Below are 141,924 nucleotides of genomic sequence, written 5' to 3'. Positions count from 1 at the left end.
TTGAAGTCAGGTGACCTTCTGCAGGATGTGTTATCATTTGGTGATGCTAACAAAGATGGCCGCCAGAACTGCTAGCTGCTCGCTTGTTCCCCTGACTCCAAGTTTGGCTTTTAAACTGAGGACAAAGTGTTTTGCAGACATGTTTATTCTCAAAGTAAGATATTTTATTTTCTTAAGAAAAGATGTTGTGTTTTTTTGTTTTTTTTTAGATAAAGAAAGTCCTTAAATCTCCGTCTCTTATTCATCATGGAGCTCTGACAGTCAGCGCTTGTCTTCTTTTTTTTATAAGTTGAATTTACTGTTGTGAGAAAGCGAGCGTCCATTCAACCCAGCTTGTCCTCGGACAGCGCACACACACACACACACACACACACACACACACAGACAAACACACACACACACATGTCATTTAGCAGCAGAGACAATGCAGAGGTGAGTGCTGCTGGCGGGCAGTAAAGACCCGGCTCTTGACGGAGGTTGGTCTCCCACCGTGTGGAGGGTCAGAAGGTCGCCGCCGTGACTCTTTACTGCGGCGGCGGAGCCACTGAAGCCCATCTGACTATCAGACTTTTGTTCTGCATGAAAAGAGCAAGAAACACACGGGTCAGTCACATGACCTGGGCAGCTCAGCGAAGCTCGCTCTCTCCCCATGTTTCCTGTCGCTCTGCAGCAGGAGGGTGTGTGTGCGATCCAGTCAGAATAAACTGCAGTGTGTGTGTTCGTGTTAATGAAGCAGTGCAGACAGCGGCACACTGATGTGCTTTTCATAGTTTTTGGATAACAATGGTGATCCACAACAAAATGTGTTAAAACATTAGTTTAATAGTGAGCAAGCAGACGCAGTTCTTCAGGTCTTCAGGTCGCATTTTGAGTTTAGTTCTTCATCATAGAAACTATCTTTCCCCATTGATCCAGATCCTGTTGTAGTACTTACAGTGTAACCACAGAGCAGATTGCAGCCTCCAGGTACAGCCTGTCTGGGTGTGTGTGTGTGTGTGTGTGTGTGTGTGTGTGTGTGTGTGTGTGGTGTGTGTGGTGTGTGTATACTCACACAGTACGACTCGAGCAGCAGGTTGTTTTCATGGGAGGTTCTTGTTAAAATCCTTCTGTTTGATCTGGATTCGGTTCCCACAGGCCGGCTGTCGCTGAGCCGCTCCAGCTGACCGCAAACACCAGAAACGCTTCATCCAGGCTGCAGCAAAACAAACTCCCCAAATATCAGCTGAGCTGGAGGCGTTTCCCAGGAGAGGGCTACTCAGGGAATACCAGGAATTCTTTGGTTGGAAGGCAGAGAAAGGATATGAGTTAACTTCATCATTTTACAAGTTCAGTGTCCTTAGACTGAAAAACTAGTTCAACAAAGAAGGAACGTTTCTGTGATACTGGCTGAAGCTTACTGCTAATAATCATCAGTGTTTATTTCATAAACAGTATCCCGACTTGTTGGAAGTGAAGGAGTAGATTTATGAGAACTGTTGAAGTCTGAAAGGTTTCAAGGAATCTGACACAGAACATGCAGGAATACTCCAAAGCTCTCAGTCCATCAGTGTTTTGCCCAAAAGGGTTTGACGGTCCGAACCAAGACGAGGCGTCCGCTGTGCAGCTCTCAGATCAGAGGTTTTCAGTTACTGTGTTACTGGAGCAAACCGATCGGACAGCTGCAGCTCAGAGGTAAACACGTACAGCTCAGCGTGTTCAGACAAATCTGCATATTTCTGCTCGTCTGGCAGGTGCAGTCACACGTCTCCAGGTGAATGACGCCGGGCTGGTTCGAGCTGCGAAGAGGCTCAATCGATGAGATGACAGATCAGGTTCAGGATATGAAGGCAGCGTAGAAACGCAGACAGCAAAGCGATGGACCGTAAGAATGAGCCGAGCGCTGCAAGTACAGCTCTGAGTTCAGTCCATCAGTGGAGGCACGGAGAGCCTGGAGACACGTCCTGGGATCATACTGTGATATTTTAATGATTGATTCATCATTTCATACTCCGTCCTTCCAGTTTCTGAGGTGTGACTTTCTGAAGCAAATCCATTTCCACTTGATGAAAAGTGGACAGTTTGGAGGTAGAAAGTTTCATTTCAGATTGTCATCGTGCACTTTGACTGTGTGACCCGCCTCTTCCTCCCTCCAGCCAAAATAAACTTATTTTAGCTTTCAAAATGGTGAACAGTGGCGAGCAGCCAGACTCTGCATCATTGTGCTCTCAGTTTGAAGGATTGAATGTAGCAGAGGAGGGTCTCAGGTCACAGGTCCGGCAGACCGACACACATCTTTTAACTCCAGCCGTTAAACAGTGTGTGCTCATTCTTCTCCACACACGGCTGTAAATGTCTCTGATCTAGAATCAGGTTTCATCACTGAGTTTCACAGTGTGATATAAACATCTGGAGTGAAGCTTCAGATAAGAGCAGTGTGACGGGTGTGATGGCTCCTCCGGGTGTTTCTTTGGATGTTTAGAGGTTCACCGTCTTTCATTGTTGTATTTGGTGTGTTTTGATTGTGAAGGCAGACAGAGAAACGTTCCTGTTCACCAGGTGTGTGTCAGACAGCGCTGAATTCACTGTTCTCTGAAAAAAATTGTCCAAAATGATGAGAAATATCTGTCATGAGTGAGTGAAGGTACACGTTTGTTTTAACTCATCAGCTGGAATGAATCCAACATTTCAGTCTGTCAGATGAGTTCAGAGGAGCTCTTTGGCTTCGATGAGGAGGATCCGAGTGTGAGTGTGAAGGCTGGGTGTTTGTTCAGAGGGAGGAGAACCTCTCCTCAGCATGGCCTGATGCAGTCCAGCAGGCAGATCAAGGCGCTGACGCTGTCAGAGCTGGGCCTTCAGTGGTCTCCTGGGAAATATCATATGGCCTGAAGTCATCAAACGGTTCTCCAGAAGTCATCGCACCACCTTCAACCACCGTGATTTGCATGACGGTGGATCGATCGTCCTCCACGGTGACCTCGATCAAAGCGTCCGCCACCTCGCTGCTCGTCTCCCAGCTAACGTTTGTCTTATCTGTGGAACTGAGTTCACCGAGGGAGCGCGGCCAATCAGAAGAAACCTCCAGATTCTCTCCGCTGAGCGCCGCTTCCTGTTTCTTTCTTTTGTGCTGCAGTGACAGTAGTGATACATGCAGATGATCTGTGATGAGGCCTGCAGCCAACACCGTTTATCCTTTTAATCTTTATTTTGTTTATTCCTTTTGTCCTCAAACTGATATCTCAGTATCAAAGGAGGAAAAATCTTCCCACGTTCCTGCTGGAGTGAGTCAGACGGTGACGTCTGCGTGTAACATCACCGTGATTCACGTAACGTCTCGCTAATTCATCGTAGCACAAAACAGACTCGAGCGGTGAGACGGCTCCGGCGACATCGTCACAACAGCTGAGTGATTCAGAGCTGCAGGACCGGTCCGCACGATTTAACAGAACACACTGATGTAACAGCCTGAAAACACAAATCTGAGTCTGACGCGCTTTAAAACACACTTCACACCGTCAGCTGCCGGCTAACTTAGCTTAGCACAGAGGCTGGAGACAGGAAAATCTGCGTAACAACACCTCTAAAGTTTAGAGTCTGAACGAAACCTAAAATCATAAATTCACTGTTTTATGGGGGATTGTTTGCCAGGTAACTAGACAACCAGCAGAGACTCCAGGAAGTAAACGGTCCCCGCTTGTTCTGCAGTGGTATCGATCTTGATAAGAAAGCAATGAACATGTGCATGTTCATTTAGCATCCGACACAGTAGACTGGCACCACTGGTTTGTACTGGGGGATCACAGCTCAGCTCTACTCGCAGTCAACTCCCACAATTCCTGTTTGTTTGATTTCATAAGACTGCTGAGCCCAAATCTCAAGGAAATCCTTTTTCCTCCTGAATGGTGTTTGTTCAACAGTGTGTGTGTTCCCTCCGCCGCCTTGTACCACTGACATGAGATGAATGACCAGGGTGTGTGCGCGTGTGCGCGTGTGTGTGTGTGTGTGTGTGTGTGTGTCTGTGTGTGTGTGTGTCTGTGTGTGTGTGTGTGAAGGGGTTTATAGAGGCCCAGTGAAGCTATGAATAGCCTCAGTGCTCTTTTGCCACTTTTCCTCTCTGCTCTCCACCCTCGTCCTGTTGTGATGGAGGTGGGGTAAATATTCCTTTTGTTGCCCCCAGCTGGGGAGTGTCGGGCGCGAACTCCGTCTTTGTGCTTCAGCAGCTCAGCACGTGCCGTTTGTGGTGCTGGTCGGGGGATGTGCTGCAAAGTCCAGGGACAGTTAGATGCTATTGAACGTCTCATCTGGAGTCTTTGTCTGTGGGAAATTAGGATTCTTTTAGTACTTTCTGACATTTCACAAACAGAACAAATAATCAGCTAATCGAGAAAATAATCCGCAGATGAACTTGGAATGAAAATGATGGTTAGCTTCAGCCCTCGATCCGTCACATGACGGCCGTCTTTGAGATGTTTCCTGGTGTCATGGCGCTCTGCGAAATGAGGCCAAACATCTTGTTTGTTTTGATCTGTGTGACTAATGATTAACCGGACTGTTTATGAGCAGCCGGAGTTTCACCTGCAGCTCTTTTCTCTGACTTCCTCACGTGTCTGATGCTGACCTCTTTATCATCAGCACGCCTTAAAACACCTTCAGTTACTGTCAGGCAGGAATTTCGGAGCCGTCTGTAATCATGTGTAGAGGTTCAGTAGAACTGATGTTTTACAGCCTTTATCTGATGTCGGTTATTAAAACAGTGCAGAGGAGAAAACATTGCTGTCTGTGACTTGTTTATATGCAGTCATCTGACCTGCTGACAGGCTGTATTGATCTGACATATTTGAGTTGAAATCATTTAGTAACATGTGGCGCACAGTTCATCACACAGATCACAGTCCTCCCGCTGGCGTATCGCTGTACAAAGACGCCTCTTCATCATCCTGCGTCTGCTTGTGTGTGATTAGAATCAACACACGGTCAGTCCGAGCTCTTTGTGACAGCAGAAAACAGAAGTACTCACATGAGAAGCATCTGAATGACTCGCCGTCAGCACAATTTGACTTCTTCATGTGGGTCCTGGCACAGATGACTGTCTTAAAGTTGTTAGTAGACACAAGATGAAGAGCAGGAATGGACGACGTGGCCCTAAAATAAAACCATAATATTTCAGGATGTTTCTGTTCATCTGCTTTGTTTTGGGGGGTGAAATAAGTCTGTTTTTGCTGTTACTCACAAAACTTGAGAACAGTCGTGCTTGTAATTAGTTTGTCTTGAGATCACAGGTGAATTATTTTTGTTACTGGATAATTGTGGAGAACTTGTCTGATCTGGTTCCTGACGGACTTGTTTCATAGTGGCTCAGTACGAGAGGTGGACTCCCATCTCTGCTTCAGCCAGCAGCTGCTCAAATAAAACCTATTATAGAGGCAGAGGTAAAGACATGACTCAGTGACACTTCCACAGCATCTCCACACCTGCTGACTGTGACCCTGGACTTTAGCAACACCTTTACGCTGTAGCTAAATCAGGCTGGTGTAATTTGCAGTCAGTAGCCGGATGGAGCAGCCAGTGTGTCTGAAGGGTTGGTGGTTGCAGTAAGAGGAACTTTCCCAGCCCGTCGGTACACAGAGAGTTTCCCAGCAGCAGCTGACTGACGGGAGGGCAGAGGCTCAGAGTCGTCTGCAAACACGAGACTGGAGGGAGACGAGACCACCGACGGAGAAATTAGCTTCTGTTGCATCGGTGACTAAAGAAAACTGAGAAGCAAACACATCATCCCTGTAGGCTCATTTAAAGCCTGGAAGTCCCAGTTTTCTTCTTCTTCAGTTCACCGGGTTTCTGCTGTCTTATGGTGTAATTCGTCACTAATCTGTTCATCTCACAGTGTTGTTAATATGATCTAGAAAAGCACAGGCGCAGTTTGTGAAAAGGCGGATTGTTGTGTCGTTCGGTGTCTGCACACTTCCCTCAGTCTGTGCTGGGTTTTCACGTCGGATTTGTTCTGTCAACAAACGGCTTGTTTCAAAGTACTTTCCCAGAGCAAAGGCCAGAGATGCAGATTAAAACAGTCTGTTTTCTCATGTGCTGGGATGTCGGCGACCTCCCAGCGATTAGATGAAGATTAGAGGGTTTGTGGTAAATCACAAAAGGTGAAGAATGGTCCTGCTGCTGGACATCAGGCTTCTTAATAGATGGACATGAGAGATAATAATAATAATACGATGATTCATAGTGTAACTCCTGCAGAGCTTGGAAATGCAGGCCGTGATTCTCAGGTCTTAGTAACTGTGGAAACTGTACAAGTAGTTGCTTTTTACAGAAAACACAACAACCAGCAACGAACCGATGAGCTGCTCTTTTCCTGATGGAACGTCTGAATCCACCTCAGCCTCTGAAGTAATGCGGCTGAATTCTGGAGACATCAGGACTTAATGTGTAAATCATATCCAGTAACGTACGAATAAAGACCAGGCAGGAACCTGAAGGGACGTAGGGACCCTGAATTTGTTCAAATCAAACTTTATTGGTTTCAGGATGGACAGCGTGAGGTGAACAAAGCCGTGAGTGTGTTTGTGGAGGAGCAGCCGATCTGCTTCCAGCACCTCTCACCTGTTCAGGTGGTGAATATTTCATCACCTGAGTCTGAACCTGAGCTCAGTAAACACTGAAAAAAAAACCAACAGTCCTGAACAGCTCCTTCAGTCTGTTGTAACGACAGTAGCAGGTCGACTTTGCACAGCTCGTCATGGCGAGCGTTCTTTGCGGTGTTTCGTCAGTCGTGCTCCTGGGGAAGCATTCCTGCCCTCCATCCTGCTCGATCCTCGTCGTCTGCCAGCCGCTTGAAGCCGCTTTCCAAGAGTTTGGGCTGAGCGCCAAACCTGACCGCAATGTTCAAAAAGCGGAATGAGAGGAATCTCTCAACTGTCATTTCATTTCTCACGAGAACATGGGATCCAGCTCTGGAGGCTGGCTCTGCGCCAGGCTGAGGAGGTGTTTCTGTTTAACCTCGCTCAGGTTCGTCCTGCTGCGAACACCATGTCTTTCAGCTTGTTTTCAGCCTCCAAACCACAATGAAAACTCCACTGACTGAAAGCTGGTGGACGTGGACATGGAAGCGTCATGTCCGCGGCGTTAGTGCTCGCGTTGAAGGAGTCGTCACACGTGAAGACCCGACAGAAGCTCAGCTTTGCCTGCTGAGGCCTCCGTTCTCTGCAGCGCGCCCTGCAGCCAGGCTCGGCTCGGCATTGTCATGCTTTCATTAGCGGTTGATTTGGCTGTCGCGTGACATTTAGCCGCCCCGCCGTGCAGCTGAGAGATTATCGGCCTCCTCGGGTGTCAGTAATGTGATCCAGCCTGTCGCCAACACATTCCTGTTGACTGCAAGCTCTCGCCGACCGCCGTCCAGCTCGGACAAACGACAGCAAAAGGACTTTAAAATATGTTAATATTCTCACCATCAAGGGGTGTGTTTGAATATTCCTCAGAGGGATTTGAGAAATATCATGAAAATGTGCAGCTGGGCATGTTTCCAGGAACATGCGGGAGCAGAACACGTTTTCTGACTGGAGTCACGAGTTTGAGGCTCAACTGGAGCAGAAACCAAAAGCAGTAAAGAAGGAGGCGTTTAGTGTAGAAGATCAGGACGCAGACACTCGCTCACTGACACACAGTGCAGATTCCTTAGAGCTCCAGAAGATCGTTCGATGGAAAGCTTCATTTAAAGGCTTCATTTGTTGCCCTGCATGGTCTTAACGTAAACAAAGGAGCGCTGCTCTGTGTTGTTCTTGGTGTCGGAGGTGTTGGCTGGTGAAAACACAGAGGCGTCACATCAGCACTTCGTTCAGGAGGAATTTTCCTCCCTGCTGTCGGCGCGAGTGTCGGCCATCTGTCGTCCCGCCTGTCTCTCTGAAGACAAACGGAGTCTCAGTTTCTCAGGAGCTTTAATGGCCTCATGCAGGGACAGTTGTTTTCTCCGCCGTCTTCACCACATCTGCCATTTGGTGGACACGTCTGTCCCAAAACTTTTCAAACAAAACAAGATGCAGCCGGGGCGGCTTGAAAACTGATGACTGTTTCCTCTATCAAATAATCTGCAAGTTACTTTCCCAATTAATGGTTTGCCCTGTAAAATATCACAAGTCTCCAGAGCCCAGCGCGACGTCTTCAGGGTTCTTTTGTCCAACCAACAGTCCAAAAGGCAAAGATATAGAAAAACATGAAATAATCACATTTAAGAACCTGGAAATGAATTTTCTGCCATCAGTTAAGCTGTAAATCATTTCAGATGCAGATGCAACACAGTAGGACTGAAGGACGTGTGCAGTGATTACTTTGACAGATGTTATGATAATAAGCAGCATGAGCGTCTCTGCTGCACCACACGGCTTCACTTTGGTAAATGATTGTTCGGCCTCATAACACAGTTGTGTTTTACAGAAGTTCTGACTCTTCGAGGTGATAGCCAGAAGACCTGAGCCTCTGCTGGTGGTTTGTCGCTGTGGTCGGACGCTGCGTGCACTAACAGTTCCTTTCAGTGGCGTTTTTTGTGTGTGATTTTTATTTTTTAACTAGTGCTCATCTCTGAGGTTACTTGGTGAAAGTGGAAGTGTGAATGAAGTTATACATTTGAGAACTCTTCAGTGTCTGAGCTCTTTACAAACCAAACACTTCGTCACGCCACCCGGGCTCCACACTCTGCCCTCTTGGACTGATGTGTGTCACGTGGTGGATGTCGTTGATGCTCCTCCATTGATCGGCCAGCCAGAACTCTTTTATCTCGTCTCCCGCTGCTGCTTTTCACAGAGAGGTCAGAGGTCACAGTTCAGGGTCGGACGCGGATTGGCGCCACTGGAGCTGGCGGCGTCTCGCTGAAGGTCGCTTGAGGTCGCAGGGATGGAAGGTGGGATCCACCCGTCCACAAGGGTCCAGGGCTTATTGGCTAGTTCTGCAGGATGGATTTAGTAAAGGACAGAAAAATGTGAACATTGACACTTTTGGCTTTTATTGATGTTATCAACATTGAAATGTTTGTTTTATTTCTTTTTAAATATGAACTGAAATTCTGCAGAAAACTGATTGTGACGAATGGAATTTTTGGATTTTGGATTTTAGCAGTTTGTTGAGTGTTTTGTTGGAAATCAAATGCAGTTATTTCTGTTCCATATTCAGATGTAGTTTGGCCATTGTACAGACGTCATGATGTGTCTTCACCCTCTGACAGCAGCTGCTCAAAGCCTTTGAATTCAGAAATGCACAGACAGAGTTAAAGTTGGATTTTGGTCTGAATCAATGGAACACAGTACGGCTGATGTTGATGGATGTCAGGGTCGGACCTGGACCTGGACCTGGATTGTGAGTCAGTGTAAAGCCGGAGTGATCCTGAGGTGAGCTGTGGTGAGGTGGCAGCGCCCCTCAGCTGCCGGCCGTCACTGTGATGGATCAGCTGGGAGAGTCAATAAGAGAGTGTTGACTCAGCAGCTCTGTTTGCTGTCAAACTGGATCATAACAGAGACGACTTTCACTGAAACTCAGCTGCTGTTTGAACATCGCGTGCTCTCTTTAACGTGCTTGTCATCATCTTCCTCATGTGCTGTGCTGCACCGCCTGCAGGGCAAATTATCCTGATCAACTCTGTGCTTTAAACATGGCTTTAATACCCATTTAATAGATAAACGCTGTCAGTAAACAACCCAAAGAAAGCACACACACGTTCCTCTGTGTCCCCTCTCACCGTGCCGTGTCTCCGTCTGTCCCTCAGGTCTGGACGACAGCCTGCAGCAGTACATCCCGTCCTTCCAGCGGCAGCAGGTGGACGGGGAGAAGCTGCTGAGGATGTCCCACCAGGAGCTGCTGTCTCTGGGCGTGACGCGGGTCGGCCACCAGGAGCTGGTGCTGGAGGCCGTGGATCTGCTCTGCGCTCTGGTCAGTAACCCATCACAAACCTGACGTCGGGGTCTTTCTGCAGGGTGAAGATCAGAGGGGTAGAGCCGGTCTGAGCCGGTTTCTATGCTAGAGTTCCCATAATGCTTTGGGAGATGAAAGTAGGAAGTTTAATGTTGGCTTGGAGGCGTGAGTGAGCTGTGGATGAGGAATCATGAGGAGCGTCTTTCTTTCTGTGAATCTAACAGCATCCAGACATACTGCTCCTCTGTGCGATCCACTGCTCTGTGTTCAGCGTTGGTTTACTGGTTTCTCACTGGTGTTCGCTGCAGCTGTGTGGGCTGGGCTCACCTGACGAGCTGGGCTCACCTGACGAGCGTGCTTTCGCAAATAGTCAACAACAGACAAACTGCCAAAGCTTGTGGGTGAAACCTACAGCTCTGTTCACCACATGCTGAGATGTAGACAGAAGTTCTGGACCAAACCCAAACATCTGGGTTCTGTTACACCCCAAATACATATTTGAGGCTGCACATGGCAGCTTCACGCGCTGGATACCTCAAAATGTAGCATCTGAGCTTTTTAGGCTTCAGAGTCCACCTGGAACATCAGTAACCAGCAGTCAGCTCGGTCACATCATAAACCAGCAGGTCTGCAGCGAGAAAAGCAAAGAGACATTCTGCTTTTTTCCCCGTGGACATAACAGAGCACACGCTTAAATATCTTTGTCAAAGGAAGACGCTTCTTGTCTGTCAACGTGTAACAACGCTGCAGAGCAACAACAGCTCCTCTGAACGTGGGATTTGTTGGAGCCGCTTCATGTTCGTCACATGGTCTGATAGAGGTTTAGACTGGTCCGGACTCTCATGCCAGAGAATGTGCTGATGTAAATAAAATGCACTCTGTTAAATCTTTATCAGATCTGGCAGCCCGCCCGCACTGCTGGCTTTAATGCTTCTCCACTGTTTAAAAAAAAAGAAGTGCAGAGATGTGATATTTCTGACAAATATGCATTAAAACTGTCTCACTGAGATCCAGCTGTGTGAAAATCAAGGGACGTCCTTCCAACAGGTTGAAGACCAAAGATAAAAATCCTTTAAATGACCTGAATGGACTGAAGGTCTTTCACAGATCTTTGAACACAAGAAGAGGCTGGAACATGAAAATCCACATTTCAGACTGAAACGTGGCAAAACATGAATTTCACAGTGGCTGTGAAATCACCATATTTACCAAAATGACCAAAATTGCAAATTAAAAAGCAAATGATGAAGTTTATTTTAGCAGATAAGATTCGGTGTTTGACCTCAGCTGAAGCCAAAACTCTCAACCAGCGACGTTGTTGTTGTGTGAAACGTTGAAGCATTGAAGCGCAGACAGAAGCCCTCAGTCAGCTTTTTATGAGCTCTGACTGTCTGTCACTGTGAAAAGGAGGATTTACAGCCTGCGCTGAGCTTTGCTGCTGGAGCTCCGCTGAATGGGATCCAGCAGCCTTTTTAAATGGCGCCTGACGCTCCGCTGTCACCGCTGACAAACAGCGAGAATAAAAGGCCGACTGACCGCAGCAGTGAGACACGAGACACGAGGACGACGTACCACCGCTGTTTAAAGTCACTGCTGAAGCTTAGAAAAAGATTTGTTCTCATGTCCAACAACATCAACTTTAGCTTTGTCTGAATTGTGAGTTAATTTCTAGATATTGTCCACATTTCAAGGAAAATGTTTGCTTTGGGTCTGATGTGACTCAGCTTGTTAGAAACAAAGAGGTGACGTTATCTTGAAGCGAAGCAGATCTGAAGAGAACAAAGGAACGCGTCCTCCAGGTCTGTCCTCCAGGACAGTTTAGGTCCAACCTGGAGGTCCGTGTTTCATTGAACACAGACCACACATTCAGTTTTACTTTCAAACGCTCACACAGGAACTAGAGTCTCTCCCAGTGCATCATGGTCCACCTGAGGACAGGTCAGATGTCTGTGGACTGTGGGAGGAAACACAGGACGCAAAGGACTGAGAAGCTTTGAGAAACTGAGAAACTCTGCGCCACATTTTGTGAATGTTTATGTTGTTTAAGAAAACTTTCAGAGGCTTTAAGCTCAGTTTTCTCCCTCTGTTCATACTCATTCCTCAGTAAACTGAACCTGAAGGTGGCATTATGAGACCCGGGGGGGATCACACCTCCTGGTCCTGCTTTAAGGACACTTACTGTCGATGTTCCGGCTGAACAGAGATGCACTAAAGCAGCCGAACAGAGTCTGAAGGGATCATCGGCAGCAGCTCGAGTGTTTCAGGGAGAGTTTTCCTCTCAGGCTGAATTGAAGGTCAGGTGTCGTGACGTGTTGTGGATATTTTCTGCAGCACGGAGTTGAGTTTACTGCTCTCTGGTGCGGAGCAGGAAACAGATGTGACCCCTCCCACCTGTCAGAAAGACCCCCCACCCTTCCCCTGACACGCACACACACACACACACACACACACACACACACACACACACCATCAAACACAGTGCAGAGGAAGAGCCGCTGCAGCTTTGTTCCAGCAGCAGTTTCCGTTGGTCAGATGATCAGTTTTCCATCTGAGCCTCATTCAGAGCAGCCGGAGAAACTTTCTCTGCTCTGACTTTAACTTTCCAAAGAGGTTCGTTAACGTCACTGTTCATCAGCCTGAAACATGCAGTGATACTGTGAATAAAGTTAACTGCTACACAGGATACATAAATCTCATGATCGTGTCATTTTTCAGGCAGAAATGTCAAACATTTGCTGATTCCAGCGTCTCAAACGTCAGGATGTGATGATTTTCTTCATCATAAGTGTTTGGAAAGTGAAACCACAAGATTCCCGTGTATTGATGATGTATTGATTATGTTTTGGAAATGTCTTTTTTCTTCTCATCTTGAACAGAACTACGGCGTGGAGTCGGACAACCTGAAGACTCTGGTGGGGAAGATGAGGGCGGCGCACCACAGCCTGAGCAGCGCCGTGTCGCAGCGCCGGAAGAACCCAGCCTACCACAGCAAGATCTCCCATCAGCCCTCCAACGAATTCCTTACCGCCGTGGTCGAGCTGATCGGAGCCGCCAAGAGCCTGCTGGCCTGGCTGGACAGGTACACTCACACCTTCAGTGCACACACTCACACAGAGGAAAGCCTTTATCATCTGCTCATCGCCTTCAGAGGCATCGTTACAGGAATAGCTGGAGATTGAAGTGTTCTCAGGTTCACTGTCTGCAGAAGATTCCACGTTTGTTTGGTCTGAACGGCCGTGAGCGTTTTATGGGTGAGTCGGCGTGAAAGGGAAAAACAAAGCGCCCTGTACTCTCTCCCCCTCGCACTCTCTCCCCCTCACACTCTCTCCCCCTCGTACTCTCTCCCCCTCGCACTCTCTCCCCCTCGTACTCTCTCCCCCTCGCACTCTCTCCCCCTCGCACTCTCTCCCCCTCGCACTCTCTCCCCCTCGTACTCTCTCCCCCTCGTACTCTCTCCCCCTCGTACTCTCTCCCCCTCGTACTCTCTCCCCCTCGCACTCTCTCCCTGCCTCTAGCGGTCATTAGCGGTGATCCTCGTTAACATGCGAGGCGTCCGTCAGCTGTCAGCGCGTCTCTCTGCCTGCTTTTCCGCTCCTTCGGCTCTTCCTCGGCTTGTATCGGCTTGAAGAACATTCCAGCTCGCCGCAGCTGCTGAACGCTGCACGGACGCCAGTAACACACCTGACATCTGTCGTGTGTCGGATCACCTCGGGCTGAGCTTCGGTTTCATTAACTCAGAGTCTAATATCCAGTCCGGTCTAATTAAAGGCTGAGTCACTGAAGAGCAGAAACCGCAGGTTCAGTGGAGACGTGTGACGTCAGAACGCGCTGCAGGTTTTTCTGCTCTGCCACGTGAAAACACATTGAAAGCTGCTGGAATGAAAAGCTGATTAAATGCATCTTACAGGTGCAGCTTGATTATCGTTGCACTGCTTCTTTTTCTCGAGCTGCTTGCTGTGAACAGTTTAAGTGGATTCTATCAATTTCATGAAGTCGTTTTTTTTTTTTTTAGAAAAAGAAAGTTTATATCCTCTGTTTCTGTGGATATTTCCTGGTTTCTTCAGTCATCTTGAGCTGTGGGAAACTCTGAATGTGGTCGACACCACCAGCAGAACCAGAAGGGTTGGTGGTTTCTCTTCAGGTCACTGGAACATGAGCATGTGGTGTCTTTGCAGGACTCCTCTGACGAGCGCCAACGACTTCACCTCCACCAAAAGCAGGATCATCCAGCTGTGTCTGGAGCTCACCTCCACCGTCCAGAAGGTCAGTGAGGCTCAGAGGGTGGAGCTTCCTCTGCCTGACGCTCAGTGAGATGAATGAGATGCTTGTGTTGATGAAGCTGCTCGTGTTAGAGGGACATCAGAGGAAGACGGAAGGTCGTGAACTCAAGTTAGTTTATTTTCAGGCTTTGATGATGATGATGAGGATGAACCAGATAACTTGTGTTTACATGCACAAAGTCCTTTTGATGATGAAGAGACAAGAGCAAGAGGGACTTATTACATGTGAACTTTTAATCTTCAGATTTTTCTTTGAATTTAAAAAATGTCCTGTGCATCATTTTCTGCACGTATCCTAAAATTCAAACTTATTTATGTATCTGTGGAAATTTTAAATCTAAATTAAAGCACAAGATTAAGGTTGAGACAAAACCAGTTCAAAGGCAGTGGGAGTCAAATCAGTCCTGAATACATTTGAAATTAGAAACATATTTTCATCGTCTCTGCTTGTGTGTTCATGTTTTAGCTTCTTAGCTTCTTTTCAGGTTGAACTACGTAGTTTTGACAAAACACCCAAACGTTGTCTTACATTGTCTGAACGTGGCAGCAAACACACCAGTTTTTTATGAGACGATGTTTTGTTTAGGTTTACAGGTCAGTTAGTGGAACGGTGTGATTGTGTTACCTGGTTTAAAAAGCTCGTATGAAGCACTTTAAATTCGCTCGACGCTCCCAGTAGTGACACGAAGTCTGATTCCTATCGGGTGAAGTTTGGAGCGTAGGTTGCAGCTGAAGTCGTGTCTGTGCAGCTGGATGTTTTTGCAGCGTGTCACCTCCCGGCGTGTGAGTGCAGCGTTCAGCGCGGCGTTGAGGCGTCGCCCCACCGCGCTGTCGTGCAATCATCCCGTCAGCCTGTTTGCAGGGAGCTGTTATTTCAGCAACCACAGGAGGAATCCTCTCACTGTCTCTGGGAGGCGTTTGCGGTTCCTCCCTCTGGTTTCTCTCTCCTGTAGGCTGTCATTTCTCAAATATTTGTTTTCCCGCTGATTCCTCGCCTCTTCTTTTTTCTGCCGTCCCGTTGGTGTTTACTCACAGTTCTTTTTCTGCTCCATGATTGTTTCTTCAGATGACTTCCTGTGTTGAAGCTCAGTGCCTTGGATGGAATGATAATACAAAAGAGGCACAAACTTCATGTGTACTTCTGAATATTTTACTCTGAAATACTGAGGTCATGGGTCCCTGACCTATAAAAACTTAACTTTTGTTTATTATATTTAAACTCCCTGCATTATAAATGCCAGATGTACGATATAACTGAAGGACACGTGTCCTCCAAGAACATTTGAGTCCTGGTTAGCTTTGAGTTCGGAGTGGGCTCATCTCAGCGGCTGACCTTTGGACTGTTTTCAGGATTGAACTGTGAGTTTATGGCCGTGTGGCGTCCGTCCGTCAGTCAGTCAGTCAGTCAGTCAGTCTGTCTGTCTCTGTCATTTCAGAACTGCACTGTTTATGAGATTGAGGAGAAGATTCTGGAAGTGGTGAGTGTTGCTTCTCCTTTTTTCTGTGCTTTGGATGTTTGGAGATGCTAATCGGAAGCACACACACACAAACACAAACACACACACACATACAGAGTCAGTGGAACACACACTTCCTTTTCCTGTCTCGTACTGAGTGTCCTGTTCTGTTCAGAGAGTGTGTGTGTGTGTGTGTGTGTGTGTGTGTGTGTGCGTGTGCGTGTATTTGTGTGTGTGAACCTGCAGGTTTGTTTATTCAGCTCAGGACCATCCACTTCCTGTCTTGGATAACACTTCCTGTTGGCTGTCCTGTTGTTCCCAGAATACTGAATCAGCTGAAGTTAAATCACTTTCGCTCCTGACAGTCAGTTTGTGACGCGACCTCCTGACCTCAGACTCTCCACGAATGTTTTATCTTCGTGCTATAAATCAAAACTGTTCGTTGAAAACTGTCTATCACTAAAACTACATCCTGTTCTCCTTAGCAAAGGTGAGACACAGTTTCCTGTCAGAGAGACCTTTGGACTGAACCAGGCTAGCTGTGGTAATGTGTGCTAAGCTAAGCTAACCATGTCCTGGTTTAAGCTTCATGCCTCGTGTAGAGACATGAGAGGTGGGATCAGTCTTCTCACCTGAGCTGCTGCTGGTTGAAAACTGGACCTGAACTTCATCCTCAGAGGCTGTTTGACTCCTCTCAAAGCTTCCTGTCACATCAGAGCCACACAAGTACAAATGTTACACAAAATACCACAGAAAGTACTGCAGGACAGTGTAAGCTGCGGCACAGGCTGTGTTTCCTAAAAGCAGAGCCACAGAGCTGTCAGGCTTGATTTAAACTGCTTTACTAAACGTAATGTTTAGTGTTCCTCAGCCGCAGGCTTTGGTTCAGTTTGTTTGTGCAGGTGACAAAGAGGAAAACACTGCGAGGACAGACAAAGAAGCAGCAGCAGCCCCGAGAAGAAAACAACCCCGCGCCGTGTAAAGCTTTGACAGCCGTGCAGTTTGCGGGTGTACAGTCGTGTAAAAATAGTTCAACAGAAGTCTCTGGAGATGAGGATCGTTCTCCACCTCAGAGGGTGAAAATGTATAAACAAGCAGGAAAAATCAACAACATTTGCAAATCAAATTGGAAAACAGAGTGAGTTAACTCTCCTGAGGAGCGTATTTTTCCTGATCACCTCCCAGCGTCCCATAACCTCAGACCCCCCCGCTGTGCTTCAGGCCTGACTGTCTAGTCAGTGTAATGATAATATGAGGCTGTGTTCAGCTTGTGTCGGCTTCCACTTCAGCAAAACCAACTGCAGCGTGTGGAGAGCTTCTGTGGCGCTGCTCTGATCTCTGAGGGCTTCATCGCGCTGTTTCCCCTCCCACAGAGAGGTCAGAGGTCAGGCAGCTGTAGTGCTGCCACAGCAGGTATGATTCAGCATTTAGGCTGATGGTGGTCATCATGGGAGATAAGAACTGGAAGGAGGCCCCATCCTGCCCATGACTTCCTCTCTTTAATAGATTCATCTTGCAGAAGTTTCATGATTTGTAATGATCAATCAGTTCATCACTTAATCAGCTGATCCTTTCAGCTCTGCATGTGACTTCGTCTTATTTTGAAATCAAGCTGCTGACGTTGAGTTTTTGAAATATTTTCTCGTGTGTGTTTCAGTCCCGAGCTCTGAACAGCATCTGTGAGAAGACAGTCCAGGCGACCTCTGACCCCTTAAAGAGTGACTTGGCCTGTCTGGAGGAGGTGCACATCACCAACGTCAAGCCCGGCGAGGGACTGGTGAGCTCAGGAAATCAGACAAAACCGCACAGACCACGGGACAGGATGCATGCACAGGACACACATCATCACTTATATTCAGAGCAGATCAGTGGGACATCACTGTCACATAAGTGCCGAGTACAGTAAAAAGAAAACCCACAATTTAACTCGACTTCCCCTGAGAAACGCTAACAGGTATTTTAGTGCTGCGCCATGAACCACAATCAGCGCTGAGTCGAAACAGAAACAGATGGAGTTCCCAAAAGAAAAGCCCACAGCCACCGCTGCAGGAGGGGAAACTGTGCGAGGCTATTTATGAGGAAGAGTCATATTTACGTTCTCAAACACCAAATGTGTTTCACCTTCCAGGGTATTTACATCAAATCCACCTACGACGGGCTTCACGTCATCACAGGAACAACAGAGAACGTGAGTGCGCCGCTGGTCTTCATCACAGAGCGTCGACGCTCAGCTCATTTTGTGTTTGATTCACTTTTCTTTCTAATGAGAGACACACTCTGTGACTCTGCTCTTCAGTCTCCTGCAGATAAAACGCAAAGGATTCATGCTGGAGATGAAGTCATTCAGGTCAACAAACAGACCGTGGTGAGTCAAAGTGCACTCGTACAAGAGAAGAGGTCCACATTTTGGAATTAGAACCACACCGCTCTCATGTCTGTATGCTCAGTGTGAAGCTACAGCCAGGGGGCCTTAGCTTAGCTTAGTTTAGCATGCAGATTGGAAACAGCCAGCCTGGCACCACATCAATGTGAATGTCTGTCTGCAGTCTGTCTGTCTGTCTGCCTGGAGGCTTCTGGATCAAGAAGCTATGATGAGCTGAAAGCCTCATCGATGATGATAAAGTTCAGTTGTGATGAAGGCTTGAAGACACTCAGAAGCTGCAGTGAAACTGTAAATAACGCTGAGCAGGGCCTTGTTTTTTTCTAAAATGAATAGAAGATCCAGCTCCCCTCCCCATCCCACTAACTGGGATTATGTAACAGTTTCAACGTGTACCACAAGGTGAAATCAGACCGCACAGGAACCTGTTCTGTCGAAAAGTGCTCAGAGCAGCACGGACGCAGAGCTACTGTCTGTGTGAACGAGCACATTTCAGAGAACAGCTGTAGTTCCATTTTTTAGCAAAGAAAAGTTAAAGTCATGAAGTTTAAAGGCTAAATGTCTGTGATTGGTCCAGGTGGGCTGGCAGCTGAAGCACCTGGTGGAGAAGCTGAGGGCGGAGTCCGGAGGCGTCGTCATGGTGGTGAAGAAGAGGCCGTCCGGGACAGCCGGCAGCTTTGCGCCCGCTCCGCTAAAAAACCTGCGCTGGAGGCCGCCGCGCGTACAGGTGAGCCCCCCCCCCCCCCAACACCACGGCAGCACAACAGGTGTGAACATGGACACTCTCTCTTTCTTCACTCCAAACGTGATCATGTGGACTTGGACTTGATGACCTCAGCTCGGGCCTGTCAGCATCAGCAGGTCGCAGACGTCTTAGCAGCAGGACTTGGTGCCTTTGAGCCAGGCACTGAACCCCGAGCAGCCGTCGCAGAGCGTCTCAGGAAGCTCTGCCGCTTCCTGCGTCTGTGGTCGTAGCTTTCAACGAAGCCATTTCTGTTTCTGAAGAATCAAACCAAAAAAAGCCAGCAGCCCCCAGTCTGCTGCTCGCTGAGGTGTGTGGGTGAACAATGGATCCTTTCTTCCCGTTTCCTGGAAAAAAAAATGGGGAAAAAAAAGAGGAAACACTCCAAACATCAGGCTGCGTTGATGTCAGGCAACTTTCAGAGGGTGACTCATTCAGAACTCCACAATGCGACAATTCTGAATTCACCAGCCGCCTTCGGGGGTTTTGTGTTGACAGAGGTCCAGGATGTGTGTGTTTAGGGAAGATAGGTTTCCACTGGTCGATGCCTTCAAGCTCTAATCTCGGCTATCAAAACAGATCTGAAGTCAGTCTGTCTTTACCTCACCGCCTCTCCTACCATTCAGTTCAAAGGTCATGTGGAATCAGCGCTTGCGTCTCCTGTACTGTTGCTCCGCACGCTCATTGTCTCTGCTGGAACAATGACTGTATGTGAAGGATAGTTTAAGATTAGTCAGTTTGTCCTCTGACAGAACACGAAGCAACAGTAATTCTGATCATCCAATAATCAATCAGGATGTTTATCGAGACAAAAACTTTTCTCCAATATGAAGATTTCCTGTAAACTGAATTTCCTTCAGTTGGTTGAACGTTACAAACATTGTGAAGACGCACTTTTCACTATTTTCTGACATGTAATAGATCGAACAAAAGTCATTTCCACAAACTGGAACAACAGTCCACAAGCCGGCAGGTTCGTCTGAGAACACGTCTACAACACGGACGAAGCCGAGGACAAGCTGAGTGAACTTCCTGTGTTTATGGAAATACAGAAGCGTCTGAGGCGAGGAAGGAAACCGAAGAGCTTCGTCTGCTGTTTGTCCTCTGGAGCTGGAACGTCTTACTGTTGTTTCACGATAAACAGCGTTAAAGGAATCCTCGTCCCTCTGCTGCGTGACGGGAAGCCGTTGAAAGCTCGGCAGAAGCCAGGCGTTAGACGTCGTTACAGCAGTGAAGTGAGTCAAAACAAACACTTTGGTTTCCATAATTAAAGCTTCTCTCTCTCTCTTGTCGTGTCCAGAGCTCTCAGGGAGCTCCTGCTCTCTACAGATCTCGCCAGCCGGAAACCTCAGACGCTCCTGGGAGGAGAGGGAAGACAGCCATATTGGATTTTTACGTCCCTCCTCCACCCGCAGCACCTTACGTACCGCTGTGAGTACCAGACCTGTGAAGCAGAGGAGCTGCAGTCGGTCAATAAATGTGCAGGATGAAATGAATAATTACAAGTTTCACGTGTGTTGCGATCCCTCTCCTCCTCTCTGAAGAGACGCCAACATGAACGTGTCTCCAGCTGTGAAAATGAGGCCAAAGTCTCCGAACTCGTGTCTGGACGCAGACGCGCGGCGACGCCTCACCCTTACCAACGACAACAGGACGTCTGTCAACCCCCCGCCCGAGCTCAGCCAGCCGGTGCCTGTATGCCTCCGACAGCGCTCCTCGACACGCTGTGAGTGCGCACGCACGCATACACACGTACGCACACACCTTTTCGAGCCCATGAACTTGTGTGTAGAGCCCAAACTTTTGACCGACATAATGAAAGAAACTACGTTATCATGTGATTTGACTGTAACAAACGAGATTTAGCTTGTTAATTGGTGAACGTTGGAACGTGGGCGGGTCTATTTTCTTACCTTTGGACAGAGCGCAGCTATTCCAGTCTGTATGCTAAGCTAAGCTAACTGGCTGATGGTTGCAGCTTCATTTTTACTGTACAGATATTAATGTGTATTTTAAAAAGCCTTTTTTTGAATTCAGTCCTGAAAATCATCTAATCTGAAGTCTGGATGTCAGCAGGTGACCGATAAGATGAAAAAGATCAAACTTTATTGGTCCCTGTGGCTGCTGCAGCTGTTCAGATTAGTGGGAGCAGATAAGATGCATTATGAGTTAGAAGAAGGTGAATTTACAGCGAGCAGACAAACAGAGGACGTTACATTTGTGTCCACGCTGAAGCAGATTTGACCTTTTGTTCTGCTGGCAGGTAAACCTCGACCCGTCTCCATGCCCGTGGAGTCATTTTCAGGTGTGTGCGACACGTCCTCCAGGCCCGGCGCTCAGGGAAGGAAAGGTAAGCTCCACCTCCTGTAATCTAACAGTTATCAGCAATGGACGCCTGTGTGTCTGTCTCATTAACGGCGGAAAACAAACCGCGACAGGACGAACTGCGTGCTTTGAATTTTTACCTCGTCGATCATTAACCCTGAGAGCCGCAGCTGCATGGACGGAGCTGATTTCAGTCAGCCGGGTTCTTTCAGAGCTTCACCTTGAGGAACAAACTGTGGGTCTGAGTGTGTGCGTGCTGGCACTTTGTCAAAGACAGCAGGCTGTTAATGGAGTCAGAGCAGTTCAACAGAGGCACGTTTAGAGCTGGACTGTTTTCCACTGACGCTTCAAGCGACACGAACAGTAGAATGAACTCCACATTCTGGCTGCTGTGTCATGTTTTATGTCGAGTCATTCAGTCTTTAAACTATCATCCTAAAATATTCAGTGTCAGTCTGCTTCAGTCACTTATTCTTTTGTACTACTGTTAAAAATTTGTTTTATTGTATCATAAATTCTTATTGTAAATTCTTGGCGTCACCTGATCTTTAAAAAACAAATGAGATGAGAAGAATAAAGAAATGAGCATTATCTCTTAACTCAGCGTTCCTCCTCTCCTGAACAGGGCAGGGCGCTCTGCACAGATATCTGAGTAACGAGGGAATCAGCACCATCACGGAGGAGCCGTGTTTCCCCCTGCCGTACCGAGGACACCCGTCTGTCCGCGGGGTCGACCACATCAGAGGCAGCCAGTGCTTCATCAACGCCGACCTGCACAACAGCGCCACCATCCCGTACCAGGAAGCGGCGTCCAAAAAGCCCGCCGCGTCCAGCTCTGCTGCCGTTCCTCCTCCTCTGGCCGTGACCAAACAGTCGACGTCGCTGCTCGGAGGCTGGCTGGCTCGTCTCAAGCTGCTCAGCCACTGACAGCCGTGAGTTCAATCAGACCAGACAAAGTCTCCTCATGCGGCTCCTCCAGGAGGTTGTGTATTCCCAGCCGATCCTCTGGATGTCTGCAGGAAAAGGTTTTTAAATGTCTGTTCAAGGCCTTCAGCAGCAAATCAGTTTAAAGCTGAAATAGTTTGTGGAAGACCGACTTCTGGAGGGAATCAAAGATGTTACGATGGAGGACGTCGCCATGAATCACCATGAACTTCATACGAGAGTCCGCGTTCACGCTTATCAGTTTAAGTTCCCATTTAAACATTATTTCCAGGACCCTGTGACATCACTGTTCTGTGAGGTCACAGGTGCAAAATAATACGACCGATCACTTCCACGATGCTGGGCGGCGGCGTTTTTTACACTGATCCGATGAAGTAAAAATACAACGTTTTAGCCATGCTAGCAGCTCGTTGGTCCACCACTTTGGTCCAGGCTGGAATATCTCCAAAACTATTGGATGGATTCAGATGAAACATTTGTAGACACGATCATGATCCCCAGAGGATGAATACTACTGACTTTTTTTGATCCTCTGACGTTTCCTGTTGCACCACTAAGAGGTTGACGTTTATGGGGTTCTTTTTTTTCTGACATATCTCGACAGCTGTTGGATTGCCATGAAATTTGGTTGAGACGTTCACGTCGCCCTGCAGGATGAATTGTGATGGTCAGTGATGTGCTGACCATCAGGTCTAAATGTCAGTTTGTCCAGTATTTTGTTTCTGAGCTGACCACTTTGTGTTTAGTGCTAATTACCAAATGTTACCATGCTAACACGCTAAACTTCATCATGTTAGCATTTGTCAGTGCGAGCCTTTAGCATGCTGATGTTAGCATTCAGCTCAAGGCACTGCTATACTGAAGTACAACGATTTTAAAAAAATTATATTAAACATCAGATTAACGGACTCCAGTTTGTGAACCAGTTGAAGTGAACTGGGATCCAGTGAAAGACATTCCTCAGTTTAAGACAAACACGTCTGAAACTCTCTGGACGCCTTAAAGACACTGAAGAGGAAGTGAGTTTAGATGCAGAAAAGAAATGTTTTGTCCTGATTTCTGCAGAAAATTTTGACATTTTCCTTTTTAATACTGCTGATAAAAAGTATGTAGACGACTCAAGAGTGATTACAAATTTCACACTGGTGTCAAAGACACATGGAAATATCTAAAATAGTTCTGAATCTGAACCAGATTCTAGAATATCTGAAAGCTTTATAACGGACCTGCTGAACTTCCATAAAAAAGGCTAAACTGAAGGAAAATGAGTGGAAAACATTCAGCTTGTGCTTTTCAATCCCTCCAAAAACATCACAAAATACCAAGAAATGTCTGTTCGCTGCAGACTCAATCTGCTGAGTTTGGTTTGTGTTTATTCCTCAAGTTATATGACGAGAATCAGTGAGCAGAATCAGAACAAAACTTTATGCAGTGAGATTTACATTCAGTGAGCAGAAATCAGCAAACCTCAGTGTGTTTCTAGTGTAAAAATGATGAAGCATTTCTAAACATCTCAGCTGCTGCATCTGATGTTTCCCTCAATCTCAGGAGCCGTCGGCGCCTCTCATGTCCAGACTTCTACTGTTGTTTGTCTGGACAAAACAGTTTGTAAATATGTTTTATAGATTGTATTTTATCATTTCAGTCATTTATCTCAGAAAAGAGCGATTTTCAGAGCAAAGTAAACACCATGGAGCTCAACATTGTTACTAAATATTCCTAAAGCTTCATAAAAGTCTCATTACAACAGTGATAACAATGTAAACCTGTTTTTTCGGGGAAATAATGAAGTGATAGTTTTAAATATACAGCAACAAAATGCTTTAACATTCAAAGGGAGCGTGGCAAATGACAACATTAATAAAATGATCATCAGTACAAAGTTTACTAACAGTCTTAAAGGAAATTACAAAAAAAAGTCTTCCTGTTCATAATTCATAATATAGAAACAAATTTGTGTTAAATTATTTTGATCGCAAGGACAAAAACATGAAGCTCACAGTTCAAGTCGTAACACAGGTGTTCAGATTGTTTCTGTATTTTGGTTTAAGAGTGAAATTTAAGCGTTTGAGGTCAAAGTGCTGCGCTGTCCTTCAGAGATTTTACCTTCTAAATCTCAAACCTACATTTGACTTTACGAAAACTGTTGCTAACCTTGTTGCAGGTCTGCTGAAAGCTGCTTAAAATTCAGGTAAAACTAAGTGATGTTAAATATTTCAGGTGTGGCTCACGGCACTGCGGAAACGCTTCAGTGGGCACATTGAAGAACTGCTGTGTTTGAGGTTTCGTCATGTGCCGTCATGAAAGCGTTGTGGAGGAGTTCCTCAGGGAAGCGCCTTGGATCCCCTGAAGCTCCTCACGTTTTTTTCTTGTGTAAAGAGTTTCTGGCTCACGTTTGGTGCCTTTATGCTAACGAAACGCTGTGCAGGACTATGCAAGTTGTGCAGAAGTGTAACTGAAACTGTACATATCACGGAGGCGACCTCTCATGTTCTTTGCTGGATAGAAACAAAAGCATTTTTCTAACAATTTGAAGAGTTTAGATTTTTGGTTTCTGAACATAAACATTTCTATTTAAAGTAAGACTGTAACTTTTTAAAGACTAAATATCTTTTTTTTTCCTTTTACAAATTAAAACTGAATTTATCTGCAATAAAACACGTTTATCTTGTTTGTATCACGTTGTCAAACTGCATATATTCATCTGTTTTGTCACGTAGTCAAACTGGTTTCATTCTTCATGTGTAAATCTGAATTTTTCCAGAGCTCTGCAGTATGATGCCTCTGTGCTGCTTTGTAACGTGAAAAGTATGAAAATAAAGTGCAATTTATTTTGAAAGCTTTCAACTTCTCATCCAGTACCTTGATTTGATATGACAGCTCCTAACAGGTGACAGTATACACATTGAAAAAGAAGTAAAAGACCTTTTTTGGTCACAATAAAACATTTTAAACAGATGACCTGTAAAGGCTGCTGGATAACACACATTCGGCTGTAACATTAAGAGTATGATTCATCATAAGAAATACCAAGAAGATATAAATAAATAATATAAATAAATAATATAAATAAATAATATAAGACATATAATTATTTTTGAAAACCTTGAGATTTTTTGTCTCTTCAGGACTCTTAAAGTTCTTTAAATGAAACACCCAAAACTGCTCAAAGCTCAGCCTGTGATTGGCTGTGAAGGCGTAGCTGCTGTCTGATGCATTGTGGAGTTACATGGCTAATGGCGCCATCTGGTGTCCACTACTGTAAGAAAAGGAATACAGTTTTTGTTGAATAACAAGTATTTTATTCCCAAACTAATCGTTTAATATGTAGAAACATGAATTAATCTCCTCCAGGCCTGCAGTGAAAGGACTCTGTTTGCAGTCCCTGTTGTTTCTTTATCCGTCAGTTTGCAGTCTGTCTGAATAACTTCACATTTTAAATGAAGTCTGGTGCAAAATGAGACCATGAGTAAAAACTTTTTTTGCTGTGGCTCTAAAGCGGTGAGATAAAATATTCAGAGCAGTCAGACCGACATGATGGAACCGCACGGTGGCCGACGGAGAGACAAATGTTAATTTTCTGGCCATCCTGTCGTTAAAAGACAGAAGTCTGAAAGTGTTTGCTGCAGGCAGTTTAGAGGCAGTTTAAAAAAAAACAGTGAGTCAAAGCTGCTGAAACCAAACATCTCCCTTCATCTCCTCGTGACAAAATGTCAAACAAATAAAGAAATAATGGACAGAAACGTTCCAGTTTCCAGAAAACAAAGACAACATTTCTGAGCAGAACGTCTCTGAGAAACAGATTATAAAATGGTCTGAAGAACATGTGAAACAGGAAGGATGGTGTGGGTACATGCGTGTATGTGTGATTCTGACTTTGTGGTCTCTCTGTGGGTCGATGTATAAAGTCTCTCAGGCAGCGTTGAGAAACTAGTTCCTCCTCTGCTGAGCGTCAGTCTGCTGCAAAGACACCAAACTGCTGGACGTCCAGACTGCAGCAGGTAAGACGTCGATTCTCTCTGAGTACATATTAAATTTAATGTGGGGAGTAAATGAAAATCACAATTCAGTTGTACCACATTTCACTGCGGCAGAACTCTAAACACAGCGGCCTCTTCTTAAAGCAGGACAAACTGTTTTCATAATGAGAATGCTTCATTTGGAGACCTGTCCACTTCGTTCATTTCTGAGCTCTCACTGCAGCACAGGCACACATCTGAGCTAACAGACCAGCATAGCAGAAGCAGCCTTTACTGGATGTAACTCCAGTTCTGTGAGTGTGTGCACGTGAACTCATATATCGTAGCATTGTTGAGCACTTTACTCTGCCAACTGGTCACCCAATGAAAACTGGACCGTGACCCGTGTTGGGTGGAGAGCCTCAGTTTGAGAAACACTGGTCTAAACTCATCTGCTGCACAAAGCTAGTTACAATGTGTAAGATATGACCACAATTTTAGTTTATGACACTCAAAAAATGAAGAAGTAACAGTTCAGTTGTTGTGTTACAGGCGTCTATGTACTGAGTTGCAGAGATATCTACTGAAGTTAGCATGCTAACCGACTAGCCTCGGCCCGTCCTGTCTGATACCACTTTGTACCTCAGGACTTGATAACCTGATAGTGAAGCTCGCTGTAGTTTCAGCTGGGAGATGTATGTTTGCTATGTTTCATACGCTCTGTTATCGGCCTGCCTTGTTTTCATCAACCCTGGAGTCAGATTTCTGGTTGAAGCCGCTGTAAATCACCACGTCACCATTTTCCCTGTCATCAAACTGTCCTCTTTCGGTCTCAGAGGCTGTGCTCAGTCCTGGTCCTGCTGAATTCACTGGGAGGCTGCTGAGCTCGGTTCTGTTGCCCAGAGCGTATACACCAACAAGCCTCCGGTGCTCTGAGTTCCCAGTCAGGCCAGAATCCAGTCAGCTAATGGGGATGCTATCTGCACAGCTAAGTGAGCTAACTAGCTAATGGTAGCTAGTAGCTAAAGCCAAAGATAGCTAAAGCAAATGGTATAGAGAGTCTCAGTTAGCAGTTACTGGTGATATTATGCTGCCCCGTGTTTGTTTGGAGTGACCTTTGACGTGGTCAATTCTTACATATCGTACCTTTAAAGTCTGAAACCAAAATGGAGAAATTTACATTCTGTGAAACTGCTGTCGCCCCCTGCAGGCCGACCGCAGCCATGAGTCGGCGGCGGGTTTCGATCAAAGATCTGGGCGTGGTGGACTGTCAGGGCTGGCTTCTCCGCAGGAAGGAGAGCCGCAGCTTCCTGGGAAGCAAATGGAAGAGATACTGGTTTGTCTTGAAGAAGAGTTCTCTGTACTGGTACGCCGACAAGATGGTGAGTCACAGCAACGCGAGACTCTGAAGGTGCTCATAACATGTTCCTGTGAACCTCAGCTGCATCGAGACCAAACACCAAAATACAAGCAAATCACAGTTACATGTGCAGCCTACTTTGTCGAGTCAAGTACATCCTGTGACGATGGCCACCGTGTAAGCTCTGGTGTATGTAGATCACACAGGAACTTGAGATCAGTGTGCAGCTAAAATACAGGCTCAATGCGTGAATGTGATTAGACTTCAGGGCGTTAAGCTCGTTTCCCTTCTCTGTCTGCAGGCCGAGAAAGCAGAAGGATTCATCAACCTGTCCGGCTTCACCATCGAACAGGCCAAACAGTGCAGGAAGAAACAGTACGACATGTTTTAACTCTCTTTGTCTTAGTCTGCGTGGCGCGTAGTGAAGGCGGTCTGGACCTGCTGTCCGTTGACTCCTTCACACCCTGTTAGTATAAAGCTGCGTCAGCATCCTGCACGTCCTGCTGTCTTAAAATACTCACTATACTGTCTCACCTGTTTAAGTTAATCTTCATTTTTTCCACTAATATCTTCTCTTATTTGTGACAGTTTAATAATCCACTTTAATTGCGTGTTACTGAGCGCTCAGTGTTGTGTTTCAGTGCCATAACGGCGAGTCATCGTCTGGTTGTGACCATTTTCATCGCTGCAGAGAGCTTCACAGACATGAACAAGTGAGTACTTTAGCTTATTCCAGTAACACTGGAAGGATTTGCACCAAATTAGATTTTTATTGTTGAAATGATGATTATCTGTTCTTTCTCTTTTTTTTTTTCATTTTGCACTGAAAAACGATCTAAATTATGCTAGCAGCGTGTTTGGTCAGTCGGTCCATTACTTCGGTCCAGACTGAATTGTCTCAATAACTATTGGAAGGACTGTGATGAAACTTAGTACACGTGTTTGTGTTCCCCTCAGGATGAACCATAATAACTTTGGTGATCCTGACTTTCCCTACAGCGCCATCATCTGGTCAAAATGGCAAAAACTTTCATTTATAACTAAACAGCTGCAAAACTAATGATATTCCAATCATCTTCAGAACTACTGAGCCATTTTTAGCATGCTAATACACTAAGCTAACATGTGTACTTTTACTTCACATGCTTTAAGTACTGATTATATGTTCTTTAAGTTAAATTCATTAAATACCACAAACATCTACAGCAAACTTCAGTCGTCGAGATATTTTGGACTAATGATCGCTGTCGTCATACAAAATAGATTTGGTTCCTCTTCCTTCTCTTCTTCTTTTCTATCGTATCTCATTTTTCGTTCAGTTCTTCTTTTGCACTGTAATGTGGAGACGATGAGTCACCGCTGTGCATCACGTTGAATGTTGCATTAAAGGCAGCGTGTCCGTTTGCAGGTGGATCGGTAAACTGTCGGAGGCGGCCGAGCCATGTGAGCTGATCAGGACCGAAGGTTCGATCCTGTTGCTCTTCCCATTTTCTTCCTCTTCTTCCATTCTTTTGTCCCCATCCTCTCTCCATTTTTCCCACCATTCACCTTTCTCCTCTTCCTGTGAGCAGAGTGCTACAGCGAGGCCAGCGATCAGGAGGATGAGTGTGTGTCGAATTCCTGTTCTCTGGAGCCCGAACAGGAAACGGCAGAATCAGGAAGTGTGAGTGACAAAGCGTGACAGGGAACCAATGACATCTACTCAGATCCTCCACACGTTCTGTAAAGGTCTGTTGTCCTCCTCGCAGGGCGACTCTCTCTGTGTGTCTCCATCTGCTGCCTGTGAAAATGGCGAGGGCGCCTCGGAGGCTGCACCGTTGAGTAGAAACAGAAGAAGAACGGCCTCAGATGGAGGTCAACGCCGGTCCTGGCTGGACCTCCCGACGCCAGACGGAGCTGGTGGAGGAGTCCCTGTCCCTCTGCTCCACGTCGGAGAAGAAAGAGAAGACGCCGTCGTCAATGGTAAACACCTGGAAGCACACACCTGGTACCGTAGCAATGGCAGCTTTAAAGGGGAACTCAAGCTTTTTCCAGGTGTTTGCTTGAAGATGAGAAGTTTGAAAATGAAATTGATGTAGGTGCCAGGTTTTGACTGGTTCTCTGGTTCCACCGTGGCTCCGGCAGTGTTATGAATCGGCTCTTTTCACTGACGACCTCCTCCTCTTTCCAGAGAAGCCCCCCGACGAGATGGAGTGCCTCTACAACCACCTGAAGGCTGCCAGCCTGTCTCCCATTGGACAGTCCAGCCGGAGGGACTTCAGGGCGTCGTTCGTCAGGCGATGTCAGAACGACGCGGTCAACGACAAGCTTCACCTGCTCAGGATCCTCAGCAGCACGTTAAAGGTGAGTCAGCAAAGGAGAGCAATGATCCGGATGCCAAAAACAAGTCAGGAGCAGACAAATCCTGAAGGATGATTCAGACCAGGAGACAAAAATGTCCTGAAATCCTGGAAGTTTATCTGACAGTCGGGACACCAAACACTGTACAGATTAAACCAATGAGATGCTCGTTCATTAGTGAACTCAGAGGTGCTGGTAGATGGGTAGACAGAGCAAAGCTAGCTGCCCTCATTTCCTACCTTTATGCTAAGCTAATCCTGACCTTTATGCTAAGCTAATCATCCTAACCTGATGGTGGCACCAGAGGAAAAGTCACGATTGTGTACAAACTCTGTCCGACCTTCAGGCCAAAGAGTTGGAGCTGCAGGCGGTGGAGCAGATCACGACCCACCCGGCTCTCACGGCGCCCGTGTACAGGAAGTGGAAGCTGTCCAACGGCATCCTGCTGCAGGAGATCGTTCGGCGTCACCAGGCAGCAGGGGGCGCCGCAGAGCTGAGGCCTCCTGAGACCTGAGCTCACATTAATACACCATGACGGAGCAGAAACACTTAAACAGCACAGCGCCATCGTGTGGCAACAAGTGGGACGGAGAGCAGCTTTCTGTGCTGGAGCGCACTGGGTGAACTGGGACCAATCAATGGTGCTCCAACGCTCTCCAGATGGCAGTGGTGGGAGTTCATTTACTCAAGCACTGTACTAAAGTGCTAGTTTGTGGTATTTTTACTTCATTATTTCCATTTTATGCTTCTACTCCACTACATTTTGGAGGACATATTGTACGTCGTACTCCACAACACTTGACAGCTTTAGTTGCAAAGTTACTGTGCAGATTTATATTAATACAAAAGTTTAAATTGTATTATTCCAGGTTAAGCTACCCCGCAGTACAATCAGCTTCATGTTTACCAGCTGATGATTCTAAAATTGGCCATTCTGCACAAGTACTTTAAGTATATTTTAAGTATATTTGTACTTTAAGTGAAGAGCTTGAATGCAGGACTGTATGTATTTTCACACTGTAATGTTACTTTTTACATTTTTGAGTTAAAGATTTGAAGTTCTTCCACCACTGCCAGACGGCTCAGGGATCAAACCTCGAGTCCGTCGCCTCATTTGCTTCATGTTATAAAAGATTCTTTAAATTGACGTGTTTTTCTGTTTTTACTGACTTCTGAATAAGCATGAAATGGTTTGACTGCAGCTCCTGAAGGCGTTGAACCAGTTAACTGTGACTGTCAGTTTTCTGTTTGCACATTATCATCTCCATACGCATCACTGGCATTTCTGCTAAACAGCATGAAACCACGTGTGTGTGTGTGTGTGTGTATGTGTGTGTGTGTTTTACTTCATGACTTGTGAAGAAACTACACCTCCAGACTGTTTTTCAGATCGATCCACTCTGTAGAAACAACACTTTCTTGCTGGAAAAGGTTTCTGAGTGTTGACGTGGAGGAGAAAGGGTCTGTTCATGCATCATGTGACTGTGCTGGGGGGGCACCTGAAAAATCAGGTAGACTTAGAATGACTTTTATGTGTTGTGTACTAGTGTTTGTGGTACTTTCTCATCATGTATTAGTCTGTAATTTGGAAACAACCTCATTTCAAGGCCTACTTTAAGTGTCCCACTGAGAGACAGACCCAGAGTTCAGTCCAGCCAGCATGAAGACGAGCAGAGTAAATACTGCCACTGTACAGTGATACATATGTGCTTTTAGTAGAACAGGATGTAGATCTAGATTATGAAATATGTGAGAGGATGCTTGGTTTTGAGGTTTAACAGTATTTTACTGCTGAGGCGAAGCACGTGGACATGAAACAAAAAGTGATTGTTTACCATCACACGCTCAGCTTATTTTAGGTTTAAATAAAAAGTCTCGCCCTCATAGGATAAACAAGTTTCAGCCTGAAGGTGGCGCCAGTGTGGGAAACGCTGACCCATGAAGAGCAGCTGAGGCCGATCTTGCAGCTGCAACCACGTCCAAAGACAAATACCAAGAGGAAACGCTCTTCAAACAGGATTCTCAGGACAGCAGAGGAAAAAAGTCAAAACCACCAACGACGACAGTAAACAAATTTATTTTGTCATCTGCATTTACAGCTGGAATTCTGGGAATTCAAACACGACGTCTTTGCCTGTGAGCTTCTTGTAGACACCAGAGAAGGTTTCCACCTGAAAAGACAACAGGAAACACGTCAGCTGAGACGTCACGTCGTCCACCTGCATGGACAGGGTTCAACGAACACTCTAAGAAATACCCTCAAAACAAACACATAACAGCTTATTGACAATTTCAGCCCCGTCGACGCAGGAGCAGTATTATCAGGGGAGCTCAGAGCCTGTATTTTCTCCAGTTTACAGACGTTATGATGTCAAAGCTCTGCACAACATCAGCGTTTCAGAGGCTGAGCGTCTCCTTCAGCAGCTGCATTAACACACTGACGCTCTGTGGCTTCGTAGGTATTTCAGACATGTTCAGTCGGCTGTGGCAGGAAACTTGTGGTGGCATTTTTATCTTCATGAGAAATCAGACAACCACAATCATTACAGGTGCACAGATGACCCCAGGTTGGTCCTGAGTGAACAGCTTTAGAAAACAAAGCCACCCAATTTCTACTGTATGAATAAAAGTAATATTAGAGCATTAGAGCAGATTTTAAAAAAAAAAAAACAGCAGAAGTCCTATTTTCTACTTCATAAATGACAATTCATTGATTACTTCTGCTGGACTGATGAACAGTTATCTACACTCTGTGGCCATTTTATTAGGTACACCTGCACAAAAGCTCTACCATAACCTCCATCTTCAAGAAGCTCATGTCACAAATTCAATCATGTAAATTACTCAGGTCATAGTTAAATGTGTTGTACTGAACAACGTTACACTGAGGTGTCGCTAACACTCTGCGCCTCACGTATGTAAACGGGACGGACAAAACTCTAATCATCACCTCTGACTGTCAACAGAACCTGATCTATGGAGGCATCAGAGAAAGCTCAGTTCAGCTTTAACATCGTTTTGAAGTCACCAGCAGTGAGATGGAGATCATCACTGAGGTGAACGCGGTGTGTGCACTGCATGGTTTAGCTCCCCAGTAACGGCCCCAAAGGACTCTGGGAAGATGTAGGAATATGCAGGACGCCCGTCCTCGCCGGCTGAAAGCCGGGGACAGAGCTTTCTGTCCGACGGCGTGGAACGGGACTGTACGTCTCGGCTCAGAGCTACGCTCCCATACGCCACCAGGACAGAGCCAGGAGAGCAACTCGCTGGATGTCCACGTCGGACCTGACAGTACAGCACAGGTGAGGAAGGACTGCTGGTGTTTCCAGGCCTGTTTTGTTATCATGGTTCAGGATCTGATCTGATCACACAGACGAACTGAGGATATAAACGGCAGGCTAACTGCTGCCGCCATGAACACGTTACAACGCCCCGACATCGATCCGCCTGTTTGTATGAACTCACTTTGTGTTCCACGTTGTTCTGCTGGGCCTTGTCCAGGTGGACCTTGATGAGCCTGCTGCTGTCCATCTTGACTCTGATCCTCTTACCCACAATCTCGCTGGGGAACACCAGGTCCTCCAAGATGGCGTCGTGGACCGAAGTCAGAGTACGGCTGAGGGACGAATCAAAAGACGGCACATTAATACCAAACATCCACGCAAACACCGAGCAGAAGAGTGTGTGTCAACAGGACTACAGCAAAACAATCCAATCGATAAGACACTGATTAATCAAGAACAAAATTCCAAATATTCTCTTGTTCTGTTCTCCATCTCTGGGTTTTGGTGATTGGACGACATTGAAGACGTAAGGGACCGTCTCTAGTTTGAGACATTTTGTCAAACATTGGATTCATGTCATTCACAGATTTCGATTATACTCATAAACAATTATACAGACATGAACTTTGTGCACTGCATGGTTTAGCTCCCCAGTAATGGCCCCAAAGGACTCTGGGAAGATGTAGGAATATGCAGGACGCCCGTCCTCGCCGGCCAGCAGCCGGGGACAGAGCTTTCTGTCCGACGGTGTGGAACGGGACTGTACGTCTCGGCTCAGAGCTACGCTCCCATACGCCACCAGGACAGAGCCAGGAGAGCAACTCGCTGGATGTCCACGTCGACCGGAAACCAGCGTTTTACTTTACGTTCTCGACATCACGAACATCAGTTTCGCAACAGAACCAAAACCAATAAAACCAACAAACAAGACGGAACCAGAGGGTTTTTAGAAATAAAATTACTTCAACTATCATGCTTAAGTCCTTTTTTCTTGAGTAACGATTGTTAAAATAAATTCACTGCTCTTTATTAATATTTCCTAACCAACATCCCAAACAAAGTCATGACTGCTGTCATAAATCTCAGCCTGTGTGACGTTACACTGAGACTTTCTACTCACCTCCTGGGACGCTTCTGCTTATTCTTCGTGCGGCTTTTCCTGGTGGGTTTGGGCAGAATTCTCCTCTGAAAATCAACATCGTCTCATTAAAGTTCAATCAGGATTCACAAACAAACAGCTTCAAGAAAATAAAGATCATAAAGCAAATCAATGACTGATTCTGGGTCAATACTGGATATAACCTGCAGATATTCATGTTACGCACAGCATCAGTGTCAAAATGTTGTTTCTTTGTGCATTAAAAACTGCTCACACAAAACATATCAAGTGAACATTTTGTTGCCGTTTCAAACAATATAAACACCCATTTCAGTAAAGGCCCGACATCAAATGTGCACTGCATGGTTTAGCTCCCCAGTAACGGCCCCAAAGGACTCTGGGAAGATGTAGGAATATGCAGGACGCCCGTCCTCACCGGCCAGCAGCCGGGGACAGAGCTTTCTGTCCGACGGCGTGGAACGGGACTGTACGTCTCGGCTCAGAGCTACGCTCCCATACGCCACCAGGACAGAGCCAGGAGAGCAACTCGCTGGATGTCCACGTCGGATCAGAAACAGTCAAGACACAAAAGACTCATTTGACATCAACTCCCCGGATCCTGCACTAAGCGACACCGCCGATAAAAAAAACAAAATCCTACATGCAATCCTGACGGGTCACTTCAAATGTCGAGCCCACAAAACTCTGAAGCTCGTGGAGCATTTCAGCGTTTCATATCATCAAACTCATTCATCCTTGTAGCAGGTTGAGGCAGAGGTCTGTTTATCTTCAAGTTGTTATTGGAAGTCAAATAAAACATCAAAGCTGACTTGTGCCTGATGTGACACTCCATAAAATCTCCAAAAACGTTGTCTTTTCAGAAGTTTTAAGCTTCAGCACAATGCATTTGAGATCATTACGGATACTTCAATTGTTTTTTTAGCATGCAGAGTGGGACAAATTCCTCACACTGTTCAACTGGAAAACGACAAAAACTGAATATGCAGAATTTTTAGAATCAGTAATGAGCGCATCGTGCCATTGACCAGACATCATGACCCCCACTCCCACCAGGCACCAATCCAGAGAGAGTTCCGATTTTCTGAAATTTTGTGCCACTCCAAAAAAAATCTGTAATGATAATGTGAAACTGTCGTAAACAGCAGACCAAAAGCTCCACTACAGACACAGCCCTCCCTCTGGTCACAGCACACTCTCAGGAAGGTCCACAAAATGCATGTAGATGGGCAAGACCCCCCCCACAGTATCCATCATCATCCTCACCTGTGCAATGAAGACCACGTGCTTTCCGCTGAACTTCTTCTCCAGCTCCCTCACCAGACGCACCTGAATCTTCTGGAAGGACTTCAGCTGAGGTACAGGAACAAAGATGATGATGGCTTTCCTGCTGCCACCAACTTCGATTTCCTAAAAAACAAAACAAAAACCAGACTGAATACAACTGGATGAAAACAAGCTGCACAACATCCCCACTGACTAAACACAGAGTCCACTTGAGTTAGCCTCCTGTGTGAGAAACCCACCATCATTTCAGAGTCCTAAATGTATAGTTGGTCAGTAAAGAGTATCAGGTGATTTCAGGGTCTACCAGCTACTGTGGAAGGGACAAAGAGTTCATTTAGCTGTTGACAATTAACCTTAGCTTTGATAGTTACAGAAAAATGTCAACACAGCTAAAAATATATAATAAAAACAACAATTTCAATCAAGCCCCGACATCAAATGTGCACTGCATGGTTTAGCTCCCCAGTAATGGCCCCAAAGGACTCTGGGAAGATGTAGGAATATGCAGGACGCCCGTCCTCGCCGACTGAAAGCCGGGGACAGAGCTTTCTGTCCGACGGCGTGGAACGGGACTGTACGTCTCCGCTCAGAGCTACGCTCCCATACGCCACCAGGACAGAGCCAGGAGAGCAACTCGCTGGATGTCCACGTCGGATCTAAGACAGCTTCTCAAAACAGGTTTCAAAATGAATGTTAATGACACTGAAGACAGCAGGTTGAGATGGTTAACGCTTGATGAAATGAATGTAAAAAGAGAACTTGAGGAGCAACTGAGGCTCTGGTACGCCTCCTACCTTTGCTGCAGTGATGTTCAGCTCTCTCAGCTGAGCCTTCAGGTCAGAGTTCATCTCCAGCTCGAGCAGAGCCTGCAGCGAGACGAGGAAAAGCAGTGAAGAATATCTGTATTTGTGCACGACTCCGACACATTTCCATGTGCTGCAATACCTTAACTATTGAGAGTAAAATAATATTTGGAGTACTATTGTACTCCAAAAAGACAAATTCATGTACAAACGTAGTTTCCCTCCAGCATTCAACTTCAAACCACATCTGACACACTGTTGTATGTATGTTACAAGACACAGAATTTATATTCATTTTAAATTACATACTGAATTAAGTCAAGCATCATTCATTAGGGAAGCAGACACTAATGTGGATTCTGTGTTTCAAGGTGATGTCTGAATATTTGAATTTTACAGACTGTGATGATTCCAGTCAATGTAACACGAACAATGATCATTTCAGTATGAGCAATCGCACCCGACGCACCACATGCAGCTTGACCAAACCTACAATACAGATGAACTGATGATCTGACACCTGGTCTTCTTACCTGGGAGATCCCAGATTCAAACTCGTCTGGCTTTTCGCCATTAGGCTTCACTATTTTGGCGCTGGTACTGAACATGGCCTTTGTCTCTGCAAAGAGAAATAAAAACATGGGGGTTACACACACCAGTCTCTTAACACACTTGGTTGACATGAATCCTGGATGAGCCCCTGCTTTCCATTATGTACCGCGCCAAGCTAACGACATACCAGCTCAATGCTCTCCAGGAGCAGCGGGCTGTCCCACAGGGAGAGCCATTATAGGAAAGTGTTGGATAAATGATTGACACACAAAAAGGAAGAAAAAAGACTCATCACATACAAACTATATATTAACTAGAATAAGCTGGAGCTAGGTTTGAGGGAAGGTTAGCTAGCTAGCTAATATAACTTAGCCGGCTGTCTTTATCCCTAGCTTCGCTAGACAGTTATACTTGGTCAACAGGAGTAACTTCTTTTATTTCATACAAAACGACTCATGCAGGGCTTCGTGCGTTCAGCCTATTACCCTCTACAGCCGCTGCTGTAGCTAGCTATCTGAACACATGCACGGCCTGCTAACTACTCCGTTACAAGAACCCATACGCCTGAGCTTCTCTACTACGATTGAATTCGTGATGTAAAAAAGCCATCCGCCGCTCCAAACCACATAATCTAAGGTATCATAGACTTAATATGCTTTACGGTGGGCAAACACAAAAATCAAACAACATTAAAGCACATTTTAGACTAGAAAAATCAATCCAGTGAAAAATGGCACGACTAACCTCTGTCAACGACGGCCAAGGAAGAGACCGGAACATCGCGAGAGTTGTATTAATCCAATGAGGGCGAGCCTTGTTGCTACCGCGAGAGGTATCGTAGCCACGCTGGGTGTAATAAGAGCACCGCGAGATTTTTGTGAGAACACGGACGGAAGTGAACTGTGCATGTAAACCGTTGTCAACATTACTCTTGTGTCTCGTTAACATTTCTTTGCCTGCAAACTTTAAAGAAACGCTTAATTCCGGGTATATAAGACTACAGGAGAGGTTGTTCTGTCATACTTTTTTGGCCTTTATGTTTCTTTTGTTCTTCAGTGCTAGCTAACTATCTAGCTAGGTTAGCTAATAACAGTACTAGCTAGTTTTTCCATCCTTTACTCTCTATGTACGTATTCTGTGCGACACAGTCTTACAGTTTCTTAACAAAACACATTGAGCCAGTCAGATTTAATGATATGTTACGGTGTTTGAGTTAACGTCGCGATGTTGGCCAGTTCCGTTTCACGGCAGTTTCTTGGCAGACAGTGATGTTTAGACTGACTGGCTTTTTCAGAGTAGCACGCAGGACCGTTTGCAGTGCCGTCGACGACATGGCGAAGGGGAAGTTTTTCTACGCAGTAAGGAAGGGCTTCAAACCAGGAGTGTACACATCATGGTAAGACTGTTTACGTCTTAAGGGCCGCAGATCTGTTTGAAAGAAAAGCAAAGTCATTGTCTCATCAAAGTGCATTTCCTGTAATGACAAGAGGTACATGCCAAATTTCATTCAGCTATCTGATGATTTCCTGTCTCCTTGACCTTATCAAAACACCCTTAGGATTTGTAAAAGCTGTTAAGATGTTCTGCAATGTAGACATAAAATTGTCAAATGTAGAATATTTGTCTGAGGTCTTGAAAGTTTCCCATTGAGGTTTCTTGAACAAATGGTTGATCATCTGTTTTTAATTTTGATTTAGGGATGAATGTAAGAGCCAGGTGGACAAATTTCCATCTGCTTCTTTCAAGAAGTTTGCGTCAGAGAAAGACGCCTGGGCGTTCATCAGAGGAGTCGAACTTTCGGCACCGCCAGAGAAGAACGAAGGTACTCTGGTCCAGACCAACATGAAGCCGTATGACCCCCAAACACAGCTTCTTGGACTATGTATCACGACCCTGCATGGATATCTGTTTTGTGTTGCACCCACTTCATGTCATTTTTTAGCTCATAGGTCAGCAAGATTCTCTAGCATATGGAGAGTTTGTACTTCCTGGAACAAATTTTATTTGTTTATCTGTGACTGAAATATTGATATAGCCCTGCAGGACCTTGATATGTAGCGTACATTTCTGGATCAGACCTAAATACCTCCATACAATCACATGAGAAAGATAGTTTGTGTTTTTGGCTTTCAGTGGCTCAAAATGTGGAGCAGGCTGTTACTTTGCTTCCCAAACGAGGCCCGGAGCCTCTGGAGTACATCCCTCTTGGCAAGAAGAGATGTCACTCAGACGAGAAGGCGGAATCTCGTCCCAAACGAGTCAAACAGTCAGAAAGTTCGTCTTCAGAAAGCACAGACGGCTTCACATACATGGGTAAGACGATTAAACGTCTGTGGACGTGAGCAGAATGTGACATATATTATGTGATGTGGAGATTTATTTCAGTCTGCTAGTTAACGCTTCCAGTGCAAAAGGTGTAAAAGTCCAGCGGCCTCCTCAGTGTCACTCACTCGCTGTTCTTCCTCTGTCAGGCGATGCTGTGGTCGTTTACACTGACGGTTGCTGCTCGGCTAATGGAAAGCGTGGCGCCCGAGCCGGCATTGGAGTGTACTGGGGCCACAACCACCCACTGTGAGAAAACACAGACACACACACACACACACACACACACACACACACACAGTAGACAGGTCTCTTTTGGGCTGTAGCTGAATTTTATGCTTCATTTAAGTTATTTTACATTTGAACTGCGCAGGTGCAAAATATTCATAATAAATCTATTGATTTGCCACATTTATCGCTGCTTACCTGCAGAAATGTTGCAGAGCGGCTGCAGGGAAGACAAACCAATCAGCGTGCAGAAATACAGGTACCTCTCATCACACGTGTTTCAGTCGTAAAAGACAGGTTCCAGCCATAATGTTCACTTCTGCAGTAAGCAGGAATTATTTTCCATTACCAACAACAACCTTGATTCTTATTCAGACTGAGCAAGCCCTGAATCACGTCCATGATTGTGACCTCAGAACTTAATTGCAGCTCCTCCATTCTGACAGAGATAATGCATCCACACTAGAAAACACATAGATGACACATTTTTTTCTCTCTAAAGTTCAGATCTATTAAATCAGCGTTTCAAACCTGTGTGTCTGCTGGTCCTTCCATTGATGTTTCAAATAATTTCTATCCTAAATTTTAATCTATAAAGGTTTGAATTTTACATTTTAAACTAGCTGTAGATGTAGTTTTTATTGCCAACAGAACACAAAGTCAGTCTGATGCTTCCCTTCATCCTAAATTTGAACAAACTTACTTTAACTTTATCATGAGCTGCTGCAGTCTTCTGTTTAGAGAGGTCCTCTGCACGAAGTAAAAGTCATGTTTAGATGTATTACGTTATTTTAAAACATCTCGTTATTTGTCCTAAAGGAAACTAGTGCGAATTGAAACCAATACAAAGCTGAATGTTTGACTGCAGTATGTTGTCATTATGTGAGATCTTTTAATGTCGTTCCTCTTAACATATTATAGTCACTATGAGTCTGCAAAATGGTATCAGTGAAGTCTTTCATGGGTCTTTTTAAAAAATACAGAATCTTTGGAAACAGTTATCTGTGATGCACCAGCACAGACCCAGCAGTGTGTTAGTGGCTGTAACCATGTGACCGTCTTGTGTTTTTCTGTCTGAACCAGGCAGCCTGCAAAGCGCTGGAACAAGCCAAACAACACAGCATAAAGAAGCTGGTTCTTTACACAGACAGCAAGTTTACGATCAACGGTGAGTCACAAAAAAGATGACACGTAAGGAGTCAGACTTCCTGAACATGAAGCCTGCTGAGTGCAGGTGATCAAAGTCATGCTCCGCTACAACATGTGACAGGTCCGGGGTTTTGAGTTTCACCTGGAGAGGTGGGTTTGAAGTTCTGCGGTGTGTTTGCTGCAGGTGTGACCAGCTGGGTGAAGAACTGGAAGCTGAATAACTGGAGGCTGAAATCTGGAGGTCCTGTTATCAACAAAGAAGACTTTGTGAAGCTGGACAGACTGAATGCAGAGCTGGAGGTGGTCTGGGTAAATATCAGCCTGCACCACGAGCCCCTTCACCCCGAACTCATTCCAGACTCGCTGAAGTGTCAGTTACTGAAAAGTAAAATCATTCAGTTATTCCCCATTACTTAAAATGAATGATCTGGATAATTAGTTGCTCCTCAGGGAAGCCGGTGAGGTATATTACCTGCTTTGTAGCTTTAGCATTACATGACTGTCATTGGGTGAATTCCTCCACCTAAGCTCATAATATTACACATTTCTACATTTTGGCTGTCAAAACTCTTGTTCTTAAGTATTCTGGATTTCCTTTTAAAAGCAAAGAAAGACAATATTGTCAGATCAGCTCTGATGATGTGAGCGCTGACGCTGTGGCAGTGATGTGTTATTTCACTCTTTTATATTTCTTTAGACTTATTGGTGAGTGATTGTGTGCCAGCCGTGTCCGGTCCTGTTTAGTTATTGCGGTCTAGCGCCCTCTGCTGTGACGCAGTGACTTTGTCGAGCTCCCTCATGGAAAGGCACATCAATGTCACTGCACTTAGAGAAATGGCCACAAGGGGCGCTCGAGGTGCATTACACTCACAATGAACAGGACGCGTCAGTTTGAAAGGTCAGATCAGACAGAAGCTTCTCTCTCTCTCTCTCTCTCGCTCGCTCGCTCCTCCACTTCCTCATCTCCCTCCAGATGCATATTCCAGGTCACGCCGGCTACAAAGGCAACGAGGAGGCCGACAGACTGTCGAGACAAGGAGCAGTGAAGCCTTTAGAGGAGCAGCATGAAGACGAAGACGACTATGATTAAAGAGATCTGCTGCAGGACTTCTCGTTTGGACTCTGGCTCAGCAGCCTGTTGGCTGTCTTGTTACAGAGGTTTGTGTTTCTCTCAGCAGCATTCATGACTCAGAGGGCCGAGTCAGTGTATTAGCTTTTTTTCTGTAAGATGTTTTAAATTTGTTTCTGCTCTAAATAAAAGTTTCTGCTTCAACCACCTGTTTTCTAGTTTATGACAGCGCTGAGGAGAGTAGGGATGAGAGAGAGAAGGCGGCGAAACGGACGAGAGAATCAGCTTTGACCGAGGTGAGGAAGAGTACAGAGAGGAAAAGAGAGGAGGAGGGTTGAGGAAGTGGGCAAGGAGGCACGAGAGCAGTCTAGGAAGGAAGGAAGCGTGATGTGGGAGAGAAGGTAAATACTTGCTGGTTCAGTTTGCTCAGAAGAAAAAAATACAGCAGAACTGATTCAGTCTAATTGTAATGGAGGTAACCGTCCAGCAGGAGGAGCTCCAGGTCATCGTTAGAGCCAAGACAAAGAAAACGCACCAACAGGATTTAGGGTTTATTTAAGGATCTGTTCATATACTGATTGACACAGTCGTTTCATACACATCATTGCTTTGGGATTAAGTTTATTACAGTGACACTGCTGAGACTGAAGGTGTTTCAAATCCACATCTAAGATCCAGTTTTTCTTTTACAAAATTAAACTGGGATGTGTCTGCTCCCAATTTGACAAGCAGTAAACCAGTCAGCTTTGTTCCACTCAACAACATGGACCTAAACTGATCAGGAATTCAGACTGAAAATGGCCTCATTTCATTCCAAAACATTCCCGTTATGAATAACGACTAATTGCAGAAATCACAGTTGAATCTGACAGATTGGCTCAAAGCAGGCCTCCCATCATCTCCTACTGGGCCGAATGAAAACTGAACCTCCCGGTGTAAACAGAGCGTCTCATTTTATTTATTAGGATCCCCTTTAGCATCACCACACAAAGGGTTTTCTCTCTGGGATCCAATCTCACACCACATTAACAGACAGAATCATATTCATTCAACACCAGCTGGTGACACACGAAAACCAGACAAGCTGAAAGACCAAAACAACAACAACAACAACAGTGCATAAACAAAGAAATGAACAACAAAAAGCTCAGAAATCGAACACTTCACAGGTAAGTTATAGAACATTTAGCTGAGATGCTACTACAGAGTATCTGAAATAAACCCAATTTAACACTTATGAGATCAATATAAAACCGGATTTAGCGTTAAGAGACAGACGTCATGCACGGCTCCATACGTGACAAGATAAATGTGCAAAATATGGTGTTTCGTGTTCGTCTGGAACAAAAATAGTTTTCAGATTCTGTGAAGTATCTGCACACTGGGTCATATCTTTCTAACTTTATCAGACTGAGCAGGCAGCAGCTTCACCCTGCTGGGTCTTCAGATGGCAAACAGCTACCAGGACCGTGTTCACATCCAGCTGATGAGTCTAAATCCAAGGTTCGCTCTTCTTTAAGCTCAGGTTCGGTCGCCATGTTTCCCTCCGAGCTTCAGCTAATTGATCCGCCAACGGCTCCATCTCCATCAGAACTTTACTTCACGTTCTGGTGGAGATTCAAAAGATACTGCAGTACATGTGCGTGAAATACAGATCAGCTCCTTCCTCCTTTCCTTTTTCTCTCCTTCCTCACCATCGCCTCTTCTATTCATCTTCCTCTTCCTCACCCCTCTGTCTTCTTCCTCCTCTCTTAACTTCTAGTAGAGATGGAAGTAAATTTATTCAGGTGTATGTAAGTCCAATTTCCAGGTACTTGTTTTAATATTTAGATTTCATTTTACTTAATATTTATTTTTCAGTACATTTCAAAGGTAAAAACTGTACTTTTTACACTCCTTGATGTACTTGGCAGCTATTTTTACTTGTGTCTTTACAGTATAAGAAGTTTACTATAAAACATCCGTTTGTAGAATATAATGCATTGTTCAAGTCATAAAATCTCTGTATCAAGTTTTTTTTACACTTTAATTCAGTCTAAAAGTCTTGGAAAAAATCTGACAGTACAAAAAGAATAGTTTCACCTGTTTTAAGACAAACTTATTCACAGAAATACATTCATGATATTGTGGGTTTTGAAGATAAAATGACATCACGTAGTTAAAATTTGCTCAACCAAAACTCACTACAACACTAAAAAACTACGTACACGTCAGTGCATCAGCGATAATGATTCAATAGTGTAGTACATATACTGTATGTAAAACAACACCAACAAACTTCTGAGTGCAGGACTTTAACTTGTAATGGAGTATTTTTACCTTGTTGCTGTACTTTAGTGAAGTATCTGAGTATTTCTTCCACCGCTGCTTCTTGTCTTCCCTCTGGCAGACCTTCTGTACGTGTTCGTAAAAAATAAATTGTTTCTGCTGATGGAAACAGAGAGAAAGAGAAATTAGAGACTCACCCCTCCTCCCCTGCTCCCTTCTTCCTCCTCCGTCCTCCTGCGGCCGGTCGATTGGTCGGTGTCGATGTTGGAAACGGCAGGACGGAGGCTCGGAGTTCCTCGTTCTGACCCCGACTGCTGCCTCGCGGCGAGCGTGGGGCGCCACGACCCCGCCAGAGGCAACCTTGTCTGAGAGAGAGCGCCTCTTGGAGGTCAAAGGTCGCCCCGCAGCAGCTTCACCTCCTAGCTGGCTGAGCCTTGTTAGCACTCCTCCTCAACGCACACATTTCTCCTCAGCAGACCGAGCTCTGGCATTGGTCCACCGCTGCCCTGCTGGAGGGGAAGAAGACCGAGCTAACTGTAAAGAAACTTAACAAACCAGACATTAGAAACATCCTGCTCACACTTCAGTAAGAGGGTTTGTCAATTTTTAGACCAACAGTGTCTAAAATAAACCAGAATGTTCTGCCGGGGTTGAAGAACTCTCTGACACCACAATCCGTCTGACACGGAGCGGGGGATGTTCGCTAAAGTGCTCGCAGTTCTGATGGGGAAGAAAGAAAACTTCATGCAGCTGCTCGACAGAAAACAAGCCCAGACTACGCTGGTGTTGTAGCCAAGTCGCTTAAGTCCAAGTCCAAGTTGAGTCCCGGGAAGTTTCATCAGAGTCGTGGTCATGTTTGGTCGTTGAGGTGGTATTTTAGCTGCTGTGGTCCTGCCAAGGTCATGTCCAGGCTCATGAGCTTATATGTTTGTTCCTGAGACCAAGTCCAAGTCACTGCGGTCACGTAGGTGTGGTCAGACAGGTATGACCACAGGTCCACCACAGGTAATCTTCAAGTTGCTTAGATCATGCCTGGAGTTTCGGTGGTGAGGCCAAGTCAGTCATATTGGAGGTCATGTGTACAGCTGCTGACATTAAAGTTGCTGATGTCATGTATGAGTCACTGAGGTCACGTCCAAGTGTCAGAGTTATTATCCAATTCTCTGATGTCACATCTGGAATTGATGAGAAGGTGTCAGATTACCAGACTCATGTCCGAGTCAGTTAATGTCTGAGCTGCAGAGATCAGGTCCATTCAGGTTATGTTGCTGACATCATGTCCAAAGAGCAGAGGGAACAGGGAAGAACCCTTGAAGAACGTTCCTTTGCTTAGATGTGCGTCTCACACTCACTGAAAGCCGCTCTGGATGAGAACATCAGCCGATTACTGGAAAGCGAAACCTTGAGTCGGTTTGCTTTTAATGACCAGAGCACATCTGCCAATGACAGCGCTGCTCTTGGACCCGGCTCCTGCTCTCCTCCAGCACTGCTCATCGTTTCTTCATCCAGTCTGGTGATGGCGTTTACACCGTCGCTTCCTGTCTGATCCCGCATCAAACAGAAGTGCGGCTCAGCACTGCGTCGATGGAGGGAGTGCAGGAGGAGTCGCAGTCGAAGATGGCGAGATGAACGAAGTGGTGTCTGTTTCCATGACAGCTGTCTGCATCTGGCTGTGAAACCGGCTCCCCCACCTCCTCCGCTACCAACATGACATTTGATGTGATGAGAAAAACAGGGTTCCTTAAGGATTTTGATGATTTTGGTGACGGCCCGTGGTTTTCTAGAGGAGGGCATTGCCTCAAAGAACTCTCTGATTTGTTACGTAAGGATTGTCGTTCCCATTTGGACCCGAGTGAACCGATGAACTTTTCACAAAACCAAACACCACAGCAACGGCTTAGCCTTTCCTCTCAGGCTGAAGATGTATTAATTAGTGGAATCAGAAAGTAGAAGAGGTCAGAGAGAAGAAAAAACATGCCAACTTTGTGCTCATCAAGAAAGCAGCAGATTTAAATTAGAATCTTTTCTAGTTCTACTTTCTTACTTTAATCAATTATGTTGAAAACTGTTTCAAAATCTTGGCACATAACACCAAACATGGGAAAACCTTTTTTGTAATCTGTTGAAATGACCCTTTAAAGCTTAAATCTTGAGCAAAATAGTGCTTGTAAACACAAAACATACAAAGACTGCATTTGGCCTGGTTTTGGGCTAGTGTCAGTGAATGCACCACCGGCCTCACTCAGTCTCTGCGATGGATCTTGATCAATTTTTCCTTTATACTAACCGATCGGTGTATCAGCTATTAGCAGCACGGCAGGTTCCTGTCATCTGGGGCTTCATTATCTCGTCTCCCCGCTGATTGTCCCCGTGGACAAAAACCTATGAATCAGTCTGTGCCCTCGTCAAAAGTTTGGTGCGCTCTGCCCCCCTGCAGCCATCTCTGCGTTTCTAAAGTTTCACTTCAAAATGAGATTTCCAGCATTTGGATATGATGACGCCTACTCTGATTAAAAAAAAAAAAAAAAAAAAAAAATCATATACTGGCATGAAAGTATTATGGAAATACATTGAACTTATTGACTATTCATAGGATTTGCCTGCAAACAAGGAGACAGTTTCCAGGAAGTTTTAACTCCGGATGAGTTTAATTACAGAGTGAGTCTCCATCATGTGAAACACGTGGCTCCTTATTCAAAGAGAAGTCTGCTGATGGTCTGTATTTTTGGTTATTATCAAAAAATCCCATGAAAAGACCAAAACCTTCCACGACTAGCAGGGATTGTGAGTCGTATCAGAGCCTGATAGATCTTCTTCTTCTGCGCTGTAGAGCTCCATTGTTGTTCAAAAACTATTAAAACCACATCAGTGAGTCACACGGCTGCACTGGCTGACATGTTCCCTCATTACCATGAACACACACGCTGTAGTTTATTTTGACTCAGTCCCACACACACCGTCCTGCTGCCATAAATTCTCACTAGACCAGCGAATGTGGGTTAATCCGCCGCTGAAAATAGTCCCTGACTAATGCACTATTTACTGCTGTTTGTTTGATAAAAACCACAGTGAGCAGCTGTTTTGGAAATTAGTGAACCTTTTTAAACATGAAGCGTTTTATTTGTGAGGTGTTTTTAAAGATTTACGTCTTCACGAGGAACCAGGGGGCTGGTGCTGAGAGCCACAGACAGAAGGGAAGACATAAAGAGATGCACATTGTTGATTTTGGTCTTTTCATGGGACTTATTGGCAAATAAATAAATAAATCAAATATTGCCTCCTTGTCCTGTAATGATGACAGGAAACAAACCTCATGACATGAAACTACACGATTGAACCTGACGAAAGCTTCGAAGATTCACTGTAAAAATAGGGTTTTAAGCATTTTTGCATAAATAAGAAACAAGCACAGACATAATGACATTAATGAGTTCAGTTAATCAGTCCTGGTACTGTGCATGCTGGGACACTTGAACAAAGCAGAACATCATTAATGTTATTAGTGACACCTGTGCTTTTCCTACTATCACGAGAAAACATGGCTGCTGTGCTGATTGGCTTATAACGGACAGCTAAAGCGAGACCCAGGCCTATATTTGAGACAAGCAGTTTTACAGATGTAGTACAGGTGATTTGTTAAGCTTAAGGTCGCTTCTTGTCATGGATTAAACTGCTGCATCAAACAAGACATTACAGTAACAACACAAAAATAAGAACACACACAAACATTAACCACATCACTCACTCTGTTAAGACCTACAAAACGTCCAGTGCGTGCTTCATTCATCTTCTGTCATCAACTACAAGCACCAACACATCTCCCCTTTCATGCTCTGAAGCAAACAAGCCGCTGGTGAAACCTGCACTTATCTCAGATCTGAATTATCTTATTTGTCTGCACTTCAAGAGTCACCCATTAATACGCTGAAGTGACAGAGGGATGAATGGATGTTCAGAACGGCAGAAGGAGCCCGAGTTCAGCACACGGGAAGAGTCAAAGAAGTCCTCTTCATTATGGTGTTGTCTTGTTAGAGATCAGGCCTGTTATTTTTTTATTTTCCGGGGATGGCCATAGTGAGCATTTTCTCCACTAACTAACACTAAAGTGTTCCTGTCGGTGCTTTTCTACCTGCTGTTTGTGGATTCATGTTCCTGCTTCATTCATGTGTTTGCTGCGTTTCACTGCTGTAGATGTTTCAGCTTGAGCTCATTTGAACTCCTTTATATCCTGTTGGCTGCTTTCATCTACAGCAATGCATCATATTCTAGAAGATCATCATATGTTTGCAGCGTGGCCGTCCTGTGAGAACCATGTATCTCCAAAAGTTCAAGAAAAACAGCCTGTTTTCAGCTTTGTGACGATGCATTTTATTTAAGAGTTTATTGAGCTGAAGACATAAAGGAACACTTCATCCTTCAGTTCAGCACAAACATTCAACACAGCTGGAGATACGTGGTTTTCACGGGACAGGAAGAGGATGTAAAACTGTAATCTAAGAAGTAACTAGTAACTAAACCTGTCAGACGAATGTAGTGGAGGAAAAAGTACAGTATTTGCCTCTGTAGCAGAGGAGAGGCGTAAAGTTGCATCAAATGGAAATACTCAAAGTACAAGTACCTCAGATTTGTACTTAAGCACAGTACTTGAGTAAATGTACTCAGTTATATTCCACCACTGCTGGTATGGCTCCATGACACACCTAAATAGAATTAAACCATCATTAATTTTATTAGCTCCATCTCTTTTTCCTGCTGTCTGCAATAAAAAAAAAAAAAAAAAAAAAAAAAAAAAACCATCTAAAGGCATCAGAGCACACAGTGAGGCTCAGCATCTTGTTTTCGGTCCAGCTCCTTTTCTGGTTCAGGTACAGTTTAGACCCGCGCAGACCTCATCCCGGCCGAGGTGAGGCCAAGGTCGGCAGGGTGGAGGTGCTGCAGTGCCATCCATCAGCTGCCAGAGCCCTAATTATGCAGCAGAGTCCTAACCAAGCGTGAGATGTCATTACACAGATGGAGCTCCAGAGGAGAGAGAGCGTGCATCTGTTTGTCTGTGTGTCTGTCAGTCTGCATCAGTGTTCAGCTGTGTGTGTGTGTGTGTGTGTGTGTGTGTGTGTGTGTGTGTGTGTGTGTGCGCGTGCGTGTACATTCATTATCTGAGGCAGTATGGCTGGAAGCCGGGTCCCTCATATTCTCCATATATGAACATAAACGCAGATGCTTCCAGCTATGAGATGTTGTTTGATTTCCTGCTTTGCTTTGCGTCTAATATCACCTGAAACCTCAACAGGATGATGGATGCATTCACTCCCTCGGCGTGTTCACGGTGTGCAGGCTGTATTTAGGGTTTATTTCAGGTCTGAAACAAGAAGCTGCTGCAGGGAGGAACCAGACATTTCACAAAGACTACATTTACAGCAAACCCAAACAGCTGATGGTTCAGAGAAAGGCAATGAGAGGCGGTGTTTGTCTTCAGCAAGGTGTTCAGCAGAGGTGTTCAGATCATGGATGAATCTTCAAAGCGACTGAATCATTGTCGTCACAGACTGAATCAGCAGCAGTGCAGCTCCTCTCACAGGTGGCAGAGGGCGCCGTTGTCAGCCCTGACAAACAGCATCTTGTTGTTAATGAGCGACCGTAAAAGCCACAGAAACAATCAGAACTCTGTCGCAGACAGTTGAGTCCCGAGCTGCTGACCTCATAAACAGTTGTAGCTCGTGTCGGCCTAATTTTGTGCTGAAGTAAATGTAAGAGTTTGAAGCAGGAACAGACTGAAGGTCGGCTACCGCTGACCTGAAGTCAGTCGGTTTCTGCTGTGCTGAAGTGCATTTAAAGGACAGAACGAATGAATCTTTAACCTGTGCAAAAACTCTGTATTTCTGTCTGTATGTGATGCAGCCAAGCTTCCATTTTCCAGGAAAAATTAGGATTTATATTTTTGAAAGCATTTGAAATCACTAATAATTTAGACCAATCCAGGAAGAGAGTTTTGAAGCTTCAGGTGCACCACGTGAGATACAACCGCCATGGTATCTGCTCATCATGTTTTTACATTTATTTTTTAATTTTAGGCTATTTTTGCTGGATTTTTTTCACCTTCTCGGCCCTCTAAAATTCCCTGTGAAAAACGGTTAAGTGGTGCCTTAAAACCAAAGATAAATGTCTGTAAATCTGACAAAAGCAGACGTTATGAAAGCTACATTTGATGAAGTACCATCATTTCACCGCCCAAAGCAGAAGCATTCCCATTTCTCTCCCTCAAATTCAGGAATCAATAAAGATGCTTGAAAACCTCTGATTACACCACCTAAATGCTTTTTAAGTGCCAAACTGCTGCTGCGGCGTCACCGTCGTCAGTACAGTCACAGCTTTTCCACAGTGAGTGTTCACACTGTATTTAGTCACCAGGCTTTTCTGCTGAAAGATGGAGGATTTTGAAGAGCTGGAAGCAGCAAAATGTTCTAATTTCTGAGCTCAAATCCTAAAAATACGAGCTTTCAACGGTTTCTAATGCTGCGCATTAGGTAAGCGCTGATGTGTCTGTTTTGGTGTCATGTTGGTCACCGTTCAGGATTTTGTGGTTCATCAGACAGAAAGTCCAGCGGAGATGTGATCAGACGCTCGAGCAGAATAAAAGTCTTTGTGTCAGAATTATCATAAGAAAGATTTAAAAGCTTTACATCAGAAGAAATCACTGCCAGCTGACTGCGGCATCAAACGCCACCATCCCGCTTTCACCTCTTCACCAAACCTGACTCATAAACTTCTTTTAATTGCTGATTTCAGTGTTTGAACTCTGCACTGCGAGCGCCCGTCGTCCTCATTATGAGGAGAGGTGAATTGTGGGTAGAAACTGCGGGTGGTTCGACGGCCCGCTGTGAGCGCTGATGTTTCAGAAGGCAGGAAATAGGAGAAATGAGACGAAAGAGAGGACGAACGTGATGGGGGAGGGGGGGTGAGAGTGGGAGAAAGAGTCGGCGAGGGAGGGGAGAAGAAAAGGAAGCCAGAAAAAAGAGGAGACGACAACGGTGAGGGAATCAGAGGACATATGAGGAAACAGAAGGGGGAGAAGACAAAGATAGACAGAAGCAGAGGGGAGGAGGAGGGGGAGGAGGAGGAGGAGGAGGAGGAGGAGGGAGTACAGGAAGAAAGAGTGACTGAGGAAGAGAGGGAAAAAGAAAAAAGCAAGAGGAGGAACAGGAGGAAAAGCGAGGTGGTCGAGGGAATGGAGGCGACGCGATTGATGGAGACAGATGGAGAAGAAAAGGAAAAGTAGAATCAGTAGGAAGTGAAATGAGGAACGAGGGAAATCTGTCAGGAAAGACAAAGAAGAACGAGGGAACGGAGGTGAAAAGCGAGAAGAAACCGAGAAGATGGCTCCGAGGGAATTCAGCGCCACCGAGGGAAACAAAAATGGAGGAGTTGGAAATAAAACATGCCTCAAAGTCAGTCACGTGACGCGGCTGTCCAGGTACAGGTGACGGCCCGATGGTTTGAGGAAAGGCTTTATTTATTTATTGCTCACAATCTTTATGCCACGTGTCCCCTCACACCGTAAAAATGATTCAAAATTAAGATTTTACTTAATCAGGTCAAGGAAGACGTTTCAGCCTGAACACATTTAACAGGTTACATTAAAAATACATAAAGAAACCAAAGTAAAACTGACAGTAAGACTGCAAACGCCACCGAACCAGAGCGCAGCTGAACACATCTAGAGCTGTGCTTTGCGCTAAATGCTAACATCGATGCTAACATGCTAACATTTAGCAGGTGTAATGTTTTACCACAATCACAGTCTTAGCTTCATGATATATATATATATGTATAGTGTGAATAAAATTAATAGGTAAAAATAGGCTTTTACGAGGATAAATATCTGAAGTCAATGAGGACGAGGCCCTAAAAGAACTCTTCGTCTGCTGAGAGCGAAGAGTTAAACACGGCTCAGAATACAGATCTGAAGAGGTTGACTGTGCCCGAGGACCTGCCACGAGCGAGTCCTTCACCTCATCTGATGCTGATTTTAATGTGTGGCCCATTAGCTTTCCTCACCGACTGTCATGGCGGGTTCAGAAAACACTTTTTAAAACGTGTTGCAACCATCTCCACCCTCGCCCATCGCTTCGCTCGCTGCAGCGGCACGGCGGTTTGAAAAGAGCGTAAATGAAATGAAAGAGACTGTTCTCTCATTTAACCTCAGCAGTATGAGTTCTAATCAAAATTAAGACAAAAACATGACTTCCTGACCTGAAAACCAGCGTTTCGGCTGTAAAATCTGCGTATTACTTCAGACAGCTTTGAAACTGATCACATGACCGTCCCTTCCAGGTGAAAGCATCCTCTGTCTCCTGTGATGAAGCTGAGAGAAGGAAGCGCAGGGAGGAAGTGCCTCAGTGCTGCCTTTGAGTGCACTACTTGAGTAAATGTACTGCACTACTCTCCAGCTCTGCTGTCTGTGGTAGAAATGGGACACTGGTGCTGCGAGCTGCCTGCTGGCTCTTAAAATGCTGCTCAGGTCTGCAGCAGGCTGAGATCCAGCGAGGCAGCCGGCAGCAGAGGCAGCCTGTCTGAATCCCAAACACACGTCCTGCCTGAGACTACGTCTTCATCACATTTAAACCATCAGAGGTGTCGCAGGGTGTGTTTGGACGCCGATAAATCATCACAAACTCGTTAAGTGGACACAGAATTCATGTGAAAACAACCAGACTGGAGCAGAATTGGAGGGAACTGGGGCTGATGGGAAATGTGGTCTTAATTTGACGAAGCAGCAGCACAAACAATGACGAGCAGCCGGCCGCCTGCTCCTGCTGTATCTTTTGATTACAGGGAGGCAAAGTGAAGCCCTCTGAGGTCCGCCACAGGCCAATGAGCGTCTGCATATTTCTGTATAAATTAGCTTTTAGTTTTTGGCTCATTTCTTCACTCGGTATCAAGAGTTTCGCATCATTCGCTTCAGGGGAGCCAGCGCTTCCTCTGTGATTCAGTTATAGGAAGAATAATTATTACGTGGGCGTGTCGTAATTGACTAAGAAACAAAAAATATCTCCAGAACTGTTTGGTTTTTAGCTTCGTGATCTCTCAGCGGTGCCAGGAAAGAGGGCTTGAGCTCCTCAGTGAGTCACCGCTGCGCGTCTGCGTCGCTCCATGTTTGACTTTTACAGGACTGTTTATTCTCATTTCTAATGTCTTTGTTCCTCTTTCTGTCTTCAGAAACATCCACTCATCCAGATCCACTGGAACACGCTGGCAGGCTTTACAGCTCACAATGTGTGCGTGAACAGAAATGATCCCCGGACTGCACTGTGCTGAACGTATCGATGAGTTGAATCTCAAAAATCACTTATCAAAACAGATTGTTATAGATTCTCCCAGGCCTGTGGTTCAGTAATTGTTTTTGTTTCGATTGTTTTGTGTTGTGCTGCTGTTTCGTCTGCAGCTTTGTTCAAAAGCTCCGTATGGAAAAAAAAAACCCAACAGAAATCGACGAGCGAGGGTGCAGGTTTGGTTTCACAAGTCGATGTTCTTCAAGTAAAAACCGAAAATGAATGTGATTATCATGCGAGATCAGGCGTGTTCAGGTTGGTGTGGCTGCAAGCATCCAGAAATAAAGTAGGACAGCTTGTATGTTGCCTGAGAGGCAGAACTCAGGGTAAAAAAGATTTGCGAATGATTCACAGCTTCTCGGAGGCTTAATGCTGCGAGCGCGCGGCAGCGGCTGAAGACGAGTGAATCAACATTTGAAACTTTTTTCCTCCTCTCATCTCTCGCCTCGATTTTGGCAGCTGGACAGTTTTAATGAGTAATTCAACAATTAACATTTTCATTTTTGTATGTCTCTGCTCTCCCTTCAAAATCCTTTTCTCTTTTCAGGGAGCTGAAATGAACTTTCTGACTCAGACTCTCACTTTAAATAATATATGAACATCGTTTTCTGCCAAAGTTAAAACAGTTTGAGAGGTTTCTGTCATTTCTCGCTGCTCTGAAGTGGGTGGGGCTTACATAACTGCGTGCACCAATCAGGTTGAAGCAGCTTTCATGTGATGACGGTTGGCAGGTTGTTTGGTCACTTGGTGTTGACGAACACGCCAGCATGTTTTTGACAAACTCCACAATGTGCTGGAACACGGAAATCATACACGCCGCTTTGGACGCCATTGTTTCCTTACGTCCTTGTTCCTCCTCCCTGATGACATCACACAAGTCCCAGAAGATGGCAAGCTGTGATTGGTCGGGGAGGCTGTCGCGTGTCTTTGTGAGTGTGTGCAGGAATGTGAAACACAGCGACCATCGACACTGACGGAAACACCCGCCATTAAGATGTTTCTACTAAGAGTTTGATTTAATCATGAATTTTTAAAAGGGACAGATTTAAAACACAGAAGAAGAGCAGAGGCCGAGATATTCTGACTTTTATTCCTAGAATGGGTCAAGACCTCAAATTACAGTTTGCACCTCTGCAGCGCCCTTTGGCGCCGCAGACGAGTAAACTGGACTGCATGTGTGAAATCAGAGGAATGATCATTTAACGTCAGACAGAAATACTTTGACTCTCATTCACACGACGAGACAGGAGACAAAACTGTGCTGCCAGAGCTACCGAAGGTACAGCGCTGGTAATAAGACATCTGAATATTGTGATATTTCCCCTCATTTATCGCAGCTCATATGAATTCCTGCAGTACCGCGGACCGTCTCTGTCTGTCTATCTGTCTCTCCGTTGTATTAAATGTTAATCAGCCTCCTGCAGACTCAGCTGCTCTCTCCGGCTTTGTGTGTCTTAATTCAGCTCCGAATCGTCTCCTCATTCTTTATGCAGAAATCAGCCCAAAAAAAAAAAAAAAAAAAAACCCTTTTCAAAGCTGAAACCCTGCAGACAGACACGCCACGCTCCCGAAATATGAGGTCGATAGACTGACAGACGGAGAGCTATTTTTAGAGATGTGAGGTCTGTCCTGAGGGGGCCACCAGAGGAAAGGTCATGGGATCATCCTCTGGGGAGTTTAAACGCTGTCAGTACATGTTATGATGATTTGCCCGCTGTTGCTGTAGATTCCAATAATTCACCCAAATCATTGTGATTCATCCTCTGGAGACCTTCAATATCCACAGCTCATTTCATGTCAGTTTGAGCTGTGGTGCTAATCAGGAAAAATAGATTTGGACTTTTTTAAATCATTTTTTTTCTGGCTTTTTGCCTTTACTAGAAAGTGACAGCTGCAGAGAGACGGGATGGGGGTAGAGACAGGGGACTGGGACCGTTAAAAGCTGCATTTATTGATGTCTTTTGCCCACTCGGGTGCAGAGGAGCTCCAACATGCAGCCATGACAACATTAGAAAGTTGTTTTGATGAACTTGTTAGCAAATAGCTTCCTACTTATACACTCAGCAGACTCAGAGCAACAATGGCATCCCACTGGAGTCGAGTTGTTGTCCTCAGACGTACATGAGTCCAATATTCACTCTGCTTTTGGCTCTGGTTTGGTCTCCACCAGCTCCTTTTTCATCAACTGGTCTCTGACTCTGTCTGGATTGGAGCTGGACAGGCAGCGTATGGAGGGTTTATCACGGTGCTTAAAAGAGGTTGATGAAACTGAAACAGGAAATGTGCCAGAAAACCAAAACCAGGAGCAAAAAGAGGCTAAAGAGTCCTGCAGAGCTGCAGTCGGTGGTGATTCTCAGAGGTTTCAGTGTGCTTTTATATATTCGTCATTGATTTATTATCATTCACTGATCAGTAGAGAATTAATAGGTTTATGTTAATTTGAAGAACCAGCAGCTTCATCGTCACATCACCTTCATCATCACCACCGTTTTAAGGGTCAACATGCATGAAGAACATACATGAACTACATTTTTAAATGCATAAATGGAGTCATTGTATTTTCAAAGATTTATAGATACACATCACACAAGCTGTTATCAGGATGCAGTGTGTTACCTTTAAATCCTGCGTGCGTGTGTGTGTGTGTGTGTGTGTGTGTGTGTGTGTGTGTGTGTGTGTGTGTGTGCGTGTGTGTGTGTGCGTGTGCGCGCATGCGTGTGAGCGTGAGCACACTCTCTGCAGCTCGGATCAGAAGCCCGTCACCACGGGGAACCACGGTTTGATTGATGGCAGCCGCATTTACACCATCAGTTTCCCTGTGAGAATCTAAAATGGCTGCCTGTTTCCACGGAGACAACAGACGTCCCCCCCGCCAAGGAGATGAATGAGAATTCTCCTTCTTCCATGAGAGACGGAGAGAGAGAGAGAGAGAGAGAGAGAGAGAGAGAGAGAGAGAGGTCACGGGTTTCTCTGGTTTAATTTGATGGTGAACAGGAAGCTCCATTCACTCCTGTTAGAGCTGGTTTTAAAGCAGCTCCCCCTGGTGGTCACCTGCTCTGTTAGCAGCTCACCTGAGTCGGTCCAAATCTTTCTCCGTGCTTCAGTTTCAGTGTTTGAGCGACAACGTGCAGCCTGTCAGAAACCCATTTCACACAGTCCAAAATAAACACTGAACATCTAAAGTTGAGAGACTTCGAACTCACGAACCTTCGCTTTGACGTTGTGACCAATCACGTCTTTCCTTTGTATGAGTCAGACTTTAGATTGATGCTTCATTCTACGTTCTTCCTCTTTATAAAAGAGGTTCTGAGTTGGATTATTGTCATGTGGAAAACTGCAGTAATTAGAGATTGGATGAATTTCAGCGATTAAAAGGTCACACGGTCCTGAAGACGAGTGGTCTCGCTCCATCCTCGCTGTGAGCGACTGAGCCTTTCATACCCAATCATGATCCTCTCACCTGTAACCAATCGACCTGTTTACCTGTGGAATGTTCCAAACAGGTGTTTTTGGAGCGTTCTTTCCCAGCCTTTTGTTGTTCCTGTCCCAACGTGTTTCAAACATTTGCTGCAACAGCACCTAAATATCTATGTGTTGAACATGAAGAAGTAAAATTAGCATATTTAATGTGTTTCCATCACATACTCCACATGATGGAGCAACACCAACACACCACCCTCCTCCTCAAGCTCTGGCCTTTCATTTGCGCTCATCAGACATTGTTGTGCTAACCTAACCAATCAGATTGTTGTGCTAGGCTAACCAGTTAGCTTGTTGTGCTAACCTAACCAATCAGATTGTTGTGCTAGGCTAACCAGTTAGCTTGTTGTGCTAACCTAACCAATCAGATTGTTGTGCTAGGCAAACCAATTAGCTTGTTGTGCTAACCTAACCAATCAGATTGTTGTGCTAGGCTAACCAGTTAGCTTGTTGTGCTAACCTAACCAATCAGATTGTTGTGCTAGGCTAACCAGTTAGCTTGTTGTGCTAACCTAACCAATCAGATTGTTGTGCTAGGCTAACCAGTTAGCTTGCTGTGCTAACTTAATGCACAAACCTTTCCAATCTCCCACGAGACTTCCTCTGATTTATTGTAACTGCTACATCTTATTACTTTATTTATTTGATCATATTATATTTGTTACGTATAAAATACTTTTGCGCATTGAACAAGCGTGACATTAGAAACAGAATAGTAATGGAATACACCTTTAGCATGTTTCAATTGAGACATTTACTTGAAAGTTGAAGTTACCTCTGTTGGAGCTAAATTTTCCCTTTCTGGTTCACAGAGATGTTCGTCCCTCTGAGGAAACCAGTGAAGAAGAGTTCGTCTTCGCCATTGCTTGCTCTTCCTGTCGGCGGTGACTGCGTGCGTCTCTGATTGGCGATTCATCAGCCGGTTGCTTCACTTCAATACCTCCCTCTCCTCCAGCACCGCGGCCGTGCGAGATAGGAAGTGACCTACATAGCGTGGCGGCTCCCTCGCCTCGGCTGTCGTTTGCATTTCAAGGGGTGATGAATAATTTACGCACACACGACTCCCAAATCTCCCCATCCGAACATTGAACGTACAGCCCACCACAACATGACAGGCCTCAATAACGTTAGATAACTGAATTCAAATATGGATTCCTGTGTGTGTGTGTGTGTGTGTGTGTGTGTGTGTGTGTGTGTGTGTGTGCTGTGGAGGAGGTGGTAGGCTTTGAGGAGGTGTTACAGGAGGAGATCTTTGTGCCTGAGGCGCCAAGGCTGAGAAACCACAGGTGAAAAGTTTCTATGTGGAGGAAGAGGAGAAGAAGAAGAACGGTGTTAAGAAGAAGAAGACAGGAAGGAAGGAGAGAGGAAAAGAGAGGAGGAAACAGGAAAGAATGAGAGGAGATGAAAGGACAGAAGAGGAGGAGAGGAGGGAATAGATGAGGAGAAGGGGAAAAGGAAATGAGAGAAGGTGGAGAAGAGGAAACAAGAGAGGAGAGATGAGAAGAGGAGATGACAGAGGAGGGTAGACACGAGGAGAGAATTAAACAAGAGGAGAGGACAGGAATCAAGAGGTAAGCAGGGGAGAGGACAAGAGGAAAGGAGGAAACGAGAGAAGAGAGGGATGCAGAATAAAAGAGCATGTAAGAGAGGAGGAAATTAGAGAAGAGCAAAGGAAAGAAGAGGAGGACACAACACAGAAGTGCAGAAGAGGGGTTGAAAAAAGAGGTGACAGGAGGAGAGGAAATGAGGAGTGGAGGAAACAGTAGAGAGGAGGAGAAAGGAAGAGCATAAAGAAGGAGAGGACAAAAGAGATTAGAATGAGGAGACAGGAGAAGAGAGAGGAGGAAGACAAGAGGAGGAAATGAGATAAGAGGAGGCAAGGAAACAAGAGGAGATGGAGAAACAATAGAGAGGAGAAGAGGATAAAGATTAAGGGATTAGAAGGAGACAGGAGAAGAGAGAGGAGGAAGATGAGAGGAGAGAAATGGAGAAAACAAGACAGAAGAGGATAAGAGAGGAGAAAACCAGATGAGAGGAGGAAAAACAGAAGATAGGAGAAGAAACAAGAGGGGAAACAATGAGGGGAGCAGAGGAAACAAGAGGAAAGGAGGAAACAAAAAAAGAAAAGCGAGGAGGAAAAAGATGAGAGGAGGAGAGGAAGCAAGAGGAGAGGGGAAGTGGATAAAGAAGGAGAGGACAAAAGAGATTAGAATGAAACAGGAGAAGAAAGAGGAGGAGAATGAGAGCAAGGAGGAGAGGAAGCGAGGAGATGGGCAAACAATAGAGAGGAGAAGAAGAGGAGAGCACAAAGATTAAGGGATTAGAAGGAGACAGGAGAAGACAAGAGGAGAGAAAAGGAGAAAACAAGACAGAAGAGGATGAGAGAGAAGGAAACAAAAGATGAGAGGAGGAAAAGGAAAAGGGGGAGAATAGAAGGAGAGGAGGAAAGAAGAAAGGAAGGAAGGAAGGAAGGAAGGGATGAAGTACAGAGAAGGAGAGGAGAATAAGCAAGACATGAGAGGAGAAAAGAGGAGAGAAATGAAGGAGTCAAGGAGTCATGACGAGAGGAGATGATGATGATGAAGAACACAGAGGAGAAGAGAAAAGAGGAAGACAGAGAAGGAGAAGATGGAGGAGAAGAATGAGACAGAAAGGGAGGGAAGAGGAGAAGAAGAGGAGAAGAAAGAGGAAGAAGATATGAGAGGAACAGGAAAAGGAGAGGGAGGAGAAAGAAGTTAAAAGGAGGTGGAAGCAAGAGAGGAGTCAGTTTATGTTTTGCCTTCCAGATGTTTCTTTTACCCATGATGCACTACTGCGGTGGGAGGGACATTCACAGTGTGCTTGCAGAAGTTTGGGAGGCGTGTGTGTGTGTGTGTGTGTGTGTGTGTGTGTGTGTGGCAATGATGTCCTCTTTGTAGGTCATTCAGCTGGCTCTCACGCACGCACGCATGCGCACACACACACACACACACACACACACACACACACACACACACTCTCGTGCTGCTCCCACTGTTTGCTGATGTGATCAGGGGTTTAGCTGATAACTGCTCGACCTCCAGGAACAGTACAGCTGTGAGACGATGTACTGCAGGTCATGTGACACACACTGGCCCAAAAACGACTTTCTCGCCCACACACACACACACACACACACACACACACACACACACACCACTAGATACCATAATAATAATAATAATGAAGATCTCTGAAGGTGTCAAGCAGATCAATCCATAATGAAAAGAAGTTGCAGCCCAATATTAAACAATTAAAAGTTAGTTTCACTTGAAGCAAAGAGGAAAATGCAGCTTCAACAATAATTCATGACTAATAATACTAATATAGTATCTAGTAGTACATATATAAATATATAGTATATGTGTATAGTATAGTATAGTATCATTACAGGGACATGTCTCTGCATTGAGTACTTTCGATACTTCAAACACATTTTTCTGAATTGTCTTCATCTGTAAGATGAATCACATTTTCACTGCAGGAGTACTGCAGTATTAGTACTTGTACATAAGTAAAGAATCCGAGTACTCAGTTACTTCACCGCATGTGAGTACAGAAGAATGAGCCGAGCGAACGTCTGTGAATGACAGCTGTGCATGTTTGCAAAGGCTCGCTGCAGCCTTAAGAGACAAAGGAAGGAGGGAAGGTAGCGAGGAGTCACTTAGTCTTTCCTCTATCTGTCTATCCGGAGCCCATCAGTGTGTGTGTGTGTGTGTGTGTGTGTGTGAAAGTGAGAGTCAGGAGCAGAATATAAAGCAGGGGAGCAGAGACATTTGGGATATACAGTCTGTCCCAGCGCACACAGGACGGGAGAGGAGAGACGGCGGCGGCGGCGCTCGGCAGCTCTGCCGGTAGAATCTGCAGGATTATGAGAAACTTCATCATAATGAACTTGTTTGATCTCAGAGTTTGATCAATCAGGACGCCGCGATCATGATTTACCAAAAGGTTCTCAGGCTGTGTGAGGGTGTGCGGCTGTGTGAGGCATGCTGGGGGTTTCCACTGGAATATATGAATGCTTATAAGGATGCATGTGGGAAATATGATGGATATCTGGGATGTGGGGGAGTAGAGAGGAGGTTGATTATCATGGAGGTGTATGGGGAGGACATGGAGGTATAGAGCGGTGTGATGTACACGCCCTACATGCTGGGGTATGAATATAGGAAGTTTTGTGCAGCACATAAACTTCTAGTATACAATAAAAGGTTCGCAGTGCTGCAGTGACATCACACTCCTGTAGTCATCATCCGCCCGGTCAGATGAGGTCGCACGTCAGAAGATAAACGTACGTCATCTCAAAGGCTTGTGACATTTAATTTTTCTTCATCGTCAACAAATCCAGAAAAAGACCAGAAACCAACTTTAAATCCTCATTTTTTAATTTCAGCAGCTGCTCACTGTAGTTTCTACCAAACGTTACTCAAACAGGAGGAAATGGTGCATTTGTTAGGGACTATTTTCAGCGGCGGATTAATCCACATTTGCTGCTCTGGTGAGTGTGTGTGGCACTGAGTCAAAGTGAACTTCGGTGTGTGTGTTCGTGGTGATGAAGGAACGTGTCAGCCGGTGCAACAGTGATGTGTTTTTAATAGTTTTTGGACACCAAAGCGGCTCTATGCTCAGATTAGTGACACATTCACTGTTGGTTTGGTGTTTTATGGGATTTGTTGACAATAAGAAGAATGTGGAATAATCATCGTTTAAAGGTTTTTTTCTGGAGGAAAACAAAGGATGGAGGTGTATGTTAGAACATAATGAGTCATACAGGTATAAATGGGATACTTTAAATTGCAAAAACGACCCTCGTGACGTGAACCATCTGGCAATAGGAGCACACGGGGGTCCGTGTAGGGGTGTATTCAGATATGGAGGTACAGTCTGGTGCAGTTTATTGAGGAGTATATTGGTGTTTTGGGAGGTGAATGGGGGTATAGGAGATATAAGGCTGTAATCAGCTCACTGCAGGAGGAAAACCAGTGGAGCTTATTAGCTTCTGCAGAGGGGGGGGGGGGCGAGAGAGAGAGGGGGAGAGAGAGAGAGGGGGAGAGAGAGAGAGAGAGAGAGAGAGAGAGAATCAGGCTGACATTTGCTCTCTGTTTGAAACGCAAGACTGCTAATCCTGTGCAGCCAGGAGCTTTAGGCTTTCAGAAACACACACACACACACACACACACACACACACACACACACACACACACACACATCATTGTATTTCTATGAGGACACACAGCTGACATAATACACTCTCCGGCTCCTAATGTTTAATAAAACCTAATTCTGACTTTGGTCCTAACCCTCAAACGGCCCTTTGAAGAAATGAGGATTAGACAAAATGACCTTAATTTAAAGCAGCTATAATTGTCATTTGTCTATATTTAGTGTCTCAAATGACAACATGAAAACAACATGGTGACGTGAAAGAGGTCGCTCGTGGTGACGAACCTCCAGAGGATTATCACCTGAATCTGCCCCCCCCCCCCGTGACCCCGACAGCAAGCAGCCGACAGACACAGTTAGAAACCAGCTGGTGAACATGGTGCAGCATCTAGCAGCTAGAGAGTCAGATATTCCCCTCAGGAGCTGGTAGAGACCAAAAACAGAGCAAAGAGAGAGCAAAGCCTGGACTTTCATTCATCAGGTGGACATAAACTCGACTCCGTGCGAGCGATCAGCTGCTGGACGTGCGACTGAGCAGCTGACAGGTTCAGCAGAACAACTTCAAACTGGTCTCCACCGTCCCAAAGAGTCAGTTACTGCAGATTTAAGGGCTAAAACTCAAATCGATCCTCATAAATATAGAAGTACAAGACCGCACACACACACACACACACACACACACACACACACACACACACACAGAGAAACACACACCTGGCTGGAGTTGCTTCCTCTGCTGGGATGAAAAAATATGAGACCACACAAACACACAGCTGAGAGCCAGACTCATTGTCTCCACAGTGTGTGTGTGTGTGTGTGTGTGTGTGTGTGTGTGTGTGTGTGTGTGTGTGTGTGTATTCCCTAAAAGTCTCCCTGAGCGAGGCACTCCCTCTGTGTTTGTTCAAGAGTGTGTGATGCGCTGAGGTGTGCGCTTGTGTGTAAATTGCCATCCTGTCTTTTCTTAGCCTCTCTTCAGATTCGTGTGTGTGTGTGTGTGTGTGTATGTGTGTGTGTGTGTGTGGCTCATGATGGTGTGTGTCCCGAATGCCAGAGGTGTTGATGAACACAATAACAACAACAACAACAAAGCCTCCAGTTTGCTGTCGCCTGGCTGTCGTCTGAGCAGCAGATTTACGACAGACGCACAGAGCTCAGCTTCCTGTTTCGCCGTCCATCTGTTCGTCTACTTCCTGTCACTCACTGATGTAAAACAGCAGTGATTCACTCCATTGAGACTTTACAGTTGTGTAATCGGTTTGTCTGCAGAAATGTCTGTTTATGAACCAGTAAACGCTCGGCTAAGACGACACCAGGCTAGGTCTGGGTTTAAGTTTAACCGACATGAGGACATGTTTTTTACTGACCCCTGTCGGCTGACGGACCGTCCCACAGCGACACACGACCCCCCGCCCCCTGCTGAGTGAGGTCTATGACATGCACCGTTCTTCCCTGTCACGTTACAGCCCGCGTCACGACGGCGGACTTTGCCTTAATCGTTCCAGATGGTTTCCTGTAATATCCTGTATCGCATCCTGTCGTCTTTTGCCTGCATCGATCTGTTCTGGCTGAAGTGTTGGACGGGACTCAGGCAGCCTCTCTAGCATGAACAAATATTGTTGAAATGCAGATTTGAAGCGACAGCAGCACTTTAAAGACCTGGTTCTGCCCTGAGAGACGTGCTGTCTGTGGTCGTGCTCGTCAGTAAAGCAGCCTATGTTTGTATGATAAACATCAGCTGTTCTTGCTCTGCTCTGTCCGTCCCTCTGTCTCTGCCTCCAGACGCCTCTCGTGTCCCCCAGCAGGCCCACCGTGCTTCTCTGAAGAACCCCCCAGACCTGCACTCCACCTGTCCACCAGATGTCCTCGCACTTTCCCACCCACCCTGCTCAGCTGTTCACACAGGTAAATCATCCTGGCGCACCTGCCTCTCGTTGTCTCATCAGCCTTCAGTGTATATGAGCAGTTTTGGCCTTTTGTCCTCACACAAACGCAGTTTCAGGTCACTGAAAATGAGCTTTAGGGACTTCAGAGACTGACTTTGCAGTGTTGACGTGCAAACAGGGAAGAGTTTGGGAGTGCGCGGACATTTAGTTCCTCGTGGACATGGCCAAAACTTTGCTATCAGGGCTTTTTACATGTTTATACATAAATGTACAGTTTCTGTGAGATGAGGAGAAGAGGCGTCAGACTGTGGTTCAGAGGCGAACCTGCTGCCATCCTTTCTGGTTTTGGACGAGACCTAGGTCTTAGCCATGGTGTCCACTTGTGGTCCAGCCATCATCTGGTCCTCCACTTGTTGTCCTGTGTTTTGAGCTGCTGCTCTGGATTTGTCTGCTTGTGTGGACGTTCTTCTCTGTTAAATTCAACACTGGTTTGGTGACGTCCTCCAACCTGATTGGCCTCAGTGCTTTTTTTTTTGGTTCCACGCATCAACAGCCATCAACTTAAATTAGCTTCATCTATTCCTCCCTGAAGTCTGCCCACCAATAAATATGAAATAAAATGCAAATATCAACAATGTTTCCATTACTGTCCATGTTCTCTCTCTAATGATCCTCAGTCACATTCAGATGTTTGGGGGGCTCAAACTCCCAAAACTGAAAAAGCAAACCCACAGAGCACATGGTGTCGCCGTCTTTGTTTGATATTTACCTCTTAATGAAGTGCGCGTTTAGATGAACTGTTGGCTTGTTTACAACCTCGATCGCCTGAATGTGTTTCTCGACCTGTTGGACGTCTTCGTAGAGACGTCTCTGTCTTTGGACGGTGGCGGCACAGACAAAGTTATAAGTTGTGTTGCTGGAATTATCCGTAAATCGAAGCCCTTCAGTGAAAAATCTGCAGATTTCTATGATACGATGGAGCCTTTAAATCGATAAAAGCAATCAATAGGAAACTTGTGCATTTGAATAAGTAATATTAAACACACATTATGTCCTCTCCTGGGTTTCAGTCCTCCTCCCCGCTGCAGCTTTCTGGCTCTGCGTCTGGAAGGCTGCAGGAGGGCAAAGTGCAGCGCTTGCCGCCCATGCATGCAGCTGGGGGAGCGCTCGGCGGCAGCCATCTTTACGTTCTTATCTCCCTCCCATACGCCCCCCCGCAGGCCAGGCTCAGCCCTGCTGTAATTGACTTTCTCCCACTGAGCCCGGTGGAGGCTTCAGGCTGCAGAGCTGCACTGAAAAACCTATTACACACTGCTGCACACCTACACACTGCAGACCTAGAGAGGGAGAGGGAGAGGGAGGGGGGAGCGTGTCTCTGAATTCATCCGGAGAAGTCGACAGCTTGTGTCTGTTGATTCAGATCCAAACAGGTAGGAACGACAGAAATCTGATTAACCAGCTTAGATCAGTGTGAGGATGACGGATCTGTGTGTGCGTGTGTGTGCGTGTGTGTGTGAGTGAGTAAAGGTGTGAGTGCGATCAGACAAAACCAACCTGCAGAGGCTTGAAACTTGCTCAAGTTTCTGTAATCTATCACGGTGCACATCATGTCTGCTTTTATTGTGAGCGTTACGTGAAGAGAAACTGCCCTGCAGCCGACAGCGAGGAGGAAGACAAGGTCACCGTCGGCTAGCGTGCCATCAATTCTCATATAAAAGTCAGTGTTCAAGTAATGGCCGGCCATGGGCGGCACAAGAGGCCGCTGAGAAAACACTGAGGGGGTTGAAATTACTTGTGCATGGTAAATTTCCACAGAATAAATTCCACCAGTACAGCAGCAGAGCGCTGTTCTAACCTGCACTCTGCTGCTCTGACTTTCTCCTTTTAACTCAAATAATGTTTTCATGCTTCTTTGCTGCAATGCTGATCAATATTAAGCTACTGTCAACAAAACCCAACACTTCCCGATGTTTTTTTAGAATTAGAAGTCAATTGTGTTGCAGCTCACACGAAGAGGGAACGATCAGCGACGGAATAAAAATGGAGGGAAAGGGAACAGATTCAGCCGAGGAAAGAAAATGGTATGAATTTGACAAAGGAAACAAAAATCTGGGGGGCAAATTTGAAGTTTTGCAACCACAAATCAAGTGAAAAAATAAACTGCAGTTCCTTGAATGAACATTGGAGGCTGGCTCCAAAGGTGAGTCAGTCCCCATAGACCCCCACATTAAAACCAACTTCACAGCACAAATAACCTTTGTTTTGGTCTCTATAGCTAATTTCCCCGTTCATGACAACTGTATGTACATTTAAATTATATCAATTCTTAAAATTACACATAACTGTGACTGAGCTGCACAGTGGCATGATGGGAAACGCCTGGCTGTCACCTGATCAAACAGCTGATTGGCTCTTACTTTTGACCACAAACACCACGTTTGGGTGAAATTCCTGATTTTCTTCTTTATCAAACAAGCCACACATCACCTTCTTGCCGACGCAGCGAGCAGGTGACGGCGTCCTCACTGGGAACGACTCGAACAACCTGACGTTCTGCCGAAGCGCTGTGATCTCACCCGTCATGAGCTCCCCCTGCTGGCTCTGAGGTGCACGTGATGTTGACTCGTGATGTGCTCTCAGGTGTACCTGCTCGGGTCTGATTGATGGGAAGCCAATAACGAGGGGGCAGGAACCTTGGCTCGCTCTCTTCCTTCACCTTCTGGCCTCGTCAGCAGCGGTTGGCCTCTGACCAGCTGTGTTTGGTTTCTCTGCCTTGGCTCCTTGTTTTCTGATGGGCCTGCTTTTCCTGTTTGGGCAGCTTTATTTCTGTTTGGTTTAATGTTGGTTCAGAGAAGAGGAAGGAAGCTGCACATTAAACGAAGAGAGGACTCACTTCACCCTGATACCTTTGCCTGCTGTCGGACTACGTTTCCCAGATTCCATTTCTGCAGCATCAACAGAAGAAAAGGTTTCAAAATGTGACTGGACTGCGTTTACCGCCTCCATCTTTAGAGGTACGTGGGTAGCTACTATCGATCATAACGCAGGTGTGGATTCGTTTGAAGGTTTTGAACTAAGTTGTAATGAGATCTGCGTCCTTTGGCACGTTGACCACTTCTACATCCTGGTCCTAAATAAACACGAATGAACAGATATTTCCTCCTGAGACCTTTCATACTTGAGTTTCATCCATTGAAGCTAGCGTTGGACCTTCATGCCGAGTCAACCGCAGAACTGAACAGTATAAATGAATGAAATATGAAAATAGAAGAAAGTCTTCGGTGAACGAACATCGGTTGATACACGTGTTGGGCTGTCTGACACCCTGCGTGCTCGCACCCCGTGGCGTCTTTGTCGGCTGCCCGACCAAACTCGATCTGGTGGACTGTGATGCTTCATAGACCTCAGGGTCACAGCACCTTGACAACCTCACATGCCTCATTTTTTGGTCTCCCAGCGGCGGCCTGTCACACTATGTGGCTTTATAGGAGAGGAATCAGAGGCAGGCGCCTGAACACTGAAAACGGCTGCGATATGTGAGCGTTTTTCCATTTCCTGGCGTTCTGGCAGAAGATCCTCTGATGCATAATTTGGTAATGCTGAAAAAGACAAGTGGATGTAAATGAAGACCGGTCTAAAAATACATTCACGCAGTATACTGTCTTGGCAACTGCTATGTGAGGGATTCATGATCACTGGTGCTGTTTAGTACTGAGGGAATGAAATCCAAAATATTGAGTTTTCACAGAGCGAGCAATTAAATGAATCTTTTTTCCTTTTAAATCCATTTTTTCTCTTTCTAAGCGGCTTCACATGTGCACAATTAGTTGAATTGTCTTGTTTTTTTCCAGCCCAGCTTTCTGTTGTTTGCTCTGCTGTCAGTTGGTTTTTATTGTCACAAAAGGTCCGAAATGTTCAAACTCGACACACAGAAGCTTTAATGTTGAGAGAAAGTGCTGAAATTCAGAACCATTTTGACATACTTTATGATACTCCGCTATATTTATTATGTGTACATATATACATACATCTTACATATGTACCGTATATTCTGTACCCCATTATATTTTAGAGGGAAATCTATAATATTTATTGAACAGTCAGAGTTATTAGTTACCTTTTACATGAGAAAAACAATGACATGCTTATATGACGGGACGCTATTACACTATCACTCTACCCACTAGGATATAAAACATCTAAAACTGGCTAACATGTTAAAATAATCTTTGCGGGATGCATAATAATAGAACTCTATGACAGGAGTACTTTTACTCGTGATACTTATAGGTGTACTATGCAGGCATTGTTGGCAGGAGCGGTTTTTGGCACTGTGTCCGTCATTTTCGTAGCTTCCTCTTTCATGCGTGCTGCTTACAGTCTGGCACCTGCTTGTTACCTTTTTATTAAGTCCTGACCTCACCTACGTGGTGTTATTGGCGGGGGGATACACACCCACCGGCCAAAGGCTGCAGCCCAGAGACACACACACACACACACACACACACACACACACACACACACACAGCAACATAAGAAACACAGGCAGAGGTCTGCAGGGTCTCTGCAGATAAATGCACCTCCACACACTCATAGTGGGTCTTAAGTGATGACTGAGAGGCATTACGTCTGGATGAATCTCTTATTTTTAGGGAAATCCTGCAGAGTATAGATCTAAAGCACGTTTGCTTATAATTTATTTCACTTTTATATTAGTAATATTTTGAATTGAGATATTTCTTCCAGCACTGCTGACTGTCACGTCCACATACTGATTGAAACTTTCTTTTCACAGAATAAAAACATAAAAGAGCGCAGCAGCTATTCAGGGAATGACGTGTTTCATGTTTCATGTTTCGTGTTTACATCTCTACAACAACTCCAATATTTAATATTTTGTCAAATTATCATCCTCAACGTTTGCCGGCTGCTCAAACTGACTGAGCTGAAAATGGATTTGTGAGCTTCCAGACTTAAATCCTGAACTGAGGAGTGAACTCTCCAACAGAAGCACAGATAGAATGATAGAGAGACAGATAGAGAGAGAGAGAGCGAGAGAGAGAGAGAGAGAGAAAGACAGAGAGAGAGACAGAGAGAGAGAGAGAGAGAGAGAGAGAGAGAGAGAGAGAGAGAGAGACCTGTGTGTTTCTTTTCTCAGTCTCAATGTTTTATTGAAGGGAGAGTCTAACTAGGTCAGCCTGTTTAAACCAAGCTCGTTCTCCCTCTCTCTCTCTCTCTCTCTCTCTCTCTCTCTCTCTGTGTGTGTGTCCTCAGTTCACTCCGCTGTCAGAGCAGAGAGAAGAAGAAGAAGAAGAAGAAGAAGAAGACATCATGGACGGAAGGATGTGGGAGTGAGAGTTGATGAGAATGGAGGGATAGAAGGACGAGAGGAAGAGAAAGTAATGAGTGGAAGGAAGGTAAGAGGAAGGACTGGAGAGTGAAAGGAGGGAAAAGAGGGAAGGATGGAGGCTTCCTTGTAGGAGAAGATCAAGGGGAAGGAGTGGATGAGTGGAAGGATGAAGGAGGAAAATGATCAAAGATGGGATTAAAAACTGGAGGAAAATGGAGAGTGATGGACAGCTGTACGCGAGGAGAGACTCTTATGTTAAGAAAGGAGGTGAAAACATGGAGGATGACCCACACGTCTATGAAAACGTCTCTGTGAAGCACTCATTTCTCTCTGTCCTCGTCGTCTGCTGACCTCTGGACCCTGTACCCTGTGAGCTCTCTGTGGGCCCCTCCCGGCATCCACAGCTATTCAGCGTAGTACCTCCGTGGGCCCCCGTCACACGAGGCCCTGTGCACTCAGTCCCCGTTTCCCCCCAGTCCCGTGCCCTCGTATACCCCGGCGTGGGCCAAAAATAAACACGTGAATAAATCATGATGCGCTGAAGTCTGTGACGTAAAGGCATCGGAGGAGGAGGAGGCTGTAACCTTCCTCACATCAAAACGGACACAAACGTCATATTTCCATCATGTCTTCTACCTTCTCTCCTTTCCCCTTCGTTTGAAGTTAACTACGTCACCTCGTTGCACCTTCTCCATCGCCTTGATGGCACCTGACTGCGGCGCCATCAGCTGTTTATCTCCACGAAACGTTGATGGAATTTCCTTCTGCCGATTATCTAAAAAAACTCGGCGATGGAAACCTGAATGCTGAGAGCTTATGAGGATATTAACATGAGGAATAATCCCTGGAAAATGTTCAATGCGGCAGCTCCGACTGCAAAATGAGCTGATGTAGAAATCTGGTCCGAAGCTGCCGTTAAGGTTTGGTTCGGTTCAGGAACAAAAACCACTTGTTAGGGTTTGGAAAACATCATGTTTGTCGGCAAAAACACCCGACCTCAGACAAAATGTACAAATCTAACCTATCTGAGGTTTACAGAAACGTACAATGGGAGGTGCTGCATGTCACTGCCGTCCCATTTCAAAACCAGTTTGTCCCGCTGCAGTATGACCCTGAACACTATCGCCCCCTACTGACTCTATATGTGAGCGCTGTGCTGCCTGTATTTGGGATACTTGTAATAACATGTCTGATAAGATGTGACTCTTGAACTGGTGGAACTGTGCTGTTACAGACTGGACCAGAATCCAGCACTTCCTGTTTATCTGTTAGCTCGGAGAATTCATTGATGAGACACATGCGTGACGCACATGTAATGTAAGTTCTTGTTTCCTGAAGCTGTGCAGTGCTCGTGCAACAAGTCCTCTAAATGAAATGTCAAAATGTGTCGAGTGTAACCTCCAGAATGACAAAGAGAAGCATTTTCTGGTCTGAGTGCGACAGTGAGAGCTCACGGCAGTGCAAACAGACAAAACACGAGCAAATGAAGGAAGCATCTCATCAGCAAACACAGAAACATGTTACAAATACAGAAACATGTTACAAATACAGAAACATGCTGCAAATACAGACACACAACCAAATGGGTTAGGGTGAAGCTGCAGCGGGCTGAGCTCTCAGGGCCACCGTAGAGTCGACAGAACATCGTCTGTTTGCACCTTCTAAAACTTTACAAACCACTGACGACCTCTCACGATGTGACAACGCTGCGGTTGAGGTTTGTTTGGGTTTGGGCACAAACAGGACAGGATCGGTACTGCTTCATCGAGATCAGGAGACCTTCATCATCGTCATGGTTCTAAAAATAACCACATGGTTTGAAGGTTCGGGAACGATCGCGGTCACGTTAAGAGAAGCCAGCGTTGACTGGGAGACAACAGCTGTGTTTAAATCCGACATTTTGTTGGCTCATCCATCTACCTCCTCCCTCTGCAGACTCTATGGCTGGATGGCATCATCACCTGACTTCCTCCTTTAATTCCTATGTGGAGGATTTTGTCACTTGCCCATAATAAAATTTCATTCTGGGGCTCGCTCTGAAGCGGCTGATGCCGGTGTTTCTCCCGGGAAGGACGGTCCTGCTGGGGAGCGAGCGAGTGTTTGCAGACTGTGCCCCACGCTTCTCAAACCGAAAGAGCAGACCCTGAATGTGCTCTTCGATCTGTGAGCAATGTGGCCACCTCACAGCTGCTGCACGCACAGTGACTGCAGAGGGTGAGCTCCAAGATTTCACAACAGCAACAAACCCCAAAACACTGTCCTCTGCTTCATCTGTAATTCTGTAAATGAACCTCGATCCAGATGCTGTTCTGCCCTTTCTGAGGAGGCGGTCAAACAGTCTGCTGGAGGATCCTCCTGATGAACAGGAGAGCTAAAACCAGGAGAGGATTTTCACAATCTGACAGCCTAGAAGTTCTTTCACTTAACGCTGTATTAATAATCTGCTCAGCATCACATTTAGCAACACTAACACTACAGCTGATAACAGTAAAGTTACAGTCTAAATTAGGGTCGAACTGCTTTGTTGCACAGAGCTGAACAAAGGAAATTACACACTGATGCATTTCGACGCCTATAGAGACTCGCGTGTGTGTTTGTGTGCGTGTGTGTTTGTGTGCGTGTGCGTGTGTGTGTGTGTGTGTGTGTGTGTGTGAGAGAGAGAGAGAGAGAGAGAGAGATCTGTTCTGCGGGCTGGAAAATCAAAACAACACCCAGAGACTGACTGCAGGGCTGCCACACACACACACACACACACACACACACACACACACACACACACACACACACAGTCTACATGCTCTGAATTAATTCAGGGAGAGAGAGAGAGAGAGAGAGAGAGAGAGAGAGAGGGATGAGTGGTAGAGAGAGGCAGGGAAGGCATTGCCATCCTTGGAGAGCCTGCATGTGAGCGCCCCCGCTCGCTCTCCATCGGGCGCGACGCCGGGTTTGCGTGCACGTCCCCGAGAAATAAAGAGAAAAGAGGAAAAAGGAAGAGGAGGAAGGAAAGAGAGAGAGAGAGAGAGAGAGAGAGAGAGAGAGAGAGAGAGGTAAACCCACCGTCTTCTTCCTCTTCTACTGCTGCAGTGTCTGATTCTCCCTCCACCATCTTCATCATCACCACCATCATCATCCTCGCCTCCCTCCTGTCTGTGTGTCTGGGTCTCCCCCCTCCTCCTCTTCCTCCTCCCTCCTCCCTCCTCCCTCCTCCCTCCCCTCCTCCTCTCAGCCGCTCTCAGCCAGTGAAGGCACGGCCAGATATCATGGCGACAAAAGAGAGAGAGAGAGAGAGAAAGAGGGGGGGGTAGAGAGACCTTGACAAAGACCGAGAGAGGGAGAGAGAGAGAGAGAGAGAGAGAGGAGGGAGAGAGACAGAGTGAAGGAGGCTGCAGACTTTCCGACCGGAGAGGAAGAGGAGAGGAGGAGGAAGAAGAGATAGAGGAGTCTCCATCTTCGCCATTCCAGTATGTTTTCCTTCTTTCTTTCTTTCTCTAATGTTGCTGCGATGCTCGGCCAGGCTCTGTGTGTCCCTTCTCAGCTCCGGTCACCTCTGTGATTCCTGTGATATTCCTGTGGCGTGTCAGTCATGCTTCTGTTGTTTGAGAGCTCAGTTTGGGTGACAGTCTGAGCTTTTCCTCTCACAGTCTCGAGCCCTGACAGCGTGTCTCTGCTGCTCGATGTGCACCCTTGCAGGGACGCTGGCTGCTGCACAGCCTCGGCGGTGCTCCTGTAACACTCCTATAGTCTGTCAGTCATGCTTCTGTTGTTTCAAGGCTGACTTCTGCTGGCTGCCTCCTGCGATATTCCTGCAATATGCTCAGATTTTTTTTATGCTATATCGTCTCATTATGCAGGGTTTCTATGGTGCTGTTGTGCCTTTGTGGCGACTTTACGGTCTCGTGTTTTATGGTTAGTTGAATATTCGCAGCTTTCCGGTGTCGTATTCCTATGATATTCCTACAGTGACCTGTGGTGTCTGTGCTGCTCGGTCCGTAGTGACCTTATGGCACCTTTTCATTATGTTTGTGCTCATGTTTCATCTTCATACTCATATATAATTTCTGTATTATTACTTTGAGGCGCCCACTGCTCTATAATATCCTATAATATCCCTGTAATATTTCCGTAATGTTCCTACAGGGTGCTGTGAAGCCTGTATTGTTATGTATAGTGGCTATAGGATAGACCTTAATAGGATATGATAATCCAGGCTGGGGCCATTGTGTGTAATATTTTGTATTCCTACAGGGTGTCAGAGAGCGTCGGTGTTCCCATAATATTGCTATTATGATTCCACAGTGAGCTAAAGTGTGTCTGTGCTACTAATTAGTGAGACTGCAGTGACCTTATGGCACCTTTTTTTATTAAGTTCATCGTCACAAAAAATATTATATACATTAAGCATCAACATCAGCGTCTTCCTTATACTATCCTTGACATATCTCATTGATTTGCTCGAATCTTTGCAGCAAACTATTGACTCGTGTGGTGAATTATGGGTAAATTAACGTACATTTATGTTGAAGTAACACTGACTAAAGCAGCAGAACTGAAATAGATAAATAATAATAAGTTAACGCTGCTTCAGGTGGAGGAACTATGACTTATAGGACGGACAGGTGCTCAATCAATCAAACATAAAATAATAATTTAATACATGCAGCAAGACAGCTGCTAAAACCCACCCTGCAGCATTACATCCAATAATGTACATCAAACGACAGCATGACGAGAGACAGCATCCAACCCAATCATCTGAAGCACATTAAGGTGATCTGGGGTGAGATGTCTTTCACAACAGGCTCCTATAGGTTATAATACACTGTCTATGGCAGGTGCACACGAGCCTTCAGTGACCTTAACATATTCTTATTATTCATGAGGGATCAGAGTGTCAGACTTAAGTTTCCTAATATAAAAGTTGAACTGCTGCAGTAGTAAAGTGTGTTTCCTTTAAGCCCAGAGTAATGGAGACAGACAGAGAGCGATGGCTCGCTGCAGGGTGACAGCCTGCAGAATGAAAAGATCATTTATTTAACAGGAAACTAAATTTCTGCTTACCGACGTTCAAACTACATTATGGCTGTTTTATTGTCCGGGCTGGAGGTCACGTCCTCGCCTCTGTTGACTGTAGTTTCTTTATTTTCATTTTGTTTGCATACCAAAGCGTCGCTGCCAACAGCGTCCACACACTGGGACATGTCCAAATGAGGTCCAATCGAAGCCAAAGCGGATCCAGGAGGAGTGCCACCACACTCCACCAAAATAATAAATATGCATTTTATAATAGTGATTCACACCCACATTTGAACATTATTTGATCAAATCTGTGCTTTCCCTCAGCTCTACAGGGCCTTTAGCATCTTTCAGCTCATCGTTTTGGTCTTTTTTACTGCTGTTGTTGTTGAATGGTTCACGGTGAACACAGCTCAACACTTAGCTGAACGAGCCAGATTCCTTTCCCTCGGGGTGGCGGAGGCCAAACCAGAGCTCAAAGGAGAGCGAATATTGGATTCTTCAGCTGGTTCTGCAGCCTCAAAGCGGCCAATTAATTCAGTTTTAATGATTTTCTGTTGAATTTTGTTCATCTCAGACTGAAATATTACCAAAGCTTTTTGTCCAGTGTGCATCATCAGTCAGCTTGTTAGTTATTAGTCATGGAGTCCAGTTTGTCACCAGTTATTTGCTTATTTAGCTTGTTAGTAGTTTAGACAGTATGTGCCTCTGCATTCAGAATGCATCATCATCTTCATCTTCATCACTCTGGGGGCACAAGAATATTGGCTGAGTGACCTCTGACCTTTGCCGAGCTGGCTGGTTTGGAGCGAGCGGCCGTCTTCTGGTTCCTGGTTGGGTTGGACCTGATGTGTGGCTCTACGTGGCTCCAGCAGATGCTTGTTTTGCTGTGTAAACACCGAGATCAGGTGAACTCAGCTGAAAAGTAATGAAAGAAAATACCTCCTTTATTTCCTGTCTGCTCTCTGCAGAGTCGGAGCAGAGCGGAGCGGGTGATCGTTCATAACTAGAGGAGAGGATAAAGCTTCCTCCTCTGTGCAGCCAAACACCACCTGTGTGTGACAGAGCATATTAAACGCAGGCTCAGCTTACAGTTGACCAGTCATACAGGCTGCTGGTCACACCTGTAGGTCTGTTCGCATCACATCTCAGTGCAGACCGGCAGCACACCTGGTGCAGCTCTGTGTCAGGGAATGAAAGTTCAGTCTCTTTGCGGCCTGCGTGTCGCCGTGTTTTCGCAGTCTTGGCCGTCATTCCTATCTGTCCTGATTACCTTTTACTCACCAGCTTAATTAGCAACACCTGTGGTTACAGCGACGTCACTGAACGCAGCTTCACAACAACGTCCGGGGACCCATTTCACCAAATTTGCAATATTGAAAGCTGGAATTTGCATGAAATGATTTCCTCTCGCTCAATTTGGCACAAATTAAAACCAGGGTTACACTTGTGACCCGTGCATGAGCAGCAGAGCTTTGTAGGACTTACAATGAATCGGTTCAGGCTAAACTCTCTCAAATGGCAACTTCACATGCTTCATGTGCTAATCTAGCTCCACTAGCTTAGCAAATACCCACAAATTAGCAACTAATGAGCAGCTTTTGCATGCATGAGAAAAAACTCCAGTGATAATTCCAATAAAGTTTATTCAAAGAGAGACAGACAAGTCTGAGTGGAGCCCAGGGTGGCTGGGAGACGCAGCCGGCATGGTGTCTGCTCTGCAGTGAAGGTCAGTTTAAATCACAGCACCGTCTCAGTCAGGCTCCAGTTTGAGCCACAAAATGTAAATCACGACTCCGGCAGCATTAAAACAAGCTCACAGCGGTTTCTAACAGCAGCCACGAGGGAAATCCCACCACGGAAACATTCAAACTGCAGATTTCTGACGTTTCAGAAATCCCTCTGATCATCTGTGAGCCAGATCGCCGATCGCTCAGGCAATTAATCAGGAAGCGTGACCTCGAGCAACAGCCGATCTGGCAGAAACTCGGCCTGATTCTAAAATTAGTCCGGAGCCACCGATTCAGGGCTGGAACCTGCCAGCGTTACCGAGTCCAACGCTGCAAGAAAAGTAACTCAGGCGCTCAGGAGACGTTGACATGAGACTGACACAGAAAATCAGCGTCAGGTTGGTCTGAGAGGACTCGAGCAGGCCGCGTTCCTCCATGATGGAGGTTCAGCTGGTGACTGTCGAGTCTGTGATGAATCTGTCAAGTCAAACGACTGAGACCTCATCTGAACTACCTGTCTGTCTGTCTGTCTGTGCTTTATTAAATCTGAGCTGCTGCCAAGACACCCATCAATCTGATTAACTCATTCTGATCAATGGAGGTCAGCACACACACACATGCACGCACGCACGCACACACACACACACACACACACACATACATGCACACGCGCACGCACACACGCACACAGCAGCAGCAGAAGACATTATCCACTTTCTATTCTGGAGCTCTGAATGACTCATTGTGTAAAATCCACACATACACTCTGTGCAACACATTTACACACACGCAGCTACCGCCACACACACACACACACACACATGCACACACGCACACATTTTTAATGATTCATCGTGGGTAGATCCTGTTTTTCATGAAGTGTGTGCGTGTGGAAAACCATTCATGTGAATGGCAGACCGACGGCGGTGGAATCCAGTTCGGAGCTTTTAATTCAGAACTTTTTTTTTAAAAATATGCTCCATCTGCTGTGACCTCTGACCTCTGACCTCCTCGTGGTCAGCGACCCGTAACGTCTCTTATCTCTGAGCTGAACTTTCTCCTGTCGTGACTGTCTAGAAAAAAAAAAAAGAAAAAAGAAAATCTCAAGTCAGATCCCTTTGTCCGAGTTTCTCGCCAGAATCACCTCCGATTTGGCTGTTTTCTCACACACGCACACACGCACACACACACACATACACACACGCACACACACACACACACACACTAATTCAAGCAGGAGTAACGATTGAGGATCTCTGTTGCCACTGATGACCTGCCTCATCTGCTTGTTACAGATCATTAAGGCTTCACTCACTGACCACATCCTCCGCCTGACCTGCCAATCACAGAGCCCCGCCCCCCCCTGCTCTGCCCTGACAGAGGTGACTGATGGAGGAGGGAGGGGCCACGTCCACACTGTGAGAAGTGTCACTTTGATTGAGACCGGACATGTAAGCTGGTGTTTAAATCACACTTTAATCTGAAAGGAATGCACAGTGTAATTTACTCTCCTTCGCTGCAGTGCAGTAAGCTGCAGAGCTGAGGTGAATTACTGTAGCCGGCAAGCTAACCGCTAACACAGTAGCCAGCCGAGAGCGTGCAGTCAGTCACATTAGCTTCCCAAACTCCCTCCTGGCATTTTGTTCTCAGGATTGTACATCATGCATTATACAAGTATGTGCACACACACAGGAGTTTACACATTGCACCAAATGTACTCGCATAGAAAAAGAAGACATCACACAGCTCAGCGGGGACAAAAAGGACAAAAAACAAAGGCTGAACAATAAGTTAAGCAGTGCTAAAATATAAAATAAACAATATATACAATGAAATTTACAAAGAGCAGGGATTTGCATGGAAATCAGTGTGACAACAATTTATCATTTTATATCAATAATGTCAATCACAACCGATTCATTTAGTTATTTCCACTCCTCCCTTATTATTACCACCTATTGATTTTTTTTTTTTTCAGTACATGTATTCACACACTAAAATGCTCAGTAACTGTAACTCATCTAAATCACAGTAACTGCATGATGTTTATTATTTTTGGAATCATTGTGATGATTATTTCTTAGTAGTAGTTAGTTAGTTCTGCACGTCACCCCGTTCTTCCTCCTTTATTCACATCAGCTTTGCATCCCTGAAGTTATAAAGAGAACGATGACATCATGCAGGTTGTGAAAGACGGACAGCTTTGATTGGTTGGATTGGTTTGATTGGAGTCCCGGTGAGAATTTTTGACTGTTTAATCCCCGAATGTGACACAGAGACCATCTGAAGCCATAAAACTGTCGTGTTGTTGTGCACCAACATCTGTGCAGATCGACTTCCTCTGCGTGTTCTGGAGTTTTCTTTGGAAAGGCACTGCAGCAGGGAGGCTACAGTATGTTGATTCCATTTGGTGCATTGTGTTAAACTGCTGAAAGACAATCAGGAGTATCGTCCTCCACTACTGTACAACTCAAGTAAGAGGAAGACACGGAGAGCGAGCAGGAAGTCGGCGCCTTCCCGTGCATGGTTTCATCCTCCTGCCGTCCGACGTGCATGAAACAATATGCAGTTTCAAACTGAAGTTCTCCGAAGCCCTCCAAACAAAGTCCTCCATGTGCGGCCTCTTACACTGTCACCAGTTTCCTGCAGGCCTCCTCCTCCAGACACGCACCTGATCATCAAAGAAATCAAACTCGCATTACTGGAGAAAACTCAGTTTATGGAGAAGCACATAATGACCCGTTCTCATCGTCATCAGCTTATATTTGCAGAGCATGTAAAGACACTGACTCCAGTAACAATCAGCTGCTTTGATGACTTTGAAGATCGCTAACAGGAGTTACTTTGGGGCTCGGCAGGCTTGTTTCGCATTCTGAGAACTTCAACCAGGTGACTTTTTTTGGTCGTCTGACAACAGAAACAGCTCGATTTGGTGATCACGAAAAGTAAAATTCAATGTGAAACTGACACAGCAGCCTGCGGACATTTAATATCGCGACTGTGTGCAGATACTCGCAGTCGATGAGTTCCTGCTATGAGGTAAATATCCTCTGACAGAAGATAGACTGAGGGCTGAAGAGGACTTTATCTCTTCTGAAGTGCTGACATGACACCACAGACCTGGTCATCAAGCTGGGGGGAGAAGGCCGGCGGTGCGTTTTTGTCCAGGCGTAAAAATCTGCAGCGTGGCCCCTTCACATGCCCACATTTACAGAGTTTACAGGGTGAACATGAAGTGTACCCGAGTTCATTACGGCCGTGAACCCTGCAGGGGAATCAGGCCAGTTCATGTGTGGAGTGGGCGCATGCATCCATCCGCTATGAGAAACGAAAACGCAGAAATCTCAAAAAATGATGAAAATATCAGGAAAAATGAACGTTTTTTTTTTTTTTTATTCAGGGTTCCTACTTCAAGATAAAAACAGGAAAACACAAAGTAATTTTCCATTTTTTTAAGTCCACAAACAAACAAAGTCTTGATTCATTTTTTTCCATTTTCCACATTAAACAGACAATGAATACATGGACCACAGAGCTTTAAAAACCAACAAACACAAAAAATGACTCCAGGGAGCTGGTTATAAAAGGCGATATCAAAAAGAAAGAAAGAAAAAACACCGAGTGCAGGAATGTAATTTACTATGCTAATGCAGAATTCCCATATGCTTTCATTGTTATTTATCATGCAGCGTTCGGATGTCTGAATTCAGCTGTGATCGTATCTGCAAATCACAGTCAGCTGCTGCCGCTCAGGCTCTCTCTGTGATTGGTCAGAGGTTAATTGATGCGGCTAATCACCCGATCACTCCAGTCTCCATGGAAACCAGGAGTAGGGCTGATGTACAGGAGGGAGTCGGGGCCATCGCACCAGGCTTAGCGGCTGATTTTTTCCTTTTTTTTGTGTTTACAACAAACTGTACAAACTGTACTGCACAGTGAAATGCACTGAAGGACCCACTAACATGCTGCCTACGATCCAGTATTAATACTCATTTACAGCAGTCTTCAGTAGCAGAAGTAGCAATACCACAGTGTAAAAATACTTGATTACTGTACAAGTAATAGTCCTGAATTCACATTATACTTAAGTAAAGGCACAGAGTATAATCAGCAAGATTTACTCGAGCAATCAAAAGTACGTGCTCATCATGCAGAAGCCCTCCTTTCATAGAGTGATGTTGTACATTATTTGATTTTTATTATGTATTTGATTTAATGTTGCTGGCTGAGCTCGTGTGTGTACTCAGTAGTTTTATCTGTAACAACACACTGTTTTAACTAATTTCTTCTATGTAAGATATTCATCTGCAAAGTCGCCGTCCAATAAATTCGGTGGAGTACAAAGTGTAAAATTATAGAAAATATACAAGCACTTCAGTCCAGTCCAGTGAATGAATGTACTCTGTCTTTACTGGCCTCGATCCATGTATTCAGCCTTTTATGTTGTTAATATGACCTCAGCTGAGTTCAGACAAGGAAGGTTTTCCTCCCAGGCAGCAAATATTCATACCCGGTTTCTCCACAGTGATGGTGGACAGTAGTGTGTTGTGTCAAAAGTTTGCCATTTAGACGTGCGTGTTTAGCGTTTTAGGATCCGAGCACCGTAACGTCAGGACAGCACTGTTTGTCCAAAACTCATACAAATGACCCCTCTGATCTCCTGCTGCCACGGTTAGTGTTTGTTTAGGTTCAGGTTGACTTGATCAGTGGTTTTATGGCACTAAAGTTGTGCTACTCGGATTTAATTCACATGGCGACAGGAGGTCCCTGCAGGGTTAATTTAACTGGTTTAAGCATCCTGTCTCATGAGGCTCGTCTTAATGAGGAACATGTAGAGTTTTAGCTGCTAGAATATCAAGAAAAAGCTCGCCATGAAATTTGCTGCATTTGCTGGAAATACACAGAAAACGAGCAGCGCTTTGAGCTAAATGCTAACATGCTCACAATGACGATGCTAACATGCTGATGTGCAGCAGGTGAAACGTTTGCTATGTTCACCATTGATGTTTAGCGTGTTAGCAAGCTAATATTTGCTAATTAAACACAAATTTAAACACACGATCAAATCTGGTGCCGAACCATCTGATGACCAGTGGGGGCCGCTAATGAAAAACCAGGGGCTCATTAGGCTTTTTCCCCTGGGGACCACACATGTTTTACAGCATCCCATCCAATCGCTGGTTAGATATTTGAATTTGGACCAAAGCAGTGGACCCAGCCAATCAGCATCGCCACCCGTGGCGTGGCTAAAAGCGTGGGTGTTTTGACTTTTATGCACATTTTATTTTCTGTTGATGGTCAGAACAGCACGAAGTGTCCCTCGATGTCCAGACAGACGGACAGAAGAAGAGACAGACGCGAGGCAGCGCTGCGCCTCTCTCTGCTCACTGGTGCTGTTTGGTTTGTGCACTGCAGCGTCACATCACACACCAGGTGTTTCTGTTTGTTGGGTTTGATAAAAGTGCTCTGCTGTAATAAAACACTGAGCTGCTGTCGAGCTGCGTCGCAAACACACGCCTCACCTGGCTGCTGTGTGGGTGTGTGTGTGTGTGTGTGCGTGTGCTTTGTTTGGGCTCACAAACATTTGCCTGTGTGTGTGTGTTTGTCTGTGTGTTGCAGACTCTTCAGGCCTGAAACGTTTTTAGGCAGCTGTGACATACGACTAACGAGCATGTTTGAAGTATGCAGTCGAGTCCTCGGGTTGTTGTTGGATTCTTGAACGTGACGTAAATTTTCTATAAAGTTAGTTTTTCTTAATTGGCTGAGAATTACGTTATAGTCTCACTCGCTGTGGGTGGATGTAAAAAAGCTGCCGTTACTGTGGCGGCATCTCACATGTGCTGTAAACCTGTGCAATTACACATAGTTTAATGATTTCTAAAGTATTTTTGTGCAGCTTCTGCTAAGAAACGTGTCCAGGAGATCCAGAGGCCTGGATGCAAAACGGTTTTCACCAACAAAAGCTTCAACTTTTCAGCATTATTTAGGCCAGTTTTAGTCAAATATTTAGTCAAATCACAAATCTCAGCACCATGAAGTCGTTTTGATTTAAATTCATCCCAAACTTCTCTGAGCTGCTTTGTCCAAAACGACACGCTCAGTTAACATCAAGCTTCCAGGCTACAAATGAGAATTTCACTTTTCTGTTCCAGATTTTCATTAAACAGTGTAATCTGATTACAATGCAAGGCATCATGGATTGATGGGTTTATTATCAGAAGGTGTGAAAAGTCGTGGAAATGCATGTTTCTGCTTGGCCGGCACGTCCGTTTTCAGGCACCTGTAGACACACAGTCCGTCTGATCAAAAGCAATTTAAGCACCACATTAAAATGCAGCTAACTGTAGCAACAACACTGCAGCTCTCAGCTCCGTTAGCAGTGAAATTTAAGTAATCACACACTCTTAAACATGGAGGAACATTCAGGCGCAGTCTCTCTTTGTTCCCTCAGCGATCGACCACACGTGATGAAGCTCTCTGAGAGGCTGAAAATCATTCCCTCGGTGGAGGAAACCCTGACTTGGTCGTTATTTGCTGTACACTTTGTCTCTCCCAGACACATTATGTGGTTATTAAATGATCAGCTACAGCAATAAGGAAAAAGAAATGAGTCATCAGTGTGAGGTCTGGTGTTGGTTTTGACCTACAGGGGGCGCTGCAGCCACCACACGTCTGTGGCCCAGAATCGTGTCTGTATATCTGTGGCGGTTGAACCTACATGTCTACATGTCTGTGTGTGTCTGTGTGATGGTATAAGTACTGTACGTGTGTGTGTGCGTGTCTGTGTGTGTGTGTGTGTGTGTGTGTGTGTGTGTGTGTGTGTGTGTGTGTGTGTGCGTGCACTGATGTGTGTGTCTCAGTATAGAGCTCTGCATCATATTGTACCAGACAGCCAGAGAGTCGGACTGAATACTAAACAGCTGGAAGCTCCTCTTCACACAGCGCCAACCCAGCCATATAGGACACTGTGACAAACACACACACACACACACACACACACACACACACACACACACACACACAGACTAACTACTCGAGCATGTTTTTTTTATTTTTTGCTTCAATAACTCAGGTTCGGCCTCCATCACACCAAAATAAATTAAAGAACTCCTGCAAAACAGTCGAGGAGCATCAAATTTTAACCTTACTATTCATTACTCTTACACACAGTAATATTGATCATTTTTATACACAAAGTGAGGACCCTCACTGACAGCAGACATTCCTCAGCCCTGAAACCGAATTTAACCCTTTGAAGAAATAAAAAAGGACAAAATGTAGTGAACCTTGTGAAAAATGTCCTCCCATTTCTAAAAGGTCCACACTTTCCAAAATTATCCAGACTTTCCCAAAGTTTCCCGTCACCAAAATGTCCTCACTTTCCAAAATAGCATTGCCCTCCCATAATTTTTTTCATTGTCGTCAAGACACAAAAGATTCTGACCAAAAAATGTCTTCACTCTCCAAAAATAGCACGACTTTCCAAACCATGTACACAATTCCAAAAGTCCTCGCTTTCCATAAATGTCCTTCCTCTCAAGGTCTAGAACTGAAATTGGTCCTCACAAAGACAGAAGTACAAAAAGTCACAGACTGACACATGCAGAGGCAGAACAAGGACACAGCCTATGGAAACACATACACAGTGGTGAGGTTAGTGCATGCACACATGTGTGCACAAGAACATGCATGGACACGCTGCAGCACACACACTCACACACCCATTAAGTGTGCAGCCCACTCACTCGTATAGTTTCCAGGGAGGTGGAGGATTTGTTTTTCAGCTGAGCTCTTCACGGCAGAGGCAGGGAAGACTGTGTTTGATGTAGGGTGCGTTGGAGCGCGCTCAGTGGAGTGGCGGCCTCAGATGCACCCGGCTTCGGTGTGCTGTGGCACCATAATGGGAGTAGGCTGAGAGTTCAGGCGAGGCTGTCCAGAATTTACATTTATATTAACGCTGCAAACCCTCTGAGCTGCACTGCAGCTGAGGAGACTGAAGCACGCAGAGCGGCTCAAACTGTTGTCTCAGTGTTGTCTTGCTCTCTTTTATGTTGCTGTTTGCATTGAAATGCTCCCAGCGAGATCTCATGGAATAATCACAGCCCAAAGTCAGATTTTTGAAAATTTGATAAAAATGCAGTCGTTCTGTTTGGATTGCACTTGTGTTGTATTAGCGTTGCAGTGATATTAGGGCTGCAGTGATGACTAAAAATGATGATGATTAGTAAGTGTCAGAAATCTCAATTTGCTGCTAACTTTAGAGAAAACTACTAAGTGCCTGTTATAAGCGTTAAGGCAGATCCTTCGAAATTCAGTCATTTATAGCTGTGAGGGTTCGTCTGGTCCAAGCTGCAAAGTGGAGATCTGGCTATTTTAAGAAAATCCTTAATGTTCCTGAGCATTGAAACTCCTGGATAGTCTAACAATAGATTTCTGCAAGGATCTCAGCTCTGTTTCTGAGAGATCATGTTTGGTACGGCGTATGGCTTCATCATCGCAGTTGGGATCAAAACACTTTGTCCTGTCGCAGTCAGCAACGCTGTGATTGGATGCTTCTTCGGGAAGACGAGTTTACCTGAGAGCATTTCATCCACTGAGGCAATTCAAAGTACTTTACATAATGTGTTCCAAACATTACAACAGCATTAAACATTAAAATGCAAATTAAAACATGCAAAAGAAATGAAAAGAATATAAACAGATAAAGATTAAGGTAACATGGATTTAAAGATAGCCCAAACAGGGCAGGTGTTCCCGGTCTCTGGTGTTCAGTAGCGAAATGCTGAATGAGTTATTTGTCTTTTATACTCATAGAGCTCCAGCTGGCAGTCACTAACATTGCTTATGAGAAAATGACTTTACTTTCGGAAACCTGGATGTCCAAAATCAGTCCCCCCACTGTTCAGCTCCATTAATACGATTGTTCATATCAAAACTTACGTTTTTTGTTGGAGTGCTGCAGCATTACAGATTCCTAAAATGAAATTCAGTCCACAGGCTGAGGTGTTCAGATGAGTGATTGTCCTAATGTCTGACTGTAGTTGGCTTCTGCCCGGTGAGGCAGTTCTAAAAATGAAATTACTCATGATTGTGATCCGCTGTTCCCCTCTGCTCCTCTCAGAATTAAAGCACTGCCGTTCTGCCATCGTTAGTTTCAAATCTCGACTCCGGTGAAGTAAGAAGATGTCTTATCTTTGAAGCAGCTCATCCTTTCAGGGGAAAGATAAATGCTATTGGTAGCGTCGCTCCGTCTACGTCTTGGACTGAAACTATAGAGTCCAAGCTTATAGTTGGCGCGTCCATGTTCTTCCATGTTCTTCCTCAAATACTAAACATTAACAAAATACTTCAAACATACTACACAAGCATGATAAGCACAGTTAGTTTGGCACTCAGCACGTAGGCTCTGTAGCTTAAACTAGACTTTCTAACAAGCACAGACAAGCACGTTATACCTTCTAACCAATCAGAAACCAGGGATGACTATGGTCATTATTGGTCCTAATTTAGCATACTGCAATTAAAATCAAATGTTGCAAAATATTAATTACAGCTATGTTTCTATTGCATGAATGGACTGCAGTTATCCATGTTGTTAGCCTTGTCCTAAGTCATTTGAGGCTACGCTGTCGGTCACTGAAATGTTTTCAGCCGTCACTTTGTGAAACACCTAATTGACTGAATTAATTACATTTCACATTTGAAAATATCAGGAGAAATTAGGAGATGGTATTTGGTATTGGAGTCTCTCAGTTGTCATTAGAAAATTGTAGTTATACATTTCACAAAGACAGTTGAGTTCAGGTGCAGGACAGGAAGTGAGCAGGCCGCTGATCAATGTCCCACTCAAAGAAAAGTCAAACAGCGTCTCGCAGGTTTGATTCCTGCCACAGAAATGTAATGTCCTGCAGAACTGAGGTGCTCCTGTGTTTTGTTTCTGCAGATCATGACTGTGGAGGACGGCTTCTGAAACTCTGTTTGGTATAAAGACTCTTCAGCTACATGACCAGTGCCACACCGAGCCCTGACCAGGTCGGTAACACCGTCACAAGCAGCTTTTGTCAGAGTAAATAAGTCGCACTGTTTGTTTTGTATGTTAAAACATGTTGCTTCACACAAACTTATTAAATATTCACACATAGCTGCCGTGTAGCTAACTTAGACAAAGCTAACTGTAGCTTAGCTTATGAGTGAAATAAATATGGTCAACATGTGACCTGACACATGATAAAATGCTTGTTAATAATGATGGAAACTGGGAAAAGTTTCACATATTTCATAAAAATGACAAAACCTCAAATGTCCAAATAACATCAGCTAGGTTAGCATAGTCAGCAAACTTATTTTTTAAAATATATTTATCGATAAATAATAATAACAAATGCTTATTTACAAAGGATTTGTAGTTAAGTTCCATACATTGGTCCTCTAAAGCAGTTATTTTTGTCAGTTATGTTAAAGCTTGTGATGCTACGGTGACTTTTAGCTTCTCTAACTGAAGACAAATTAACTTTTAACGGTTCAATCAGTCTTTGAAAGTAACTGGTCACATTTTTTGTGTAAAGTCAAGAAATTCATGCAAAAAATATGGGTTGAACACGGAAGAACTGTGAAACTCAGTCTTGTTGGTGCTAGCTCTTGTCATGCTCATTAGCTACCACTTTGCTTTTTGCTAATGTGTTGCTACCTGTTGAGATGTTGCTTGTTATCTTGCTATGGTTTTAATCGAACACCGCGGGAGCTGGTGGATCACTAAGTCGCTGCTAGGGTGTTAGCAGTGTTTGCTAGTATGTTTAGTGGGGGCTGCTACTTCCATTAAAGTCACAACACCACTTAGCAAATACCTGCTGTTCTAGGTGGTCGCTAAATGCTAGCTAGTTGGTGTTTGCTGTTATTTGGGAATGAATATGGTTTCAGGGTTCAGGTTGTTGTTGTTGCAGTGGATTTTCTCTGCGGTTGCGTTCTTCTTTATAACATTGTGTATGATCGAATATAACACAGCATGTTTTCTGTCTGCCAACCAGTCTCAGTGTTGACTTTTGTTTGTTTTCTTCCTCAGATGGAGGTGAACGTGGTTAAAAAACGCCATCGCACACGATCCAAAGGAGTCAGAGGTATGAGTCTGTCTGCTTTCTGTCTGCCGAGTTCAAGACCTCTGAACCACCGTCCGTTAGAAACATGCTAACGGATGCAGCCTGGCTAGTTAGCTAGCTAGTGACTGTAGCTAATCCATCAGAAATTATTACAACCACTCATGTCCCAATAACCTATTTTGCCCAATAACGGATCAAATCTTTAGTTAAACGCATTAGCAATTAGCTGGGAATTGTGACATATATGAAATATATATCACACATTAAATATTTAAACAGATGTACAGTGTGTAAAATGCTGCCTGGTGCAGTCAGTTTGTCTTGTGCTAGATACAAATAGATGAACACCTGACTCTGAACATCATTAAATGTTAATCTGCAGCCTACATCCAGTCGATGTGTTAATTGCTGTTGGTTGGCAGCAGATTGTTGAAGTTATAACGTTCATTTTTTTTGTTCTGTCTCTGTCTCTGAAGCTGCCGTTGAAGCAGTAACACAGGAGTTATTCAGGTAGGTAAACCTCTGCTGGTCCATGCTGCAAAATACATTCATCATTGTATTGCGTTATGTCACCACCTTGTATTCATTAAGAGAAAATTATATTGAGTTTTAATTACGAGTTACATGCCTCATAATTTTGGATTGCCATTGTAATCCAGACTCCACTGGTTGTGGAAGCAGCTCTTTACTCCTGCAGTTTAACCATTCAGTATACATGTGCTTTTTGATGGAGTCACCCGGGAATGAGCCTAAGAACTCGTCAAGAACATGAAACCTTGTTCTTGACATCACGTTAAATGGTGATGCTACACAGGCAGCTGCGGCACAGCGGGGGGGCGGGGGGGTGTTGATAAGATGTGGAGGAAGTATTCACATCCTGGAGGTTGCAATACTGCAATATGAAAAGACTCCAGGTCATGCATTGAAAATGTCAGCAGAATGTGTTTAAAGTATCAAAAGCAAATTGGCTTCCGGGGGCCATTTTTCTGCATTATGAGTAACCTAAGTATCAAGACACCATTACACAACTGGGCCAGAACGACATGTGTGCTTTTTGTGGGATGATAGAGTTCTGCTGAGTCCTGAGTGCAAGTTCAGACCATGACGCTCTCCACAAAGACAAAGGACCGCCTCGATCATTAGTGATACTGATTTGGTGTATTGGCAGAAGCGATTTGAGCCGAAGAGGCAAAGTGAAGAGATGATGTGACACACGGTCGTGGGTCATCAGCGTGTCATGTTAAGTCACACGAACAACTAACTTGACCAGTAATTCATCACATTTTGATGACTTACTACATTTTGTGTCACGACTGGAGAAACACACTGGCAGCTGCTGACAGTAAATGCTGAATATGACTGTTACCTGAGTGTGTGTGTGAGTGTGTGTGTGTGTGTGTGTGTGTGTGCAGGAGGGGTAGTTTCTGCTTCACTTAATCTCATTTAGTAAAACTGACAAATATTGGTGTGTGCAGCAGATTATGGTTGAACCCAGTTTGATCCAGGTCAACGCTTTACTGTAAACAACATGTCCTGTCTGCGCTGTGTGAGCCCTGAGCAGAGGAGCAGAAAACTCAGCATGATTCACCCAGAATTTAAATCTGATGGGTGCTGGTGAGGGCTGTGCACCCAGGGCCAGACGTGGACAGAGACGCTTTGAAGTTAGCAGCAATGGTGGAAATGACTCATACAGTAAATACTGTGAAATACCATAAGCGTGTCATGAGCAATCATTGAATATTTTTCATCAATTTTATTTTCTCCACCACAGTCGCTGACTAATCTGCAGGGATAAACATATACAAATTAATTTGTCATAGTGGCATGGCAGATTTGGGGGAAAAAAGACATGTGGCTATGATATTAAAAGTCTTCCATGACTTGATTTTAATTGCTAAGTAAACACATCACATCTGTCAGCTCAGTGGGAATCTGATCTGCAGTTTCTGCAGCATCACAGCTCTGAATTTTAATTTTGACTCCAGTTTGCCTATAAGTGATTTTTGTCCCGCCAGCTGAGGGGACTAAAGATGGCAATGCTGCAACACCGGAGCGAAACGACTGATTAGCACGATTCTTAGTGTTTTTGGTCACCCATTGACCTTTCCTCCAGCTCCAACACTTGGCCAAAGCTTCGATATACTGTCATGAATTTTTCGTCTCGCTCTCGAAAAATCCTCTTCCTGACTCCAACACAATATTCTGCAAGTAGGAGAGGAGACATCTGAAGCTGTTTCTATAGTTCTGTCTCTTATTGGCATTGAGTCAGAGTGTTGACGTCAGTGGGTACTGATCTCTGCACTGACATCAAAAAAGAAAATACCGGAGAAAGAACTTCCTGAAGGAAATATTCATTTGGAAACGAGTGAAGTTTGTCGCCACAGAGGAAAAAGTATTTTGTTGTCTTAAGAAAAGGAGGATTTTAAGCCTCAATGCAGCTGCTTGTGAAGGTCACACGGACGCGTTTTGGGAATTATATCATGATTGGAAAGCGTGTTTGACATTGTATCGGGGAATTGAAGACTGTATACACACACACACACACACACACACACACAGAGGGATCAATAAGTCAACACTATCAGTCTCTGCTCCCACACTGATTGATGAGCCACCTCACCGTGAACAAATTGCCTTCTCTTCCTCCTCATTCCCTCTGCTCGGTCTCCTTCTCATCACATTTTTTCTCCCTCTCGTCTTCCTCGTGTTCTTCCTCTCCATCTGCTCCATTTTGGTCCTCCTTCCTCTCCCACCTCATTTCCTCGCCTTGCTTCTATTTCTCTCCTCCTGTGCTTCTTTGGTCCCTCCTACCTATCTCCTCCTCTTCCCAGTCCTCCTTCTGTATTCCTTGCTGTTTTCCTCTTTTTCCTCACTCTCATCCTCTTTTACCTCCTTGCCTTCCTCCTCTTTCTCCTCTTCTTCCTCCTCCTCCTCTGCCTCCCTGTACTCGTGATGTCTTTATCTTCATGCAGCTCTCGTTTTAGCCTGCAGTTACAGGGTGTATAGATCAGGTGATGCTGGGTGGAGGGTGGGTGGAGCTCTGCAGTGTGGGGTCAGAGGCCGCGGGTGTGGAGTCCCTGAAGCCAGGCGGGGTGCGTTGGCTGGCGGTCTGCGTGTCTTCAGGGCAGAGAGGCCTGAAAGCTGCAGCAGAGTGACTCAGAGCTCCGGAGGAATCTGCTGCCGACTGCAGCCACGATACAAAAAAACATCCAGATAGAAAAACTTCAACCTGCTGCTGAGGGTGAAAGCAGCTGAATGAGATGAGTTACAGTTCGCCGAATTTAGGCCAGATGAAAATAATGTGAAAAATTCATCCTTAACCTTCAAGATTTTCAGATTTTTGTTAATTTCCTCCACTTCGCTCACATTCCTCTGCTCTGTGCTAATCTAAACCAAGCAGCAACCTCCAGGGCTGATAAATGAAGCCAGCATGGAAGTGCCAAAAACTGCAGTTCCTTGAATGCTTGCCTCCAAAAGTGAGTCAATCCCCATAGACCTCCATGTTAAAATGCCCAATTTTGTAGAAGAAATAGACATATTCAAGCCTGATACAAAAGGTTTTGACCTCTATATCTAATTCCCCGTTCATGGCAACTGTACAGGGGCTGAATTTTGTATACAACTCACTCATTTAAATTATATTAAGGCTTCAAATTATGTATAATTATGGGCATGGCTGCTTTGAGTGACAGCTAGCTGTTTGGTTTTAGTAACCAGGCTTCATTCAGCTCAACCTCTTTGCCCATTTTTGGAGTCAGGCGCTGCCAAGATGGCGACGGCTGGATCGCCGGTCAGCGAGCTTCACAATGGCAATGGAATCTTTTCTCCTCTGTGTGAGGATCACAAGTGAACACATAGAAATATGATGTCTATGTGACAAAGTAATCTACAGGAATGCACTCCTGCATGCATTGATTGCACACAGACGACCCTGCCCTCCTGCTGTCTGTCTGAACACAGCCTCATTGAATGGGTCACCAGATCTGACTGCTATGTCGCCTGTTTGCCGCAGACAGTGGCTGAAGTCTGTTTGGATTCACAGGAGTTATAACAGATTCCAATAGAGACCTTCTCCACCATTGATCCGTGTGTTCGGCTCGGTCCCAACAATCGTCACTTTGCCAGTAAACCAATGACGGTGCCACAGGTTCACACGGATACCTCATGCTGCATCGTTCACACGACACTGCTGTACGGCGTGTGTGCTCTGACCGTGTGTGTGTTTCCCCCCCAGCTGTCCCACTCCAGGCTGTGATGGCAGCGGTCATGTCAGCGGGAAGTACGCCCGACACCGCAGGTACGAACTGCACGACGTATTTTTGTGAGCTGACTGTATTTCTGGTTTTTGCTGCTGCTTGAAAAGAGTGCTGGTCTAAGAAATGAGCTGTCTTTGTACAGGGTCTGGTTAGAGTCAGTGCTGCGCTGTAGGTCCCTCTTAATATTAATCCAGAATGGATGCATGTGAAGCGAACAGGGCAACATCATTTTTTCTTCTCACAGAAAGAAATTCAGAGGCAGAAAACTTTGGTTCTATTGTCAAAAGCTTCCTTTCTGAAGTGTGTGAAAATCTGCGAAGGTATGGACAAGAATCTGATTTCCAGATTTCTGTTTTCAGCCATCTGAAAAGACTCCAGGAATAAGGCTCTGTAAAAGAGGGCCTGGGAATACTCTCGTCTTCAAAATGTCAATTAAAATCTACCTGAATTAATTCCATTGGCAGGTTGCTTCTAGCTGCATTTCACCAGCTTATTAACTTGTCTGCTTCAAATGTTTCTGCTTCATTCAATGAGATTTAATAGAGATCAAAAATGTAAAAAGTTTCCACTGACATTTGATTGTCCAAAGCCTGAATTTATCATTTATCAGGGGGTTTGATGTGACACTGGGCCCTGCAGGCTGGGTTCTAACAACCTGAAAAGGAGTTTTGGTTCTACAATAACACCCAAAATCACACATGACCAACATAAGGCCAGTTCTACTGATGGTTATTCAAATGATCATGTAGGTGATAAACTGAACAGAAAATGAAGTTATTTAAATGTTCAGAATGAGAAATAAAATGTGGAAAAAAATAGAAATAATCAGAAAATTGCACTTTTCTCGGTGGATCGTACCAAAATTACTCGGGGGTGTGGGGTTGGCTACGCTCCTGCCCGCAGGCTTCAAACATCTCACTTAGCAGCTCAGAAACCGAATCGTACCGACAAAAAATGAGCTCACGTCACGGTTTCAGACCTCCTGGATTGGCAGCGTTTGCAGGTCGCAGCCTCCAGCTCAGTAAATCCAGCGCTCTGTCACAGGGCCGCAGATAGAAAACCAATCAGGCAGAGTGTGGAGCTGTGAAGTCCTCGGGTCACACCGACCGACGACTGTCCGTCCCGCAGCTGGAGGGGCTGGACTGCTGGATGGTTTCTGCCTTAGATCTCTGACGCCTTTGGAAACGCTGAATTACCAACAAACGCAGGGGGCTGCTGCAAAAAGTGACGCTTTCCACGAGCCATTTCAGCTCGTGTCCAATGTCGAAATCTTCTGAAGTAAACCTGCAGGCACAGCGAGATCTTAAGCAGCGGAAATATACATTTTAACAAGGGAGTTCATCAAGTAGTAAATATGATCTCATTTTTCTCACAATGAGCGAAAAACCTGCCAGTAGGATGTGATGCAAATATACCTTTTTTTTTTTTACTCGAACAATGTAGAGCTACAGAAACATTCTTCTGCACAAATCCTGGTTGAAACATCATAAATTTTCTAAAAACAGGTAAAATATTGATCAAAGCCAGCGTACTATAGCTGCAGTGAAGAAGAAGTGGACCACAGAGGTTTTCACTAAAGTACAAATACCATTTGAAGCCTGGATATGAGGCTGTGGAGGAGGAAATTGAAATATTTAACAAAAATCAGATTTAAATATCCATTATGAAATCAAAGCAGTCGTTGAGAAGTTTGAGGGTATTTGGGACCGTCTCTGAGGTATTGTCTTTCAGCGCAGAGGCTGTTGTGTGTGTGTGGGAGGCTTGCATGTAGAGGTTGCACGGCTCAGGACAGCGGTGGTTTGACGCCCGAGGTAACAGGGAGATAATGAGAAGGGCAGGATGGTGAATCGCTGGCAGAGCAGACTGATGGTGCCGCGAAGGGCACAGAGACACTCGGTAAATTTCAGCATCAGGCACACAGACAGTGGAAAACCAAAATAAGAGCCCTCATCATACCTTCTTCTGAATACTCTGATGGCTGTTTTTAAAGGATAGACGGAGACGAGGACAGATTTATAAACCCACTTACTTCTTCTTCTCTCACCTCACTGCTCCACGGTTATTACAGGGGCTCAGGAATGTTTTTACTACCTCGGTGCAGACCTCAGTGTTAGCTCTTGGTACTGACGGTGTTATTTTTTAATGGAAAGGTCTGGTCACGCCCCCATTTAAAACTGAAGAATCTTGCAATTAAATTCACTTGAATCTCTGCGGGTCTCTCCAGAGGCACATTTTTCATGTTGAGTCCAACTTTGGTGAACGTTGACACTAGAATTTGTCCTCTGACCAATAGCAAGTCTTCCTCATACTGCTGACCTCTGAGAGGCCAAAACAGAGGAAGCAAACAGGGTTAATTAGCTGCGTGTCAGCACACATCTCATGTGTCTGAGCATAAACTGCTCCACAACAGACTTTTGGTTTACAGCCAGTCATGAGACAGGAGTCTGTTAAATAAACTGTGTGAACTTATTGTCCCATTAGTAATTGAGCTAACGAGCATGCATCAGAGAGCTTTTCTCCCTCTTCAATAACTCTAACTGAATGAAATTATGTACAATCCTGAGAACAAAAAGCCAGTGTGAGTAAACAGCACAATACAAAGAAAACAGAGAGAAGCTGAAAGAGCTGTTGTGACAGACAACCGCGACCATGTTTCCGGCTTGCTAGTGTGTTAGCAGTTAGCTCGCCAGATACGACACCAAGCTTCTAGGAAGAAAAAATCCCGCAAGGACACATGCGTGGATTTCCCTGGACCACTTTCTAGTGTGGCCGAGCCTTTAATGTTTCTGTCAGAGGCCGCTGACGGCAGTTTTATGAACGGGTGTCAGTGAACTGCTTCACGTCAGTCCTGCTTGATGGAACCAAAACCTAAGATCTGGAATGGCAAACACAACATTACAAAGCCAAGAAACCCAAATTCCAAACCTCAGAAAAACCTGAAATTCAAAACCCAAACCAAGAGCTCAAAAGACACAACAAGAACCTCATGTTTAGAAATCCAAAATCTAAATCCATGAATCCCAAACGTCCATCTGAACCGAAGACTAGCTTAGCTTCGAGAGTTAGGCTATGCCTTCCAGTCCATATGACTTCTGATTTATAGTTATGGACCATAAATGGATCACAATCCTAAAAGCACAACAAAAACAGGTTCATGTCACAGAGTTTAAGTGTTCAACCCAAAGTGTTCGCCTCAGCAGGCTTTGAACGGACAGTTTAAACCGAGCTGTAACCTGTTCTTTCCTTTGAGAAAACAAGCTCGCTTTAAGGTCCATGTGGTCGGTTTTCCAGAGCTCTCGATCACATCACGTGATCTTCATGAGCGGAGGGAGTTGCCCAGTTGTCTTTGTACAAATTACCATTTTTCTGAGCATTCAAAGGACTTCTCATACATGTTTTACTTAAAAGCTGAGGCTCAAAGTTCTTTCTTGACATCGGAAATAACAGTAACAATCACAAGTTTTCCCCTTCATCCTCTCTGATCAATAATCCTGCCGCCAAACGACTGAAGTGAAAACGTGACAGAGAAGGAAAGACGGAGGTAGAGACACATGAAGCCAGACAGAGACTGAGAAAGAAAAGAGAGGGAGAGAGAGAAGTAGGTCGTCTGATGGTTCCTTCTCTGGGGAAAACAACGGCTGAATCACTTAATCAGTTAATCATCAGCTGATCACAGGAGTGTACAGTACACAAACGTCTGATTTCACAAAGACACACAGAGAGGGAGAACACGCTATCTGCACAATCACTCAGTTTCCTTTTTATTCCCTCCATACAGTTTGGAAGTTCCCTGCGACTCCAGCAGGCTTTGATCAACCATATCTTATTTGCTTTATTTGACATGCGTGTCTTTCCCAGAGTGACCGCTGCACAGATGCCTCCCGGATGTGTTTCGTCTGGCTTAGTGCAAAGACTGGAACTGGTGGCCTAACTCGAGTATGAGGAAAGATTAAAAGCGACCACCGCGTGACATAATGTGGAGAAAGGTTAAACGTCTTTCTTCACCGGCTGGTCTTGAGCTCCGTCTGCCTGCTGTTTGATGCCGGCCAGGCAGTGTACAGTGGAGTGATCCCTAAAATGCTGTGCAGGGCTCAGTGGAAGCTGCAGATTTCAGTGATGATTCAATGAATTCTGCTATGTTCCTCCATGAGTGACCCCTTTCCCATCACACATACTGTAGAGGAGTTATTTGACCCGCGGTTCATATGAAAATATCGATTAGTGGAGATTTAAACTTGTAAGTCTTGAGATTTCACTCCTGGCTGATTTGTAGAATCAGTATGGACTGCAGTGTGGAAACGGAGCGCAGCATGTGAATCAGTTTGAATCACATGCATGAAACATGGATCCTGCCTTTTTTTTTTTTTCTTTCTTTCTTTCTTCATGGGGTTTGTTGAGAATAAGAAATGCTCAAACACGGCCTTTATTCGCCTGTTATCCTCTAACCTGATCTTACTCCAGACCCAGCCTCCACAGCATTTCTCCACATGTCCTCGTCGCCCTGCTGGGACCTGTAACTTCCTGAAGCAGAGACACAGTCGGTGTTGTTCATGGTGCTGAATGAGGTGGGGGTGGGGTGGGGGGTGGGGGTGGGGGTTTGGGGGGGTGGGGGTGTAGTCAGGTTCAAAGTCACTGCCTCCCCCCCCCGTTTCTTTCTTCCTCCCCTGCCTTTCTTTGTCTCTCTCTCTCTCTCTCCCTCCCTCTCTCTATCTCTCTGGAGGATGTCACCATGGCGACAGCACTGTGCGGATGCTGCAGTATGAGGACCAGGAGGGATGCAGCCTGTCTCCCATGGCAACCACTAGTATAGGATGTGAACATCGTGTCGCCCACATTGCCCCCCCCACCCCCCCTTGCCTCACTGCCACCACCCAATCTCTTATATATCCCCCTCTAACCCCCCCCACCCCCGTCTGTTGGTGCCAAAGCGTTGCCACGGCGATGAGTGTTGGCATGTGGCGTTGCCGGTGGCAATGCTCCCACCTGACCACACACACCTCGATGTAATTATCACACTGCAGCTGAGATTTCTGCTGCCTGCATCGCTCTCTCCATTGACACTAAGCGCGAACATTTTTTTCAAATTTGATCACATTAAAATCTCAAACCTGCTGCTCTGAATGAATAATTAAAGTAGTGACTCAGCCAATCAGAAAGGTGCAACATGTAAGATGTACGTAAGAATTTTAGCTTAAAACATACAAAAATTAACAAAGTAATTAACAGTGTGAAGAACAGCTCTGATGTTCTGCTGAAGACGCCGCGTTGCAGAGATATCTGCTGAAGTTAGCATGCTAACCAGCTAGCCCGTAATACCACTCTGTACCTCCAGAGGCCATAGACCACCTCAGCTCTGAGATGTATACGATGCTGTGTTCCACAAGCTCTTTTAGCTTTTTTGTGTAATATATAGACTTTAGACTTTAGACTGCTTCTTTTTTGATCCCAATGTGGGAAATTATTTTGTTGCAGTAGCAATTAAACATACAGGCAAACACTGAATGTATACACCATTATTTAGAAAAAAAAGTAACAAAAATTTAAACAGGAATAATAGTTAGAAGTTAAAGAAACAGAAAAAACACACGAAATAAACAAAAACGAACGAAAACGACGGAGCTGCTGCGACAGGCTGCCACCTGGCACAGCGCCATCTTGCAATTCCCTCTTTAACCAAAATAAACTCACAAAGAAAGGGAATATTCTTACACCTGTCGTCACTAAACAGCACAATACAGCCGTACACCTTCTGAGTTCTTTACTGAACTAAATTGAGCTTAATTGCTGCATTAAAAGGTCAGAGTTTAATGATCAGCAGGTACTCTGGTGAGATGCTGCCTGTCTTTGTTTGGAACAACCTTCAGTTGGGGCCAGTTCTTACATACTGTACCTTGAATTAACAAGAAGAGGATAGTTTTTTAGATATGGGCAAACAAAGTTTAAATTTAGAGCTCACTCCAGTGGTTGATAAGTCTCCAGGCACAGAAAATATCTCTAAGCAGTCAAGGTATGCTGAACAGGTAACGTAGCAACAGAACAGATGCTTCAGGCTCCAACTGCAGTTCAGTGACTGGAGAAGCTGACCTGACCGTGGACAAAACTGACTATAGGCACACTTTGGAACATAAAGGTGGATTTCAACACAGTCATCTTCGCTGCTCTGGTAAAGTGACATGCTATCGCAGTCAATAACAGACTCCCAGGTGTCCACATAAAGACAGTAACAGCCTCCAGCTGTCCAATTAGTGAAAGGAATGGATTCCAGGTTTCCAAGTAGATACAAAGAAATGCACTATGGGTCCCCATAGAGACAAAAATGGACTCCAGGTGTCGACATAGACACAAAAACTGACTCCAGGTGTCCTCGTAGAGACAAAAATGGACTCAGTTGTCCATGTAGAAACCATAATAAACCATGTACAGACAACAATGGACTCAAGGTGTCCACATAAAGACAATAATATAGTGCTAGGTGGTCACAAAGACACAGGTGTCCATGTAAAGGCTGCCAGGTGTCCATGTAGAGATAATAATGGACTCCAGGTGTCCTCATAGAGACTACAAGGTCTTCCATGTGTCCACACTCTCACTGGGCCGACTAAGCACTTTTAGAGCTGACTTATTCTAAAAGTAACACTATAAACAGACTTGAAAACTTGCTAGCTTATCAACATTAAAGCTGCACAGACCCATATTAATGATGAATAATGAAGTTTATTTGTATAGCACTTATCTAAACCAACATTTCAAGGTCCTTTACATATAAAACACAACAATAAATACACAGTTAAGTATTAATAAATAGGCAGGTACAGCAAAAGGAATAAAACTGAACAATATATGATGAAAGAACATAAATAAAAGACCAAGGATTAAATGGAAAAACAATGGGTGAATTAATTAAAATGCAGCAGTGCAATAGAGCTAAATGCAAAGAATAAAGTACAGTGAAACCTTGCCTTTCGTTAACAATAAGGCTTCCAAAATGATTTGATAACAGATACTAATATAGCAAGCAGGTCATTCCACAGCCGAGGAACCCGAACAGCAAACACTCGGTTCCAGACTGTGAGCTGGGAACAGTCAGCGGGTTCCTGCCTGAGGTTCTCAGACTGCACACCGGCTGGTACTGGGACAGCGGTCCAGATATATGTTCTGGGGTCCAGGCCATGAAGAGCTTTAACAACAAAGCAAATGGGCAGCCAGTGTGAGGTCATTAAAATTGGAGTAATGTGTTCTATTTGATTGGGTTTTGTTAAGAGTCTCACTGCTGCATTTAGTGCAATTTTGAGTCTATTAATTGATTTACAATAAACCATTACAGTAGTCCAACCGTGAGGAAATAAAAGCATGAATGATAGTTTGAATGTCATTTAAATTCAGCATTGATCTTATCAGATGGTAGTAGCGTGAATGAATCACCTTGTTAATGTGTTTCTCAAAAGGGCAGTTAGTATTAGACACTCTCTAAGACTGGAGAGGGTTGAAGTCTTTGTTGGCCTTACTGGGAGATACAGCTGCGTGTCATCAGCACAGCAGTGGAATGAAATCTTGTATAACATGGCCACGTGGGAGCACATATAGAGTAAAGAATAAAATTGGTCCCAGTATCGACCCCTGAGGGACTCCACAATTTACTGAGGTGTGAAGGGAGACATGGTATAGAAATAGAAACAAGAGAAACAAAACATTTGCAATGTCAAATCAAAAACAAAACCACTTCAGAGCCTTCCCAGATAAACCAACCCAGTGCTGCAGCCTCTCAGTCAGAACTGTGGGATCAACAACACCACGAGGATGGAACATCCACCATCACGAGCCGCTTTTAAAACATCTTTTTTCACTCCAATATTTGCAGTCTCAGTTCTGTGATGCTGTCTAATTCCTGACTGAAATTCATAAATGTTTTGTCTCTACGCTTCGAGGGGTTGTCGGGAGACAGTCTTCTCGTGGAGTTTTGCAATAAAAGGCTAATTTTGAAATTGGTGTGTAATTGCTGCATTCTGATGGATCGAGGCCAGATTTTTTGGTTGCGCACGGGAAGTCTTCAAATATTCTGGGATGTGGCCAGAGGATAAGGAACTGTTAATTATTGAGAGCAACCAAGGGGAAGTCACATCCATTACCCCACAGAGAAATTTAGGAGGCATTATATCTGCGGGGCTTGAGGGGCATTTGAGGTGCGCCAAAGTGATCAAAAGCCCATTTATGGAGACTGACATAAAACTTGATAAAACAGCACGGCTGGGGCAGGGGGCATCAATAAAAGAATCAGGGGCACCAATTTTTGATTGTATCTCACTGATTTTATCATTAAAAAATGTTAAAAAATGAAGACGTTCCTCGCCAGATGACTTGCGCTGATTAAAACGTACAGGATTTAGAAGACAGTCCGCAGTGTTAAAAAGAGCTCTGGGGCTTATCAGTATGAATCAAAACAGAGATAATTGGTGCTCACATTCTTAATCTGCTCCTAATACAACATTCTCTGTAGAAGTCGGTGTTATGTTACTCCTTCCTTCATTCAAAAAGAATATCTGATGCTGGGAATGGTGAATGTGTAGCCCTCATTTTTAATACATTTATCAAAATACATTTTCACACAAATTTTTCGATATCTGGGCCATGACTGTACTTGTGTTCAATCTGCCGCTCATCATAATCAGTTCAGGTTAACATCTTCGATCGATTCAATACACGCTATCTAATCAGGCACGTTGCATCATATCAGACTGCAGCAGATCAGTTTAGTAAGGAGAGAAAATGTAATGTGTGAACCCACCCCCCTCTCTCTCCCTCCACATAATTACCATGCGTAGTCTCTCGCCCTTGTCTGCAGCATTCCCTCGTTTCTGATCTGCTTTAATTACCACCGGAATTTTAATTGGCGGGAGACAGCAAGGTGGCTGAGGTCACATACGCACACACACACACACACACACACACACACACACACACAAACAGGCAAGCTGACATCTTATAAGGTAAAAGATGGAGGGATCATTAGAAGAGAAGCGTGTGTGTGTGTGTGTGTGTGTGTGTGTGTGTGTGTGTGTGTGTGTGTGTGTGTGTGTGCATGCGTGTGTGTTATGCTATATATGCTGCAGTGCTATATGGTGAACGACACCGACTTGAATCACAGTTTATCTTCTCTCTGTCTCTAATCAATTTCAGATTCTATAGTGGCTTTTCGAACATATCATGTGTTGCCATCTGGTGAAGAGATTCGTGGAACTGATTACATTATGTGAAACTGAATCTGCCTTTTTATGAAGGAACAGAAACGTCTTAATAAAGACTGTACATGAAAACAATGATGATAAGATAATTAAGATGAGAAATGATAATGGATCACATCTTTTTCTGAAGCAGTGGTGTTCTAGATATTTTTTTTTTTTACAAATATGATACCAATAAAAATACATTTAGGATTCATTATTAAGTTCAGGGTATTACATATTTTAACCTATTACTTTGTGTGTTATTTCATGTATTACATAGCCATTTAAGTAGATTTAGATTTAGGAAACTGAATTATTATTACTAAATAAATTATTAATTTTAAACACTCCATGGTAGTCCACCCTGTGGAGTTCCACAGGGCTCAATCCAAGGTCCTCTATTGTTTTCAGTCCACTTGGGTAACATGTTTTGGAAACACAGCATCCATCTCCACAAATATGCTGACGATGCTCAAGTATATGTTCCACCATGAGTCGTGCTATGATGGTGACTGGTTTTGCATCACCTCTTCATCAGATTGGAGGTGATTAGATTATTCAGAGTCTGAAGTGCTTTTATTTGGCTCTCAAAACCAGGACAAACACCAAAAACCAAACAACGCTCTCTTATCATCATGGCTGGACCACTGGAATTTTCCGTATTCAGGGGCCGACTGTATGTTTGCATTTCTCCGTTAGCTACCCGGTTTAGGATTAGTGGTTGGGCCACCACTTTGATCTAGACTAACATACCTCAAGAACTGTTGGATAGATTGCCAATGAAGTTTGGTGCATACTGTAGATTCATGGACCAGAGAATGAACCGTCAAGGCGTTGCTGGGGGCAATGGTTTGTCCTGTAATACCATCGTCAGGTCAACATTTCCATTTCTTCAACACTTTATGAACCAATGTCTCCAACTAATGACATTAACATCAGCCTCAGCTGCAGTTTGCATTTACTGCTAATTAGCTCACATTAGCATCATAACATGCTAAAGTACGATGGTGGATATGATTAACATTACACCTGCTAAACGTCAGCATGTTGGCATTGTCTCTGGGAGAATGTTAGCATGCTGGTGTTTGCATTTAGCTCAAGGTGCTGTGACTAAGTATTGCCTCAAATATCCAGCTTAGTTTTTAACCTTTCCTTTTATCTTTTTTGCTGCCTGGTGCCCTGTACCTTATTTTTTTTTTAAAGTGTTAAGTTCGTTACTATTGTTATTACAAACAGAACAGTACTTAAAGAGAGGTATATTTTGTTGTATTTGCTTGTTGTGGTGGATGCTGCTTGTATTTCTCGCCTGATCTCCTGATCCGTCTTTTAGCAAACTGTGACTTTCTGGCTCCAGTAAATGTGAAAATATGAAAGAGCTCGTGGCGCTTCACTGCCTTCAGTATTGTTTTCAAATTTTATATAAATAGCCGACTGCCTTGATAATTCCTGTGACGGCAGCTCAGTGGCAGGATAACATTGATTAAAAGTCATTCTCAAATGGTCAAAATGTTTTTTTCTGCAGGTCTGTCAGACAAACTCGCAGCAGTTTCAGTCAGAAAAGCAGTGTCACCTCCTCCAACTCGCCCTCCAAACACAAAATAAGCTCTTTCATATGGAAATGCGCTAATTGATTTCTTAAAATCCACATTAAGGCCGTGTATAATTGTGCTTGCTGTTTTGGAGCAATTAAAGCAGAATTTTCCCAACAGTTAATGACTATAATGGGATTTGCGTAATTGAGGCCCTGGTTGAATAAGCTTTGGTTTTTTTAGAGGCTGATTCTCCTCCTCGGCGAGGGCGAATTGGAATCCACTGCAGTGTCTTAACACATGGACCACAGCAGAGGAAGTCACAGCATGTTGACCTTTGACCTTTACACACAAAGCCATTCCCTGTGATGACCCTCCTGATTCTAACTATGACAATCGGACACTGGTCTTTTTTGGCAGAAAGACATTTTTTGTTCGAGAAAAGAAAATCACAGATAAAACAAAACCAATGACAACAAGCGGTGACATTAACATGACCAAAAAACCTGAAAAAACGATGATTCTAAATAGTCCTTTGACAGCAGATCTGGAATCACAGTGGCTTTTCTTAAATTCTGGCTTTTATCTGCAGGTCGTGCTCAAAGTGTGTCACACTGCATCACTTCCTGTTAGCACAAATCAGTAATTTCCTTTTGCACAAACTGCCAAAATAGTGCACTGCCAACATTAGCAAAATTAGCATCGCATATAGGATATAATGATTTTAAGAAGACAATGTAGGTTAGGTTCTGACCTCAGTGTGCTTCCATCAAGCAGATTTGGACCTTCATCCATTCAGCTGTGATCTTTTGTCTGTCAACCACTTCATAGTTCTGAGGGGCCAAAGATAATATATGACCAAGCTACCCAACCAAATGGGGTTGTTTACGGCTCAGTGTTGGCACGCTCGGCTGTGTTCTGGCTCCGTAGGATCAAATGTGATCTGGCCCTTATGTGCTGCCAGACTGGCTCGGTTTTCAGACTTATTTGACCTGAAAATTGGCTGCAGGTAGCGGCAGAAGAGCGAGCTTTGTGTCTGTGAAGTTGAAGATAAAATTGCGCGAAAGATCAAATAGTAAATATGAGAACAAATATGGCCGCTGATCATGTATGTGCCCTCTGTCTCGCTTCAGTGTCTACGGCTGCCCGCTGGCCAAGAAGAGGAAGGCTCTGGAAAAACAGCCACTGGAGCCAGCTGCCAAGAGGAGGCCCTTCCTCACCTCCTGCCCGGGGGAAGAGGAGGAGGAGGAGGAGGAGGAGGAGGAGGACGCCTGCGCCTATGCTAGCTACGAGAATGAAGCCATGGAGGTGGGGGAAGAAGGGAAGGAGCAAGGGGAAGTAGTGGAGGAGGACGAGGAAGAAGACGAAGCGGAAAGAGAAGGAGATGAGGACGGTGAAGTGGAGGACGAGTTCTCAGAGGACAACGAGGAGCAGGGAGAGGAGGAGGAGGAGGAGGAGGAAGATGAAGAGGAGGAGGTAGAGGTGGAGAGAGCAGATACGACAATGGGAGGAGAGCAAGCAGAGGAGGAGGGGATGTACGAGGAGGAGGAAGAAGTGGAGGATGGTGACGATGAGGAAGAGCAGGAGGAGGAGGAGGAGGGAGAGGAAGATGAACAAGAGGAGGAGGAAGAGGAGGAGCAGAATGGTCAGCATGGTGAGTTTGCTGATTTTCTATTTTGGCTTTTCCTTTTTATTTCCAGCATTTTCTCAGAGTTTTCATATCTTTGTGTGTCAGGTAGCTTCCAAAATGACCATGTGACCTAAAAATAAGGCTTGTTTACAGTCAGACCAGTGACTCCCAGAGTCTCTTTATGACCTGACATGTTTAAATGTAGTGCATGTAAATGTTGCTTGTTAATGTGGTGAAACATGCTCAGCTAAGGAAAGGGAAGGATCGTGGTTAACGGAATCCATCGCTTGTCTCTCTAAACTATTGTAAAATCAGATCCAGACTCCAGTGCACCCAGAAATGAGTTTGCAGTGTATGTAGATGTGTGCCAGAGGTCTTTGCCAGGGGTGGCACGTTGGTGTTGCAGCACAGGAAGAAGGTTCTGGATTTTAACCTGGCAGCTGGCTGGGTGTTTGCGTGGGTTTCGCTGCAGTTTCCTCCCACAGTCCAGATGCGTTCAGATGGGTTAATTGGCTGAGTGACACCAAATTGTCCATAGTAGGTGTGAATAGTCAATATGCATCAGTCCTGTGATAGACTGGTGACCTGTTTGCATCCAGCTGGTCTTTGCTGCAGTTCACAGTAACACACAGTACACCACAACACATCCATGAGTCCTCGGATAACCAGATGAAATGGTACCATTGGTCGCCTTACCACATCATTTATGACAGATCCAGGGTCAGTTGTCTCCAATAGATAATAGACACAGTTAAATTACAATGAATAATCAGGCTCGATGCCATTTCGCTATCGAGGAAAAAACTGAAACAATGACATGTAAAACTTATTCATCATCATTTACATTAACATTTACACGCATGACCTCATGTGGCCATGTGAATAATGACTGCAATTATTGTATTCTTGCAGTCATTACAGTCATTATTAAAGGGGTCACTTTTCTGGAAAATGTTAACGTAGGTCGTAGGCCGCGTTTCTGAGCCAATGACGTTTGAGAATGTGATGAGTTTTTGGGGGGACGGTCTTCAAGTCTTGCGTCCCATCATGTTTGAGCAGAGTCAACAGGGACCTTTCCTATAAGGTGCGTGAAAGCCAAAGGTGATTACAGACAGACGAACCCAGTACTGAAAGGGGCCCTGGCCCCGGGTCAAACTGGTGTCCACTCTTGGCTTGCATTGCAGTGGGAGAGAAGGATGAGAGCTGCTGAGCCGAGTCTCCGGTAGACCAGATGCTCTGCGCTCTCCCGCCCGCCACGTTTCCCTCGATTCACCCCCAACACCCCCGTGTCCCCAATCGCTTCTGACAGCGCTTCACGAATAATCGGGAGAGGAGCTCTGCTGAGTTATTAACTCCCACCCTCCCCTCCCCTCCCCGTTCGCCTCCTCGTCTCGGCGGACGTGTCACATGCGCTCTGCCTCAGCTTCTCCTCCAGAGAATATTTATGGCTCCCGAATCGGAGCACCTCACACGCCTCCCTTTTCAATTTCTCTGCTCTCATTCGCCATCTCTGTCCCCAAAATCAACAGCGAGGCTTAGCAGGGAGAGCGGCGCTGCTCTGCACAGCTCTGGGTTGTGTGTTTTTTGTGAGTAAACAGTGGATCATAATTGGGAGAGATGCAGCTAATGTATTCAGAAATACATGAGAAGAATCTGGGTTCATCAGCATTGCTGAGTTTATTGGAGACTGTATGAGCCTCATTTCCTTTTCATCTGCAGGACTGTTATTGTATAAATGAGAAGATAGTTGCATTATCTACAAAATGAATCCATTTCCTCTTTTTGACCAATTACCTGCTGTTTATGTCGTTTATAAAGCAAAATACTGCGTGAAACTGCAGATTTGTACAACTGGCTGTGATGGGTTTTGCAGTTAGATGCCCAGACACTGTGAAGCCTGAGAGGTTTGGTTGTTTCTGTCCTGACAGTAGAGAACCACTACAAATCCAGTGGACAATCAAAGGCCGTCCCAATTCTGAAGGACGACAACAACAACAACAGCTGCACCGTCGGCCCTGGTAACACCACCGGAGAGGAGTACGAGAACTACGACGAGCTGGTCGCCAAGTCGCTGCTCAACCTGGGCAAGATCGCAGAAGACGCCGCCTACCAGGCCATGACCGAGTCCGAGATGAACAGCAACTCTTCCAACAGCGCCGGGGAAGACGACGAAGACGACGAGGACGACGGCAGCGATCAGGGGGACCGGAAGGGAGAACTGAGCGTGGACCTGGACAGCGATGTAGTCAGAGAGACGGTAGATTCCCTGAAGCTCCTGGCGCAGGGCCACGGCGCCATGCTGCCCGAGGACGGATACCCAGACGGTTCCATGGTGGACGACGGCAGCCACGCTAACGGGCGTGTGGGGGTCCGGCTTCAAGAGGATGAGAGCGAGGAGGAGGTGTGTCTCAGCAGTCTGGAGTGTCTGAGGAACCAGTGCTTCGATCTGGCTCGTAAACTGAGCGAGACGCAGACGCAGACTTCCGAACGCCCCGCCCTCAACCTACCACTCCAAACCCCGACAGATCAACAGATGATGCACAACAGGTACGTAACCTCTGAAATCTCTTTGCTTATTCCACATATTCATATGGTAATGTCCCACATTTCTGCTGTGACTCTGATTAGAAGGAAAAGGTTTTATGCCAGAAAACAGTTAGAGGGCGCTGTTCTCTCTTTTCAAGCTGTGAGGCACGCCTCCCCTGGGGGTGACAGGATAGCTGAAGGGAGGTGTGGAGGGAGGGACACGAGGCAAAAAGACAGTATGAAGTGAGAGAAACATGCATAATGTCATGTTAGTTACTGTGATTCGTCAACACACACAGCTCATGTAGACAGTTAAAACTCGAGTGGAGAATCGGCGTCCAGGGTTAGTAATCACAGAAAAAGATGCTTCTTATAACAGTTTTCTTCAGGGTCAGAGTAATCCAGTGATTATCGTCTGTACATCCATGAGTATACTGCAAACTTCCTCCAAATGATGGGAGAAATTAGAGTATGATCGGGGGGATGCAGTTGTCTCAAGGCAGTCTTGAGGGGATGTTGACTCGTGGTCCGTGGAAATGCAGGTCCACATTTTTTCATATGGGTAAAATTTATTGAAAAAACATTTGTTGACACGCTTGATAAACAGCAGCCTGGTTCTTTGTTGTTTTTGTTGTCTGAAAATTGTTTTCAATATGTCATTTCTGCTCGAACGCCATCTGTTAGTGTCGGTGAGACACATGTGCAGCAGGACCTCCAACGCTGTGGGAACAGATTCGGATCTTTTCTAACTTTTCTGCTGTATTTTTCCCGAATTTTGCTCTGGTGGTCATTTCCTGCCTGACTTACCTCTCAGGTACGACAGCTGCCTGCAGGGTTCACAGGGGGAGCACAGGTCTCTGGACCGCACCTACTCTGACATGGCGAACCTGATGAAGCTGGAGGAGCAGCTGAGCCCAGCATCCAGAGGTTATCCAACCAGCTGCAGCCAGGAGGGCGACGAAGATACCACGTCGGTGGCCTCTGACCGCTCGGACGAGACCTTTGACATGGCCAAGGGAAACCTGTCGCTGCTGGAGAAGGCCATCGCCCTGGAGTCAGAGAGGGCAAAGGTCATGAGGGACCGGATGGCCTCAGAGCACACGTTTCCCCGTCGGGACCACCATCATCATCATCATCGTGGTCAGGGCGAGCACAGCCCACGGCTGAGCGAGGAGCGCAAGTCCAGGATGCACCACGATGGGTTGAAGAGGGCGTACTACCCTAAAGGTAGGCAGCAGAAGCCCACACACTGACCCTCGCCGTGTCATTATTGATCCATGTTCAGCAAAGTTGTGAGACTGCATGTGTTGATTCTATATGTTCATTATGGACACTGCTGGAAAATCTGCCAATCAGAGAGGCTCCTGAGGGGAGCAGCACCAACATGAAGTCTGTCGTGTCATACGGTGTTACAGACATCTCACCTGCAGCGTGACACGTGTGCTGAAACACATTTAGCTGTGAACATGCTCTGTGCTATCGTGTCTTCATCCATGCGGTCATACACTCACATCTGGGAAAGTACAACTATTGTCTGGGAGGTTTTTTCATACCAGGACTATTTTTACCTCCATGGCTGGACTACCAGAGGCAAATTTAGCTCAGTTAGTCAGTCAGTGTGTAGCTCTACACCATCAAACTACACCAGTGTTCACGGCACCTGAACAAAATCATGTGGTAACAATTTCAAAATAAATGTCTTGTTAATTTAGAGGTAGAATTCATACACAAATAAAGCCTCAAACTGTACAGAATCAAAGTCAAACTGTAAGATGCTAAAAACGACGAAGACGCTCCTCTTCCACAACAGATGTTCTTAAAAACTTCAGTGTTTGAACTGTATTCACAAAGCCGTCATCTGATCACGTTCCCTCTCCAAATTGTGCCAATTTCATATCACCTCTTTGCATCACATTTGACCTGAATCTGCTTTTCCTCCAAAAATCTGACCCCAGGTCAGCAGGGAGGAACTTTATCGTGTCTGCCTGACTCATTGTAACCCTCAGCACTGCAGCAGCCGGAGGCGATCAGCGCTGTAGCAGGAAAAAAAGCACATAACTGTAACTTTAATGTGAGCCTTTTCCCTCCCTGATTCAAGCGTTTCTGTGCACATTGCTGGGTTGAATGAGTTTTCTGACCCCTGGGCTCTTAAAACCTGTTAAAATCCCATTGTGTTATTTCACAAATGCTGTACATGGCCGCCAATGAGATAATGGCCACTCATTTTCTGCATTCAGGACCAACACGTTTCTTTTTTTTTTTTTTTTTTGCAGATGCATGGTTTCCCTCTGACAGCAGCTTATGTTGTTAAAATAGGCCGGTGTGGGAACATCAGACGGCCGGCTTGTCAGGCATGAGTAATGGCAATCTGCACGGCCCGTTAGGAGAGCAAATCCATCTGTGGGACGCTATCTGCGGCCTATTTCTCTAAATCCACTCAAATCCAACCTCACCGCCGCTGGGAGCGAGTCAGAGCTGTGCAGCCACACCACAGACTCAGATGGGTTTCAGACTGCTTCATTAGCACGGACCAGGCCGTGTTAGCCCAGAGGAGGTTTTTATTAGTCCGCAGGAAAGCTTTTCTTTATGATCAGTAAACCCGGGACAATTCCAGGTGTCAATTCCTGGTCCACAGCTGACCCAAGTGCTGCTAACTGGAGCTGATTCTCAGACCCACAAACCCAAATTTCCTTCCTGACAAACTGTAGCCTGCCATTTTGTCTCACTTCCTTCATTCAGCCCGACGTTGTGTTCGTGTTAGCGGCCTTCCTGTTGGTAGATTTCTTGTTGTTGTTTAGTGTTGAGTGATGAATCCCTCCAACAAATGTCATTTTCAGTTGTTTTAGTTTCTTCAAAACATGCTGATCAAAGAGTTGTTGTTTCAACCAACAGTGGTTTGTGCAGCTCATCTGTGCTTGTTGCCATTTTCCTGCAGTGATTTGTCATGAGTGTAGCCAGGCAGCTAGTTAGCTTTGTAGCAAGACGGCGTACTGCAAACAAAGCTCTGATTGGTCACCTGACACACCTGTTTGACCCACCAAAACAAAAGATGTAGGTGACAGTTCAGAGATCCGGAGCCAGGCTACAGCCAAATCTGGCAAATATACGGACCAGAACCGGTTCGCGTTTGGTCCTTTGACAGCCGACTGTGCCGCCGCTGGTTACCTGTCGACTCGCCACCACCTCCCTCTCACTCTCTCTGTCTCATTTCTCCTTTCTAGACTCTTCCAGAGGTGAGAAGAAAGAGAGCAAGTGTCCGACGCCGGGTTGTGATGGGACTGGTCACGTGACGGGTCTGTACCCACACCACCGCAGCCTGTCCGGGTGTCCTCACAAAGACCGAGTCCCGCCTGAGAGTAGGTCCACTGCCTGGATGTCAAGCTGCACTGAAAACACACTCAGCTTTAAACCGCTCAAAATACGACCAGTCTGACAAGTCATTTCATGCATAACACTTCAGCCTGATGCTGCAGGATGTGGTTTTAATAGTACAATCATTTCTGAGAGGCAGAAATCATCCCAGCTGGGGGAGCTTAAGACCTCTGAGCGGACTGGCAAAGCTGTGAAAGAAGGAATCCCAGCAGAATAACTACAATTATTAATTATTAGCTGGCTGGTGAAGGTTAATATCAAACTTTAGGCCAGGACTAGCTAGGCTAATTAGCAGACTTTGACAGTTTTATATGGCTAGCTTTCAAAAGCAAGAAAGGACTTTAAAATGGCCGAAATATTACTCAAAATAATGGAATTAAAATGAGTTAAACACTGTTTGTTTGAATCTGGTTTCAGTTGTTAACAAAACAAATAAATAACACAATAACAGTAGCTGGTTTAAGCCGTTTAGCTGGAGAGACTACAAGGCTAGCAAAGCAGGTTATCGCTATACTGTAGAATAATGCTCCCAAGATGGAAAACCTTCAGGGTTCCCCATTCTTCCCATTTTCCTTGAATGCAGCATTAGTTCTTTAAACTTTAATTTAACCAGAATAATCAGATTCTTTCTGCCTCTGAGAAATATTTTTAGATCTGAAACTGTGATTTTTTTAATATCACCTCGAAACACATTAAATTCAAATGACTTGTTGGATGGACTGTGTCGCAGTGAAAGTTGGACAACAATGAGCATGTTAGCTGTCCGCCATCATGCATCCGTCCTGCATGACTCACATTTGTGCTTTGTTGTGCTGACAGTGTTTTATAGATCTGCTGGGTCTGACGGGGTAAAAGCTCCACGAGGAGCTGAGGATTCGTTCCTCATTTCTAAATAACTTGCAGAGTTTAAATCAGAATTTAAGCATGCGACATATTCAGACTCCTGGTGGTTTTAGCTTCTTGATCATTAGACGATCGCTGCTAAACATTTTCAAGGTGTTGAGTTTCAAAGACGACTGAACGAATCGCTCATTTGTGTTCTTCAGTGTCCACAGTGAATATCAAAAAGTGCTGCTCACTGAGCATCGTCTCATGTTTCCGGCACAATAGTTTTTTTTTGTGCTTTAGTTTACGTGTCCTCCTTTTCTTTCTTTTCCTCCTCTTCATCACACCTGCCTGATGTCTGGTTTTGGTATCTGTGTTGCTGACGTAACGTGAACAGCATGAACAGTCAGTTTGATCCACCTGCTGCTTGCAAAAACCCACAAAAAGAGCTGCATGAGGACACCTCCGACCATCCGAACCTGCTTTAATCACACTGGTAATATGTTACATGACATGACATCAAACTGATCTGGGAGCTGCTCCTGCAAAATGGAAAAATATAAAGAACAGAATGGAGTAAAATACTACAAAGAGCAGTATATAAACATAACTGAAAATATCCGGTGCAGAGCAGCTACACTTCAGCAACAACAACAACATTTTTATCTATTTTTCTTAACTCTCATAACTTCTTCTTCAAAGCCAAAAAAAATTGAAACGTAGTATTATTACCATGATTAAATAGCAGTTTCCCAAAAGTAACATGATATTTCACAATTTTCCTGTCCTGACTTTTCTTGTGTTTCATGAAAGAAGAAGTGATTTTCAACAGAAAATATCGCTGAAAAATAATCTGATAAATTATGCAAATGATGCATTATGGCATGTTTCTAGTGCACATATAAATACACAGAGTTTCGCAGTACGCGATACGAGCCTAACAATACCAAGTGAGTGTCTTGGTGTAGAGTCACGCTGCTGCACAGTACACTGCAGACTGATGCATAACATATGAACAGAACTGATTTGGATCCATGGCAACCTTTGTTTTAACACAATATTTAGTTCTTCTGATGGAAATTCGTAAAGCGCCGCATGTTCGTCGCCCCACACTCTGCTCCTCCGCCATCTGCAGAGTCATCAGTAGATTTGAACAGCGCATGACAAACTCTTGCTTCCAGTTTGTTCTCGTCTCATGAAATTTCATGAAATGAGCGCAGGGATCAAAATGCAAATGAGGCTTGTGTTTCCCCAGCAGGAAAGGATTACATGTAGCAGACATGACTGGAAACAGAGAGCAGTTTGTGAGGGCGAGATTCACCTCCAACTTCAGTTTACTGCAACTTGTGACAAACATTTTCTTATTTATAACCCAAACCTGAAGAGAAGCTGAAACTGTCGAGTTGAAATAAACATTTTCACTGCCGAGCTGTTGTTTTATGGGCCAACAGGTGGAAGCGTGTTTTTGCTGTTGGCACATAATCCTTTCACGCCGGAGTTTGTCATAACGCTGAATCTTTGTCGCCGTGTGCATTACCATTTTTTGAAATGTAGTGTGTCGGTCGTGCAGGTGTAATCTGTGCATGCCTAACCGTCTTAGCTGATCGCTTTGTAACTCTCCTGTCTGCTCCTAACCCTCACTGTCTTTCTCACCTTTTCCTGTCTGTCAAAGTCCTTGCCATGTATGAAAATGTTTTAAAGTGCCCCACTCCCGGCTGCTCTGGACGGGGTCATGTCAATAGCAACAGGAACTCGCACCGCAGGTGAGTGAGCGTCCTTCAGCCGGGCCGCTAACAGCTGAATAACACCGCCGACATGTGAATGTGGCGCATTTACATTACAAGTACTGTAAGTTCGCTGGTTTTAAGATGAAACCGATTGCTGAGGTTTAGCTTCATCATGTCAGTGCTGCCTCTCTGTTTCCTGATTGGTAGACGCAACTCAGGTGGCAGAACTTCGCATATAATTTGCATTAAATAGACTCAAGTTTATTTTGACTTGGAGGTTGAACACTGGATATAGAAAATGAAGCATAATTCATCAAGTTCATTCCTCAGCACATCCTGAAGTCAAGTTCCAAGTCTTCATACGGAAACTACAAGTCAGCCGCAGTTTCAGCCTCTGAGTGTCGACCGCTGACGATATATTTCACTTTCCAAGCTGTTAATAGTGTTTTTACACAACTGAGACCAAGATTTTGTCTCTGTTGATTTCATTGAATAGTAGAAGTTGACTCTTCTGAACGGTGGCCTTGTTCTTTCAGTTTTAAAATCAGAGGCTGAGCGTTCACAGGAGGTCTGTGGTGATAGTCTGTCTTTTTATGTGCAACCCCGATATGTGAGATCTTTGTTTTTTGGCCCCTAATGTGACAGTTTTTGTCTAAAAAGAGCTGCTGGCCAACGAGGTTTATCTGGACTCTGATATGAAACACTGCCAATGTTGGCTTTAAAGAATATTTTCTCTGCTTAATTCTAATTCTAATCTTAATTCTATAATACAAAATTTACATTTTAGATGATTTTCATTCAAACTTACATTAAAATCTTGCGGTGTTTGAGCTGAAGGTGTGTCTGCGTCACATCAGCAGCTATTTCACAGGCAGAGCAGAGCATCGCATGCAGGCAGCCAATATACACACATGTACATGCATGCACGCACACACGCACGCACGCACGCACGCACGCACACACACACACACACACACACACACACACTCTTCCATGCATATTTTTAAATTATGTAATGTGATTAGGATTCACACTCATTTTCTCACACGTACGTAGAGCCTCAGATCACAGACACACACACTGTTTTACAGGCACAAAGTCTTACTGGAACACACATTCGCATATCTGCACACACACACACACACACACACACACACACACACACACACACACACACACGCACACACAGTAAGACACTTACAAATTAGCTCACAGACAGCAGCACACGTGCGCTGGCAGACAGAGGAGCACACATACACTCGCTCAGACGTGGCTGCAGGGTGTGTTATGTAGCACAGCTCCGCTGGGAGAGGAAACAATGAACGAGCTAGCCGGCTTAGCTTCTGCTAGCTACCAGCTCACACAGCTTTCATGTCTGCCAGTCGCCATGGAAACGCCTTCATACCAGCAGCAGCGGCAGCAGCCACCGTGCTGATCTGTCACACATTCCTCACACACTCCTATCATCCTTTAAACGTGTGTGCATCGTGTGTGCGTGTCGGCAGTAATTTTTCTTTCCTTCTGTTCATGAGGTGATTGGGATTCGCCCGAAGTGACACACAGACAGAAAAGCAGGAAGTTCTAGTTTTGAATACAAGCTGCGTCTCTTTACCCCGAATTCACACCAGCAACTCATAAACTCTGCGAAAACTGTCCGTCCGATTAACGCCAACTTCGTTTTGGTGCTGACTGAATGTTGGCAGCTGGGGGGAGTCGTGGAGCCGTGAGGAGAAACTGTCCGTCTGATGGACTAAATGAGCTTCAGCAGCTAAACCAGCAGCTGTAAACCTGTCAGTCAGTCAGTAAACCAGTCAAACCTTGAGTTTGTAAACCAGTCAGTTAGTCAGTGCGTCCGTCGCAAACTGTCAGTCAGTAAACCAGTAATGCATTCATCGTAAAGTAGGCCATTTTAAATCCATAATTCATTCTGAACTGCTGTTACTGACAGCTGAACCACTCTTCATTCAGAGCCAGATGCTGTGTGTGTGTGTGTGTGTGTGTGTGTGTGTGTTAGTGTGTGTGTGTGTTCAGTACAGTATGTAACCAGGCCGTGTGCTCCCCCCCCCCAGTCTGTCGGGCTGTCCCATCGCTGCTGCAGAGAAGATGGCGAAGGTCCATGAGAAGAGCCACTCGACTGACAGCGGCAGTAAGACCAATCAGACGTCAGACCGTGTCCTCAGGTACCGCCCACTCTGAATCCAGTCAGACCAACATTAACATCACACGTTTTAACTCAGTACAAGCTCTAATTGTCATGTGTTAATGAGGGACGCTGCTGCATTCAAATGTAACTCGAAACACAAAGCCCACCTCGTCTCGTTCGCTGTCATCTTGGGTTTGGGAAACAGCTGTAATCTACATTTTACATCACGTTATTTTGTCTCAAATCAGGGATGCTGAATGGTGCGGAATGAGCTGAGGAAGCTCAATAGTGCAGTAAAGCTGTAAAAACAGTCCAACCATGCCTCTCCGAAAGTCCTATTGCACAAGAAGGCTTTGGTGCTCAACTTTTATGGGTCTCTTAATACAACGATGCCAAATGGTCCAATGAACAACCAGAAGACAAATCCAGTCTTCCCCTTTATACATTGTCAGGAAAGTCAGCATGCTTCTGCAGAGGCAATTATATTTACATTTTGGGATAGGAAAACAGCACCATATTATATTTAACCTCAACACTTAAATTGGGGATGCTGAATGGTGCAATAAAATCCCCACGCTTGTGCTGATAGCAAGCAGCTGCAGGTCATTGAAACTTTAATTACCATTTTCTTTTGTTTGTTTGTTTGTTGTCTCTTAATCGAGGATGCCAAATGGTGTCAACAGGAAACCCTACAAGCACAACAACAATGTGCATGTTCTGGTTGGTTTTTCCTAGGATTTGCAACCATGTTTTGCATACATTCACTTGGAGTATATCGCATAAAGAAGACATGTCAGATAATGCAGTGAAACAAGCAGTTTATCAGTAAGGGATGCCGAATGGCTCAGTCAACTTTCCAGCATACACTATAAACACATCCTTTACTTTGTCTTATTCGTAGTCATCTTGGCTTTGAGAAACATGATTATATTTTCACTCTTAAATCAGGGATGCCGAATGGTGCAGTGAAGTCCCAACATACAAACCCCGCCCCTCCTGCCTCTGCTTGCCTTTCAGGCCGATGTGTTTCGTCAAGCAGCTGGAGATTCCTCAATATGGCTACAAAAACAACGTTCCCACAAGCACGCCACGGTCCAACCTGGCCAAGGAGCTGGAAAAATACTCCAAGACCAGCTACGACTACACCGGCTACGACAGCCAGCACGGCAGCTACGGAAAGAGAGGCCCGACAACCAAGTCCCACCACGGCCGAGACACCTCCCCGAAGGGATACGACGGTAAGAGAAACGAACGCACATCAACAAGCTGAATTCTACGTTCGTTTCTTTCTCCCCTTTGTTTAAGAGGTGCAGTGTTCTCGTTGACACACATCTTTGCATCTTGTTTCGGCTTCCTGGTGGGAAGAAATATGTCACAGTGGGTGGCAGCAATGCACAGATGTTGCATCTACAGCAGCACAACGCTGGAATTTAAACAAGTTAGACGAAGAATAACAAGAAGTAACAGCATCATTATTTTTGAGGAAAAATCAGTTACGTGCAGTCTTAATCCCATTTTCTGCTTATCGGTATGCCAAATTCACCAGCTGTGGTAAATATGAGCAAGAACAGAAAGAATAAGAAACATTACAGATTTTTCTTCCTGTCTTTTACTGTCAGTCTTTTGTCTTTTTGAGGGGAAGTGAACCTGCAAAATGATCCAACTATGGGGGATTTCTATTCATTTTCCTGTTCTAGGGAGAACATTTTGTACTTGACGACAAAGGCTTGACAACATGCACACACACACACACACACACACACACACACACACACACGCTCACACACGCTCACACATGCTCAGTACTCAGTGTATTCTCTTTGTTATAGCAGTGAAAGCGCTGGTGTTTTCCGCCTCTCCACATGGCTAGAGTGAAAGCAGAGCAGAGTTATGGAAATGCCAAGCTAAGAGCCTCCCTCCTCTGAGCAGTGGATGGAGGGATGGAGGGAGGGTGGGAGGAGGTGCAGATGGAGGGATTGTGAAACAGGAGAGAGATAATGGAGGCGAGCCCTCTTTCTTTGGCTGGGAGCCATTAGTGAGACGCAGGCAAGAGGGAGGTTTTTAGACGAGGTGTCTGCGCTCCAATCCGTCACGACTCGCTCCCTCCTTTCTAACATCCTTCCCTCCATCAGCATCACTCCAGCCTGCTGAGCCCCGATCACCATCACACCGGCAAACACTCGCTGTCTGTTTCCCTTCTCTTTGTCCCTGCAGATTCCTCTCTTTTCACCTCTGCCTGTCTCATTTTTCCTCTGACTCTCTGTGTCTGGTGATATTCTATATTTTTCTTGTTGTCAACAAATCCCATGTTCGTCTGTCTCTCAGTACTTTGCGACTTCCCTTCTCTGTCTGTGGCTCTCAGCTCTGAGCCCGTTTGCTCCTACTGAGGACATAAAAATGTCATCATCAAACATGTTGTTTTAGTATTAAAAAGGTTAATATCCTGAAACATCATTTTTATCAAACGTTACTTAAATAGGAAGAAACTGTGCGTTTGTCTGGGACTAGTTTCAGCGGCGGATTCACCGTCATTTGGCGCTCTAGTGAGTATTTGGGGCAGCAGCAGGATGGTGTATGGTGGGATTGAGTTAAAATAAACCACCGTGTGTTCATGATAATGAAGAAACATGTCAGCTACTGCAACAGTGTGGCTCACTGATGTGTTTTTAATAGTTTTTGGACAATAATGCAGCTCAAAGCACAGAGAAGATATACTGATGAGCTCACTGATGGTTTTGCTGTTAATAATACATACATGTATACTTGTTTTGCATATTTTAAATGCAACAGAGCTCCTGTGTGCAGTTTTAGATCCCCTCTAATAATCCACCTGCTGCACAGTTTGGCAGAACACCAGCATCAATCTAACAAATCAGCCATACGTGTGTTCATCCCCACAGCGAAGCGCTACTGTAAGACGTCGAGCCCGGCCAGCAGTACGACCAGCAGCTACGCTCCCAGCAGCAGCAGCAGCCTGAGCTGTGGAGGAGGAGGTGGTGGAGGAGGTGGAGGAGGAGGAGGAGGAGGGGGAGGAGGAAGCAGCGCCAGCAGCACCTGCAGTAAGAGCAGCTTCGACTACACCCACGATATGGAGGCAGCCCACATGGCAGCCACGGCCATCCTGAACCTGTCGACGAGGTGCAGGGAGCTCCCGCACGCTCTGGGAGGGAAACCCCAGGACCTGCTGACACAGGTAGTCTGAGGCGGTGCTCACAAACGTCTGCCTTCATAAATCTCATTCACACACAAATGCAGGAGTGGGAAAAACAGCAATGCAGGGATTATCAGGACGTTATTCTCACATGTACTTTAGAAAATCTTCAAAATGACACGATAAGAGTTTGATTCATGTTCATCACAGTGAGGTTTGATAAGAGGATGCAGCTTTATTACAGCTTGAGACTCATTTTGGTGGTGTGGACCTCCTTTTCTATCAGTGATAATAACACTGTGACCAGGTAGCTGCTGAGATCTGGGAACACGTTGAAATCACTAAAAAGGTTTCATTAGAAACATCAATCACAGTTTACAGACTCGTGTCTTTTCTTCAACTTTGACCTCTTGTGCTGACCGTCGTTGTTCTTCATGTGAATTCAGAGATTATTACCCACATTTCAGGTGTGCTCACTTGCTGTTTACCCTCTAAATAAAATGGTTTAGATAATGTGGTTTTTTTTCCATGTTTCCAGATCTCAGCAGTCAACTTGGTGAGTACAACATTATTATTACTGTTAGAAATTACAAAACTACAAAAATCTGCATTCTGAATCTGAATATATGGACCAGATAGTCTGAAATGAGTTCAAATCCAACTTTAAACAGAAACACTGTCTCTAAATTGGGACATGCAGCTTGAAAAACGTGGGAGGGTCTAATGATTATGGGATTATTATGGGAATTGTAGGATTTTTGACTCATACGAGGGACTGACAGTCAGGGTATCTTGACCTCTGCTGCTTTGATTTTCAGCAACTTAGATTTAATCTGTGACTTGTGAGTCATTTCTTCTGCACCAGTCTCAGAATTGTCACCAGCCACTTTTATTTGTTCATCACGACACCTGAGATCATCACATCTTTCCTCGCCTGTCTCCCTCAGAGTCCGGTCGGCGACCTGGACGACAGCGGCGCGGTGGATGTGGCCGGTCAGCCCGGCGGTCCGGAGGGCAGCGGGACGGTGTTGACCCCCCTGCAGCCGATGTCTCCCCAGCGGCAGGCTCTGCTCTCCAGCCGCTGCTACCAGCTGAGCGAAACCGACTGCTGGGACCTGCCCGTCGACTACACCAAGATCAAACGGCTGGGGGACGAGCAGGACCACAAAGAGGTAACGGGAAGGCCTGCGTCACCTGGCAGGGTTTACATTAACAGGCACAGCAGAGTTTAGTCAGTGGATTTTACATAGTCCACTGTTTGTCACTGAATTCACACCTTCGGGGTGTGAAGTCCACAGACTTATATCCACAGGCTTTGCAAAGTTTTGAGTTTTACAGTTTGCAGATGCAAAAATAAGTAGTAACACTTTGTTTCACGGGTCCTGTAGTTATTATTTCCTGGAATGAATGCATTGTGTTAGTAATTATATAGACTGCTCATTTACTGTGCTTAGTTGCTTGTGTTAAAAGCAGTCAATGATTGCCAGAGGAATTTCATTCAATATTCAGAAATTGTTGGAAACAAATTTCCCATTTTGCATGTTCAGCTGAGCTGCTGCGCACGAGTGAAAAGACAAAGTTAAGCCAACAATCGATTGGAATTCATTCATTTGAGTTACATACAGTAACAGTTCGTTTCTAACAAACCTCCCATGAAATTATTAGGAATTTACTGACCCGCAGAACAAAGTGTTACAGCTGAACTGAGGCGCCGCAAACGTCGATAGAAACAGAGCAGAATTCAGGTTTTACAGTTTGCTTCATTTACAGTTTGCAGAAGCATCTGATCAGAATGTAAAACTGGCAGAATGTACTGGAGGCGCAGTTTAGTTTACAGAGCTCTAATTTATATTTATAACTTAGGAGTTTATGGAGTTTACAGTCAAGCATTAAGTCGACAGTTTGGAGTTTATTTCAGCGGTTATCGCTGCTGCTGGTATCCTCATCATACGGCTTACAGTTCAAAGGTTACAGGCATCATCTTCTGAAGAGGAGCTGCAGATCTGTCAGCCAGTTCATATCCAAAGTGCCTCAGTTTGTAGATTACACTATTACACTGATTTGTACACCACAGGTTCAGTTCAAACTGCTCAAACGGTCAGTGATCTGGAGGCAGAGGAGGACAATAGAGACATAACTCTAAACCTCTGAAGATTAATGCAACATATGCATTGAATAAGGCACGAAAAGGTAAAAATAAACGATTTTCAGACCAAACCGAAGCTCTAAATGTAGCTCATGTTCCACACTCTGTCCTTTCGCTTGTGATTAAAGGCTTTAACCACCTAATTTAATATTTAGGCAGCCTGTCCGCTAATCATGCAAAGTAAGGATAATTTGAAGCATGTAATTGAGAGATTTAAGGAACCCAGAGTTTATATTAAAGGGTGTGCGCATAGATCAAGAGATGATTACGCTTTATACGCTTTTTAAAGGGGTGCTTGTCCCTTGATGCATAGCAGAAAAGCACCATAGTGAAGTTGTTACTTATTTTGCGAGGGCGGACTTTTGGTTGCTGGAACGCATAATTTTTGCATCACTTTACATACATAAGAGGGAATTTTGTGGGTTTGGAAAGGTCCAGCATGTGTGTATGAACACCTTCACTAACCAAAGGCATGAAAACAGCAGAGAACAACAGCACTTGCCAAAGTTGTACATCACCGCTCGGTTTTTATTGTTATTCCTCACCCTGGAGCCACTAAACAGAAATAGTTCAGCACTACAAACCGCTAAATAATAAAGAAAGGCCAAAGACAAAGATAGCTGCCATAAAAGAGGAGATTACTTTATTCTTAAGGAAATAAAAGATGCTGATTGAGTTTTAAAAACGTTGATATTAAAGCAGCGGCGTGCCACTGGCAGTGCAGAGAGGGAGATTAAAGGTAAAGTGACAATCAGACAGCATGAAGCTGATTCTGCTCACATCAGGACTCGTATTTATCAAAGTTCTTGGAGTCGCTCTTAAGAATGCACTAAAGAAAACAAACAATAAGACGCATCCGGACACATCTGCATCATCACTGGCTGTGCAGGATTCTTCTTCTTTATTTGTTTTCATTGCATCATTGGATCCATTTACACACTTTGGACAAAATTAAACGAACTGGGGGAAGTGAAATGTGGTGAGAGTGAGTTCAGACACAGTCATAGATTTAATGTACATCTGTCTTATTGTTAGTTCTTTCAAAATTCTTCACGCTTTTCTCAGTGATGACACTCTGCAGACAACCAAGATGCATGAAAAGTGCCTGAAAACGAATTTTGCCAGCTTTGGTTTTGTGTCTGCAAACATGATTGATGCAAAAAAATAAGAGAAGTGATGTTACATGGAATCAGATCAGACACTAAACTGTGTCCTCTGAAACACATATATCTTTAAATGTCTCCAACACATGGAGGATCCGAGGAACTCTTAACCGCAGTGAAAGACCTCTGCATCTCTCTTAAACTTAAGAGCGTTTTTAAGACTAAATAAATTGGTTAAGTCACTTTTCTCTTTAACTATGTGAGTGGGAGTAAAAGTGCTCAGTTCAAATTTCCCTTTCAGCAGTTTGATGAATAACCCTGGTTGACAGGGTGGATGCAGCCATCTGTCCGGCAGGCCCAGTGCGCCCTCATGTGGCGAAACGCGGCACTGCGCCCCCTCAGACGCAGCCGCTCTCGCGGTGAACGCTTCAGGAGCTCGGGCGCGGCGCATTAAAATGCCGAATTACACCGCTAATACATAAGTAAAACATGATAGATCATCTGCACGCTTTAAATCCTCGCAGATCTGATATCACACAGAGCAATCCATGCAGCAAATTGCTACATTTGCCTTGTTGGATTTAGAGCGCTGAAGTGAAAGGTTTTAATCAGGAGAGTAATTGCGTTTGTTAATGAAGCACGACATTGCAGAGGAGGCCGGAGCCTGGAGCTCGCAGGCTGATGGGATTTTTCTCCAGACAGTCCTGAACGATTTCTGCTCCCAACTGAGGAGGTGTGATGTGTGGACTGCAGAGCAGACTGCAGCGCTCACAGCCACTGAAGCCACTAAAGCTCTCGTTCACTGAGTCCAACTGGTGCAGAGTGAGTGTGAACTGGTTAACTGGGGCTGATTTATTTCACTGGAGCATCACCGTGTGTCAGAATAATCAATACAGGATGGGCTCACTGGAGGCAGGAGGAAAGGTGTGCTGGTTTTCTTGACTCTCGTCATCAACCACAGAGCACAAACACATCATTTTTACTGTCTTTAAGTACTTTTAAGATAATTTAGTGTTTGCAGTATTTGCCACATGCAGTAAATGAAAGCACAGATTAAAAACTAGTTAAATTGAAAATACTTCTTTAATTTTAAGGTAACAGCTGCGTCGATTTACTCGATTTACAAATTAAATGTGTGACAACATGAGGAAAAATTCAGCCAAACACGATATAATGATGATTTTCTTTCACCTTTTAATGGTTAAAATGTTTGTTTGGTTGATAAAATATCAGAAAATAATAAAGTAATTGATAATAATGAAAGAAGCCAGTAACAGTCTCCTCACTGTCATCAAATATCTTATCTTACTAAAACAACTGACTCTAAAAATAAATAGCTGATTATTTTCTTTCTTTCAGCTCTAAGTGAGATCATGACTTGAATATTTGAAATAAATAGCTTTATTTTATTTAAGACTGGACCGTGCGCATTAATTAAGCACTTGAGTCCATCAGGTAAATGTGCCAGATTTAGCCGTCCAGCTAATTCTCCTGTGCGCTCCCTGCAGGTTGATGGAATATAAAAAACACCAAGAGAAAACACGGAGGGTCAGTAAAACGCTGAAATAACCTCTGCTCCAGATTAAGACTGCACGTTTGATTGTCCATTTATTTTAGATGAGAATAAATACTGCTGCTCCTAAAAATAAAAGCTGCAAACACACTGAGAATCTCTCCAGAGGTCTCATCATCTTCATTTCCGACTGTGACCTCCCTGAAATGCTGCGGAGCATTTTAAACATACTGAACGCTGCGGAAACACACCGATGCTGCGCATTAACGCTGAACCAGGACTGCTGCATTCCTGGTGTTTGAGAGACTCTCTGATGTTCAGCCTGTTTTCTTATTGCTGTATTTGACAGGGACAGTAAACGGTGCTCTAAGCCCAGCTATCATCCACTCTGTGTCTCATGATGTTGCCGAGCTGCACCTTGTGTAAATGTGTTGACGCTGAGCCCGTAGTGACATGTTGTAGTCTGCTTATTTCTCGTCCCTACACCAGAGCGACGAGCTGGACCCCTTCCAGGAGCTGCTGGACGAGCAGCGCTACCCGGCCGAGGTCACCATGCCCAGCCCCAAACACCACAAGTACCCTCCCTGCAAGGAGAGCAAGAAGGAGCTCATCACGTAAGACTCCCTCAGACCTCTGACCCGGTCGTCTCAGCTTCACAGGACGTTCACTTGTAGTGGAGTATTAGTGGAGTATTAGTACTTCATCCACCGCTGAAGCTCAGAACCTTTAGTCAGATGATAGAGCGCCACAAACCTCCTCAACAAAGCTGAATGTCGATGCATTTACAGCTTCAGCAGCTCAAAAAATGCTGAAGCTGTGACTGATGCATCTTCCCCTGATCCTTCCCTCCATGGAGGCAGTATGACCACAGTCTGCCCCTCACTGGTCATTTCACTCCTCTCAATAACAACTTCACTGCATTTTATTGCATGAGTTAAAACGCTGGCGCTCAGTTGGCGTCTCTGTCCCCCTGCAGGTTGTCGAGCTGCCAGCTGGCCGACAAGAACATCCGCGGGATGATGACGACCAACGCGCAAGAACTCAAGTGAGTCCGCAAAGTCAACGCATGTTTGAGCACGTTCAGAGCAGCAAACATGCCGAGTCTGAGCAGTCTGGACGTTCAGGTGCAGTCTGAGACCACAGAGCAGGGCTCGCCCTGCGGCGCTGGTTAACCCGTGTGTTTGTCCCCCAGGTGTCCGACCCCCGGCTGCGATGGATCTGGACACATCACCGGAAACTACGCCTCCCACAGGAGGTACAGTGACCGCGCTTCAGACCGCCTGCAGCCACGCAAACTACATCAAATCTAGACAAGACTTCACCGTGTGCGTCTTTTTCAACTTGTCTTGTGTCCTGCAGTCTGTCCGGCTGTCCCCGAGCCAAGAAGAGCGGCATCAAAATCCTCCACAGCAAAGAGGACAAGGACGACCAGGAGCTCATCAAGTAAGGTTTCTGAGAGGCTCTGCAGCTTTGATACGAAGCCGGGGAGGTGTCAGCCGGGAATTATCCTCTTACTCCTTATTCCATTCCCTGAAGTTACTAAATTATGCTCTCAAATTCCGTAATTTGCCAGCTCTGTACTTTCATCGCATCCGGTCGCGGTTTCACAGCCAAAATATCTGAGTCCAAGATCAAAATAAAATCCAATTAAACACAAGCAGTCTTTGGCGAGAGTGCCCAACAAGGACAAACAGAAAGCAGATGATAACACTATTCAATTTAGGATATTAACAAGCTCATCTCAGAGCAAACTTTTATATGCTGTGGAAAAATATGAGCAGTCGAAAGCAGGATTGACTGTTTTTAACCACTTGGGGGCAGCAGGACGAGCAGGAAATGCAAAACTGGCACATTATCGCCACATGAAGTTGCCTACTTACACGTCTAGCAGACACGAGGAAACATTCATAGAAATGTTTGACGAATCTAAATCCAGTGTTGTTTTGATATTCAGTTTAAGGTGATATAAGAAGGTTTTGCCCCTCTGAACCTACCGAGCTTCGTCCATAATACAGTCTTTAGAACTTCCTCACATGCAGACATACATTAATCCAGGATTCATATTTCGTGGCGTGTAAACTGAACGTATAGCGGCCACATTACGGGGAAGTCTGTCACGCCGCTGACAGATTCATCCGTCTGCTTCCTGTTGAAATGCTGCCTGTGTACGCTGACCTTTCTAACTATAGGAAAGAACATTTTAGAGTGGAGCTGTGGTCAGTCCTCCACTTCACCTCCCGCTCCCAGCAGGCCAAGTGCAGTAAAGGTTAGCACTAGTGAGTGTTTGACATTTTCGTTAAAGCGGAGCCATAATGTTAAGCCAATACGACCTTGTGAATAAGCTAAAGTTCAGCCGGTGTCAGGCTGCAGCCAGCTGTTGCTGCCACCTCTGTTCCATCCGCCATCATCATTAACAGGGAAATTATAATTAAGCTTTACCTGAGCGCGGCTGGGGAGCGGCCCGCCGACGCTCGGCTCATTCTAATCAGCCCAAATGTCACTGCGGAGGGCGTTTAGAGATGCAGGAGGCACAGCCGAGCGTCTGGGAGCTGAGGAGGTGTCATCTGCAGAGCGAGAGGAGTGTGTCCTGCTCATGGTTACACCGCTGTGGCCTGGAGGCCTGGGAGGGAGGGGAGGGGGAGGTGAGTCGTGACTCTGTGACTCCTCCATCACCAGAGTCCTGAACAGAGCTGGAGTGGGTACTTTGAAAACGCCTGCACCAGTTTTCCATGTTACAGCCCATTAACAGAAGCTGATCCGGTTAAGTGGCTGCTGGCAGCGTGAGGCAGCAGGTATTATGTTTAATCTCCATCAGCGATAATCAAACAGCAGCAGGTGGTGGAGATGCTGTGAAAAGATTTCATTTAATCTTTTACAACTCGTAAGTGTTTGCAAAGACACTGCAGAACCTTCGTGTTTGCATTCAGCCATGATAAGACCTGTGAAACGTGCTGATTGGTCCATGTCGTTTCTGATGCTGTTGGTGTAAGTGCAGCACGCGGTCTGTCTGTTCTTCCCTCCAGGTGTCCGGTGCCGGGCTGTGATGGGCAGGGTCATGTGACGGGGAAGTACGCCTCCCACCGCAGCGCCTCGGGCTGCCCCTTGGCGGCAAAGCGGCAGAAGGACAGCTACGTCAACGGCTCGCAGTTTGTCTGGAAATCTGGCAAGACGGACGGCATGAGCTGCCCGACCCCAGGCTGCGACGGCTCAGGCCACGTCAGCGGCAGCTTCCTGACCCATCGGAGGTGGGCGTGGCTCTGTGTCACCCTGTTTCAGCTCTATCTCAATGTTTCCTCAGCTCTGTGATGTTTATCCAGATCATTCAACACTTGGACTGATTTCCCTCCTCACAGGCTTCCATTGGCCTCACTTCACTGCTAAAATTCAAACCAACTTAAACACTTTCAGCAGATTGATAATCCATCCCAGTCAACCTCTCTTCAATACGTGTGTGTTTCATTCCAGTCTCTCCGGTTGTCCCCGTGCCACCTCGGCCATGAAGAAGGCCAGGATGAGCAGCGTGGAGATGCTGACAATCAAGCAAAGAGCGAGCAAAGGTCAGAGCCAGACCCTGAGCTCCACCCAGAGCAGGAAAGATCAAAGTATCCGCATCCAACCAAGTGTTGTTTTTGGTTTCAGGCATCGAAAACGATGAAGAAATCAAACAGCTGGATGAAGAAATCAAAGATCTGAACGAGTCCAACAATCAAGTGGAATCAGACATGATAAAACTGAGGACACAAGTAAGACCGAGTGTGTGTTTACTGTAGCATGAATACATGAAGCGTGTGGGAGGGCTGGTGTGGAAAACAGCTAAAAATAAAGTGGACTCTGGTGAATCCTGTAACAGACCAAACACGCTCATTAACTGAGTAATTATTCCCACGACTGAAGCTTTGTGTTGAGTATAAAGACAATTAATATGAGACAACGTTTGCATTTGAAACAGAAACAACGTCTGTGGTCTAAACTTTGCACAGCAGCCGTTAAAGAAGTGAGCAACTTCCTGTTTTAAGGAACGGTCGACGTGACCGTTTGCACAGAAGATCCTGCCAAATCAGAGAACCTTGAGATTTAATGTGACTAAAACAGGCCTTTATTTATTATTTACAGCAGGTTCATATCAGAGAAATCCCTTTTTCCCTCATTTCACCCCATATATATATATATATATATATATATATATATATATATATATATTTTTACTGTACTTTTACTGTGCTATTCACTTTTTTACACATTTTCTACTGTGCAATAGTACAACACCACTGTATTTTATATATATATATTTATATCTTGCTGATGCAAAATTCTTGCTGTCTGTAACAGCTAAATTCCCCGGCGTGGGAGCATAACAGTGATCAAAGCATGGCGAAGTAGAAGCAAGAAAAGCTCTAGTTTTCTATTGACATGCATGTCTGCTGTCCTGAGTTAGTGAGGTCACAACAGACGTTTTACTGTTGGGAGAAAGTGAAAATATCACACCTTCAGCGTGTTTCCCTGAAAATAACATGGTTAGCTGATCACTGATGTCCTGTCCTGCAGATCACCACCATGGAGACCAACCTGAAGTCCATCGAGGAGGAGAACAAGGTGATCGAGCAGCAGAACGACTCGCTGCTGCACGAGCTGGCCAACCTCAGCCAGTCGCTCATCAACAGCTTAGCTAACATCCAGCTTCCACACATGGTAAGAAAGGAGTCCGCCGCACCTTCACAGAGCAGACCGCCACCACTGTTACAGGCCGAGGCGTCACTGAAGCAGTATTAGTAATATTTTCCTGCATCTACACTCGTCAGCATTTCAATTATGTGAAATGATATTTAATGTTTAATGTTGGTATTTTGAAGAAAATCACAGAATTAAATGTAGCTGTGCATCAAGTGTTTTTGTTTTTTGCCCTGATTTCAGGCTGACAGGTAGCAGCTTCGCTCCTCCTTCAGGCTTTAATGTATTTATGAAGTCGGTTGGTTTTGGTTTTACTTTCTTTGACCTCAGCAGTGGTCCTGAATTAATTATTTAATGAGAGCAAGTGCAGTGAAATGATGCATTTGGCCATTTTGGTAGAGATATTGTGAGGATTAGACCGAATTAGTTATTGTAATTATTGAAGGGATTAGTTGAATGCTTGTTAATTCCTGCCATGGAAAAAGTCTGAATTTCCAGAGGGATGGGAATTTCTCTTTCATCATTTATTTTTCTTAAGAATTCATTCTGTTGAAAAACAAAATGAGCTTTTGACTCCACTCCAGATGATTGTCATATCTTGAATCCCGACGTTTGAGTCTTATCAACTAATAGACCAAATGAGTTGAAGACTGAGATCTTTCGCAGAATAATAAGATTTAATTTCATTTCATTTTGCTAAATATTACTTGGCTCTCTGAGGGAGTTTGGAGCTTCTGTCAGATGTTCCTCTGCGTCATATTTAACCTGCTAACTTTGTTTTAAACGTTGAAATCTCTTAAAGCAAAGCTCTGAACTGATCTGAGGCCATCTAACGTGTGATTTTAATCCAGGGAGGTGTTAAAGTCGTCTCCAGCCTTTTCTGTAGCGACACTCAGGTTTTTTCCTCATCTGCTTCTTTCTGTTCACCACCTCCTTTTTTTCCCAGCAGTCCATGCTGTGCTTCTTCTGTGCTTTACAACGCCTCACAGAGTTTCACATAAGGAAACAGCCCCGTCTTTTTTCAGTTTGAGTGAAGTGCTCATGGCTGTTTTGACGTCATGTTGTCTCAGTGTAGAAAGAAGACTGGGGCTAATTGGATAATCTCTCTCTGAGCAGTATGAACCCGAGTTGCTTGATAACTGGACTCTTAGCCTCCTGTCCGTCCATTCATGTGCGGGATTTGCTTCATATCACACTGTAAGAAAAATGTCCGTCTCAGCAAGGAATTTGATCTTTATCCTCCCGAAAACAACCTCTAAAACTGCGTCGGACAGAGAGAAAAGTTCCACGTTCAAAACAGTTGAATTGGTAAAATTCTCCTTTTTGTGTTCAGAAAAAGTGAATCAAAGGTTCTGTTCACACTGCAGGATCCAAACTGGTGTCAAACCTGATTTGTTTGTGTCACTGTTGATTTGTTTCATATCATAGAGCTACAACCCTGATTCCAAACACACTGGACGCTGTGTGAAACATAAATACAACCAGAATCAATCATTTGAAGTGTCTCTGAGTTCATGTGTTCATCTCCTTCATCCTTCATGTGTTCACAAAGTGGTGAACCTCGCTCCATCCTCTGTGAACGACTGAGTCTTTCCAGGACGCCCCTTTCATACCCGATCATGATCCTCTCACCTGTTTTTGGAGGTTCCACATCTTTCAGTCTGTGAAACGTGTTGCTGCATCAGATTCACAATAAGAGATATTTACAGAAATCAATGAAGCTGATGAGGTGAAACATTAAATATTTTGTCTTTGTGCTGTTTTCAATTGAGCAAGTTATCACATTCTGTTTAATTAATGTTTCACACAGCGTCCCAACTGTTTTACAATCGGGGTTGTTCAGCCTTCCTGGTATCCAACCAAAGCGTGCAATAGGCTCGTCGGTCCACTGAGTCAATGTCTTGTTTTGTCTCGCCAAGGCATGAAAAGAGCACACTCTCATTCAGGGTTCAAGAGAGCAGTGATAAAAGAAAGCATGCTCAGAAACATTTGAGGCGAAGGTCGCAGGAACTGAACCCTGTTCTGCTGTCAGTCACGTGTTTCGCCCTTTATCCTACCTTTGCCCTTCACTTGTCATTGTCGCCCCCTGCTGGTATGACGCCTTCATACACATGTGTATGTTCACACCTCGGCGAGGCTAGGCGTGACACTGACACACTGTCCTCTAGTGGCTTGGCGGGTCTATTACATGCTTTGGTGTGAGGCCGGACTGCTGTAGTGAACTAAAGACTCTGATCTGCGGAGCAAAAAACATCAAACGATGTCACATCTGTTTTTATTTCAGCACAGTGCATTTCCAGTTAGAGCTGAATTAAAGGAGTGGCCATGTCTGTTACTCTTTCCATCATCTTGTTGTTATTTCAGGCACGATAACACTGAGAAATTTCTGAGTAAACTACCAGAATTGGGAACTTTCACGTGCAGTGTGAACAGGGCCGGAGGGGAAATGACTTGCTCAGGCGGACATTGTGTGTTTTTCCTCGGTGTAGCTTATGAAGCCTTGTGACCGCCGCCGTGTGTCTAGCGGGCTAATAGACTTCTCTGTACACCCTCTCCTGTAGAGACCGCTGCCACAGAAAGAGGCCCCAGTAAAGCATAACTGCTGTTTACAGATGCCTCCCAGAGTAAGAGATCCATTTATCCTTTATCCAATTATCCTTCTCTTCTGCACTGTCATCCTCCCCTTTCCTATAACTCCTTTAGCCCACTGTGGCGTCCGCACATCACAACTCTCCATTATGCTGCAGTGCAACTCAGTCATTAAATCAATGGCGGTAACGGTAGCTAACCTACCTGTGGCGAATTTCCAGAAGAAGAACCATCTGATGTGGTTTGATACCTCTGATCACTTCTTTTTCCCAAAAGGCAGAAAACATCAATCATATTTGAGAAGCTAAAACTGTCTTTGAAACTAAGGAGTCACGTTTCAGAGTGCCTGTGACCCCTGGTTTGTTATCTCTGCCTAATTATAATTAATAAAACACACACATACATATGAGACATGAAATTCTGACTTTATGATACAAATGAGGGATTTGTTTAGCAATCAACAGGAAATATGATGCCGTAGCTGAAGTCACAGCGATACTAATCATAGTTTTAGATCCACAAAGATGGAGGAAGAGCTGCTCTGGAATCAGAAATAATCTGACTGGTTGAGTTAAACTGCAGTTGGTGGATCCAGTGATTCCAGTGCAACATTGAGTGTCAAAAAAGTCATAGCACAGGCACATGAGAGTGAAAACCTGATATCTAACACAGAAAGTAAAACAAGTCCAGTTCGGATTAAATAAGAAAAATGCAGATTTAACCGTGAATGCAATGTAATAAAGTTTCATTTGTTCCAAAGACAGAAGTGATGATGATGATGATTCCCATCCAGGAATTCTCTCATAAGACAATTATCTGCATACAGACTCTCTCTCACCAGGTTAAAAAACACCCTGACTATTAGACTTGATTGAGATGAGTGATTAGACGTTATTAAAACACCTACATCCCACTGGAAAATGATTAGATGATTACTTTTATATTAGTATAATACACAAGAACTTTGAGATTCAATAATTCTGCATTCAGTGGCAATGCTCTTTTTTTTACACCCAATTCTAACATTTCTACAGGCTGAGAAAACACACAGACACACAAACTTGAGCCCTGAGGTACGCCAAAACTAGCTGTACGCAACCAAACGAGCAGAAATCACCACTAAACCACTAAAGCTAGCTTCCTTCGCCAACTGAGGTCGAACTGAACCCATGAGATTGTTTTTGAAGCCAAAGCTGCTCTGTCTCTGAGAAACACTGAAACGATCAAGACTCCCAGTCGGCTAAGATCAGCTGAATTACCAGTCGTGTCTCGTTCATCTGCCCATTAACCTCCCATTGGTTTTTAACATCCTGATTTTGTCTCCATATGCTAAACATTAACCTTCCATCTATCCACAAGCTAACCATCCCTTTCCTGATTTTGCATGGTTTGGACTTGATTGCGTAGACCTTCACAGGCTGAAGTGTAGATATGACTCATGACATGTGATAGAACAGCAGTGTCTAAGTGAGTTTGTGTAACCGAGCCATGCTTTCCTGGTAGTGTTCCCTTCCTCCCTTGCTGCCCGCCTGTCTTCCAAACCTTTCCCATAGAAAACATAGTGATTGTCTACAAACACACACACTTCCTCTAATCGCTCTGATTGTCTGTTTCTTCGTGGGTTTCTTTCCCCTCACAGGAGCCAATGAATGAACAGAACTTTGACACTTATGTGAGTACACTGACAGACATGTACACTCACCAGGACCAGTACCAGAGCCCGGAGAACAAGGCGCTGCTGGAGAACATCAAACAGGCCGTTCAGGGTATCCAGGTCTAACCCTGACCGAGGCCGAAATAACAAATGCAAAGCAAAAACAACAACAACAACAACAACAAAAAAAGGTCAAAAAGAGAGGGATTGGTTGTTTTTTGCTGCTGTAATCTATCATAGTTCTTTTATTCCTTCTGCTGTTATGCTCTCAACTCCATGGATATCTCTTTTTTTTTATTTTGATTGTCGTTGCCTTGCTTTGAAAAACGATTACCAACGTTTCAGAAAACATTCATGTTTTGTACATTTTCATATGATCTAATATAATGTGATGTACTGTTTATAGCTGCTAATGTATGCACATTCTAGTGTATATGTATGTATTTATTTATCGTAAGCTTGAATCATTTTTTTTATTTCAATGCGATTTACATACATGAAAAAACTGGGCGTCACGGGTTTAATGGGGAGCTGAGCGGCGATGGTGAAGAGCAATCATTTCTGAGAGGCTTTTCTCACGAGCTGTAACGCTGGAGGCTGTTTAATGGATGTAAACTCATTCATTTTTGTAATGTTTGAAAGTGGACCACGCGGACACTGATATTACTGTAAATCTTTAGCTAAAATTAGGAGAAGAACCAATGCTATAAGCAAGAAGAGTTCAAACATCATGACACGGAAACTTACTGGTGCAGATCCCATCATCCCCCTTCGGAGTTGTTTCGTTTCAAACTGTCTGTCGCTTTTCTTTGTTGGCGCGAAGAGCGAAGCGGAAAGACCAATGGCTACAGAAAACGTAGGAGACAATCTGCCATTCTGAATTTCTTTTAATCCTCAACCTTGACTAGCTAATAGGACAACGTGTCAGCAATATTGGTATGGTAATATTAAATCGTTTGTTTAGATATGGGATGCAATCTATATGAAAAAATTGTTTGGGTATATGCAATTTCTTATGAATAAAACTAGCAAAGAGCTGATAGATCTTTTTACTAACTATAAATGTATTGCGTTTTGTATAAACCTTTTACTACAATCATGTTTTGGGAATCTGACGCGGGTGAAAGGACTTTGGTTCTGTCATGTTCGACTTTGCACAGGGACACCTTTGTTTCCATGTTTTGATGTTTTTATTGTCGATTAAGAGGCACCTGGCAGGCGAAAGGATTTGTAGATATGATTTTCCTTTCTGAAGGCTGACGGCTCCACTGGACTTACAGGGTCAAACGTCCCCATCCGTCATTGTATATTGCACTCGTCCTGTAGAAAACTTCTTTCCAATCATGCATCTTATTGTCTGAGCCACAATGGGACATGATGCCAGACGACATGATGACCAAGCAGCACTTTTTTATTATCTTTGATTGTTCTTGAAAAGATGAATGAAAACTAGCGCCAGCAGTCGTAACGCGATGTCTGTGCACTGAACTTGCAGACTGAGTATTTGATCTGAATCGGCCTTACGATGACATTCAGTCTGAAATCACAGTACTGATGGAGTATGTTTTTTTGAACACCGTCGATCATGCATGCACTTTATTGGAGTATGTCAAAGTATTATCACGTGGTAAATGAAGCAAAAACTGTACAGCGAGTTTGTGGAAACTGTGACTTCGACAAGACTTTGTGCTGGTGATTCCTGTTTGAGAGCAACCTGGAACAAATTTCAGTGAGTTGATTTATTATTTAAAGGAAACTCCCCCTCTGGTCCCCGTGCATTGTTAACCTGCTCCACTCCAGTATCTTTAACATCAAATTATGGCAAAAGCAGAAGGCTGAACCACGCCGATAAGCTTCTGTCTGAGGTTTTGTGCCATTGTTCCGTCCACCAAACGACGTATCACTAAGATATTAAGGGCAGAAAACTCCAGAGAGAGAGTATTTTCAGAACAATGGCGGGCTTTTGTTTTTCGGGATAACAGGCTGTCGGACAAATGGGCTTTCGGTCCGGTGGGACATTTTTCAGACAAGTGGGATTTCGGAATAATGGGCCATTGGAACAATGGGCAGCCCCCTTGTTGGAAACTTTACCTTTTGGGGGTTTCTTAAGTGTCAGAAATGCTCCATTTTCAACCACCTGAAACATCCTGTTCCTATTGGAAACGATGAAACATGAATGCATTGCTGCAGTGTGTAACATGAGACCTGTTTCTCTTGGAGCGAGCTTCATCCGGCCTCTGGCATCCATGATTTTCTTGAAATAGCACTTTGAATAATCAGTACAAAAGATATTTTCAGAAGAAGAGAGACGCATCCAATCAGAGAGCTTGAAAGTCTTAAAACAATGAGTGAAAGCTAACGATTATGCTTTTTAAGAAACTGCAGCTTGAATTGATTCACTTTCGGATTCTGGGTCAATTTTGGATGAATTAGGCAACTTTGGCTCTGTGCTTTAGTCCCATCTGGCTTCTTCTACATAGCAGTGAGTGCCTGATGGCTCATGGGTGTAGAAGAATTTAAAGCCATCTGCCCACCGAACTGACGGGGGAAGATGTGATTTCTTAAAAATGAAAAATTAAACGGATATTATCCAGGAGCATCCTGTGATTCTGAGTTGAAGAACACTGAGGATATCTTTACAAGACATTTTTGAAATGGGACTTCTTGCTGTGGTTGAGGAAAGACAGTTTTGCAAGATTGTGATGCAAAAAGAGTTGATATATAATGAGACTGGGTTTCTCTGGATGTAGCCGGAGTTCAAGAGCTAAAAGACACCAATTTGATCAACCTGCCTGATTTCCTACTTTTCCCAGAATGCCTTTCAGCAGAGGAAAGGATAAAATGTTTTTGTTCTCAATTAAATAGCACATGATGCTAATTAGTTAAACAAAGTGTCTACTCGTCTGTGATCGTGGCATCACTCCTCTGGATAAATGCTGAATTCTTGGAGTAAAATTAATGAAAAAACTGTATTTAATGTAGATCAGCCACATCTGGCCAAGACCCAATCCACTTAACAGGGTCATTATCAGCCCTCACATTGATCTGCTGTGTCAAATCGGTGCATCCATAGTCGTCATAGTAACCATGTGCCGAATCCAGAGTAACACACACCATCCTGGAAAGAGACCTGCTGTCGATTTTCTCCCCAACAGCAACAAACTAAATTGTGTTTGGGTGGAGGCAGAAATCACAAACTACCTGCATGACTAGATACCATCAGCTGGGAAAACGTTTAGTTTCGTCATTTGGGTGAACTGACCCTTTAAATATATGACGAGTTAATCATGGATAACTTAAACCAAATCACGCATTTCATTGGTTTCTGAGGGGCTGACCCCTAAAGCGTAATGTTTACCTGCGGTTTGGTGTTTTTTAGACGACTGACACATTTCTGTGCTGTCAGTCCAGTTTCCCACAGGAAGGACAAAGTGCTAACAGGGGGAGTTTTCCTTTAAAGATGTTCCTTCTTTGGACTTTTGCTGCAAAGCCTCATTCCCTGCCTTCACATCTCTGTCCAAAGCTTTGTGTCTGCAGCTTCCTGCCAGTAAACTACTGCATTAGATAGACTGACAGCTTGTACTTTTTATTTAGTCAGTTATTCTTACTGATAACAAAGGAAATGGGAGTTAAAGCACAATTCTGCCACTTAAAGACAGTCAATAGACTAGATATTGTAATATCAGATGTAAAAGCTAAACTGTAACTATTTACATAGAGAATCTCAACACTAACATGTGACATGCTAGAATGCAAAAGAAATCCATATGAATATTTGTGAAATCATCATTTTATGAAAATGTTAGTTTCTTTTCCGCAGTGCATTGATAAGGGGTTTTTATACAACGTTCATTCTCTCTCCTTTTACCCCTTTTTCTCTGTTACTCGCAAACTTTCAACAACATTTTTCTTACCACATGGCATGGGTTTTGTTGGTATTTTTGCTGTATGTTTAAGGTCACGAGTTGCTACGTGAGATTTTAATTTGACTTGTGAAGTTTGTACAATTTTTATCATGCTGGTGTTGGCATCTCTTGCTCTGAATAAATCTTGTGTTGCAACACTGCTTATGACCTGCTCTTGTTTTGAATTGAAAGCTGATGATCAGTGAAGTTAACAAAGACTAGTAGTTAGGGATAAGATCTATTTAGAGGATCACACTAGAGTTTTAGTGAAGCTTAAAACGTGCTGCATGTTAAATAAGGTGTCATTGTACACATGCCTGGGTGTTATCACCATATTTCTGACCAAAATCCTCAATATTGGTGGTAATATACTGTAAACATGATATTTTAACACAGATTTTGGTCAAATTATCATACTGTGCTGTGATGCCAGCGCTACAGGATCTTTTTCTTCAATAATTATGAAGGCAAAGGAGTTTTAAATTAATGTTTTAGTGTCTTCTACATTTGTCATGTTATTCTCATGCCAAGCTTTATTGACAAAAACAAATACGGACAATGTTTAGATTGTCCGCGTTGTAAGTAGTAGAAGTAAATCAGTAGATTAACATTTACATTTCTGAATATGTGAAAGTATTACATAAAAACAAACAAACAATACACCCTCAAAGCATAATGTGGGCGGTAGAGGGCACAAAACTGGCGCCACGAGCGCTCTGCTAACTTTCCCTCCATTATTGTATTTCCGGGTCAAAAACACACCTCTTCCGGTCTGAGAAACGACTGGAAGACGACATAAACAAACCGGAGCGTTGTTGTAGTTGGTGCAGTTGTTTCTGAATCCAGCAGCTACAAACGGGTCTCGGATGAGCCGCTAGCCCGGCTTGGTTCGGTTTGGGTGGAGGAGTGACGGTTGCAATGGTGAAGTGTGTCGTCTCTGGGTGTCCGAACCGCGTGGTCAACGTTAACGTTAACCGAGGGCTCTTCAACCGACCACCGAAGAGGTTCTTCAACTTCCCGCAAGACCCAGCACGCGTCAAGGTACCGACATGTGAATCTAACCGAAGTAAATGTACGGTTATCTGGGTTGTGTTAAGTTACTTGAATAAAGGGATTCCTTGTTTTTCCTTTAGCCATTTTCCTACCGGCTAACGTAATGCTATCATACTGTGTTAGCTAGCTAACCTGCCCAATAACTTAACACGTTATTGGCATGTTTTGGAGCATTAGCTGACCAAAACTTTAAATTACTAATAACTGTTTTTCAATATATATAGATTTGCTTCTATTCAAGTAACAGTACCAATGCCACAACGAAAACATACTTTTTGCTAGCAAAGGTCGTGCATTTAAAGTCTTACGTACGCGTGTGAGTATTAGCAGCAAATTGTGCTGAAATTATCAAAAGTAAGATCATTTTTATTATGCAGAATGGCCTCAGAAAGAGGTGTCGGCAGTTTTGAATTGTGTTTATTAGGCGCCTGAGAAGAGTCCATATTATAATGTAAATCTGGGATATTCATAAAGGCTGTAAATTCATGAATTGTGGCTGCGGGCAGTAGAAAAACATGACTGCCGCAATTTTTAAACACTGGGGAGAAAGTCAAAACCTCGATTTTGACTTCAATGCGTTGTCTTGTCTTTGTTACTGGAATCAGAAATCAGAGAAACCAGTAAATACCTGTTAATGTTTAGTGGTGAAAAAGACTACAGTAGTAACACTGGTAACACTGTTGACTTCGTTCAGGTATGGCTGGCGGCGCTGAGGGAGACGGACAAGCAGGACTCGACAGAGCAGCATTTAATCTGTGAAGACCACTTCCTGCCGGAGGACATCTCCACCAATGGGGTCAACAGTGACGCCATTCCCATCATGCCCCCTTGCCTGGATGGGTCCCTGGGCATGATTAGCCCCTGGGGAGCCGAATCGTCTGAGGAAGAGGACCAGTGGGCCACCGGTGGCGGCGATTGTGATGATGAAGCTGATGAATGCGGACATGACGTTCCTACTAAAACGGAGCCTTCTGCACCAGAACCTCCAGCAGTGGATCCACCACAGCAGGTCAGGAGAGCCTTACTCTGTCGTTAGATTTTCTTGAACAGACATCTGCTGTGTACAGTACTCTGACTCATACAGTGTGCAGCATGAAGAAAGAGGAACATGCAGTCCAGTCCTGCTGAAGCTGAGGCTTTTTGTCATAGTTAGGAGTGATTAATGTTTTTAATAAGGGTCAAAAGGACGCTACCCAAAGTGATGCACAGACTCTTTACGCTGCAAACATAAAGAAATAATGAGTGTAAAACCTTTTTGTCAAAAGAATGTCTGAGTTTGGCAACTCGTCTGTATCCAGTGATTCGATTTTTTAAACTCACAATTTCCTTTATTAAGCTTATTTGATGTCATCAGAGCAGCTTTAACCTGCTCTGTTTCCTCTCTCTGAATTCCAGGATCCAGGTGTCGCGGAGACTTTAGGGGCCGAGACGACTGGGTAAAAAAACCTCTCTGCTTCTGGTTTTCTTCTTACACGTTAACAGACTGCAGGTTGGGTTGAATTTTTGCACCCACTTTTATCAGTTAACATGAGCTTTGGTTGATTTCTTTGTTCTTTAGTTGTGTTTCCTTGCTTCCGTTTGGCAGCAGGTGTTTTCATGAGACACTGAAGTGGTTCCTGCTCATGTTGGCGTGCTGTGTATTTTACATGAGCTTGACAGAAATGACAAACATACCTTGAGTAAGATGTTGGGATGTCTGTTTCTTTCCAGCGTCGGCCTGCAGCAAAGGAAAGAGACAATCCAGACCAAGAGAGTCTCCAGACAGGGTGCGTGCTTCTGCCAGCTACCTGAATCATTTGTCAGGAGTTTCCCTGTTAGAACAGTTTGTACAAACAAGAGCTGGTTACATGCAGCCTTTGCAGTTTAATTGTTGTTTGGCCAGTTTAAAGCTTTTAATGTGAACTAGCAGCAAATATGTTGGACTGTATGCAGACTCTGCGTGGTATTAAAATCTTGATGATTATGACCATAAAAACCAAATCTTTCAACAGTAAGATATATTCTTAGACATGCTTGAAGTTTTAGTGTAGAAACATGTGGTTTATTCCTGTTTTTAGAAACAACACGGATGTAAACATTCCTCTTAAAGTCTAAAGATGGAGGTGTTTTTCAGACTGTAACTCTGTGTTGTGTCCAGACGTGTCCTTGGGAACGCTGACACAGCATTTCCTGGAGCTGATGCTGAACTCTCCGGACGGCTCGCTGGACGTCCGGCACGTGACCACGAGCCTGAACACCCGCAGGCGGCGGGTCTATGACATCACCAACGTCCTGGAAGGCATCAACCTCATCAAGAAGCAGACGGTCAACAGGTTCAAGTGGATGTGAGTGAGCGGATGAAAAGATATGATGGCAGAGGGAGTTTTCAGGCAGTGTTATTATTCACGGTGCATTGTTGCTTTTATATTTTCGTGCTTCGTGAGCTCATTTATACACTTTAAGTAATTTTATCAAAGAAAAGTGGAGGCCATTTGCTGATTTCAGCTGCTGAAAAAGGATTGGATCAGCAGTTATCGACTGATCTCCTGCCTCCAGGAAAGCCACTGGTTCCAGTTTATTTCCATGACAATCAGTCTTCTGTGAAATGTTAGTATATGTGTGTGACGTGTAGTAAATGGGATAAAGCATGTAAAAACAGAGAGACGGTATCTTGAATCAGGCATGACTTTAGCTTTTTTCAACCACATCTCTTCCATCAGTGGACGACCTTCACATGAGTCAGAGGATGTTGAGTTAAGATCTATAATTTCAAAGGTGGAGAACAAACTTAGCTGAAGTGAAGCATTCTTGTAAGTTGCCTCTGAGCTTTAAAGCTGCTGTCTGACTGTCTTCTGTCCAGAGGAACATGTCAGATCTCCAGCTTTCTGTGGAAGAACCAGCAGAAGCTGCAAGGAGAGCTGGAGAACCTGAAGCTGGTGGAGGAATCGCTGGACACCCTCGTCAAAAGCTGCGCTCAGCAGCTCTTCGACATGACCGACAACGTGGAAAACGCTGCATATCCTCTTATCTGTTTACACACGTTGACCTTTAAAACGACAATATCTGCTAATCATAAAGAAAATGTTGCAGGTTTTCCTTAACCTTTTCGTGCACGCTGGCCTACGTGACCCATGAGGACATCAGCCGGCTCAGGACCTTCCAGGAGCAGACGGTGATCGTTGTCAAAGCTCCGGAGGAAACCAAACTGGAGGTTCCTGCACCCAAAGAGGTGAACTAATAAATTCAGGAGAAGAAGTGAAGTACTTTATCTGAGTCATCCGTGATTCAGTTTTTGTGAAGATAAACAGGAATCCTACAGTGATCATGTAACACTTGATTTCTAGGAGTTTAGAATATGTGACACCTGTAGCTGATACATTCAGGAGATACACAGAATAAAAACACCGTCACGCTCACTCAGGCTGTGTCTTCTTGATGCAGGACAGCATCCAGGTCCACCTGAAGGCGGGGAGGGGTCCCATCGTGGTGCTGACCTGCGACGTCGAAACAGGACAGAAGAACGGCTGCTTTTTGACGCTGGAGGAAAGCCGGATAACAACAGCCGCGCTGCCCACAGGTAACGACACGACAGAGTGATAAAGTCTGAATATAATGAGGCTGAAGAATCAGAATCAGAAATCAGAAATGATTTCTCACCGGACAATTAAAATCAACCTCCTCAACGATCTCATGCGACTTTATTTGCTCAAGTATTATGAATCCTGTAATCAGGAGATCTTCAGATCAGGCTGAACTGAAGACCTTCCTGTCTTGTCCTGTGTGAGTGACTGTGCACTGAGTAAACAAACAAGATGCAAAGTGTTAATTCGTAAGGACTTTCTGACACCTGACAGGTGTTTAAAATGGTTCATTGTTTTATTTCATTGTGCTGGTGCTGCTGCTGTTGTTGCAGAGTCATCGAGTCCACAGAGTGCTGTGCAGAGCGCATAGTCACCAGCTGACCACCAGGAGGCGCACGCTGACCTCGCGGCTCAGAGACGAGCCTGGAAAAACTACAGAAGCCTGAATAGATCATCCCCAGGTACCAGAAGGGTCAGGTGTTACAGAGACTTTAACCGGCTGAGCTCACACCTGGTACAATATTTAAGAAATGTTCAGCTGATGTGTGTTTCCCTCAGGACCCTAAAACAAAACTTTTCTTCTTTTTTTGTCATTAACTCCAGTCCTCATCATGTGCAACAAATGTGAATTAGTTTTCAGAATGTTAACCCTCTAAATGCCAGTTGCTTCGTAGTGCCACTTGTTTGTTACACGAAAAATTAATTATTTTCTATTTGATGAATGCCAAGTGGATTTTTTTGTGCGTGGATTATCAGTCAGTGATATGTCAATGATCAGCAACAACACTGGTTTTGATACATTATTACATTTTGTACAATTTCAAAAAATACAATAGATTAACCATCTTAAGGCCTTTTAGGTCACTGGATCATAAATCATAAAAACATGAAACACAAATATTACATCTCAGTTATTTGATTAACATTTTAAACCCTCAAATGAACTTGATTTCAAACCTGGAAAATAGATGAAAAATAAATGATAAAAACAAACAAAATAGCAACAAAGTTCGCACTGAACAGACTCCCAGATTTTCAGGTTCAGCCAGCGCCAGCGGCGGTTCGAGACAAATTTTACTGGAGGGGCCAAGGACGGGCCAGGGAGGGGCCAGTGTTTAACCAGAGGGGCTCATTAAAAATGGTAACAAATTTATTCCACTCTCCTACAGTCACTGTTGTATCCTGTTAGTTCAAACCAGGTCATTATCTCCCACAATGCCTCTCTGCAAACATGGGTAGATGGTGCCATCTGGTGGATTTGAGTTTGTTTTTTTGTTTTTTTTTCAATTTTTTAGCCTCTGAATGACAGGTTACAGAGGAATTAGCGGGATTTCACATTTCTGTATTGCAGTGGCAGTAGAATGAAAACAAGTGGTTTTAATGATAGTCAGTGTGTCCTGAAAGGCCTCTTAGGAGAAGATGAAGAGTTTTTCGGCTACACGGTGTAAAAGTTTGTCAATACAGTGTTGTTGCTGGAATTCCAAAACTCATTAAAAAATGAACATGTTTGCCAAATATCATCATCGCAGCACAATAACTGCCAAAATGAGAGCAAAAGATAAAATTGAAAAGCCTGAAAGGGCCTGAGGGTTTTAAATCATCAAGTCTGAGCTGATCAGGCCAAACAAAGACGTTCTGACCCAGAAATCAACGAGGAAAACACTCAATGCGTCAGTTAAATTTGCACCTTTGCAGAGTTTTTTACTGAACTCTTAATGACGTCGGTCCCATTCGGCCCGGTCGGTCTGCTGAGCCCTCCGGACAGAAATCATATAAACGATGAAGGTGAGGATGAGGACAGTTGGATCGGGACGTTGGTAGCTTTAGACACAGCTGTGCCTCTGTGCTGCAGAGAGCTGCAGCGGTTCTGGAGGTTTGGTATCATATATTATGATGGTGTTCAGACTGGTTTTACTGACTCTTAGATTGTTTCTATTTACTGTTTGTCTTTGACTTCTCTTTGTCTTTGGGATGTACAAATGTTTTCATCTCGGTTTGAACCTCCTCGTGGAGAAGATGCTGTAATCAATAAAAATTAACTCCTATGAAACTGGGAAATGGGTGTATCTGGATAATGGTTGCTGTTATTTGGAGGATGAGAGGGGGGAGAGCTCCACATCTGGACTAAATCCAGATCACTCATGGGATGGAAACATACATTTTATGTTAAAGAGGAATGATGAAAGTAGAGCTTTACACCTGTCCTCCATCATCAGCGGAAAGCTAAAAGGAGCTTTAGTTAATATATGAAAGATATGCAAGTCAGGATGTTAAGAAGAAATGACCCCTTCACAGCAGCACCACCCAGTGGACAGACTCCGCCCCTGCAGCCTGATCCACAGCACGGCTCCACAAAGACAAAGACTCTGATTCCTGTTTTTAAAAGGTGCTTCCACACAGTCAGAACAGGAAGTAGATCAGCAAACACCCTGAAGGAAACCAGGCCTTTAGGTTTACTCACAGGGCTGAATAGGTTGAATCTGAACCGCCCTTCATCTCCCACAGACGTACATGAAGAAGAGGCTGCTTTCCTCCCACGGACACACTGAATATG

General features: G+C 44.7%; 5 protein-coding genes and 4 non-coding genes across 19 annotated transcripts in view; 4 read left to right on the top strand and 5 right to left on the bottom strand.

Annotated features, from left to right (window-relative positions):
* The window catches only part of LOC143336636 (connector enhancer of kinase suppressor of ras 3-like), a 32,066-nt gene extending 1,437 nt beyond the window's left edge, over positions 1-30,629 (top strand). Inside the window, exons 2-22 of the mRNA XM_076756900.1 lie at positions 9,731-9,894; positions 12,753-12,955; positions 14,052-14,139; positions 15,593-15,634; positions 17,271-17,390; positions 17,742-17,801; positions 17,910-17,978; positions 18,571-18,720; positions 20,036-20,166; positions 20,280-20,461; positions 20,999-21,085; positions 21,686-21,971; positions 25,914-26,006; positions 27,175-27,346; positions 27,626-27,699; positions 27,966-28,037; positions 28,733-28,788; positions 28,896-28,987; positions 29,073-29,286; positions 29,495-29,667; positions 30,011-30,629. Of these exons, the coding sequence (XP_076613015.1) occupies positions 9,731-9,894; positions 12,753-12,955; positions 14,052-14,139; positions 15,593-15,634; positions 17,271-17,390; positions 17,742-17,801; positions 17,910-17,978; positions 18,571-18,720; positions 20,036-20,166; positions 20,280-20,461; positions 20,999-21,085; positions 21,686-21,971; positions 25,914-26,006; positions 27,175-27,346; positions 27,626-27,699; positions 27,966-28,037; positions 28,733-28,788; positions 28,896-28,987; positions 29,073-29,286; positions 29,495-29,667; positions 30,011-30,178 (2,696 nt within the window). The 3' untranslated portion in view covers positions 30,179-30,629. The remainder of the gene's footprint in view (positions 1-9,730; positions 9,895-12,752; positions 12,956-14,051; positions 14,140-15,592; positions 15,635-17,270; positions 17,391-17,741; positions 17,802-17,909; positions 17,979-18,570; positions 18,721-20,035; positions 20,167-20,279; positions 20,462-20,998; positions 21,086-21,685; positions 21,972-25,913; positions 26,007-27,174; positions 27,347-27,625; positions 27,700-27,965; positions 28,038-28,732; positions 28,789-28,895; positions 28,988-29,072; positions 29,287-29,494; positions 29,668-30,010) is intronic.
* A 1,096-nt stretch (positions 30,630-31,725) lies between these two features.
* On the bottom strand, positions 31,726-37,489 carry rps7 (ribosomal protein S7). The gene is made up of 7 exons (XM_076756890.1): positions 37,452-37,489; positions 36,689-36,774; positions 36,147-36,218; positions 35,332-35,475; positions 34,069-34,133; positions 33,130-33,280; positions 31,726-31,835 (listed from the first exon to the last, which is right to left on the bottom strand). The coding sequence occupies exons 2-7, from the start codon at positions 36,761-36,763 to the stop codon at positions 31,758-31,760; spliced, it is 585 nt and encodes a 194-aa protein (XP_076613005.1). The 5' UTR covers positions 36,764-36,774; positions 37,452-37,489; the 3' UTR covers positions 31,726-31,757.
* On the bottom strand, positions 32,730-32,947 carry LOC143337040 (small nucleolar RNA SNORA73 family). Its single transcript, XR_013078695.1, has one exon. It is a non-coding gene; the product is annotated as a small nucleolar RNA SNORA73 family (small nucleolar RNA).
* On the bottom strand, positions 33,573-33,790 carry LOC143337041 (small nucleolar RNA SNORA73 family). Its single transcript, XR_013078696.1, has one exon. It is a non-coding gene; the product is annotated as a small nucleolar RNA SNORA73 family (small nucleolar RNA).
* Positions 34,397-34,614, bottom strand: LOC143337039 (small nucleolar RNA SNORA73 family). Its single transcript, XR_013078694.1, has one exon. It is a non-coding gene; the product is annotated as a small nucleolar RNA SNORA73 family (small nucleolar RNA).
* Positions 35,789-36,006, bottom strand: LOC143337038 (small nucleolar RNA SNORA73 family). Its single transcript, XR_013078693.1, has one exon. It is a non-coding gene; the product is annotated as a small nucleolar RNA SNORA73 family (small nucleolar RNA).
* A 100-nt stretch (positions 37,490-37,589) lies between the features above and the next one.
* On the top strand, positions 37,590-41,679 carry rnaseh1 (ribonuclease H1). 2 transcript variants are annotated; one of them, XM_076757067.1, is made up of 9 exons: positions 37,590-37,715; positions 38,002-38,103; positions 38,405-38,529; positions 38,841-39,020; positions 39,179-39,278; positions 39,462-39,516; positions 40,341-40,425; positions 40,591-40,715; positions 41,380-41,679. In XM_076757067.1, the coding sequence occupies exons 2-9, from the start codon at positions 38,039-38,041 to the stop codon at positions 41,494-41,496; spliced, it is 852 nt and encodes a 283-aa protein (XP_076613182.1). In that variant the 5' UTR covers positions 37,590-37,715; positions 38,002-38,038; the 3' UTR covers positions 41,497-41,679. The 2 variants fall into 2 exon arrangements, with proteins under 2 accessions (XP_076613182.1, XP_076613181.1); XM_076757066.1 differs by lacking the exon at positions 37,590-37,715 and having other exon boundaries at positions 37,761-38,103.
* Positions 41,680-72,287: 30,608 nt separating this feature from the next.
* myt1la (myelin transcription factor 1-like, a) lies at positions 72,288-134,918 on the top strand. Of its 10 annotated transcripts, XM_076757051.1 has the most exons (26): positions 72,304-72,424; positions 77,002-77,157; positions 85,650-85,738; positions 86,766-86,820; positions 87,276-87,309; positions 91,034-91,096; positions 102,939-103,459; positions 105,364-105,982; positions 106,776-107,188; positions 109,183-109,317; positions 111,831-111,921; positions 113,955-114,065; positions 115,046-115,266; positions 116,929-117,221; positions 117,718-117,735; positions 118,127-118,351; positions 122,404-122,555; positions 122,918-122,986; positions 123,134-123,196; positions 123,301-123,384; positions 124,965-125,186; positions 125,407-125,498; positions 125,581-125,684; positions 126,487-126,630; positions 129,171-129,233; positions 130,838-134,918. In XM_076757051.1, the coding sequence occupies exons 3-26, from the start codon at positions 85,709-85,711 to the stop codon at positions 130,976-130,978; spliced, it is 3,963 nt and encodes a 1,320-aa protein (XP_076613166.1). In that variant the 5' UTR covers positions 72,304-72,424; positions 77,002-77,157; positions 85,650-85,708; the 3' UTR covers positions 130,979-134,918. The 10 variants fall into 10 exon arrangements, with proteins under 10 accessions (XP_076613168.1, XP_076613165.1, XP_076613170.1 ...); XM_076757053.1 differs by lacking the exon at positions 77,002-77,157 and having other exon boundaries at positions 72,288-72,424; positions 122,431-122,555; XM_076757050.1 differs by lacking the exon at positions 77,002-77,157 and having other exon boundaries at positions 72,288-72,424.
* Positions 134,919-135,493: 575 nt separating this feature from the next.
* On the top strand, positions 135,494-141,441 carry e2f6 (E2F transcription factor 6). The gene is made up of 9 exons (XM_076756760.1): positions 135,494-135,798; positions 136,505-136,819; positions 137,206-137,246; positions 137,521-137,576; positions 137,948-138,134; positions 138,650-138,805; positions 138,904-139,018; positions 139,231-139,366; positions 139,703-141,441. The coding sequence occupies exons 1-9, from the start codon at positions 135,676-135,678 to the stop codon at positions 139,738-139,740; spliced, it is 1,167 nt and encodes a 388-aa protein (XP_076612875.1). The 5' UTR covers positions 135,494-135,675; the 3' UTR covers positions 139,741-141,441.
* The last annotated feature ends 483 nt before the right edge of the window (positions 141,442-141,924 follow it).

The sequence above is a fragment of the Chaetodon auriga genome, chromosome 18, assembly GCF_051107435.1.
Source record: "Chaetodon auriga isolate fChaAug3 chromosome 18, fChaAug3.hap1, whole genome shotgun sequence".
Classification (NCBI taxonomy): domain Eukaryota; kingdom Metazoa; phylum Chordata; class Actinopteri; order Chaetodontiformes; family Chaetodontidae; genus Chaetodon; species Chaetodon auriga.
Note: the sequence above shows the minus strand (reverse complement) of the source record. Positions and strands in the feature narration are given on the sequence as shown.

What these genes read in the sequence shown, in the direction of transcription:
- rnaseh1 (XM_076757066.1), top strand. Translation starts at nt 37,976, where the DNA reads ATGTTTAGACTGACTGGCTTTTTCAGAGTAGCACGCAGGACCGTTTGC. An exon ending in AGACGGCTTCACATACATGG is followed by an intron (nt 39,021 to 39,178) that starts GTAAGACGATTA and finishes TTCCTCTGTCAG; the next exon opens with GCGATGCTGTGGTCGTTTAC. An exon ending in CAGAGCTGGAGGTGGTCTGG is followed by an intron (nt 40,716 to 41,379) that starts GTAAATATCAGC and finishes ATCTCCCTCCAG; the next exon opens with ATGCATATTCCAGGTCACGC.
- myt1la (XM_076757050.1), top strand. Translation starts at nt 85,709, where the DNA reads ATGACCAGTGCCACACCGAGCCCTGACCAG. An exon ending in AGCTTCCTGACCCATCGGAG is followed by an intron (nt 125,187 to 125,406) that starts GTGGGCGTGGCT and finishes GTTTCATTCCAG; the next exon opens with TCTCTCCGGTTGTCCCCGTG. An exon ending in TGATAAAACTGAGGACACAA is followed by an intron (nt 125,685 to 126,486) that starts GTAAGACCGAGT and finishes CCTGTCCTGCAG; the next exon opens with ATCACCACCATGGAGACCAA.
- rps7 (XM_076756890.1), bottom strand. Translation starts at nt 36,763, where the DNA reads ATGTTCAGTACCAGCGCCAAAATAGTGAAGCCTAATGGCGAAAAGCCA. An exon ending in TGAACATCACTGCAGCAAAG is followed by an intron (nt 35,476 to 36,146) that starts GTAGGAGGCGTA and finishes TTTGTTTTTTAG; the next exon opens with GAAATCGAAGTTGGTGGCAG. An exon ending in ACGTGGTCTTCATTGCACAG is followed by an intron (nt 34,134 to 35,331) that starts GTGAGGATGATG and finishes GTTGATTTTCAG; the next exon opens with AGGAGAATTCTGCCCAAACC.
- e2f6 (XM_076756760.1), top strand. Translation starts at nt 135,676, where the DNA reads ATGGTGAAGTGTGTCGTCTCTGGGTGTCCGAACCGCGTGGTCAACGTT. An exon ending in TTAGGGGCCGAGACGACTGG is followed by an intron (nt 137,247 to 137,520) that starts GTAAAAAAACCT and finishes GTTTCTTTCCAG; the next exon opens with CGTCGGCCTGCAGCAAAGGA. An exon ending in AACAGCCGCGCTGCCCACAG is followed by an intron (nt 139,367 to 139,702) that starts GTAACGACACGA and finishes CTGTTGTTGCAG; the next exon opens with AGTCATCGAGTCCACAGAGT.